Genomic DNA, 144,179 nt, shown 5'->3' with positions numbered 1-144,179 from the left:
ATGGAAGTCAAGGCATTATAGAGTTCAAGTGCAGAAATGAAAATATAAAACAGTGAAACATAGTTAGTTTATCTATGAAGGAAGTCAGAGCATCATTGATGAGTTCTGAGTATCATAAGTAAACACCACTACAATATAAGTATTTGAATATGCCATCAAAACAAGAACATACAAGAACTCTTCATGAATCTTGAGTTGTATAAGTAGAAATCTGCATTAGGTTAAAAATATACACAGTCTGCACATAGAGCAGCAACTGAGCCAAAAAGTCTCCAACCTTTTGCTAATTCGACCTCTTGCTATATATAAAGCATTTACAACTAGGATTCCATCATATCTCATTAAGAGAATTCGAATTTACCATCAGTGACACCTATTCTAACCATAAAACAAACCATTAATTAGAACTAGCTATTAACTAGGAGTGCTAGTGACCTAATACAACTAGGAGTGTAACTCCTTATCATGATTACAACAACCTTATCTAAGCATTTAAAGCATTATTTGACAACTTGCAACCTCAAGAAGTCGAATTTGATGAAGCCTCCCACGTGGTCATCTGACTGCTGAAGACAAACCCTAGAAATTAGGGAACATGTTTCCATGTTTTTAGGTTTAGGATCCCTGAAAATGGCACGTGGGACAGAGCCTTTATCTCCTCATCTGTGACACAGTTTTCAAAACGTAAGGATGTTTTTTTATTCCATGATGTCTAGAACAAAAACCTCTCTTGGTTTTTTAGAATACTTCTCCAGTTGTCCCGAATCTATCCTTGAAAAACACGTGTCAAACAGGAAAAATCCGTTCTCTGAATTTTGGGTTTCAAAGAAAGCTTACTATCTCCCAACTGAAAACACTTATGAAGAAAGTGAGATAGGTTATTCTATCTGGGTATTTTATGAAGAGAAACCTCCTTCATAATTCCAAAATACCTTTTCATGTGACCAGAAACGGATCTTGAAAAAGACTGCTAAAACCAAAAGACCAAGCTTGACTTTCAGCAGTTTCGTAGCACAAGTTTAACCATAAATTCCTCCCACCTCAGAATTAATTTGAAGAAACGGAAATATTTTTTTGTCGTTCAGCATGTTAGGAAGAAAAGCCTCTTTCAGTTTTCAAAATTGAGTTCTCAGCTGCTCAAGAAACCTTCTGGAAGTTAACTAGTAAAAACAGTTTTTCTGCTGAAACAGGCTGCTTCAGGGGTTTCGTAGCGCGCTATGGAAACTCCTAGTTCAGTGATTTCGTAGCGCAAAACTTGTTTTTTACACTGTCTACGCTACAAAAACACCTAGAGTGAGTTTTCACTATGAAAACCTTGACACAAGTTTGACACATGGAATTTTAGGTGATGTGGGACCAGTGATGGGCAAGAAAGGAGTGTTGACCCTATTTGACCATACCAACAAGACTCTTTTATAGATCTTAGACACGAAAAAAACCATGGAAAGACTAGACCAAGACTAACATGAATCCTTTGGAATCAAACTGATGTCAAAACACATGGTGAGGCTTTTAGGACATGGAATGAGGCTATGAAACTTTTTGGAAAAGAGAATGACACTTATTGAGATGAGATGACTCAAAACCTATAAGACTATGACTAGAAACAAGGCAAAATTTCCAAATCTTAGAAACAAAATTTTTAGGGTGATAACAGAATTGATGGGAAAGTCTTTATTCTCTAACCTAATTTACAGAAATTTAAACAAGTTTGACCATGATTACACTGTATGATTAAACCAATAACTAGACATTATGGCATTTTGAACAAGCTACACACAACCTTTATTTAACAGTAACGAAGAAAACTAATTATAAGTAGTGGCATTTAGACTTGCAACACTTTCAATATTATTCCTTTTTTTATTTTTCTTTCTTTTGGCAAGGTTAAAGCTTTTCTTCTTTTTCAATGTTTTTGTTTTTTCTCCTTTTTCTTATTTATACCCTCTTTTCCTTTTTTATTCTATTTTCCTTTATTTGGAAATCATTGGCAGATTGAAAAATATTTACAATATAATATTCCCGAGATACAATACTCAAATACCTTGAGATCCTATAAATTATATGACCCTAACAGTGGCTCCAACTGGGGATGGTACTCTCCTTGTGAGGTGCCAAGAACATTTGATTAGTAGCCTTGAGTATTCTATTTCAACAATATCCACATCTGATTTTGTTTGTTGCAATACTTATGGTAACATATCAATGGAATCTTAGGGCCTTCTCTGTGGGATTCAACTTCTGTTAATAGGTCACCCAATTAAAATAATAAAGACAATGATATTTACAATGATTAAAACTAGAAAAATCTCTATTGCTCAGAGAAATAGTGTCTGAACATCCTGCCATTGATAGGTCCACCGGGTATCTCTGTCCCATCTAGATTTCTAAGAAAGAATGCATTACGCCCTCTAAAAGCGTAAATGACATAAGGCCCCATCCATAAATTGTCAAATTTTCCATGCTTCCCTTTGTCCTCTCTTCTGGAATCCCACTTTAAAACTATATTAGCCAAAGTGAAATCATCTGCTTTTGTTCTTCTATCAAAAACCTTCTTAATATTCTTCTGGATGACCTGAGCCTTATTACAAACTTCCTCCCTAGATTGTTGCATTTTGATTTTCTGATCAATTCTCCTTTGAATGTCATTTGGCTCAACCTGTGATTTCTTAATTATCTTCATGACTGGAACTCCCAAAGAGGATGGAAAAACAACATCTATTCCATAAACCAATTGGTATGGTGACATGCCAATTGATTTCTTAGTTGTGAGCCTATCAACCCAAAGTGCATTTATTAGCTTTTTGTGCCATGACTTTTTGTTGTCTGCTAACACCTTCCTAATAATATTTACTAGACTCTTATTTGAAGATTTAGCCAACCCATTACCCTATGGGTAATAAGCAGTTTAATGTCGCAATGTAATACGATATTTTTTGTGGAAATCTATCATTTTATGAGATCTAAAAGCTGCAACATTGTCTGTAATAAGTTTATTTGGACATCCAAATCTAGACAAGAGTGGCCTCAATCGATTTAGTGAAGTAGTCAGTAGCAGTAAGGATCCATTTATGTTGAGAAGAGGATGGTGGATGGATTTCTCCAATGAAATCCAATCCCCACTATTGGAAAGGACTTTCAACGGATACGGGTTTCAAATCTAGAGGCAAAAGATTTCGTTTCCCCTCATAGATTTGACATTTGTGGCAAGAAGTTACCTTCTTATGAACATTAGGGAAAAGGGTAGGCCAATAAAAACCAGCTCTAAGGATCTTATTAGCAGTGATTTTCTAATTTAGATGGCCACCATAGTCATCTTCATGGAATTCCTCCATTATTATTTCTGCATCATCTCTCAAAAGACACTTTAGTAGAATACCACCAATGTATAAAACATTATCTATGATGCAAAATTAACTTCTTTTAGCTTAATAAATGTAGCCTTTATCTTAGTTAGACTAGGAGGAGCATTTAAATTTAATAAAACATAAATAAGGTCTGCATACTAGGGTGAGGTTATGAAAGCCTCATCTAACTGTGGAGGCGCCTATTCCTCTTGATCACCCAATGTAGCTACAAAGTTGATATCCAAATAATTAACGTTATATTCAACCATAAATTTCACTAATCCTTGTCCTTTGATAAGCTTGGTTGGCTTGATTTCCATGTCTTACTCAAGAATGATGGTAATCCAATTGCCTCTTTTTCCATCTGGTCCATTTTGTGTTAAAATATCCTTAACTACAACATTTGGTACATAAGCAATTATGTGAGAATGAAGGATATATACTTTGAAATATTTAATTTATTTTATCAGTGCGAAAGCCTTTCCATTATGTCGTATTTGAGTGAAGCATCCCTTAAAGCCTTGCTAAATAAAGCAATGGGTTTTTCAAATACTCATCGTTTTTCTATAAAAGAATAACTACAATAGTATGTTCAGAAGAAAATGAAAAAATGAAAAAATCCTTAGTAAAATTTGGACTAATAAGGACTGGTGCTTTTTCCATTTCTTGTTTAAAGTGGTCAAATGATTGCCTAGCTTCAATGTTCCATCTGATTTCTGAATCTCTTTTTAGCATGTTTGTTATGTTTCTAAGAAGTTCTGTCGGGTTAGGGATAAATCTTCTAAGGAAGTTTATTCTACCAATAAATGATTGAAGTTCCTTAATGTTTCTTGGATGATTGATTTTTAGAATAACTTCAATCCTTTTAGGATCAATTTTAATACCTTCCTTAGATATGATATGACCAAGAAGTTTTCCCTCTTCAAGGCCAAACACTATTTTCTTAGGATTTAGTGAAATCCCAAACCTTCTACATTTCTCAAATACTCTTCTCAGATGTAACAAATGTTCTTCATTAGTTTTAGAATATACAGTGATGTCATCTAGATAGATCACAATAAATCTGCCAATTTCATCAGCAAAAGCAATATCCATTTCTCTTTGAAATGTGGCTCCAACGTTCATTAACCCAAAGGGAATCTTCACATACATGAAGGTACCCCATGGAGTAGTAAAGGTTGTTTTATATTGATCATCTAGGTAGACTAAAACCTGATTATAACCTGAGAAACCATATAATAAAGAAATCCTAGAAGATCCAACTATCTTCTGCAAAATATGATCCATTTTAAGTAAAGGATAATTGTCCTTTAGGGAGACTTTATTAAGGTTCCTAAAATCTATGCACAATCTGATTTCCCCTATTTTCTTCCTAGTTGGCACAATATTGGAAACCCATTTAGAGTACCCAAGAGGAACTATGATTTTAGAGTCATACATTCTTTTAATTCCCTTCTCAATCAAAGGCATCAGAACTGGATTTATTCTTTGAAGTTTTTGTTTAAATGGTTTTTGATCTTCCTTAATTGGAATTTTGCATTGTATAATATTTGTATCATATGTTTTAATATCTTCATAGCTCCAGGAAAAAGCATCACTCAATTCCTTGAATAAAGCAATGTATTTTTGTTTTTCAGCAGATGGGAGTGATTTCGATAGTTTTATGATTTTTGGATATTTTTTAGTACCTAAATTACATTCTTCAACCGTTGTTCCCGAGGGGTCAATCTTGGGATTTTTTACCACATCATTGAAATCAAATAATTCTTCCAGTGGAACTAGACTTCTAGGTAAAACGTTATCTTTTAGCTAAAGTGTTTCAAACTCTTCTTTTTCTGTGTCTATCTCAAGTAATTCTAATTTATTTACAACTTTATCTATGGGTGTATTTACATCTGAATTTTCTAATTTCCTTTCTAGATTAGAATGTACAACTATTTGATTTTCTACTTCAGATTCCAAATCAATACTATCATCTTGAAATTCATCTTTAGATTGCAGAAAAATTTCAATTTGTTTATCACTTCCAAACACCTGCCAATACCTCATATTATCTGGTACAACTGGTCGATGTTTCACTTCCACTGTATATTCTCGATTAGGGTAAGGCATTTTATAGGAGTTGGATGAAAAAGCCAGATTATTTGGAATGATATTTTGTTTTCTAGGAATTGCAGAAAGGTCATATTCAAGAAAACTCTCTAGAAAATCAAGCACAACATTTCTGTATGCTCTCATTCTAGGGTGTTTAGCTGAATACTCTCCTTTAATTTGTTTGATAATTAATTCAACATCCCCTTGAATGGAGATTCTTTTGGCACCTAATTTTTTCAATAATTGTAATACTAATATAAGGGCTTCATGCTCGCCTATGTTATTGTTACGTTGGAAATTAAGCATGTATGAGTGACCCTCAGCATGATTATTTCCTTTGTTCACTACCAAAATTCCTGCGCCAAAACCATCTTTTCTACAAGAGCCATCAAAGCTCATGTTCCAAAGAGGTTCGAGAGGAGTATTTGGTTCTATTGTTTGTGTTTGGTTTTGATCTGTTGTAGGACTCTCAATTTTAGCACTGATCACCTAAGTGTTTATATCTCCATCATTGTAAAGAATGAAAGAGTCCAAATTTGAGTGGACAAAATAAAGAGGATAATTGTGAGGCTTCTCTTGACTACTCACCATGAATTTCATCAAGGTTTCCTTATATAATCTAATTTACTGCCCAAAAGTAGGTGTGGTGGCAAATATCATATCCATTTGTAGGGTTCCTTGTAGTTTTTTCCCCATGAGTGTGACAACAACATGCCAGACTTAGGGGGAATATCTGCAACCACTATATCAATTACCAGAATTTTAGCTGGGATTTGTCCTAAAGTAATACACAGGTCTTTGATGAGACCTAAACATCTTACTTTAATGGAATCAAAGGAGTATAAGTCTTTATAAGGTCTGGTAATGTATGTCCTAATTTGTCCATAACATCTTTAGGCATTAAGTTGTTGGAAGCCCCTGAATCTAGTAGAGCATTATCGAGGATCTTATTAAGAATATATAGGCTAACATAGAATGGAGAAACACCCCTTTCTTGTGGTTTTCCCTCAACTTCCAGTCCAAATAAGATCCGGCTGATCATCATTCAGATTTATAGAGTCTGTGTTTTCCCCTATGTTTTGAGCTTTCATTACTTGGGGTCTGTACATGTTTTTGTTCAATAACCCTGTGAGAGGAACATGGATTTTCAATTTTGCTAATTCATTCTCAATGTTGAATGATGTTTGAATCTTAATCAATTTGGGAAATTCAGATTGATTTGCGATTTGTTTTGTTATAGGATATTTTTGTTGACTAGTGGTTGGGATATCTGTTTGAGTAGTTTTAGAGAGACTATCAACCATCTTCTTGATAGGAACCACTTTCTTTTTACCTGAATTATCTATATTTTTCTTAGGAAAACTGTCTGTGGTTTTCCTAGGATCAATTTTCGAAGATTTTTTAGCAGGATTATCAGAGTTTTTGGTGTTGAGAGTGTCTGAATTCTTTTTTCTCCTAAGGATATACTGCCTATGTACTTCCATGATGGAATTTTCAAAACCTTGTTTATATTCATTTGATTCTTTAGAATCTAGTTCAGTTTGAGCTAGGAGAAAAATTTATTGCTCCTCTTGAGTGAGGAAAATTGTTTCATCATCGTTGATTCCTGTAAGATTTATTTGATTATTATCCAACTCTTTAATAATATTACCCTCATCACTAGTGTAGTTTTCCTAAAAAGGATGTCAAACCTGCCAGTCTGGACCCTTTTCTTCTCTTTGCTTGATTTGGGGAACATTTCTTCTAAAGTTTTGGTTTCTATTTTGAGGTGCATTTTGGTTCTCTCTCACTTGAGTTTGGTGATTTATGTTTACTCTTTGCATCATCTGATTCACTACTCTCACTAGGTTGTCAATTTTATGTTCAAAGGCAGAAGTAGAAGGCTCTTCTTTAATGGTAACCCTGCGTTCAGATTTTAGTTTGGCCTTCTTAGCTAAGATGTTAGCTTCGACTTTTATAGACATTTTTGGGCCCTACAACCCCAAGCATGAAATGTCCATAAATCAAAGGCTCCTAAGTCCCTAAAAGTGTTGTTCTAACCCCTAAAGGAACAAGGTCAACAGATTACAGCTTCTCCCAGAAGTTCTCCATGAAAAATTGCTCAGAATTGGTCAAAACAGGATCATTTCAGCTACTGCACTGGCTAAGTGCGTTGCATCTCACCTAAATACACTGTGAGGGTGCATTTCATTTCAAAAATCCCTTCTATGGGGTGCGATGGGTGAGAAATGACAAATGGCAGTGTCATTCCGCGAGGTGGAGAAGCAATGGAAGCTTCCAGAAACTTCTCCTGTGACACTTGCCTCACTGAATTCGACCAAGGATGAGTAAGAGACCATCAATCTCCAAGTGGAAGCAAGAACTATAAGAGGGAAGACACTAATCAAATCATGAGCTGACTCATCTCCATTACAAACATCTATATATGGATCCCTCATCCCAGAGATCCAGAGGCTGGAATTTTGCATATTGTAAGGAATTGTTGTTGGTTTCTTGAGACAAACATCAGATTGTTGGGTGATCTAAGCTTTGTTTGAGGTGAAGAGGGGCTTCTTTACTGGGAGGTTGATGCTGGGACAGAACAACTGGTTGTAACTCCTCTTGGCTCTTTTCTTGTTTATCAATAAAAGCTATTCAAGTTTTCCTCCATGCTTTTGTGTCATTGATGCTTGCTACATTTGTATGGTCAATTTACATCTGATCCTAGATTGTTTATGATTATAGATCCATGTCTTTGTATAGTGCTATGCTTCTGTGGTCTTACAGGTACTTTGTGAAGCTGGGCGTGCAAGGGAGCAGGTAGCTGAATACTATCAAAGAAGAGAGGAATCAAATCAGGAGATTAGCGAAAGACAGAGGTTGGTCTTTCTGTTCCTCTCTATTTATAATTCATAAAGGAAAAATGAAAGTAGCTTTTCTCTGTTTGTTTCTAAGGCAGCTGTCACACCTTAGTGGGATAGAGTAGTTCTATATAGACACTTTTCCCTGTAACAAAATGGCGACTCCACTGGGGACGTATCAGTTTGTTTGTTTATCATTCCTTGTTGTCTATTTCATAAACTTACAGGTAGCATTCGAACTGCATTTGCCATAACAAATGCAAAGTAGATACCTACTACTTCAATCCATCTGCTGGATCTGTTTATGATTTAAAAAACTGATTCACAAACTATCTGATTGCCCTTGTGATAGCTCTTAGATCCTCCTTAGATCTACCCCTGATTGTTGCATTACTGATTGCTTTTTGCTCAGCCAAAACCCAAGAACTGAACTGTAAACTGTGACCCGGAACCCGAACAGAGTCTCGTTTCTGGCCCAGCGCAGGTACTGTTAAGAGAATCTGAATTTCAGCGCACTTCCCAAGTGGACAAGCTGCGATGCATTTCAAATTCTCTGTGTTACAGGTGCGCTGATCAGACTAGCTTTGTGCAGTTTTGGCTTCTGTGATTCATTCTTTCCAGTTCTATTCCTGAATTTTGCTGCCTGTGATCAGTATATGTCTGTTTGAAACCCCTTTTCCTTGATGCTATTCCGCCTCCTTTGTACAAAAGAACTGTAGATGTTTGTGTGTTTGTTGAGTCATTTTCAGTTCTCCTTTGCAAAAGTAGCATAATCGTTCTGTCGTCCTTTGATTTGAAACTATCGCAAGTGTCAATTTCAATCGTAGGAAAGAGTTTGATTGCTGTTGATGGTCGATTATCCTGTTACTATTTCTTTTGGTCTGAATTTGTAATTTTCTAGTGTCGAGAACAAGTATTCATTTCAAAATCGTAAGGTGTTGTGTTCGTCTCCATTTTTTGGTTTCGAAAACAAACTTGTTGATATTTGTCGCTTGAAAAGAAATTCAGATTTGTACATCAACTTTCTTTTTAGCATTCATATACTAAGAAAGTCGAAAACAAATACATGCATGTGCATTTGCATATAGACAGTCTGATTGGCTTGATTTAGGAAAGTGCATTTAGAGTGTGCTCTTTGCTCTTTGTGAAAAGATTCTGTCTTTCTTTTCCCTAGTAGCTAGGATTTTCATTGCACAAAGAAGATAAAAAGTTTGTTTATCATCTTAGATTGCATTTTAGGAATTACATCTACATCTCGCGGTGAACCTGAAAGGCAAACTTCATAAACAAGATCAACTTAAAATAAATTCAATGAATCTAACAACGCTTTGGAACTTAACGCACAACATTTAGAAGTCTAGGCTAGAGACGTATTCCGGCGTCATAAAGCCTGGTAACTGTTGTTCTCATTGATGGTTGGGTGATTCCTCCACTTTGAGACGATAAGTGCCAGTATGGACTTGTGCTCCCACGTACCGTCGAGTATATTTTGGGAGACCCCAATAGGCTTAATCCTTTATCCATAGGAAGCCGTGCCTGCCGCCCTATCGATCGCAATGCACTAAACGCAGCATTCGGGAAGATTGATTGCCGTACCGTAAAAAGTATTCTGCAGTTTTGCGATTGGTTTGGTAATCCCTCTACCTAGATTTCCAGAGCAGTCCCTTTCGTTCCTTTTCAGACTCCTTAACGGAAAAGGTCCATCTGAGCACTTGTCACTTCGGGATCATTAAAAATCGAAGGAGACTAGAGTAATCTTTTTTTTTTCTCGACTCTTAAAAATTGAAAAAACAAGTTGTGTCAAAGCGTCTAAAATTCATTTAATTCAGAAACATACTTCCCCTTTATTTTAGTTGATCGAGTAATCCGCAATCGTGGAAGAAAGTCAATTGAAACCCCGTCGTTCGCGAACGCTTACGAGTCAACCATCTTTGTCTCCGAAATCGAAGCTAGTACGGACAAAGCGAACTCGTTTAACTGGTTCCAAATCTCCTATTAAAGTTAGAACAAGAGTTCCAACAACATCAGAGACTCCAGTTACTCCAAACATTTCTGGAATCCCTGCCTCTACAGAAGAAGTTCAGCAGCCACAGAAGGACAGTAGTACTGATCCTAGTCTGAGAGTAAACACTTGCGTTACCGAACTAGTTCCATCTACAACCGGTTCTGAGAGTCTTGCTCTTCAAACATCTGTCGCTACCGATTTCATACCTTCTTTGGCACCAGAAATATTCTACAGACCTGACAGTCTTCCCCTTCCACCTGGTCTGATTGCCATAGAAGAAATTGTGGAAGATCTTCCAACTAGTACTCCATCGAAATTTGGAGGCAGGATCACTCTATATCCTTCTTCATTAGAAGTTAGTCTACCGCTAGCGGAAGCTCCTGTAGAATCGCTAGGTAATCTTTTGGATAGACTAGAAATGTCTGAACAACCGTCAACATCTAGGACTGTGGCGTCTGACACAGCGACGACAGAACTCCCTGCTATCACTCCAACAATGTTCTCCGGTATACCATCTGTCCCAACTAGCTCTCAACCGCTAGAAGGAGCCCACTCAGGGGCCATTTCGACAACGTGGTCTGTTCCTGTTTGTTCATCCGAAATAATATCTAGAAACTCTTATGTTGAGTCTCAATTTGGGCAGTCCGGCCCCCAAGGGCAAACCATTCCCTTGAGTTCTGGATTACCACTGTATGGGGGGCAGTATACCCTTTCATTATCCCCTCTGGGAGGATATCCATACGGGAGTTCACAACACCATTCGGGTTATACTAGAATTACCTCAAGCGGTTGGGTACCAATATTACCTCAACAACCAAGAGTTGTATATTCGATGCAACAATGCTTACCTCTGTCAAATATACCAACTACGCCAGCTATTGTGACGGTGTCGCAAGTTCAAGCGCTGCTTGTTGTATGCCAACCTCAGGTTTCTCAGGTTGTAATGCAACAGCCCCTTGACCCTGCGACTCAACCACAATCGCCGACTAGTGTAATGACACAGGTTAAGATGGGTACAATTATCCCTCACCTTGGTCAAACTGTTAGTATCGGTCAACAGCACATGGCTTCACAACCATGGCTAGTACAATACCAACAACCGCAATTCCAACAAGTATACCAAGGATCTGAGCAACAAATCTTTGCAAATAGTGGACAGCCGTATATTCAAAACAGTCAAAATCAACCATTTTACAATGGTCATGCCCACCAACCTTACCAAAGTTACCAACATCAAATGCATTATGCCGGTATGCAAAGACCAACTGCTCAGACAATCCCATATTATCCTGGGTATGCTTCACCTAACCTGAATCAGCAGTTACCCTTTGTGGCAACTTTAGAGTTACCTGATTTAAATTGGTTAACAAACGATCCAATTGCTTACGCCCCTTGGTGGCCAGCGATCCCGCATAAAATTCCATCAGATATTCCTAAATTTAATGGAAATCCGGGTGAAGATCCATCGAATCATGTGATGACATTTCATCTATGGTGTTCATCAAACACCCTAAATGATGATTCGATAAGACTTCACCTCTTTCAGAGGACGCTAACGGCTCCAGCGGCAAAATGGTACATCGAATTGCCTAGAGCTTCGTTCGACAACTTCAGTACCTTAGCCACAACCTTTTTAACCCGTTTTCAGTTACCAATAAGGTATGAAACGGGAATAGAACTTCTTACCAACTTCAAACAGACAACGGCCACTCACATATCTGATCATATACATGAGTGGCGATGTCATCGTAAAATGGTAAAAACGTATGTTCCCGATCAGCTCTTAGCTGAATGGTTTATCAAGTCATTACTACCTTCCATCATGGAAGATGTGGCAAAGGGGGGAGTCATAACAGAAGAGCAATTTATCGCTCGTGCGCAATATTTGGACTTGATTTACACTCAGTCCGGCATGCTCTACGATAAAATACCTGACAGCCCTAGACCGGAATTCTCAATTCCTCCTCCTCCTAAATCAAACAATGACTCTCATGCCGGCGATGGCGTGATTGGCACAACAGACACGAAATCGACAAAGGCTACATCCAAAAAGCCCCGTAATATTTTAGGTCAAAATGCAAAAGATGAACTTCTTGCCTCGGAAGTAAATGCCGTATCGACAGATAAAGGCAAAGAAACCAAACAACCAGGGGGCAAGAGGAAAGGCAAAGGGAAGAAAAAGAAACAGGAGGAATCATCACCTGAAAAATCTTCTGCAAACCCTCCTGGAGATAGGAAACTAAAATTTCCATGCATGATATGCGATGAGGATCATCGGACCGCAAATTGTCCACACAGAGCAGAGCTTAAAAAATTCTTCAAGAATTCAAAAACCTCCACAGTGTTAACTGATCCGTTTCCAAATCCAGGAACAAATTTGGTTGAGAGTGAAGATGCTTCCCGATGTCAAGTGCTAATGTTGTTAGTTTCAAAACAGCAAAATGATGCTTTGATATCGACAGGGAACAAAGATTATGGGAATCCACAGCTCTCGAACAACAAGGATAAAGATCAACCTAGTAGTTCGACAACAACCTCGACAGAAGTTGTGCCGCCCATCATTCCTGAATTGACAATAAAACCGCCAAAGGGAGTAGTACACAAGTCGACGTTTAATCCCCACGCTAGAGCGGCACAACATTATAATATAGTGGAAGATTTGGCCCAGTCGCCATCCGCTATGTCGACTCTTGAAGTACTACAGAATTGCCCATCCCAAAGGTAGGCTTTATTATCAGCCATTGGTGGGATAGACCCAAAGGATTCCAATCTTGTATCCTTCGATCATAAAGGATATGATCCTCAATTACCAACTCAACTAGCTTTCCTTGTTCAAGTGAAAGCCCTCAACAAAACTGTTCATCGAACAATTATTGATGAGGGGGCATCTACATGCATTATGTCGATGAGTTGCTGGAAAACTTTAGGATCTCCAACCTTGTCGCGATCTTCGACGACATTAAAAGCATTCGACGGAAGGACATATACCCCATATGGTATTCTAATTAACTTGAAAGTTGAACTAGGAGGGAAAACAGTAGAAATAGATGTTGAAGTAATCGACGGAAATCTCGATTACAACATCCTGCTGGGAAGACCATGGATATATGATATGGCTGCTGTTGTGTCGACCTATTTTAGGAAGATTGCATTTCCCTTTCAAGGAGGGATTACAATCGTCGATCAACAAAACTTCCTACCCAATGGTTCTCAAGTTACAAGAAGCATTCCTATGATCCATGGAAGCCCTCATTCGCTTCAAAATATCGGAGTAGGCCTACTAAAAGATCCTATATTAATGGGAACTTTCGCCCTTCCACCTCCAATCAATCTGGTGCAAGTAGCGTCGATAGGAACCTGCAATATGATATCTTCTAAAAAGATCTCAGAAAACGATATCGACATGGATCATGCGATGGTTTTGCCTCCAAGCCCAACAAAAATATTGTAGCAATCAATGTTCCTAGCATGGGAGGCAAACCCAAATCAATGCTCAACAAGCGTTTGGATAGATAGGTCTAAAGAATATGGTACCCCTTCAGATCCTTGGTCACGATTGCATGTCACCGACGAAGGAATTGTCCAATCAATGGTAATTGAAGGGGCACCATGGAATGATTCCCACCATCATTCCCTTCTTCCGAATTGTGGAGAAGACACTCCAGATGACCTTTATCATCCTTTAGTTTTTTATTTTCTCTCAAATACTGTAAACACAGTGGATTCCGAGCGAAACTTGTCCAACATTGAAGAGACTATCGCCATAAATAACTCGACCAAAACAGATGTTGTAGAGAATATTTATGTTGGCGAATGTTGTTCTCCTTCAGAACTGGAGATATATGACGCTCTTTTTCGCGAATTCAGAGATGTCTTTGCTTGGTCATATAGTGAAATGCCAGGCATTGACTCGAGTATCATTGAACATGAAATTAAGATGTATCCAGATGTCAAACCAGTACGACAACGGCTACGGCAGGTGCACCCCAAGAAAGCCGCTACCATTAAGGCAGAAGTTGAGAAACTTCTCCATGCTGGTTTCATCTACCCGGTTCCTCTAACCGATTGGGTATCGAATATTGTCCCTGTTATGAAAAAACAAGGAACAATTAGAGTGTGCGTTGATTATAGGGATGTAAATCAAGCTTGTCCAAAAGACAACTACCCTACACCCTTTATCGACCAGATAATTGACGAATGCGCCGGATGCGAAATATTTTCATTCATGGATGGATTCTCTGGGTATAATCAAATAAATATCCGCCCACAAGACCAGTCAAAGACTGCATTTATTTGTCCGTGGGGCACATTCGCATATCGAAAATTACCCTTTGGTTTAACGAACGCAGGGGCGACGTTTCAGAGGGCAATGAATTATGCCTTCCATGACATCAAAAACATCGCTCAACCATACCTCGACGACCTTCCGGCTCATTCACGAAAGCGGACTGATCACCCGCAGCATTTAAGAGCGATATTTCTACGTTGCCGACACTACAAGATACGACTCAGTCCACACAAATGTGTATTTTGCGTCAGTTCTGGTCGTTTTCTTGGCTTTGTAGTCTCAAAGGACGGGATTCATCTCGACCCATGTAAGGTCCAGGCAATAATAAATTTGCCTCCACCTTCGAATTTGCTTCAGATTCAGAAACTCCAAAGGAAAGCGAACTTTCTGAGGAGGTTCATTCCAAATTACGCCGAACTTGCTAAAGGTTATACACGTCTTTTGAAAAAGGAAGTACCCTTTGTCTGGGATCGGGTTGCGCAAGCTTCCTTTGATGCTTTAAAAGAATCCCTAATGAAAGCATCATTAATGTACGCTCCTGATTATCAAAAATATTTTAACTTGTATCTGGCTACAGCGGATACGACCATCGCAATGGTTTTAGTTCAAGAAGCCAATGGAATTGAACATCCTATATAGTATTTAAGTAAAAACTTAAATGATACAGAAAGAAAATATTCTTACGTTGAAAAGCTAGCACTTGCAGCTGTTCAAGCGATACAGAGATTTCGACACTATGTCCTCTTTCGAAAAACTACCATTCTGTCAGATTGCAACCCCATGACTTATATCTTGTCGCGACAGTTGCTGGGGGGCAAATATTCAAAATGGATAGCAATCCTGCAAGAGTTTGATCTGGAATTTGTAAACTCCAAGTCAAAGAAAGCTCTAGTTTTCGTAGAATTACTGTGCGATCTCCCATCGTCGTCCAACGATGAAACATCCGATGAAACAATCGTGGACGAAAGTTTGTTTCTGATATCTTCAAGCAATGAGTGGTATGGGGATATAATCATTTATCTCCAAACCCAAAAATATAGGCCAAACACCTCTCGCTCCAAACAAAAACGTATTCAATACCAAGCAAAAGACTACATGATCTTCGGTGATACACTTTACCGTCGCGGTATCGATACAGTTCTGAGAAGGTGCCTCACCCATGAGGAGGCCGAAAAAGTCCTGAATGATTGTCATTCAGGCGCATGTGGGGGGATCAATCCGGTTATACTTCTGGCCAACAATGTTCAAAGATTGCATAACCGTAGTCAGAAGTTGCCATGATGGTCAAATTTTCGATAGCAAAACCAGAAGACCACCCGCACCTCTGCAGCCAATAGTTGTTGTTGGGCCATTCACCAAATGGGGCATCGATTTCATGACATGTAACCCCACCTCGACCGGGGGGCATGGGTATATCATAGTCGCAGTTGACTATTTTACCAAATGGGCCGAGGCGATGCCTACATTAGATAATACTAGTGAAACAGCTGCCCTCTTCTTTTTCAATCATGTAGTCAACAGATTCAGCATGCCACAGGCTATAGTCACAGATCATGGATTGCATTTTCGCAATCACATGATGGTCGAATTAGCTGCCAAACTAGGGTTGTCTCACGACAGCTCTACTCCATATTATCCGCAAGCCAACGAACAAGTTGAAGCAATCAACAAGGTCCTGAAATGCATGCTGCAAAGGATGATTGGAGTTCACAAGAGAAGATGGAACCTAATCCTGTACTCAGCTTTGTGGGCTTACCGAACATTGGTAAGGAATGCAACCAGGTTTACACCTTTCCAACTGGTATATGGCCTAGAAGCAGTCTTACCAATCTAGTGCAAAATCTCGTCTCTCAAACTCGCAATTGATCTCCTCCTCGGAACTTCAGAAGAAGAAGCCCGTTTCTTGGAATTAATCCAATTGGATGAAAGTCGTCGTGATGCCGCTGCGCAGTTCAACAAAAATGTCAAACGCAGTGTCTTCTCAGAAGGTGACTTGGTCTTGCTTTACGACCAAGAATCCGATAAATTGGGAGCAGGTAAATTTAAGTCTCTATGGAGGGGCCCCTATATTGTTAAACGAGTGTTAGCAAAAGGAGCCTACAAGTTAATGGATTATGACGGAATTCCACTGGCGCAACCTCGTAATGGGTTGTACCTCAAGCATTACTATTCATAATGGTAACCTGTACGCTTTTGTTATGTTTTTGTTTTCGCTAAAGTGTTTATTTTTGTCAACTAAATCCACTTTTTACATTTATTGCAGATGTCAAACCTATTGGAGTCACGTGTTGGATATGCTGACGGAGCGAGTCGTAGTTCGCGGAACCTATCTTCCCCAGCCTGGGTTATTTTTGATCCAAGTGGCAAGTTAGTAAGTTTCAGAGGGGTATGTATTGGTCGATCAACAAATAACATCGCTGAATATAGCGCGTTGATAGAACTTCTCTCTGATGCTGTCACACATGGTATACGCCGACTAATTGTCAGGCTAGACTCACAACTCGTAATACTACAACTCACTGGTATCTATTCTGTCCGAAATCCAACTATTTATCGCATGTTCCTAAGGGTTAAGATTTTGGAAAGACAATTTGATTTTATTCAATATCAACATATTTCCAGAAACTTAAACACATTAACTGACTCATTGGCAAATTATGTGTTAGATAGACATTTGCAACATTTATAAGAAGAAACATACCATCAATGTTTGCATTTGGATCATTAACTTAACCAAAATAAAACTCTGAAAATCAAAAATATGTATAACTGTTTGTGGTTTACACATAATGTTCTGTAACCAAGACAAAATCGATCAAATGACCAAAAAACTCAAAATGCTAGGGGGCACCCTAGTCTAATGATGCTCGTGATAGCAAGTCACAGCCTGTGCAATCATGCGTAAGAGACGAGTCCATCGTCTTGGCACACCAGTAGTATGCCACTGTAACCTCAAAGGTAGGTCGTCAGTCCTCACATCTGGAATACCAAGAGTGAGGCCCTCCACCTACTCCTGTAATGCTGTGAGAGTCTCAGCCACATCAAGGTCACGAAGGATAGCCCTTCCCACAGCCTCTCCTGCTGGGGCAGCAGCTGGTACTCTCAAGCGTACTACTGGCCAAACAGGACCAACATCTGCATGAACACATGAGTTTGATTAAAGTCTTGATAGAATAAAGCATAAGGACATTATAAACGATAAACAGGAATATGGTCAAAGATTTTACCAATGGCACCCCACTGTTCGCCATCCGGTAGTACTAAATCTAGATCACCCCGGAAGTCCATGCCAGCATATGGATACTCAGAATAAACCATCTCCTGACGATCAAACCACCTGAAGAAGGTATCAGAAAATGAAATCTGAGACTGACCAGCATGCCTAGACATATGGTCAACCCATCTCTGCATACGTGGTTCAGTAGGTGAAGGTAAATTGAGTGCAATATATTGCGGCTGCATCAGTGGTATCTTCTCCAAGGCAAATGCGGTCAAAATAGAACCATACCCAAAGTTCTTCAACCTCCCGCTCTTTATCTTGGTCAAATGTTCTTTCATCACAAGAAGTACTGCGTCGCACCAGTTGAACACCTTCGGTTGGAGGCATTCCAAGGCATACTGCATATAAGAGCGGTTGGCTACATGAAGAGCCGCACCACCGGCCATCCTACCAAAAGTAAACAGAATAGTCCTGAGGGACCTGTCAGTGACATCACAGATGATGATCTTGCCGTATTTACTCGGCTTAGATCCCTCTCTGCAATACCGGTGAACATAATCTCTCACAGAGTCACCTCCTCGGGTCGAACCTGATAAAGAGATGGGGGCACCCCGCCTCGACAAGCCAGTCAAGAAATAGATGTCTACTACAGTCAAGGGGATAGATTGGCCCCTGATCTGGAAAACCTGGTTGGTAGGATCCCAAGCATCGAGCAAATACTGCAGTAAGTTGATCTGTTGTCTCATGCTAGAAATGCCGAAAAACTTTAGCAAGCCACAGTTCCGCAATGCGTTTACTGTAACTGGATCATGTAGGGAAAGCATGTCCTCTTCTTCATGCTCACGTTCTCACCATGTAATGGTCATCTTACTCCAAAGATCTCTGAAAAACAAACAAGAGAAGAGTTAGATCCTGATTTTGGTAAGAAACAAACAAAATTTCCATCAAAAATTGTGCACAGAATTCCTTCTCTGCGCCCATCGCACCTACAGTAGTGCTCTGGGTGCATTGCATGTCAGATGGCCTTTAGATAGGCCAACATTCAACACACCTTTCGATACACAGAGGGTGCGCTGAAGGCAGAACGAGTTTTTCAAACCCTAGAGGCTCAGAAAAACTAGGAATCAAGCTCAGAATGTAAAATGGAAAACACGAAATGAAAGAGCTTAGGTTTAGCTCCTACCTGGTCCAGACGGTGCCGAGAATCGTCCACAGAATCTGCCGAAATCAGCTGATGAAAATCAAAGGGGGAAAGCACCTCCAAAGCTCCAACAAACCAAAGTTCAAATGAAATGGTAAAATGAGAGGTAAAAACACTTTTTCATTACTTTTTACGTAGTTCAAAGTAAAATATTAGTGTTCTAACTCTTTTTCAAGCATATATTGTTCATTTCTGACTAGTTTGATGAAGCATTTGAAAATACAGTACAATCTTTGAAAGAACAAAGCTATTTATGGTAAAGTCAAAAAAGGGACCATTCAATCGAGCAGTTTTAGCACATAGTTCAAGCTCATTAAAAAATAAACATAAGCCATGAGCAAATGTTTCCCCCCACATTTAAGCTCGTTAAAAAATGAACTATTCACCGATAAATAACCATCGTGAATGTAGTACTTCAGCCATTAAAGCCTTGGGCGTGTTTTCACCGTCACCTCCACTTTTACATTGGCCGATCATTCACCCCCATTTTATTGTTTACCCATTTTGAGGAACAGCTGCGAAGAGTGATTTCACTAGCCATCCTTGTAACACTGTCGTGATTGGAAAATTCCAAACCTTACCTGGAATCAGCTGCTACCCATTTTATCACTCGTTCCTCAAAAGACGAGTCTCCTTTAAGCTCTTTTCAACTAACTCGTAAAATGTGAAAAGATTGCCAAGCCATTGGCCTCTCCAGCTCGTTAAAGGGACAGGAAGTGCTATCCGTCCTCTAGATTTTAATCTTTTTGGACCTAAGGGATTATTACACAAAAAGATCGAGCGCTTGTTTTGTTCGGCTCGTTAAAAGTATCGAAAATTCATCCCTTCTGTATTGTTTTATACTTTTTTGGACTTAAGGGATTAGATGACAAAAAAGGAATTTTGGAGTTACCTTTACGTTCCTTTTCAGACTCCCTAAAAATGAAAAGGACTGAGTTATCTTTGTCGTTAAACTCGTTAAAATTTTAATAGCGACAAAATTGTCTATAGACGAGAACGAGTTTCACTATCGCTAGGCTCGTTAAAACATAGCGATGGGTTTGCCCGAAGGGAAAATTATAGAACAAGCATATGTTATCCTCCTCAAGCTTGACAAAAATAAAGAGGTACTGGTCAGCAATGACTGGGGAAAATTGGGAAGAAAACTTGAAGAAACTTTGTTGGTAGCAAGTCGCTCTTGAACATGACACTTCCACTCCATGTCCGAGTCGGGTTGGGTTGTTTCATTCACCGGTCACATCACCATGGTCCCATCATACCATCCACATTTGGGGTTAATGCTACCAATCCATCACATCAGTGTCGCCGATATGTTCAAGAGAAGTCATTCAGAGAATTCACATGTGTCTCACCCACTACCATACATTTATACTCCATTCTTTCATGACCGCCACCCTGAACCTTATATCACCAAATCGTTTTCACCTCCATTAAAATCATTTGCTCCGTTCCGTGTCATTGATGTGGGATTCATTAAGGCCCTCCTATGACGGATCACTTCTTGTCGACATCAGCTCATTATCCAAGAAGTTGATCTAGGAACACCCCATTCAGTACTTTGAAGCTTGCATGCCTCAATGGCAAGTTTCTCACTTCCGGTGACAGGTTTACATCAATGGCCTTCGACCGAAAGATTTTGCATGGTGCTCGACGCCAAGTCCTTTATTCACACCACGTGAATTGTACTACAGTACCTTGAGGGTCATTATCATTATCAGTGATTCCTCTGGCACTTGTTAACAGTTTACATCATTGGATGGTAATCAAGCAATGTCTTTCCATGTTCGACTTCAGAACATTTCTCACATGGATCGACTTGTACTTCGAGTGAAGATCGAACGAGATTGAAGACCCTGGATCTAGTTTCATCCATCCGGGCTGCGATATATATTCAGGGAAATAAAGACATCAAATGTACATCATTGCTGCACAGATAATCATCCAATCAAAAGGATGATGGCTCTATCAGAATCATCAGTCTACACTCAGACGATTGTCTGTCCTATGTACATGAAAATGAATTTATAAAGCTGAGCATGGGAATGCCCACCTCAGCTAGATCATGAAAATATTATGAAGATAATGTATTGTATTGTATCTTATTACATGTCTCCTCCCAGCATTGAAAGAACTTCGGATCCTCATAATAAAGCATTTCACTCGACATCAAAAGATTAACGACCTCATGCTTTAGGGGGCAACTGTTATAGACATTTTTGGGCCCTACAACCCCAAGAATGGAATGTCCATAAATCAAGGGCTCCTAAGTCCCTAAAAGTGTTGTTCTAACCCCTAAAGGAACAAGGTCAATAGATTACAGCTTCTCCCAGAAGTTCTCCATGAAAAACTGCTCAGAATTGGTCAAAACAGGATCATTTCAGCTGCTCCACTCGCTAAGTGCATTGCATCTCACCTAAATACACTGTGAGGGTGCGTTGCATTTCAAAAATCCCTTCTATGGGGTGCGATGGGTGAGAAATGACAAATGGCAGTGTCATTCCGCGAGGTGGAGAGGCAATGGAAGCTTCTAGAAACTTCTCCCGTGACACTTGCCTCACTGAATTCGACCAAGGATGAGTAAGAGACCATCAATCTCCAAGTGGAAGCAAGAACTATTAGAGGGAAGACACTAATCAAATCATGAGCTGACTCATCTCCATTACAAACATCTATATATGGATCCCTCATCCCAGAGATCCAGAGGCTGGAATTTTGCATATTGTAAGGAATTGTTGTTGGTTTCTTGAGACAAACATCAGATTGTTGGGTGATCTAAGCTTTGTTTGAGGTGAAGAGGGGCTTCTTTGCTGGGAGGTTGATGCTGGGTCAGAACAACTGGTTGTAACTCCTCTTGGCTCTTTTCTTGTTTATCAATAAAAGATATTCAAGTTTTCCTCCATGCTTTTGTGTCATTGATGCTTGCTACATTTGTATGGTCAATTTACAGATGATCCTAGATTGTTTATGATTATAGATCCATGTCTTTGTATAGTGCTATGCTTCTGTTATCTTACAGGTACCTTGTGAAGCTAGGCGTGCAAGGGAGCAGGTAGCTGAAGACTATCAAAGAAGAGAGGAGTCAAATCAGGAGATTATCGAAAGACAGAGGTTGGTCTTTCTGTTCCTCTCTATTTATAATTCATAAAGGAAAAACGAAAGTAGCTTTTCTCTGTTTGTTTCTAAGGAAACTGTCACACCTTAGTGGGATAGAGCAGTTCTATATAGACACTTTTCCCTGTAACAAGGTCCTAGCCTACCTGCAACCAGAGAGGGCTCTCTCTTTATGATTTAACTTTGTTCTGGTGTAATTTTAGGCTAGTTATGATGCACAGGTTTTTTTTTTAAATTTGGTTGGATGATAATTTCAGGCAGAACTGGGATGTAATTTTCATAATGGATTAGACTATTGGGCAATGGAGTCAATGATTGTGTACTGTTGCAAGTGCTTGTTGGGGAAGAGGTAATACTACAGAGCCAGACAGGCATCTATGGAACAATTCTTCAAATCTGGGAATAGATGGCATGAAAACAGGGAATGAAGGGCAGTCAAGGATCTTTCACTACGCTGATAGAGGGAAAGTGTGAGAATATTATCTAGGAGCAGTTAAGAATTCCTAAACAGTATCCATAATGAGAGAATTAGTTCAAACAAGAGCAATTAAGAATTCATATTTATGACTAATTCTGAAGAAAACATAATTAGAAACAGAGATTGAGCAGAGGGTGTATTTAAACAAGTCCTGAGCTATTCTTTTTTCTCTGTTACTAAGATCATGAAACATATGTGAAATTTTCAAACACAGAAAGACAAGATATGGTTTAGAATAAATTATTGTTCCATTAAACGATACAGGAATTATGTAACAGAATGCAGTTCATTTCACATCCAGACAACACAGAGAGCATCAACTTCACCAACAATTTGTATTAAAAGTCTGAAAATTTGCAGCGTAGCTCTTAGAGCGAGAATCATCAACCAACCCCAAATACGTTCTATGGGGAGGTATATATACAAAAATAAGATACAAAATATCTAGATGATGAGTCTTCATGTAATAAATTACATCACCAACTCTTCTAAGGGAGTAAATGAAGAATTAAACATTGCAGTTAATATTGGCTTGCTAGCTATGTATTATGTCAAAAATTTTTGACTTTCTGGGCTGAATGAGTCGGCTGCCTGCTGCGCATTGATTCTGCGTGTGCTTTTCTGATGCTGGTATGCTGCCTGTTGTCGTCTTGGTCTTCATCTTTGGTGCTGGGCTACTTTTCATTTAATGAGCTGTAGTTAACATTCCAAATCTGCTTTACGCTGCTTTGATCCTTTGACAGGTGGACCGAGCCATCTGTAGATGCTGAACTGTATTTTAAAAAAAGAATTAATAACCAAAATCACCTGAGCAACGTCTCCATCATTCCTCTCCACCGATCTTCTGTAGGTAGCTGATGCCTTTGTATCTTTATCAGTGTTTCATCAGCTTTTGTATATCTGTAAAAGTTTGGCTGGTCTTCAAAGAGATGGTTTATCTCATGTGCAATGTAGAATAGATTTTCTAATTTATCAAAGACACTCTGTCTAGATGGAGGCCCTGTCTCTTCTGATGTGCTTGAGGAAGCTGTGATTTGATTGGCAACATAATTGTTCACCCTGTTGGCATAATTCTCATGTGACAGCAGTCTTCCAGCACAGGTTACTAGGCTAGGCAACCCTCTGCTCTGTAATGCTATGATCTTTATTCTGAACTCATTCACCTCTGCTTGCATCTCTTGGCATTTTCTTTCAAATGTTTACACAAAATTCCTAAGGGTTAACACCCTTTTTATTAGCAAAATAGTTTCAGTCCTATTCCTGATTCCTATTTCTGCCAACTTCCCTTTGGTGTGAGTATTAAAAAATTGGATCATTCTATTAGCTTGCTCAAGCATGTTTCCTAAAGATGTTCTAGCCTTTTGGTTTTCAAACTGAGCCAAGCTTATCAAATCCATTTTCTCATGAATGGTTTCAATGGATTGCCACTGGTCTGTAATGGATTGGCCAATCTTGGCCCATAAAATTTTCTTGATATATGCTAGAGTTTTATCAAAAGTGAGCTCTTTCTCTAGCTCCTTTATTCTTCTTTCCAAGGCTTTGACTTCCCTTGTCTTCTTAGCTACTTCTTGCTTTGATTTGTCATATTTTTCCTCAATTCTAGCCAGCTTTTCCTTGGTTTCTTTCAATTCTGCCATTTGCAATTCCAAGGCTTCTATTTCTTTCATCATATTATCCATTCTCAAGCTGGTGTCTTGCTCTGTAGGTGCTGCAGTAGTTGCTGAAATTGGTGCTGAGCTTGAAGCACCTGCTTCTGATGTTGTAACAGTGGGAGGGACTATTGTGGTGGCCATAGGAGGAGTAGCTGTAAGAATCTGAGTTGTTTGAATTGGCTGAGAGGCCAACTCTCCCTACCTTCCCTGTAATGATGCCTCCAAGGCATTTTCTGTTTCTACCAACCTTTTATGTAAGGTCGTAAGAAAAGCTATGACATCCTACTCTTCCTTTTGTTGTGCCACCTCTGTAGTTTGAGGATGCAATGTGGGTGACAGCTTGATTTGTCTTCTAAAGGAAGCTATGTCTTCATCTTTCTTTTTTATCAAAGCTTGCACACCCTTGGGATCAGTGGGATCATGTCCCAGCTCTATGATGATTTCTTCCAAGGACTTGATTCTATTGTCCTTGGCCTGTGATGAATCTTTCTCCATCTCTAGTTGAGCAGCAATATTGTGCAAAGAGTTTTGCAATCTGTGGGCTAACAATGTTTTATCTGCTAAGTTAGAATATACCATCTCCCCAGTCTGCCTGTGCAATTCAATATGGTCCATCGGATGGATATCCTTGGCAAACACTTACAGATTGGTTCTAATGTAGTCAGTAGCTGATTGGGATTGCTGAGTTGTAGGTTTGAAGTGACCGAGGGTCATTCTTCCTTCCTGGATGTCATAGGCTGCCATTAGCCTTTGCTAATTGGTAGGGGCCATCCTTATTAGCTGGTTGTATAGCTGTAATCTCACTGGCTCATTCCTAGCTTTGATATCAGTGAATGATTTTTTAATATCAGAGCCCTGTCGGCCCTATTGCCTGGTGGATGTTACTTCCACCCCCTGTTGTCTCTCTTTCTCCTGCTGAAAGGAGCTGGCCGATGTCTCCATGCTTGGGGGAATTTGCTGTTCAGTGGGCCCCTCTAGAATCTCTTCCTCCAAAAAAGGATTTAACCATTGTCTCTTCTCTCCTTGCTGCTCTGTAGATGTCCCTGGAGGGGTCTCTTCCTGTCTATCTCTCTTCTTTGCCCTTTCCTCAATAAGAGGTGTCTGCAGTACATGAATTTCAGTCACTTTTGCTTGAGTTGAGGGGTCTTGCCCTTGACTCTGTCCATCTGTAGAAACTGGCCGATATGCCATTGTTTCTTGCTGTCCCAAATTGTGCACTTGTTCTTCTAAATGCTGCACCACTTTTCCTTTATATGTTGCTATTGGTGGGGCACTTACATGGGCAAGTTGCTGGGGGGCCATGGCAGATGAGGTGCCTTCTCCAAGGTGCTGAGGAGCTGTAAAAAAGACCTACCCAAAAGATTCCAAGTCAACAGATTTTTCCATATTCTTGATTGCTTTTTCTGTTATTTCTTCTTCAGTGAGCTCTTCCATTAGTGTGCCTTCTACCCATTCTTGTTGATTGGCATATTGTTCAAGTTGAGGGATGTTGTAATGAACATATCCTGCAAGCATATATTTGATTCTTCCGAGGCTTATAAAGTGATTGGGATCATATGGTGACGAAATGAAACTTAGTTTGAGCTTAAGTTTCTCTCCCAAAATCTGATCAGCATCCTTCCATGCTTCTTCTCTCTTATTGAAAATAAAGGGCCCAATTGATGTCTGATTTTCAGCTGTGCTTTTTTGCTTTTTCCATGAAAATGAATCATATCTGCATTACCAAATTGCCGAAAGTATTCTAAGGCAAAGAGTCTCATAGGGACATATTTTGGTAGTTGGTAGGGGGCTAATTCACAGCCATAAACCCTGATTATTGTGTGATTTTGGTAAAAATACCAGTCACCAATGCTGTAGCTTTTGGAAAGCTGTAGAATCCTCTGCATCTCATCAGTGAGTCTGGGGGGAGGATCTGTTGATAATAAGCAGGTAGCTGGATAGAAAAAAAGGTCAATGAACTCACAATATGTGTATGGGGAGCTACTAACATGATGGAATACTGATGACCAAAATATGACTGACCTCCTCTCTCCCCTAGCATCAAATTTTTTGAGCACAACTGGGAAACTTTCAGACTGATAATATAGCAGCAAATGATAGATGTATGAGGTGTATTTGAATACCCTTTCCCTTTCTAGGTTCATGAATTGCTCATGAATCTTATCAGCAATGAAGGTAGCATAATCATACTGGACAGCAAGGGGCTGTCCTGGAGTGAAGATAGACATCAAGGCAAAGACAATGTTGTCCACAATTTCACTTGTTCTGAATCCCAGGATGTAGGAGATCATATCTATAAGCATTTTTCCCTCCTCAGTAAATGCAACATGGAGATAAGGTATTGTGAATCTGGAGTAACAGTCTGGTGGCATAAACAATTTAGCAATTTGGTCAATCTCTGCAGAGGGCAATTGTCAGGCTTGATCTAACAGATTCTTCATGGAAAGGGGGACCAAAGGCTGAGTTGGTTTGAATTGCAACATCTCATTGATATACTGAGGAGTAATGTAGAAGAGGACTTTGCCAGTAGGGCCCATCACTGCCCTCTGAGAAGGATCATAATTGGAACAGTACTGATGGATGAGGTCAGGAAAAGCATTTACTGAGGGCAAGTAGTACATGGGCATGTTGGACTCCCATATTCTTAATGGATCAGTTTTGTTTCTGAATTTACTCCTTATCTCACAGAAAGCCTGAAGATGAGGCTTGTCTCCTTCCATATCAGCAATTTGGTAGTCTCTATCTGCCAGTGGAATCCATTCTAACTGTCTATGGGGTACATTTAGTGGTGCAATATTGAGGGCAACTGGGGCCTCCATGTTTTGACTGTGATTACAGTTGAATTAGGCCTGTTTTTCAGCAAAGGACAAAGTTCTGATGAAGGCTTTCTGGGCAAGGAACTCATAGTTTTAAGTTCTGTGCAGAGATGCTATTGAGGAGTAAAACTTAAGGGGAATGAAGAGTAAGGAGGGCTCCGCAATAAGTACACTGGAGAGGGAGAAAAATAGAGGGCTTTAGCAAACTGTCTTTAGTGGTTCCGCGGGCAAATTGGAGCTGGAATTCAAGCCAGCAATGGTAATTTTATCAGAGGGGAAAGAGATGCCGAGCTTTGGCCACAAATCAAGTTATATAATAGGGCAGAGAGGAAAAGGTCATAGCTTCCAATGTGTTTCAAGTGAATTTTTTAGGTGTATTGGCGAATTTTGCAGAGAAACTATAAAAACAGGGTTATGGTCGTTTCTTCAAGTAAATACCTGTTAAATTGAGAGATGTTGTGGTGGATAGCTGCTGGCGGAGGCCGAACAGGTCGAGTTTCAGGTCGAGTAGGCCTTGGTGACTGACGGGCATGTCGAATGCACACTGGACGTAAATGGCATGCAAGAGTTTGCAACGTTTGTTTGCATAAAAAACAAACAAAAACAACGTTTTTTCGCGATTTTTAACGCAAATTTGGGCTTTTGCGGCATTTTGGCGCTTTTTTGCTATTACGTCAGCATGATGTCATCGGCGAGTCCCGGGTATGGCAAGTTGACGCGGCAATTGACGGGGCCGACGACGTGGCATGTGACATGGTGGCAAGGTAGGGACGCAGGCAGATGCTGTGGCGGTGACACAAAGCAGTAGTGGGTTGACGTGACGGTGACTTCACGGGGACGTGGCGCCTGGATAGAAGGCGGTAAGTGGTTTTTATCGGACCGCCTTCTGTACGAGGGCGGTAACTGTCAGAGGAGGCCCAACGTAATGAAAATAGGGATGCATCCCTGCGTACTGCGGGAAAACCACCCTCCGTCGGACGCTAACTCCCGTACGTTGGGCGCGCTCCGATATCAACCTGGAGCGTTGGATCTAGGAGAGCGGATCGGAGGGCCGACGGGGCGCGAACGTGGCGGCAGGTTAACGTACAGGGGCCTGCTATATATTTAAATCTCTTATATAGTGCTGCGAGGGTTTAGACTTTGGGTTATATGGGTTTATGGGTATGAGCCGGGGGTAATGTTTAATGTTTAATTGAAACATTTAAACATTAAACCTTAGGGAAATGACTGTGGGGGGATAGAATCATAAGGTTTTGATGGGTAGAGGAGTAGGTATAGGCTATTAACCTAACCAGAGGTTAGATTAATCCCAGGGTTAGGACGTGGAAGGGTTAATAATAGTCCCAAATGGACTATTATTTCCCAAACTATATTACAAAGCTATAGTGCTTTAAGGTGGGATATTTAATATATTTTTTGGGATTTTTACATAGTTTTTGTAGAAAATAGGGGTGAGAACATAGGTTAGGGAGATATATAATAGAGTTAAAAGTTAATATGACCTTGTGAAGTGAAAGTGTAGGGGCCTTGAACTAAGTTTATGAAGGAAAAATTAGATATAGGAAGTGAATGGGATGTGGAAGAAAAGGTTTTTACACAAGAAATGTGGCTTCTTTTCCTTAAGAAAACCCAAAACTTGACTTAGTATTTGACAAAAATGCAGTGAGAGCAGGACTTATTGGGCAGATCCCAAGGTCCTTAAGGGGTGTTAGTAAGAAACTTTGAGGGGGAGGGTGAAAGGGAGTTAGACATGCTTCCATAGTTCTGCCATCAAACAACTGCTTTGACATTTCTTTCATTGATGAGATAAGCTCTGATTGATAATACATCAGGTGATCCAAACCTTGCTTCTGCAACCTCAAACTACCTACCCAGCCTAATACACCTAACATTTTTTCTTCCTTTTGAATGGGTGCACTTAGACTTGCAAACCCTGATTATCCTCTTTTCTTTTGACTGCCCTCCTATCTAAATCTACCCTTATTCCTTCCAAGGGCCCAGATTAAGTAGTTGGGCTCCTTAATTTCTCTACCTAGCTAGTGATCTTCCAAGCTTGAACTGTTTGGACAGATATTCATTCTCTAGTCTAGAACCAGCAATTTGAAACATGGCATGGTCCAGATTGAACTGTTGGGCCATCCATCAAGCTAGCAGTGGCATTTTGGCTAGCCACTTTCCTGGTCTTTCTTTGGGGTTCATTTTTATCAATTTTTTTTAAACCAATTGATTTTTCTTGCCCTTTGATTTTTCTTTTAGGGCATACCCTCTTCACATTTTTTAACTCTCTCTAATTCTTGTACAAAATATGGAACCTTTGCAGCATGAAAAGATGAACATATTTAGCACTTCCCAGGTCAATCATGAAAAATGAAACCTATTGGTATAGGAACCTAACAATGGCTCCAATTGGGCATGGCTTTTCCTTGTGAAAGGCCAAGATCAACAAGTCAGATTGCCTTGTTTTTCAACTATTGCTATAGCCTGAAATTTCCTTCTCTTGAATATCAATGATCTGAACCTCTGTATCCTGTATACAGTCGTTATGAGCTAATCTGCTGTGAAATTACAGCTCTGTATTTGCTAGTTTCTCTGAATATTTATCATCATATTCATAGTTGCCAAGTCTTCTTATTGATCTCGAAGGATAGACTCGAAATATATATGAACAAATGGTGCAGTCTCCTGATTCCACTTCAAAATTTGCTGCATTTTGTCCCTTAAATAATAGCTGTGAAAAAATAAAAACTGTTGGAATTACAAATATTTATGTACAATACATAGTGGTGTTATGCTGATTGTATGGAATCAAAATAATGCTTGAGAATTCGCCCATTAACTGGGCCTTCCTCAGTATTTGTGCTATCCAAACTCCTTAAGAAATAGGTATTGTTACCTTGTACAGCATGTATGACATAAGGTCCTTTCCATAGGAAATCAAATTTGCCATGTTTCCCTTTGTCCTCTCTCCTAGAATCCCATCTCAACACTTTGTTTCCTATGAAGAAATATTTAGCCTTGGTTCTTTTGTCAAAGATCTTCTTGAGTTTATCTTGTAGGACCTGGGTTCTCTGATATACTTCTTCTCTTGTTTGCTGCAAGTGGATAGTTTGATTGATCCTTCTTTGAATATCATTGGGCTCTGCCTGTATTTCTTGCAGCAACTTGATCACAGGGATTCCCAAAGATGAAGGGAACACAGCTTCTAAACCATATACTAGTTCATATGGACTTGTGCCAATGGATCTTTTGGTGGTCAATCTGTCTGCCCATAATGAATTTACCAGCTTCTTATGCCAATTCTTTTTGTTCTCCTCCAAGACCTTTTTGATGATGTTGATGAGGCTTTTGTTGGAAGACTCAGCTAGGCCATTGCCTTGAGGGTAATAGGCTGTGGAATGGCCTAAGGTAATGTGGTACTTATGGCAAAAGTTGATCATTCTTTTGGATTTGAAAGCAGCAGCATTGTCTGTAACGATCTTTTCTGGACAGCCAAACCTTGATAAGATGTTAGTTTCTAAAAATTACATAATGATTGAGTCATTGACTTGCCTACAAGGGATGGCTTCTATCCATTTGGTAAAGTAGTCTGTGGCATTCAAAATCCACCTATGTTGGCTAGAGGAGGAAGGGTGGATTTCTCCAATGAATTCTAAACCCCATTGCTGAAAAGGTCTTTCAGTTGAAATAGGTTTGAGTGGTAGAGGTAACAGCTTTCTCTTGCCTTCAAAGATCTGGCATTTATGGCAAGATATCACAAATTTTTTCACATCAATAAACAAGGAGGGCCAATAAAATTCACCCCTTAGGATTTTATCAGCTGTTGATTTCCAATATAAGTGTCCTACACAGTCACCTGCATGAAATTCTTTGAGGACATTGTCAGTTTCATCCAATGTTAGGCAATTGAGTAAAATTCCTTCATGATTTTTCTAAAACAAAACATTGTCTATGATATAAAACTTTGATGCTTTCATTTTCAAGAACCTTTTCTTAGTCCTGGACAACCCTGGAGGAGCTTGCAGGTTTAACAATACAAAACATATATCAGCATACCAGGGAGATTGCAAAAAGGCTTGATTGATCTATGGAGTCACCATCTCCTGTTCGTTGTCCAGTTCATTGATGTCAAGGGCTTGGAAATTGGTTTCAGTCATTAGTTTGGCTAGCCCTTGTCCTTTTATTAGTTTTGTAGGCTTGATTTCAATGTCATATTCTAAGATGTTGGCTATCCACTTGCCCCTTTTTTCCTCAATTCCTTCTTGAGTTAAAATGTCTTTAACCACAGCATTTGGGACATAGGCAATTACATGAGAGTATAAAATGTAAATTCTGAAATCCTTGATGGGCTTTACCAGGGCATAGGCTTGCTTTTCGATGATCCGATATTTTAAGGGAGCATCTCTAAGAGCTTTGCTGAAAAAGGCAATGGGCTTCTCACACCCTTGGTCATCTTTTTGCAATAGGACAACAACAATTGTATGCTCAGATGCAAAGGAAAAGATAATGAAATCTCTATCAAACCTGGGACTTGTGAGGACTGGTGTATTTGTCAAAGCTCTTTTGATGTCCTCAAAGGCTTGTTTGGCTTCCATGGTCCACTTGACTTTAGAATCTTTCCTCAGCATATTGTTTAACAGTCTTATGAGCTCCTCCAAACTAGGAATGAATCTTCTCAAGAAGTCGATCTTCCCTAGAAAAGCTTGTAATTCTTTGATGTTTCTTGGATGAGGCACTTGAAGGATAGCTTGAATTTTGTCTGGGTCGATCCTAATGCCATCTTTTAAAATGATGTCACCTAGGAGTTTGCCTTCCTCTAGGCCAAACATTGATTTCTTTGGATTCAATGATATGCCATATTTTCTGCAAATTAGGAAAACTTGCCTCAAATGTTCTAAGTGTTCTTGATCTGATTTTGAAAAGTCAGTAAGATCATCAAGGTAGACTACTAGGAAATCATGGATTTCTTTAGCAAAGGCTATGTCCATTGCTCTTTGAAAAGTGGCCCCTGCATTTTTAAGCCCAAAAGGCATTTTCACATATTTGAAGGTTCCCCAAGGTGTTGTAAAGGCAGTTTTGTCTTGATCATCCGGGTGTACTAAAATCTGATTAAATCCTGAGAATCCATCTAACAATGAGATCCTAGAGGCTCCCACTACCCTTTGTAGGATATGATCCATTTTTGGTAAGGGGTAATGGACTTTGAGAGAGACTTTTTTTAAATTCCTTAAGTCAACACATAGTCTTATCTCTCCCGTTTTCTTTCTAGTAGGCACTAGAATTGAAATCCAATCTGAGAACCTAATTGGAGCAATGATTCTAGCCTGATATATTCGTTTAACTTCTTTTTCAATCAGAGGGAGAAGGATAGGATTCACTCTTCTAAGCTTCTGTTTAAAAGGCTTTTGATTCTCTTTCAAGGGTATAGTATGTTGGATGACTGAGGTATCATAAGATTTGAGGTCTTCATAACTCCAGGCAAACACATCTTGGAATTCCTTAAATAAGTCAATGTATTTCAATTTCTGATCAGCAGGCAATGCTTTGGATAGTTTTATCATTTTGGGATTTTGTGTGGTTCCAATGTTACAATCCTCAATTTCAGCATTCAGTGGCTGTATTTTTGGCTTCCTTTCAATGTCATTTGAATCGAATAGATCCTCCAAACAGGTTAAACCTATAGGCATAAAATTGTCTTTTAGTTCAATTACTTCAACTTCTCCCTCAGCTATTTCATCAAAATCCGTTTGCTCTAGCTGTTGTACATTCTTGTTATTAAAAGTAGTTGGATGCAAAACCAGGCTTGCTGTTTCAGTTGATATAACTTAGAATAACTTATTGTTCCATTAAACGATATAGGAATTCTGTAGCAGAACGCAGTTCATTTCACATCCAGATAGCACAGAGAGCATCAACTTCACCAACAATTTGTACTAAAAGTCTAAAAATTTACAGCATATCTCTTAGAGCGAGAATCATCAACCAACCCCAAATACGTTCTATGGGGAGGTATATATACAAAAATGAGATACAAAATATCTAGATGATGAGTCTTCATGTAATAAATTACATCACCAACTGTTGCAAGGGAGTAAATGAAGAATTAAACACTGCAGCTAATATTGGCTTGCTAGCTGTCTATTATGTCAGAAAATTTTGACTTTCTGGGCTGAATGAGTCGGCTGCTTGCTGCGCATTGATTCTGCGTGTGCTTTTCCGATGCTGGTATGCTGCCTGTTGTCGTCTTGGTCTTCATCTTTGGTGCTAGGCTACTTTTCATTTAATGAGTTGTAGTTAACATTCCAATTCTGCTTTACGCTGCTTTGATCCTTTGACAGGTGGATCGTGCCATCTGTATATGCTGAACTGTAGTTTACAAAAAGAATTAATAACCAAAATCACCTGAGCAACGTCTCCATCATTCCTCTCCACCAATCTTCTGTAGGTAGCTGATGCCTTTGTATCTTTATCAGTGTTTCATCAACTTCTGTGTATCTGTAAAAGTTTGGCTGGTCTTCAAAGAGATGGTTTATCTCATGTGCAATGTAGAATAGATTTTCTAATTTATCAAAGACACTCTATCCAAATGGAGGCCCTGTCTCTTCTGATGTGCTTGAGGAAGCTATGATTTGATTGGCAGCATAATTGTTCACCCTGTTGGCATAATTCTCATGTGACAGCAGTCTTCCAGCACAGGTTACTAGGCTAGGCAGCCCTTTGCTCTATAATGTTGTGATCTTTATTTTGAACTCATTCACCTCTGCTTGCATCTATTGGTAGTTTCTTTCCAATGTCTGCACAAAATTCCTAAGGGTTAACACCCTTTTTATTAGAAAAATAGTTTCAGTCCTATTCCTAATTCCTATTTCTGCAAACTGCCCTTTGGTGAGAGTATTCAAAAATTGGATCATTCTATTAGCTTGCTCGGCATGTTTCTTAAAGATGTTCTAGCCTTTTGGTTTTTAAACTGAGCCAAGCTTATCAAATCCATTTGCTCATGAATTGTTTCAATGGATTGCCACTGGTCTGTAATGGATTGGCCAATCTTGGCCCATAAAATTTTCTTGATATCTGCTAGAGTTTATCAAAAGTGAGCTCTTTCTCCAGCTCCTTTATTCTTCTTTCCAAGGCTTTGACTTCCCTTGTCTTCTCAGCTACTTCTTGCTTTGATTTGTCATATTTTTCTTCAATTCTAGCCAGCTTTTCCTTAGTGTCTTTCAATTCTGCCATTTGAAATTCCAAGGCTTCTATTTCTTTCATCATATTATCCATTCTCAAGCTGGTGTCTTGCTCTATAGGTGTTGTAGTAGTTGCTGAAATTGGTGCTGAGCTTGAAGCACCTGCTTCTGATGTTGTAACAGTGGGAGGGACTGTTGTGGTGGCCATAGGAGGAGCAACTGTGAGAATCTGAGCTGTTTGAATTGGCTGAGAGGCCAACTCTCCCTGCCTTCCCTGTAATGATGCCTCCAAGGCACTTTCTGTCTCTACCAACCTTTTATGTAAGGTTGTAAGCAAAGCTACGACATCCTGCTCTTCCTTTTGTTGTGCCACCTCTGTAGTTTGAGGATGCAATGTGGGTGACAGCTTGATTTGTCTTCTAAGGGCAGCTATGTCTTCATCTTTCTTTTTTATCAAAGCTTGCACACCCTTGGGATCAGTGGGATCATGTCCCAGCTCTATGATGATTTCTTCCAAGGACTTGATTCTATTGTCCTTGGCCTGTGATGAAGCTTTCTCCAACTCTAGTTGAGCATCAGTATTGTGCAAAGAGTTTTGCAATCTGTGGGCTAACAATTTATTTGCTAAGGTAGAATATACCATCTCCCCAATCTGCTTTTGCAATTCAATCTGGTCCATCGAATGGATATCCTTGACAAACACTTTGATATTGGTTCTAATGTAGTCAGCAGCTGATTGGGGTTGCTGAGTTGTAGGTCTGAAGTGACCGAGGGTCATTCTTCCTTCGTGGATGTCATAGGCTGCCATTAGCCTTTGCTGATTGGTAGGGGCCATCCTTATTAGCTGGTTGTACAGCTGTAATCTCATTGGCTCATTCCTAGCTTTGATATCAGTGAATGCTTTTTTAATATCAGAGCCCTATTGGCCCTGTTGCCTGGTGGATGTTACTTCCACCCCCTATTATCTCTCTTGCTCCTGCTGAAAGGAGCTAGTTGATGTCTCCATGCTTAGGGGAATTTTCTGTTCAGTGGGCCCCTCTGGCATCTCTTCCTTTGAAAAAGGATTTAACCTTTGTCTCTTCTCTCCTTGCTGCTCTGTAGATGTCCCTGGAGGGGTCTCTTCCTGTCTATCTCTCTTCTTTGCCCATTCCTCATTAAGAGGTGTCTGCAGTACATGGATTTCAATCACTTTTTCTTGAGTTGAGGGGTCTTGCCCTTGACTCTGTCCATCTGTAGAAACTGGCTGATCTGCCATTGTTTCTTGCTGTCCCAAATTGTGCACTTGTTCTTCTGAATGCTGCACCGCTTTTCCTTTATCTGTTGCTATTGGTGGGGCACTTACTTGGGCAGGTTGCTGGGGAGCCGTGGCAGATGAGGTGCCTTCTCCAAGGTGCTGAGGAGCTGTAAAAACGACCTGCCCAAAAGATTCCAAGTCAACAGATTTTTCCAGATCCTTGATTGCTTTTTCTGTTATTTCTTCTTCAGTGAGCTCTTCCATTAGGGTGCCTTCTACCCATTCTTGTTGATTGACATATTGTTCAAGTTGAGGGATGTTGTAATGTACATATCCTGCAGGCCTATATTTGATTCTTCTAAGGCTTATAAAGTGATTGGGATCATATGGTGACCAAATGAAACTTAGTTTGAGCTTAAGTTTCTCTCCCAAAATCTGATCAACATCCTTCCATGCTTCTTCTCTCCTATTGAAAATAAAGGGGCTCAATGGATGTCTGATTTTCAACTATGCTTTTTTTCTTTTGCCATGAAAATGAATCATATCTGCATTACCAAATTGTCGAAAGTATTTTAAGGCAAAGAGTCTCATAGGGACATATTTTGGTAGTTGGTAGGGGGATAATTCACAGCCATAAACCCTGATTATTGTGTGATTTTGGTAAAAATACCAGTCACCAATGCTGTAGCTTTCGGAAAGCTGTAGAATCTTCTGCATCTCATCAGTCAGTCTGGGGGGGAGGATCTGTTGATAATAAGCAGGTAGCTGGATAGACAAAAATGTCAATGAACTCACAATATGTGTATGGGGAGCTACTAACATGATGGAATACTGATGACCAAAATATGACTGACCTCCTCTCCCCCGTAGCATCCAAATTTTTTGAGGACAACTGGGAAACTTTCGGACTGATAATATAGCAGCAAATTATAATACCCTTTTCCTTTCTAGGTTCATGAATTGCTCATGAATCTTATCAGCAATGAAGGTAGCATAATCATACTAGACAGCAGGGGGCTGTCCTGGAGTGAGGATAGACATCAAGGCAAAGACAGTGCTGTCCACAATTTCACTTGTTCTGAATCCCAGGATGTAGGAGATCATATCTATAAGCATTTTTCCCTCCTCAGTAAATGCAACATGGAGATAAGGGATTGTGAATCTGGAGTAACAGTCTGGTGGCATAAACAATTTAGCAATTCGGTCAATCTCTGCAAAGGGCAATTGTGAGGCTTGATCTAACAGATTCTTCATGGAAAGGGGGACCAAAGGCTGAGTTGGTTTGAACTGCAACATCTCATTGATAGACTGAGGAGTAATGTAGAAGAGGACTTTGCTAGTAGGGCCCATCACTGCCCTCTGAGAAGGATCATAATTGGAACAGCACTGATGGATGAGGTCAGGAAAAACATTTACTGAGGGCAAGTAGTACATGGACATGTTGGACTCCCATATTCTTAATGGATCAGTTTTGTTTCTGAATTTACTCCTTATCTCACAGAAAGCCTGAAGATGAGGCTTGTCTCCTTCCATATCAGCAATTTGGTAGTCTCTATCTGCCAGTGGAATCCATTCTAACTATCTATGGGGTGCATTTAGTGGTGCAATATTGATGGCAATTGGGGCCTCCATGTTTTGACTGTGATTACAGTTGAATTAGGCATGTATTTCAGCAAAGGACAGAGTTCTGATGAAGTCTTTATGGGCAAGGAACTCACAGTTTTAAGTTCTGTGCAGAGATGCTATTTAGGAGTAAAACTTAAGGGGAAGGAAGAGTAAGGAGGGCTCTATAATAAGTACACTAGAGAGGGAGAAAAATAAAGGGCTTTAGGAAACTGTCTTTAGTGGTTCCGCAGGCAAATTGGAGCTGGAATTCAAGCTAGCAATGGAAATTTTATCAGAGGGGAAAGAGATGCCGGGCTTTGGCCACAAATCAAGTTATATAACAGGGCAGAGAGGAAAATGTCGTAGGTGCCAATGTGTTTCAAGTGAATTTTTTATGTGTATTGGTGAATTTTGCAGAGAAACTATAAAAATAGGGTTATGGGCGTTTCTTTGGGTAAATACCTGTTAAATTGAGAGATGCTGTGGTGGATAGCTGCTGGCGGAGGCTGAACAGGTCGGGTTGCAGGTCGAGTAGGCCTTGGTGACTGACGGGCACGTCGAATGCGCACTGGACGTAAATGGCATGCAAGAGTTTGCAACGTTTGTTTACATAAAAAACAAACAAAAATGACGTTTTTTTCGCGATTTTAACGCAAATTTGGGCTTTTGTGGCATTTTGGCACTTTTTTTCTATTACGTCAGCATGATGTCATCGGCGAGTCCTAGGTTCGGCAAGGTGATGCAGCAGTTGAGGGGGCCGACGACATGGCACGGGACACGGTGGCAGGGTTTGGACGCATGTAGATGCGGTGACAGTGACATGGAGCAGCAGTGGGTTTACGGGGCGGTGACGTCACGGGGACGTGGCGCTCGGACAGAAGGCGGTAAGTGGTTTTTATTGGACCACCTTCTGTACGAGGGCGGCAAGTGTCAAAGGAGGCCCGATGCAATGAAAATAGGGCACGCGTCCCTGCGTATAGCGGGAAAACCACCCTCTGTCGGACGCTAACTCCTGTACGTCGGGTGTGCTCCGATATCAACCTGGAGCGTCGGATCTAGGAGAGCGGATTAGAGGGCTGACGGGGCGCGAAGGTGGCGGCAGGTTAACGTACGGGGGCCCACTATATATTTAAATCTATTATATAGTGCTGCAGGGGTTTAGACTTTGGGTTATATGGGTTTATGGGTATGCGTCGGGGGTAACGTTTAATGTTTAATTGAAACATTTAAACACTAAACCTTAGGGAAATGACTGCGGGGGGACAGAATCATAAGGTTTTGATGGGTAGAGGAGTAGGTATAGGCTATTAACCTAACCAGAGGTTAGATTAATCCCAGGGTTAGGACGCGGAAGGGTTAATAATAGTCCCAAATGGACTATTATTTCCCAAACTATATTACAAAGCTATAGTGCTTTAAGGTGGGATATTTAATATATTTTTTGGGATTTTTACATAGTTTTTGTAGAAAATAGGGGTGAGGACATAGATTAGGGATCTATATAATAGAGTTAGAAGTTAATATGACCTTGTGAAGTGAAAGTGTAGGGGCCTGGAACTAAGTTTATGAAGGAAAACTTAGATATAGGAAGTGAATGGAATGTGGAAGAAAAGGTTTTTGCACAATAAATGTGGCTTCTTCTCCTTAAGAAAACCCAAAACTTGACTTAGTATTTGACAAAAATGCAGTGAGAGCAGGACTTATTGGGTAGATCCCAAGGTCCTTAAGGGGTGTTAGTAAGAAACTTTGAGGGGGAGGGTGAAAGGGAGTTAGACATGCTTCCATAGTTCTGCCATCAAACAACTGCTTTGACATTTCTTTCATTGATGAGATAAGCTCTGATTGATAATACATCAGGTGATCCAAACCTTGCTTCTGTAACCTCAAACTACCTACCCAGCCTAATACACCTAACATTTTTTCTTCCTTTTGAATGGGTGCACTTAGACTTGTAGACCCTGATTATCCTCTTTTCTTTTGACTGCCCTCCTATTTAAATCTACCCTTATTCCTTCCAAGGTCCGAGATTAAGCAGTTGGGCTCCTTAATTTCTCTACCTAGCTAGTGATTTGCCAAGCTTGAACTGTTTGGACAGATATTCATTCTCTAGTCTAGAACCAGCAATTTAAAACATGGCATGGTCCAGATTGAACTGTTGGGCCATCCATCAAGCTAGTAGTGGCATTTTGGCTAGCCACTTTCCTGGTCTTTCTTTGGGGTTCATTTTTATCATTTTTTTTTTGACCAACTGATTTTTCTTGCCCTTTGATTTTTCTTTTAGGGCATACCCTCTTTACATTTTTTAACTCTCTCTAATTCTTTTACAAAATATGGAACCTTTGCAGCATGAAAAGATGAACATATTTAGCACTTCCCAGGTCAATCATGAAAAATGAAACTTATTGGTATAGGAACCTAACAGAATCTGGGATCTAGCCCTGCCAGTTTTAGAGAGGGATCTCTCTGTAAAATTTAGCTTTGTTTTATGTAAATTTTAGGCTAGTTATGACTGTACTTGCTTGTTTTGTTTTGATTGGTTTGGTTGATTTAATTGTTATAATTCCATTGGGCTATGGAGTCTATCAATTAAACTGGATTTTTGCATCAATTTTTAGAGGAGTTCTCACGGGGAAATCTAGGTTGCACTACTTGTATCTCTTCATAAATTAAATGGATGGTGAAATAGCAGAAGTGTAAGGTTCAGTAGAAATCAAGGAGCAATTAAGAATTCCTTGATCTGACTTTAGTGGAAAAAATTAAAATTACCAATAGCCAAAATAGGTTGCTCTAAGTAACAAATCCTATTTATCATAGTTTCTGTTAAGTAATACAGATATTCAGAATAACGGAGAAAGAAAAACAATGTTTAATAAATAGAAGGAACACATCACCATTTGGTACACCACATGAATCCTATGAAAGGTCCTTGTATTATTGATGCTCTAGTACTTTGAAAATTACAATATGCAGAAGAAATTACATTTAGAAATCAACCCTTAATACTTCAAACAGTGAAGCATTTATATTAATAATTACAAAAATCATTTACAAAATCATTTAAAAACTAATTGATCCAGGTGGATATTGGTGGCCACCTGCCAAGTCCACCTGGACCCCCACCATTGTCTTTCTCAGCATTTTCGGTTTCCTTAATTGTAGCACAACTTACTATTTTTAGCAGTTTTTCGGGTCCTGAACTTCCGGAGCCGTTTTGAGGCCCTAAACGACGTTTTTTGGGGAATCCGAGGGCAACACGAGTCCATGGGATGGACTAGTGTTGCCCGTTCCAACAATGATAGTGCTCGGATAGATCTTTCTAATGAGCTATTGTAAGCGTCAAACGGAGATCATATGCCAAAGTTACGACCCCGGGAAGTTGATGTACCAACTTACCCCCAAACGGGGCCCACAGTTTGGCGTTTCATCTCCTAGGGTTAGGTTTTGGAATGTTAAGGGTTTTTCCATTGTTTCTCAACAATAAATAGGCCTTCGAGCCTCATTGTAACACAGTTCAAAGGCATGTAGCCGTCACATCTCTTCTCAGAGATAAGCTACCATCGCCCTAGCTAGTTTATTTCCATTTCTATTTGTAAGCATATTTCAGTATTTTCCATTAATGAAATGAAGTATTATTTCCGCTGCATCTTTGTGTATAAGGTTATCTCTGTAATTTGTTGCGTTCCTGTTTAAATCCGGATCAGTGGTATCAGAGCGGTCTGCTTTTTCTCTGTTTTTCTTTGCATGTCCCCAACAAGGTCGGGATATAAGGAGTTAGGGCTTGAACTGGTTGAACCTTTGCAAGACCAGCCTCGCAAATCCCGACGGCCTCCCACGGCAGACGAGAAGAAAGACGAGGGGGCAGGAGATCCCATCAAAATCTTGCTCGAAGAAGTGCTCGAGCGACAACGGAACGCGATGATGGACAGCTTTGCTCAGATCCTTCAGCGGCGCATCGGCTTCCAACAGCTCCTCTGGAAACGCCACACCCTTTAAGGTACAAGTTAATTTTGAAATCCCCACATTCGAGGGTCAGATAGACGCTGATGCCGTAGATAAATGGTTAAATCTGCTAGAGGGTTATTTTTCTGTTCATGAATTTTCGAGTCGGGAAAAGATTGTTTTTGCTCTTCTCAAAGCAGCCCCCCACGTCAAGGACTGGTGGGAAACCTACTGCGAGCAGAAGGATGAAAGTACTGGCTCACTATTTTCAGCCGCACCCACCTGGGATTCGTTCCGGGATGCCATCAAGGAGCAGTACTACCCTGTCGGAAGCTATGAGGATGAATACATAAAGTGGACCACGCTGCAGCAGGGAAGGGACCAAGATGTGCCGGAGTTCACCAATCTTTTCCATACCCTTCGCACAAAGTTGGGTATCAAGGATTCAGAGCAACATTTGATACTCAAATACCGTGGCTGCCTGCACAAGTACATCCAGGAAGAAATACAGTTCCTAAACATCCCCTCGCTCGACGCAGCATACCGGTATGCCGTCAAGGTCGAGCAGAAGTTTAAACAAAAGAAGCGAGACTTTGGATCTGCGAATCCAAAGCAGGGGAAAGGTGCCCCTAAACCACAGAACAAAGGACAAAGCCAAGGCGGGACAGCCCAAGACAACCAGCCGAAGCTGCAAGCAAAGAGCAACGCCGCGAAGCCGAGAAAGGACACTGGAAAATGGTGCGAGTTCCATAAGAGCTCCACTCACAACACAAGTGAGTGTCGGGCCAAGCAGTCACTGGTGGCTGAGCTAAAGGTTTCAGAATCATATGCATGTTCCGACTCTGAGTCAGAACCCGATAAGGGGTATGAAAAAGGGAAGCAGATCATTGATGCGGATCCCAGCGCCACTGTTGCTACCGCAAAGATCCAGAAAAATGAACCCGAAGATCCAGAGGAGGAGGAGCGTCTCTTCCACTCCCAGATGTGGGTAAAGGGCTCCCCGATACAGTTCATTGTTGATAGCGGGAGTCAAAAGAACCTCATTTCGGCAGAGGTCGTGAAGCGGTTGGGCTTACTGACCACAGCACATCCACAACCATACACCATTGGGTGGCTTCACCAAGGGCGAGATCTTCGCGTGAGCCAGCAGTGTCGCCTTCCATACCACATCAAGCCCTTCACAGATGAGGTATTGTGTGACATTGCTCCCCTTGAAGTTTGTGATGTATTACTAGGACAACCATAATTGTGGAAGCGACATGCTGTGTATGAATCAAGGCCCCGTGTAGTTATTATTACATTTGGAAATAAGTTGTTCAGGATACCAGAGGTAGCACCACCTACCGCCATCTCTTTGATTACTGCAAAACAATGCAGTAAGATCATTTCCAAAACCAGGAAATTTGTTTTCCTGATGATACGCCCTCAAGGGAAGAAGAAGACAGTGGCTGCGGCCTCCAAACGGGGTCCCTCTACACAGCAGCTACAGATGGACAAGATTGTGGAGGAGTACGAAGACATCTTCACCTCCCCGGCAGGGGTTCCTCTGCACTGTCAAGTCAAGCACTCCATCGATCTGACCCCAGGTGCGCCGCTACCCAATGGACCAATTTATCGGCGCTCCATTCTGGAGAACAATGAAATCAAGAGGCAGATTGAGGAGCTCCTGCAGAAAGGTCACATCCGTCCGAGTTCTTCGTCCTGTGGGAGCCCGATAGTGTTGGTACAGAAGAAGGATGGGACGTGGAGACTCTGTATTGACTATCGGGCGCTGAACAAGATCACTGTCCATAATAGGTACCCGATCCCGCGGATTGATGACCTCCTAGACCAACTAAAGGGGGCGAAATATTTCAGCAAGATCGATCTGAAGTCAGGATATCACCAGGTACCAATTGAACCCTCAGATGTGTGGAAGACTGCCTTCAAATCCAAGGAGGGCCTCTTCGAATGGTTGGTCATGCCTTTCGGATTGACGAATGCTCCTGCAACCTTTATGAGGCTAATGGATGACATCTTGCGGCCATTCACCAACTCCTTTGTAGTAGTATACTTGGATGACATTCTGATCTTCAGCCAGAGTTGGGAAGAGCACCTCCAACACATCCGACAGGTTCTCCAAACACTACGACAACACAAGCTATGTGCCAATTTGGAGAAATGCACTTTTGGCATGACCGAGGTTCAGTATCTGGGATACATCATTGATGAACAAGGGGTGCATGTCGATCCAGCCAAGGTCCAAGTCATTCGGGATTGGCCCTCTCCAACCACTCTAACAGAGCTCCGCAACTTTCTAGGTCTTGCCAACTTCTACCGCAGGTTTGTGTTGGGATTTTCTCATATTTCTTGGCCCTTGAGTCAAGTCACCAAGGGCGGGGCGAAAGCAAAATTCTTTTGGTCTGAATCTCAACAGAAGGCATTCAGGGAGTTGAAGGATAGCCTCTGCACGGCACCAGTGCTCGCGTTACCAGATTTACAACAACCATTTGAGGTCGAGACAGATGCCTCTGACTATGCTATTGGGGCAGTCCTTACTCAACATGGACATCCAGTGGCATATCACAGTGAAACACTTTCAGACACAGTCTGGAAGTACCCCACTTATGATAAAGAGATGTATTCCATTGTACAGGCCTGCCGACAATGGAAGCATTACATTTTGGGGAAGGAAACGGTCATCCACATAGACCACCGACCTCTGCAGTTCATATAGACCCAAGGGAAATTGTAGAATGATCGCCATCAGAAGTGGTCTACATACCTGCAACAGTTTCACTTGAATATCAAGTATAAAAAGGGCAGCACCAATAATGTTGCAGATTGCCTCAGTCGACCATCGATCATGGCGCTAACCACCGTGCTCAACTCTTGCGGGCACGAGACTTCTGATTGGCCACTTCTCTACAAAAGCGACCCAGAATTCGGCCACACATACCAGACACTCTTGGAGGGTCGGCAGGTTGCAGATTTTCACCTCCAAGATGCCCTATTATGCCACCTCGGTCACCTTTGTGTTCCTTCAAGCGAGCGTGCCAAGATGATTTGGGAAGCACACTACAGTTGGGCTGCTGGGCATTTCGGGGTCGAGAAAACAGTGGCAGTACTGCAAAACTATTTCTATTGGCTGAATCTTCGACAGGATGTTGGGAAGTACATCCGATCATGTACTGCCTGTGCCATTGCCAAACCGACCATTAAGAAGCAAGGCCTCTATACCCCGTTGCCTACCCCTAGTCGACCTTGGGAATCCATTTCCATGGATTACATGTCAGGCCTTCCTTCCACTAAGCATGGAAATGACTGTGTTTTTGTGGTCGTCGACAGGTTCTCAAAGATGGCCATTATGATGGCCTGCAAGAAGAATATCACAGCAGAAGCCACTGCTAAACTCTTCTTTGAACGAGTGTGGGTGCACTTTGGGATCCCACAGTCTATCATCTCAGATTGGGACAGTCGGTTTCTCAGCACCTTTTGGTCCAGTCTCTGGTCAATGCTGGACACCAAACTCATGAAGTCCACAGCCTTCCATCCTCAAACTGATGGCCAGACAGAGGTTGTCAATAGGATGATTGTGCACATTCTGCGCATGTATAACTCAAAGCATCCACGCACATGGGACGAGAGCCTCCCCTACGTTCAGCACAGCTACAACCGAGCTCTTCACAGCTCCACTGGCCATAGCCCTTTTCAGGTGGGTTTGGGATTCCAGCCACTATGCCCCATTGATGTGGCCATGCCACTTGCAGCTACTCACATGAATTTAGCTCATGTCCAGTCCGAAACAGATAAGGCCACCAGCTTCATTGAGCGCATCCAACATATTTGCCAGCAAGTCCATGACATTCTTGAGAAATCAAATGCCAAGTACAAGCAGCGACATGATCAACATCGGGTGCCACACAAGTTTCAGGTGGGCGACAAAGTCTGGTTGCATTTGCAAAAGGAACGCCTTACTAGAGCCTATCGGAAATTGAGACCACTCCGATATGGTCCTTACACCATTACTAAGGCTATGGGAGACAATGCATTTGAGCTCAGCATTCCCCCATTCCTTGGCCTGCAGCCAGTATTCAATGTGGACCGCCTTCGGCCATACTTTCCACCTGTTGGATACCTATAGTAATAGGTTTCATATTTCATGATTGATTATCGAAAATCCAAATATGCTCTGCTTTGTTACTACAAAGATCCCATATTTCCGGGAAATCAGAGGTGTGTGAAATTACTTCAGATATTGAGGACCTTATTACATTTTTGTGGATGATTCAACAGTCTAATCTGGATCATGCCATGTTTCAATTTTGAGTTGTAGAATAGAGAAAGAAGTCTGTCCAAACAGCTTAATCTTGGCAGATAAGTAGTTCAGGTAGAGAAACAAAGGTTCCCAAAAGCCTAATCTGGGACCTTGGAAGAGATAAGGGTAGAAACAGATAGAGTAAAAAAAAAAAGGAAAAAGCCAAAGAAAAGAAAAGGCAATTGAGGGTTGCAAGTCTAAGTGCCCCTCCAAGAAGAAACTAAAAAATGTTAGGTGAAATAGTTGGGTAGGCAGTTGTGGTTGCAGAAAGGACAGGTTCACCATTACATAGTTGTCAAAGATATTTTGCCAAGGCAATGGACATATCAGCAGAAAAGGTGGTGAATTTCATGGATTCACAGCAGAAAGCATCACTAACTTCACTTTTTCCCCCTTACTCCATCATTAACATCCCCTTTCTCAAAGATTCCCCTCCTTCACTTCACTAACTCCTAATTCTACTATTTAACTCCCTATTCTACCCCTTGCCCTAATAATAATAACACTAAGGTGTATAAAGCCCTAAATGTTATATATTCCCTCCCCTAGGCATAATAGCCGAGAAATCTGCAAAGAGGGATCATAGTGGCATCTGGCCACCATGGTGAACCTATCTCCGATACTCTCCCTTTGCTGCAGATCATTTCCCCTCAAAAAATACCTTTGCATGGGTAAAAACCCCTCTTTAAACCCCTCTAGCCCACAAAACCCTCTGCAAACCTTACAAAAATCAAATCCCGCTTTCGGCACATTCCCAAAGGCAAGCGCGGGTGGGCAGAAAAAACATTTGAAAAACTATGCCAAAACCCATAAACGTTAAATTTTCCGCCGCCCTATCCGCCGTGCACCTTACACCTCCGCCAGCCGTCGGATCAAGCCCTCCAGATCCGACGGCCCATAACAATATCGGAACGCCGTCCACGTCCGCGCGTTAACTCCCGAGAACATGAAGTTGCGCCTCGTCATGCCTCTGCCACGCGTCGCCCGTTAGACCGTCTCGGAGCTCCCTCTGACACCCTGGGCGCCGTACTCTAACCGCCCCGAGAGACCGTGACGGTTAGAGCCTTAACCGTAACCTTCACGGCTTAACCTCCGCCCGTCCGCTATTGACCGTTCTGCCACGTCCAGCTCACCGCTGACTGGACTGCCACCTCACCCCCGTTGACCTGTCGTCTTCAGCCACGTCCTCCCCGATGACGTCAGCTGACGTCACATCACCGTGACCCACCAATGACGTCATCATAAAAAAGCGCCAAATGGGTAAAAAACTCATATTAACCGAATTTTGCGCGTTTTTTACCATTTCACTGTTATTTCGTCTGTACACTCTGCTCAGCCATTTCTGCCTGGATTTCCGCCAACCGGTACAATTAGCCCAAGCGACCACGTCAGCAGCTGCAGTACACCTTGCCACGACCTCTGCACGTCGAATTACAGGTATTTACCCTGCCCTGCCCTCCATACGGCCTGCATTCTGCTCTAATCTGCTCACAAGCATAATAGGACCGTAAAACAGACTTTTTCACCGCTAGAACCGGGTTATATCTCCACCATTGTCTCTGTGAAGTCCAAAAATTCCCTGCAGAGTTGTAACAAACTGCAATTCATCTAAAAACCCCTCAGCTCTGCGTTTCCCCGGCAAATTCACTGCTAAATACCTCCGAACTACTACCAGAAGCTCACTTAGGCCCCAAAGAGGCTCTGTTACCAATTACCAGCAGTATTTCAATTTCTAGCTGGTAAATTCCCCTCTGACAATTCAAAAAATCAAGTTATTTTCCCACTGAGGGCAGTCTGCAGTCTGTTTTTGCCAGTCACTTGTCAAATTGCAATATTTGCCCATTCAGAAGCTATGGAGACCCCTATTGCATTAAATATCAAGCCTATCAATGCTCCTCACCGAGAACTAGCATGGCAAGCCCTGGGAGACATGGATTACCAGATGTTGGACTGGTTTCCTATGGGAACTAAGTATAATATCCAAATGTTAAATGAACTGAGAGCCCAGCACATGAGTGGAGCAGATATCCTGGGAATTTGGGAATCAAATTTGCCCATATACAACCTTCCCCAAGTTAATCCCATGCCAGAGCTTATCTACAGTTGCCAAGAGCGCTATGACCCCAGCCAAAGGGCAGTCATTAGCCCCACAGGCCTAGTCCTGTTTCAGATCACTCCAGAGAGTATAAATCAGATGCTGCATTTCCATACAGCCAAGAAGTTGACCCCTCTTTCCATGCAAGATTTGATAAAGAGAGGAAATAACCTGTCTAATGACCAGATTGTGAAGATTAACCAGCTATTTGTCACACCTAGCTCTGAAGCAGTCAGAACCCCTCCCATTGGATACCAATACCTGAATGAGTTGGGCAGGATGATGGTGGACTTGATTGGCTATGTCCTAGGATTCAGAGGACTAGAAGATGTAGATGACTGCATATTGGCAATGCTGTCCATATTTGCCCCAGGTAAGCCTCCAGCTATCCACTATGATTATGCAACTTATATAGCTGAGAAGATTCATGACCAGTTCATGAACTTGAAGAGGGAGAGGCTGTTCAGATACACCTCCTACATATACCATCTGTTCTTGTTCAACCAGCCAGCTACCTTCTCTGTCCCTTTGAGGCCACTCAACGCCCAAGGAACCCCAAGATCAGTTGTCTTTTGGACCCCTGTGTTCCATCGTACCTCACTATCACCTTATACATACTGTGAGTTTATTGATTTATTTGTTCATCCAGCCCTAGCAGTGCTGCAAGGTGCCCCTTCTCCTAGACTGACCGATGACATGAAAAGAATTCTTCATTTGAACAAGCTTTACAACATCGGCAACTGGTACTTCTACCAGAATCACACAGTCATTAGGGTGTATGGATGTGAATTAAATCCATTTAGGCTGCCAAGGTACGTTCCCATGAGACTGTTTGCCTTAGAATATTTCAGGCAATTTGGGAACTCAGATTACCTACACTTTCAGAGTAAAAACAAGAAATCACAGTTGAAAGTGAGAAATCAGCTAGGTCCCTTCTTATACAACAGGAAGGAAGAAGGCTGGAAAGAGGCAGACAGGATCCTGGAAGGACTCCAGTTGAAAACTAGTTTTGAGTGGATTCCATATGACCCTAACCACTCTATTTCCCTCAGGAGGATCAGGTATAAGTTAGGCAACTATGCTCATGCCAGATTACCTGAAATTGAAAAATATGCAAATGCACCAGATTGGGAAGAGGGCACATTAGTAGAGCAAATGACTAATGAAGAAATACTTGAGCAAGAGGCTAGAAATGTCCAAAAACAAGCTGACTTGGAAACTTGTGGACAGGTGCCTATTTCCTACAGGAGGCAAATTGGGGCAGCCACCACAACACCAGCAACACAACAGCGAGCTGCCGAGCAGACAACCCAAGCAGCAAGCAAGGACAAAGGCAAACAGGTGGAACAACCACCTATATTAACAGAAGAACAGGTTGACACCTTGCTACAGCAGCAAGAAGAAATGGAAGAACGGGAGTTGGGGCAGCAACAAGATAAACCACAAACTAGTGGGCAGCAGCCATTACAGCAAAATAAAGAGACAGATTTGCCCGGTTCTACAGAACAGCAGCCCCAAACAGAGTTGCCTCCAAGAACAGACATCAATGTGGACAGCTCAGTCCTCCAAACACCTCAGAAGGAGGACTTAACCAGAAAGAGAGAAAGAGAGACTCCCCAGACTTCATCCTTTATCAGAGGAGAGAAGAGACAAAGATTGAATGACTCCCAACAGGAGGACATAGCAGTAAGGCAGGCCATGGGCATGGGCCCACCCAGTGGAGAACTCTCGGCCAGCTCATCTCAAAGAGGACCAGATATGACAATGGGAGGAGAGGTCAGCTCTTCTGGTCAGCATAGAGAGGGGCACTCAAGTATAAAGCAGCAGTTCATAGAAATCAAGAGAAGGAGTGATCCCATAAAAGTGCAACTCTATGATCACTTGTTAAAACTAGCTCCCAGCAACCAGCAGAGACTAATGTCTGCTTTTGATGTGAGTGAGGGAAAAATGATAATGAGCCATTTCATGCCCACAACTCTACATCCTCAGTCCACCTCAGACTATTTGAGAACAAATATGGAGGTTCTGGCTAAAGATATTCACCCCATGGATAAGATAGAGTTACACAAACAAACGGGTGAAATGGTGTATGCCTCCCTGGCAGATGAGACACTGGAAAATTACAAGTTAAAGAGCAGCCTAGACAATACATCATCCCAGCTAGAATTGGAACGAGCATCCTCACAGGCCAAGGACAACAGGATCAAATCCTTGGAGGAGGTAATCATAGAGATAGGACATGATCCCAAGGATGTCAAAGGCATCCAAGAACTGCTGAAAATAAGGGATGCAGACATGGCAGCCCTAAGAAAGAAAATCAAACTCCCGGCTACCATCCATCCACAAACAGATGAAGTTGCCCAGCAACGGCAAGAAAAAGATACCACAGACCTGCTGGTATCCTTATACAAAGAGCTGGTTAGGACTCAAGACCAGCTAGGACAAACTGAAGCTGCAAAGGCAGCACTACAAGAAGCCATGAAACAGAAAGGGGAAGGTCAATCCTCCCAGCCTCCTCCATTAATAATAAATCTTGAGGAAACACCTCCGATCATCACTCCTCCTCCTCAGCAAACAGGAGCTACAGCACCATCCACAGCCCCCACAACAACATCAGAGCAAGCTGCTAGCTTAGACATGCAGAAGCTACAAGCAGAGATCCGAGCTATGGAAGCTCAAATGAAAGAGCTGGATGGGCTCAAACAGAACTTGGCTAATGTTAATGAGAAATTTGATAAAAGCAAACAAAATGAGGCAGCCAAGGAGAGAGAGGTGAAAACCCTTAAGAGAAGGATTGCTGAGCTGGAAAAAGAGCTTGCACTGGAAAGGGTGACAGCTGATATGAAAGCAGTGTTGTGGAGCAACATTGGGAGATCCATTGCCAAACAGTGGCAACACATTGAAACCATGGATGAACAAATGGTGCTCATCACCAAAGCAAACAAGGAAATACAGAGAGCAAGGGCAAGCCTTGGGCACATGCCAGAAGCAGCTACCAGGATGATCAATATCCTGAATTATAAAACCAGCACTCAATTGGCTAGCATGGGAATCAACAATAGGACAGAAACAATTGCCATAGCCAAGAGAGTTGTTACATTGAGAAACTTGATTGGAACCTTGGAGAGAAGGACACAGGACATGCAAACAGAAATTAACAGGTTCCTGGAGAAGTTTGTAACACTGCAGAACAGAGGCCTCCCCAACATTTTGAGCAGCGTGGGAAGACTGCTCACCCTGGACAACTATAACAAGAGAATTGATGCCCATGCAGTAGCAGAGATTGCAAAACCTCCCAGCACTTCAAAGGAGCCAGGGCCAGCTACAGGGCAAATGATGTATGACAGAGTGGAGAACCTGTTTTTTCTCATGAATGAGATAGAGCATCTGTTTGATACACCACCCAATTTCTTCAAGTTCACAGAAGCAGATGAGACTCTAGGGGCAATTTTGGCACATCAACTGCCCACACAGGATGTCTGGAGGCATTTGACCCAGACAATTTTGACAGGCCAGAACCAATAGCGCAGAAGGAAGAAGCAGGTACATACAGTGACAATTTTGGGAATTAATACCCACATGAAAAGGCAGAGGCTGAGCCAACTCAGCCAGACCAGTCACTCGCCACCAGCAGCAGTCAAAGTCACAGCTGACAGGTCCGAGACATAGTGTACCAGCCTACAGTCGGGTTTTCTATGCATTAACTCCAAATATTCAGACCGACTTAGCTATTCTTATAAAGCTAAATATCTTCTGACAGAGCATTAAGATGCCTGTGCTGTGTATTAAATGTGTAATAAATTTTCGACATAATATCTTAGATAGTTGGTGAGAATGTAAAGACTGAGATAACGCAGAACTCAGATATTTCTGTAGACCACCGCTAGTATATATAGACCCTTCACAGATGCTGAAGAGGTTGCTGGAATTTTCTCTTGGATAACTTCCATCTGCTGTAATATTTTCAGAGAATTAATACAAAGGAGGAATGGAACTTCCAGAAGTTTGGTGTGTTTGATATCTTGTGGTGAAGGATGCATGTTACAGGATTCCATGGGTGTTGCATAAAACTATAAGTATTCTCAAATCTCTTTGTCGTGTCTGTTTTGAGTCTTTTGTTCTCTTTACTGTTCTTATGTTTACACTTGATAGCAAGGTGAAAGGATAGTACCAGGATTTAACTATGTTTACCCTGGACTCAAACTGAGCTATTATAAATGTTTTCCTCTTATACAGTAACAGAATTGTAATTCTTAAATGCTGCAATTCAAAACTGTGTTTTTATTATAACAGTCATTCTCAGGGATTCAACTTTGCCCCTAAGACCTCTGTTTTCTCTTCTTAAAGCTATCTGTTGGGAACACATAGATAAATAGTGGAAATTCTTGAATGCTTTCACTATTCGTGCTACCTGTTTCCAGTCTTTTAATCAAAAATCTGTTCTATTAAACTCCCAAATGGCCCTGTAAGTCCCATCTTTCATCTCAAAACTTCAAACACATACAGCTACAGACTCCATTGCCCAATGGTACTCAACTTCTCAGAAAACTACTTCACTAGAACCTAAAAGGAATTTCACCAACCAAACATAAACAAAACACAGTGCATAATAGCTAGCCTAAAACCCTACAACAAACAGTTACAAATCATAAAGAGAGAGCCCTCTCTGATCACTGTTAGGCTAGAAGCGGTGATCCAAAGATTGGTTAGTGGTTACCCCGGCCGTATTCCCTTGGGAGTCATAGGGAACAACCTGGGTGTTAACATAATTGGCGACTCCACTGGGGAATTAAGACTATTCAATCACGATCTATTTTCCAAAGCTTTCATCAAGCCTGAAACTAGCCGAGACATCTTAGGACTGTTTCTCAGTCTCAAGGAAGAGCTAACTAGGGAAACTTATCCTAGCCTTGAAACATATATAGTCATTCCAGAGTTCTTATTTTGCCCTTGTAAATACAAAAGTTCTATATAAAATTCTGAAAGAACACTTAGAAGCTGGCTCCTAAAAGAAACCCAAGGCACACTAGGGCACACCCTGACCCTGACCAACCCATCATTGTTGATAACCCAAATATCATCCCAAAGAACATAAGGAAACAGCACAAGCAGGATAAACCTGCTGATTCAGATATAAGGTCAGACCAACCCATCCTCATTCCCACTCCTTGCAAAGTCCTTTTTCGTTCCACACCCAATTCCCCTAGTTCATCTTCAACCCCTCAAAGTCCTACCTTTCCATCTTCACCATCTGCACATACTCACTCAACCAGTTCTCCACTTGTTACCCATCCTATTAACCCCAGTACACCTGTAATCCCAGTTGTCCCATTTGTTCCTATCAACCCTATTAATCCTATAAACATGGCTAACAGATATGCACCATTGCAGATTCCAGCCAATGCTCCAGCCCTACCCCAAGATTATCAAACCAGACTCTCATTTTTTGATTCCCATGGCCCTTTGACAGCCATCCAGCATGCTAAAAAGATGCAAGACCACTTTGAGACCTATGAAATTGATGATGATAGTGTCAGGATGAGAATTTTTGTCCAAAGCCTAACTGGGGATGTCAGAACTTGGTTTAGATCCTTGAATGCAAATTCCATTGCAACCTCTGAAGTTCTATACCAGGAATTTACCAACAGATGGGAGAAAAAGAGAGATCCACACCATATACTGGGTGAATATAACACTATTAAAAGAGGTCCCCAAGAAACGGTGTTGGAGTATTGTGCTAGGTTTAACAACATATACAATGCTATTCCCCAGAACTTAAGGCCCCCTCCTGATTTGGCCCTTTATAACTTCCCTGATGGTTTTGACTCTGATATGGCCTATCAGTTGAGAGAAAGAGACCCTCCAACCCTTGCAGAAGCCCAAAGACTTGCAGTCACTGTAGAGGCCAACCTAATTGCCAAAAGAAACAGGGCAAAGCTGGAAAAGAAGGTTGGTTTCAAAGAAGAGCCCTCGGGCTTTGATCAGAAGTTGGATGCAATACTAAACAGCATGAAAAGACTAGGTGAGAGAGTGGAATCAGTAGAAAGAAAGTCATCCTGGGAAGCGCCACAAAACAATACTCCTAGAAACCCAAATTTTAGGAGAACACAAAACCCCAATACAGGAAAAACAGGTGCTGACCAAGATATCAGACCACCTTTTCAAGAAAATTATGCAGAAACTTCCTCGGCTAATCAGCTCAATGAAGATCCTGAGATCAATTTAATAGGGCTGGATGGTAAAAGCCATGTTTTCCTAACACAAGAAGACCATGATGAGGATGAAGACAAAACATTCCAAACACAATCAGGAGAATCCTTTGACTTTAAGCAAGGATATGATACTGCTGTCTATGAAGTCCATAAGCAGTACAAACTAAGAAGTCGGACTGTAAATGCAAATCAGCCTGAAAAGGTAAAGGAGAAACAGCAATCTAAAGAAGCCTCAGTCACTGAACCTAATGACAAAACAAACTTGCCTGCAAAGGAAGTAGTGGTTGAGGAGGTCACTGAATTTCTGTCCACACCACAAGAGCCCACAGCAACCTCATCCTCTCACCCAAATCCGAACATCACCCCTCAAGACATGGACATGGGGGCAGGTTCCAAAATCAAGATGAAATCCAACCAGAAGATTCATTGAACAAGGAAAGGACTGCTGTCCGTGACCCTAAAATTCAGGTGGATAAACCCTTTGACCTAGGAACAGAGATTGGCAAGTTAAAAATAGCAATTCCCCTTTTAGAGCTAGCCAAGCATGACATATATAAGCAACAGATCAAGAAATCCCTTCAGCTCACCAACAACAGAGATGATGTAAATGTGCTAGATGACACTCCAGAATTACTGTTTGGTCCAGAGGTAGATGGAAAAACAGTAGTCACAGGGGTCTTACCTTTTTATGTCAGTTTGCACGTTCATGATAAAATACTGCACAATGCAATGTTTGACTCAGGTGCATCTCATAACCTCATGCCTAAAGCAGTCATGGAAAGATTAAATTTGGATATAACAAGACCATACAAAGACCTTGTTTTCTTTTGATTCTAGTCAAGTCAAATGCTTGGGCCTGATTAAGGATTTGTGTGTGTCCTTGGTTCAATTTCCCAACAAAACCATTTTAATGGATGTTGTTGTTGCCGATATCCCACCCAAATATGGAATGCTCTTATCAAGATCATGGGGAGCCAAGCTCCAAGGCTCCCTGCAATTAGACATGTCATATGCAACCATCTCTGTCTTTGGGCAACCCAAGAGACTTTATAGGGAAACACTCATGAAATACATGGTCAGCAGTGAAGAAAAGCCTCAAAATTTTCCAATATATGCTGTCCATTCAGACGTAGACTCTTACATCCTCTTTAATGACAGCATAGGCTTCTCGGCAGTCACATTAGCACGGAGACATTTAAACCAGAGCAAAACATCCATCAAACAAGTGGCACCTGCAAAAATTTAATCAGCCCAACAATACCCATTCACCCTCCTTTAGTTGTCAAAAATTGTCAAACAACTGATGAAATTATCCTAGGAGACAAATGGGAGAAGAAACCCCAACTCATGCTCACACTGCCATCCCATGAACAGAACCTCAAGTCTCCTGAACAGCAAGATAGTCTGTGGATCCTAGAGTTTGATGGCTCAGTTAACAAGTTAGGGGCAGGAGCTGGAGTATGGATACATAACAAAGAGAAAGCCTGTGCACAAGGCAGAGCATATAGACTGAACTTTAAATGCACTAACAACATGGCAGAATATGAAGCTCTGCTACTAGGTCTCAAGATTGCTAAATCATTACAAGCACATAGCCTCTCAATCATGGGGGACTCTGATCTAGTAATTCAACAAGTAAAAGGGGATTTTGTCACCAATGACAAAAGATTAAGGTCCTACAGGTCTGCTGTAATTGAAATACTAGAAACTTTCTCCGAGTTTGTTCTCACAAAGATTCCAAGGGGCCACAATCTCCATGCTCACAGCTTGGCAACATTTGCCAGCACCTTCAAATTCCCACTACAACCCAACAATTGTTTCACAGCAGAAGTCAAATATAGGCCTTCTATTCCAAACAATGTCAAAGAATGGCAAGTATTTGAGAATGATAGGCAAATAAACAACTTTTTAACTTTGCAGCAAGAGTTTACAGGATTAAATATTGACCTTGAGACAGCAAGTCAATCTCAAATTGTTGATGGAGCAAGTCAATCACAATTACAGTTTCAGCAATCTGCTCACCCAATGTCACCTAGGACAGCAAAACAACTACTCAGTCCAACCATTTTCAAAAAAGAAAACATTCAGCAAATTCACCAAATTGATTGTGAAGAGCTGGGCAGTGCTGAAGATGAAATCATACAACTCAAAGACAATCTTCTTCCAGCAGGCCTTACCCCACTAGAGGACATTTTTGACTCAAATGATGTCCCCAGGAAACCAAAGATGCAGCCATTAGATGCAACAATTGAAGAATGTAATATTGGCACTATGGAAAAGCCTAAGATAGTCAAGCTGTCCGCCTCTTTGCCCCCCGATCAAAAGCCCAAATATGTTGATCTCTTTAAAGAATTCCAAGATGTCTTTGCCTGGGGATATGAAGACTTGAAGTCTTATGATACCTCTGTTATACAGCACACCATTCCCCTCAAGCCTAATCAAAAACCATTCAAACAAAAATTGAGGAGAATCAATCCTGTACTTCTTCCTTCCATTGAAAAGGAATTACAAAAAATGTTCAAAGCTGGGATCATAGCACCAATCAGGTTTTCTGAGTGGATTTCAAATTTGGTCCCTACAAGAAAGAAAACTGGTGAGATAAGACTCTGTGTAGACTTAAGGAATTTGAACCTAGTGTCACTCAAAGACAACTATCCCTTACCCAAAATGGACCACATCCTTCAAAGAGTAGTGGGAGCCTCAAGAATATCATTGTTGGATGGTTTCTCAGGTTTCAATCAAATCCTGGTACACCCTGACGATCAAGACAAAACTGCATTTACTACCCCATGGGGTACTTTCAAGTATGTGAAAATGCCCTTTGGATTGAAAAATGCAGGGGCAACATTTCAAAGAGCAATGGACATTGCTTTTGCAAAAGAAATTCATGATTTCTTGGTCATTTACTTAGATGATCTTACACCCTTCTCAAAATCTGACCAAGAACATTTGAAACATTTAAGACAGATTTTCATAACATGCAGAAAATATGGCATTTCCTTAAACCCCAAGAAGTCTTTATTTGGTTTGGAAGAAGGGAAACTTTTAGGACACATCATTTCAAAAGATGGCATAAGAATTGATCCAGATAGGATACAAGCGATCCTACAAATGCCTCACCCTAGGAATGTCAAAGAGTTGCAAGGATTCTTAGGAAAACTCAATTTTTTAAGAAGGTTCATCCCAAATTTAGCAGAATTGATCAGACTGCTAAACAATATGCTAAAGAAAGATTCAAAGGTTAAGTGGACTGTGGAAGCAAAGCAAGCCTTTGAAAGCATAAAACTGGCTTTAACCCAAACCCCGGTATTAACTAATCCTCAGTTTGACAAAGACTTTATTATTTTTTCTTTTGCTTCCCAGCATACTATTGCTGCTGTTTTATTGCAGAAAAATGATCAAGGGAATGAAAAGCCCATTGCCTTCTTCAGCAGAGCTCTTAGAGATGCTCCTTTGAAATACCAAATAATGGAAAAACAAGCCTATGCATTAATCAAAGCTATCAAAGATTTTAGGATCTATATCCTTTACTCTCATGTTGTGGCTTATGTACCGAGTCCTATTGTCAAAGACATTCTCACCCAAGAAAATTTAGAGGGTAGAAGAGGAAAATGGATTGCAAACATACTTGAATTTGACATTGAAATAAAGCCTACAAAGTTAATAAAAGGGCAAGGTTTGGCTAAGTTAATGACAGAATCAAATTTCCAAGCCTTAGATATCAACCAACTGGACAGTGAAACAGAGCTGGCGACTCCAAAGATCAACGTAGCCTTTGAACAATCTCCATGGTACTCTGATATCTGTTATGTGTTACAAAACCTGTGTGCTCCCCCAGGACTGTCCAGAACTAAGTCTAGGTTCCTAAAAATGAAAACATCCAAATTTTGTGTGTTAGATGAGAATCTACTCTGGAAAAACCATGAAGGTATTTTGCTGCATTGTCTTCTTGAGAATGAAACTGATAAAATTATGCAAGAATTCCATGCTGGAGACTGTGGTGGACATCTGTACTGGAAATCCACTGTGGACAAGATATTAAGGGCTGGTTATTACTGGCCCACTATGTTCTCAGATATGAAGAAATTCACAACATCATGCCACAAGTGCCAACTGTTTGAAGGCAAAAGACAGCTGCTGCCACTTCCTTTGAGGCCCATTTCAACAGAAAGACCTTTTCAACAATGGGGCTTGGATTTCATTGGAGAAATTCACCCCTCATCTTCAGGACAACACAGATGGATTTTGACTGCAACAGACTACTTCACCAAGTGGATTGAAGCTGCCCCATGCAGACAAGCAAATGATTTAGTAATCATTCAATTTTTGGAAAACAATATACTGGCTAGATTTGGCTGCCCAGAAAAGATAATAACAGACAATGCTGCTGCCTTCAAATCCAAGAAAATGATAAATTTCTGTCATAAATTTCACATTACTTTGGGCCATTCTACAGCTTACTATCCTCAGGGAAATGGTCTTGCTGAATCATCAAACAAAAGTTTGATAAACATCATAAAGAAAGTGCTAGAAGAGAACAAAAAGAACTGGCACAAGAAGCTAGTAAATGCTTTATGGGCAGACAGATTAACCACCAAAAGATCAATTGGGACCAGCCCATATCAGTTAGTTTATGGATTAGAGGCCAGATTTCCTTCATCACTAGGGGTGCCAGTTATGAAACTTCTACAAGAAAGTCAAGCAGAGCCAAATGACATGCAAAGAAGGATCAACCAGATAATCTGTTTACAGCAAACCAGAGAACAAGTTTTCAGCAGAGTGCAAATACTACAGGAAAAACTTAAAAAGGCCTTTGACAGAAGAACCAAAGCAGAAGATTTCAATATGGGAGACAAAGTTCTAAAGTGGGATGCAAGAAGAGAAGACAAAGGGAAACATGGGAAGTTTGATTCTTTATGGAAAGGACCATTTGCTGTCCAAGCAGTGCAAGGTAATAACACTTATTTCCTTAAAAGCTTGACTGTGACTGAACTAGATGAAGGTCCTGTCAATGGCAGGATGCTGAAGCACTATTATGATGGTTCAATATGATAAGGATCCAAAGGTTCATTGTATATATGCAATTGTACATATTCTTTTTTTTTTATATATTGTATAAAGAGGTTTTCCCAAGTGCTGCAACTAGCAGCAACAGGCAGATAATATCAGAGGTTCCCCAAGAAAGAAGCACACTATTTTGACAGGTTACATGTATCAGAGCTCAAAGATTAAGATGGACAATCGAGCAACAAGGCAATCTGACCTGCTGTTCTTGGTCTTTCAAAAGAAAAACCATCCCCATATGGAGCCACTGTTGGATACCTATAGTAATAGGTTTCATATTTCATGATTGATTATCGAAAATCCAAATATGCTCTGCTTTGTTACTACAAAGATCCCATATTTCCGGGAAATCAGAGGTGTGTGAAATTACTTCAGATATTGAGGACCTTATTACATTTTTGTGGATGATTCAACAGTCTAATCTGGATCATGCCATGTTTCAATTTTGAGTTGTAGAATAGAGAAAGAAGTCTGTCCAAACAGCTTAATCTTGGCAGATAAGTAGTTCAGGTAGAGAAACAAAGGTTCCCAAAAGCCTAATCTGGGACCTTGGAAGAGATAAGGGTAGAAACAGATAGAGTAAAAAAAAAAAGGAAAAAGCCAAAGAAAAGAAAAGGCAATTGAGGGTTGCAAGTCTAAGTGCCCCTCCAAGAAGAAACTAAAAAATGTTAGGTGAAATAGTTGGGTAGGCAGTTGTGGTTGCAGAAAGGACAGGTTCACCATTACATAGTTGTCAAAGATATTTTGCCAAGGCAATGGACATATCAGCAGAAAAGGTGGTGAATTTCATGGATTCACAGCAGAAAGCATCACTAACATCATTTTTTCCCCCTTACTCCATCATTAACATCCCCTTTCTCAAAGATTCCCCTCCTTCACTTCACTAACTCCTAATTCTACTATTTAACTCCCTATTCTACCCCTTGCCCTAATAATAATAACACTAAGGTGTATAAAGCCCTAAATGTTATATATTCCCTCCCCTAGGCATAATAGCCGAGAAATCTGCAAATAGGGATCATAGTGGCATCTGGCCACCATGGTGAACCTATCTCCGATACTCTCCCTTTGCTGCAGATCATTTCCCCTCAAAAAATACCTTTGCATGGGTAAAAACCCCTCTTTAAACCCCTCTAGCCCACAAAACCCTCTGCAAACCTTACAAAAATCAAATCCCGCTTTCGGCACATTCCCAAAGGCAAGCGCGGGTGGCAGAAAAAACATTTGAAAAACTATGCCAAAACCCATAAACGTTAAATTTTCCGCCGCCCTATCCGCCGTGCACCTTACACCTCCGCCAGCCGTCGGATCAAGCCCTCCAGATCCGACGGCCCATAACAATATCGGAACGCCGTCCACGTCCGCGCGTTAACTCCCGAGAACATGACGTTGCGCCTCGTCATGCCTCTGCCACGCGTCGCCCGTTAGACCGTCTCGGAGCTCCCTCTGACACCCTGGGCGCCGTACTCTAACCGCCCCGAGAGACCGTGACGGTTAGAGCCTTAACCGTAACCTTCACGGCTTAACCTCCGCCCGTCCGCTATTGACCGTTCTGCCACGTCCAGCTCACCGCTGACTGGACTGCCACCTCACCCCCGTTGACCTGTCGTCTTCAGCCACGTCCTCCCCGATGACGTCAGCTGACGTCACATCACCGTGACCCACCAATGACGTCATCATAAAAAAGCGCCAAATGGGTAAAAAACTCATATTAACCGAATTTTGCGCGTTTTTTACCATTTCACTGTTATTTCGTCTGTACACTCTGCTCAGCCATTTCTGCCTGGATTTCCGCCAACCGGTACAATTAGCCCAAGCGACCACGTCAGCAGCTGCAGTACACCTTGCCACGACCTCTGCACGTCGAATTACAGGTATTTACCCTGCCCTGCCCTCCATACGGCCTGCATTCTGCTCTAATCTGCTCACAAGCATAATAGGACCGTAAAACAGACTTTTTCACCGCTAGAACCGGGTTATATCTCCACCATTGTCTCTGTGAAGTCCAAAAATTCCCTGCAGAGTTGTAACAAACTGCAATTCATCTAAAAACCCCTCAGCTCTGCGTTTCCCGGCAAATTCACTGCTAAATACCTCCGAACTACTACCAGAAGCTCACTTAGGCCCCAAAGAGGCTCTGTTACCAATTACCAGCAGTATTTCAATTTCTAGCTGGTAAATTCCCCTCTGACAATTCAAAAAATCAAGTTATTTTCCCACTGAGGGCAGTCTGCAGTCTGTTTTTGCCAGTCACTTGTCAAATTGCAATATTTGCCCATTCAGAAGCTATGGAGACCCCTATTGCATTAAATATCAAGCCTATCAATGCTCCTCACCGAGAACTAGCATGGCAAGCCCTGGGAGACATGGATTACCAGATGTTGGACTGGTTTCCTATGGGAACTAAGTATAATATCCAAATGTTAAATGAACTGAGAGCCCAGCACATGAGTGGAGCAGATATCCTGGGAATTTGGGAATCAAATTTGCCCATATACAACCTTCCCCAAGTTAATCCCATGCCAGAGCTTATCTACAGTTGCCAAGAGCGCTATGACCCAGCCAAAGGGCAGTCATTAGCCCCACAGGCCTAGTCCTGTTTCAGATCACTCCAGAGAGTATAAATCAGATGCTGCATTTCCATACAGCCAAGAAGTTGACCCCTCTTTCCATGCAAGATTTGATAAAGAGAGGAAATAACCTGTCTAATGACCAGATTGTGAAGATTAACCAGCTATTTGTCACACCTAGCTCTGAAGCAGTCAGAACCCCTCCCATTGGATACCAATACCTGAATGAGTTGGGCAGGATGATGGTGGACTTGATTGGCTATGTCCTAGGATTCAGAGGACTAGAAGATGTAGATGACTGCATATTGGCAATGCTGTCCATATTTGCCCCAGGTAAGCCTCCAGCTATCCACTATGATTATGCAACTTATATAGCTGAGAAGATTCATGACCAGTTCATGAACTTGAAGAGGGAGAGGCTGTTCAGATACACCTCCTACATATACCATCTGTTCTTGTTCAACCAGCCAGCTACCTTCTCTGTCCCTTTGAGGCCACTCAACGCCCAAGGAACCCCAAGATCAGTTGTCTTTTGGACCCCTGTGTTCCATCGTACCTCACTATCACCTTATACATACTGTGAGTTTATTGATTTATTTGTTCATCCAGCCCTAGCAGTGCTGCAAGGTGCCCCTTCTCCTAGACTGACCGATGACATGAAAAGAATTCTTCATTTGAACAAGCTTTACAACATCGGCAACTGGTACTTCTACCAGAATCACACAGTCATTAGGGTGTATGGATGTGAATTAAATCCATTTAGGCTGCCAAGGTACGTTCCCATGAGACTGTTTGCCTTAGAATATTTCAGGCAATTTGGGAACTCAGATTACCTACACTTTCAGAGTAAAAACAAGAAATCACAGTTGAAAGTGAGAAATCAGCTAGGTCCCTTCTTATACAACAGGAAGGAAGAAGGCTGGAAAGAGGCAGACAGGATCCTGGAAGGACTCCAGTTGAAAACTAGTTTTGAGTGGATTCCATATGACCCTAACCACTCTATTTCCCTCAGGAGGATCAGGTATAAGTTAGGCAACTATGCTCATGCCAGATTACCTGAAATTGAAAAATATGCAAATGCACCAGATTGGGAAGAGGGCACATTAGTAGAGCAAATGACTAATGAAGAAATACTTGAGCAAGAGGCTAGAAATGTCCAAAAACAAGCTGACTTGGAAACTTGTGGACAGGTGCCTATTTCCTACAGGAGGCAAATTGGGGCAGCCACCACAACACCAGCAACACAACAGCGAGCTGCCGAGCAGACAACCCAAGCAGCAAGCAAGGACAAAGGCAAACAGGTGGAACAACCACCTATATTAACAGAAGAACAGGTTGACACCTTGCTACAGCAGCAAGAAGAAATGGAAGAACGGGAGTTGGGGCAGCAACAAGATAAACCACAAACTAGTGGGCAGCAGCCATTACAGCAAAATAAAGAGACAGATTTGCCCGGTTCTACAGAACAGCAGCCCCAAACAGAGTTGCCTCCAAGAACAGACATCAATGTGGACAGCTCAGTCCTCCAAACACCTCAGAAGGAGGACTTAACCAGAAAGAGAGAAAGAGAGACTCCCCAGACTTCATCCTTTATCAGAGGAGAGAAGAGACAAAGATTGAATGACTCCCAACAGGAGGACATAGCAGTAAGGCAGGCCATGGGCATGGGCCCACCCAGTGGAGAACTCTCGGCCAGCTCATCTCAAAGAGGACCAGATATGACAATGGGAGGAGAGGTCAGCTCTTCTGGTCAGCATAGAGAGGGGCACTCAAGTATAAAGCAGCAGTTCATAGAAATCAAGAGAAGGAGTGATCCCATAAAAGTGCAACTCTATGATCACTTGTTAAAACTAGCTCCCAGCAACCAGCAGAGACTAATGTCTGCTTTTGATGTGAGTGAGGGAAAAATGATAATGAGCCATTTCATGCCCACAACTCTACATCCTCAGTCCACCTCAGACTATTTGAGAACAAATATGGAGGTTCTGGCTAAAGATATTCACCCCATGGATAAGATAGAGTTACACAAACAAACGGGTGAAATGGTGTATGCCTCCCTGGCAGATGAGACACTGGAAAATTACAAGTTAAAGAGCAGCCTAGACAATACATCATCCCAGCTAGAATTGGAACGAGCATCCTCACAGGCCAAGGACAACAGGATCAAATCCTTGGAGGAGGTAATCATAGAGATAGGACATGATCCCAAGGATGTCAAAGGCATCCAAGAACTGCTGAAAATAAGGGATGCAGACATGGCAGCCCTAAGAAAGAAAATCAAACTCCCGGCTACCATCCATCCACAAACAGATGAAGTTGCCCAGCAACGGCAAGAAAAAGATACCACAGACCTGCTGGTATCCTTATACAAAGAGCTGGTTAGGACTCAAGACCAGCTAGGACAAACTGAAGCTGCAAAGGCAGCACTACAAGAAGCCATGAAACAGAAAGGGGAAGGTCAATCCTCCCAGCCTCCTCCATTAATAATAAATCTTGAGGAAACACCTCCGATCATCACTCCTCCTCCTCAGCAAACAGGAGCTACAGCACCATCCACAGCCCCCACAACAACATCAGAGCAAGCTGCTAGCTTAGACATGCAGAAGCTACAAGCAGAGATCCGAGCTATGGAAGCTCAAATGAAAGAGCTGGATGGGCTCAAACAGAACTTGGCTAATGTTAATGAGAAATTTGATAAAAGCAAACAAAATGAGGCAGCCAAGGAGAGAGAGGTGAAAACCCTTAAGAGAAGGATTGCTGAGCTGGAAAAAGAGCTTGCACTGGAAAGGGTGACAGCTGATATGAAAGCAGTGTTGTGGAGCAACATTGGGAGATCCATTGCCAAACAGTGGCAATACATTGAAACCATGGATGAACAAATGGTGCTCATCACCAAAGCAAACAAGGAAATACAGAGAGCAAGGGCAAGCCTTGGGCACATGCCAGAAGCAGCTACCAGGATGATCAATATCCTGAATTATAAAACCAGCACTCAATTGGCTAGCATGGGAATCAACAACAGGACAGAAACAATTGCCATAGCCAAGAGAGTTGTTACATTGAGAAACTTGATTGGAACCTTGGAGAGAAGGACACAGGACATGCAAACAGAAATTAACAGGTTCCTGGAGAAGTTTGTAACACTGCAGAACAGAGGCCTCCCCAACATTTTGAGCAGCGTGGGAAGACTGCTCACCCTGGACAACTATAACAAGAGAATTGATGCCCATGCAGTAGCAGAGATTGCAAAACCTCCCAGCACTTCAAAGGAGCCAGGGCCAGCTACAGGGCAAATGATGTATGACAGAGTGGAGAACCTGTTTTTTCTCATGAATGAGATAGAGCATCTGTTTGATACACCACCCAATTTCTTCAAGTTCACAGAAGCAGATGAGACTCTAGGGGCAATTTTGGCACATCAACTGCCCACACAGGATGTCTGGAGGCATTTGACCCAGACAATTTTGACAGGCCAGAACCAATAGCGCAGAAGGAAGAAGCAGGTACATACAGTGACAATTTTGGGAATTAATACCCACATGAAAAGGCAGAGGCTGAGCCAACTCAGCCAGACCAGTCACTCGCCACCAGCAGCAGTCAAAGTCACAGCTGACAGGTCCGAGACATAGTGTACCAGCCTACAGTCGGGTTTTCTATGCATTAACTCCAAATATTCAGACCGACTTAGCTATTCTTATAAAGCTAAATATCTTCTGACAGAGCATTAAGATGCCTGTGCTGTGTATTAAATGTGTAATAAATTTTCGACATAATATCTTAGATAGTTGGTGAGAATGTAAAGACTGAGATAACGCAGAACTCAGATATTTCTGTAGACCACCGCTAGTATATATAGACCCTTCACAGATGCTGAAGAGGTTGCTGGAATTTTCTCTTGGATAACTTCCATCTGCTGTAATATTTTCAGAGAATTAATACAAAGGAGGAATGGAACTTCCAGAAGTTTGGTGTGTTTGATATCTTGTGGTGAAGGATGCATGTTACAGGATTCCATGGGTGTTGCATAAAACTATAAGTATTCTCAAATCTCTTTGTCGTGTCTGTTTTGAGTCTTTTGTTCTCTTTACTGTTCTTATGTTTACACTTGATAGCAAGGTGAAAGGATAGTACCAGGATTTAACTATGTTTACCCTGGACTCAAACTGAGCTATTATAAATGTTTTCCTCTTATACAGTAACAGAATTGTAATTCTTAAATGCTGCAATTCAAAACTGTGTTTTTATTATAACAGTCATTCTCAGGGATTCAACTTTGCCCCTAAGACCTCTGTTTTCTCTTCTTAAAGCTATCTGTTGGGAACACATAGATAAATAGTGGAAATTCTTGAATGCTTTCACTATTCGTGCTACCTGTTTCCAGTCTTTTAATCAAAAATCTGTTCTATTAAACTCCCAAATGGCCCTGTAAGTCCCATCTTTCATCTCAAAACTTCAAACACATACAGCTACAGACTCCATTGCCCAATGGTACTCAACTTCTCAGAAAACTACTTCACTAGAACCTAAAAGGAATTTCACCAACCAAACATAAACAAAACACAGTGCATAATAGCTAGCCTAAAACCCTACAACAAACAGTTACAAATCATAAAGAGAGAGCCCTCTCTGATCACTGTTAGGCTAGAAGCGGTGATCCAAAGATTGGTTAGTGGTTACCCCGGCCGTATTCCCTTGGGAGTCATAGGGAACAACCTGGGTGTTAACACCACCATTGCTAGACACATCCGACATTGCAGAACAGCTCAAAGCCACAGAATTAAATCCAGATTGCATGGAACAAGCTGCAACTGATCGGATCATGGACACACAGATCAAGAACACTCGCCAACAGAATATCCAATTGTATCGAGTTGTCAAAGCGGGCCAACTCCTTCAGCAGGGCAAGTGGCTCACCAGGGAACAAGTTCAACAGAAGTTTCCTCATCTCATGGAGGAGCTCAACGCAATTGGGACCATTGCTTCCTAAGGGGGGAGGAATGATCCAGGTGGATATTGGTGGCCACCTGCCAAGTCCACCTGGACCCCCACCATTGTCTTTCTCAGCATTTTCGGTTTCCTTAATTGTAGCACAACTTACTATTTTTAGCAGTTTTTCGGGTCCTGAACTTCCGGAGCCGTTTTGAGGCCCTAAACGATGTTTTTTGGGGAATCCGGGGGCAACACGAGTCCATGGGATGGACTGGTGTTGCCCGTTCCAGCAATGATAGTGCTCGGATAGATCTTTCTAATGAGCTATTGTACGCGTCAAACAGAGATCATATGCCAAAGTTACGACCCCGGGAAGTTGATGTACCAACTTACCCCCAAACGGGGCCCACAGTTTGGCGTTTCATCTCCTAGGGTTAGGTTTTGGAATGTTAAGGGTTTTTCCATTGTTTCTCAACAATAAATAGGCCTTCGAGCCTCATTGTAACACAGTTCAGAGGCATGTAGCCATCACATCTCTTCTCAGAGATAAGCTACCATCGCCCTAGCTAGTTTATTTCCATTTCTGTTTGTAAGCATATTTCAGTATTTTCCATTAATGAAATGAAGTATTATTTCCGCTGCATCTTTGTGTATACGGTTATCTCTGTAATTTGTTGTGTTCCTGTTTAAATCCGGATCACTAATAGTGTATTATTTGCCTAATTACAAACAATACGATTTATCTCTGGCAGAAAAATAGGCCACATAGACATCTAGAAGGGAAGGTGGCTCTCTTTTGATGGATTCGATTGTTGAGTTAACCTGAAACTGTGTTGGCTAATGAACTGACTATCGTATTGGCTGATGTGCTAGCCACTGTCTTACTGCTCTTGAATTACCTTTTTAATCTAGTAAATAGATTAGTTCTTCCCATCTCTTTTCATCTGGTATGAAAAATTTTATTACTCTCCGTAAATCTCATCTACCTCTTTGTATTTGGAAAAAGTCAGCTTCACTGTAAAAATGTGTTTTACTTCATTCTGTATGTAGAAATCATTTGAAATTGGTTTCCAAAAATGCCTTTACTGTCATACTTCCCTTAATCCCATTGAATTTGATGTTGCTTCCAGCCATTTCTTTCATCTTTAGGACATAGTTTATCATTTATTATATAAATGTTGGGCAGTCCTTTCTGGATCAATGCTTCAATTCTATTGGTAAACCTATTTCCTTACAGCTCCAGTGTTTCTCATCTTTCTTCCAACTGGTCAATAAGGTTCCTTTTGGTCAAAACTTTCTTGACCTCTAAAATAGTAGCAGTTCTGTCATTGATTCCTAATTTTTCAAGCTCATATTTTGACTTAGAATTAAAGAATCTGATAATGTTGGAGGCTTATGTGGGCATTTCTCCAAGATTCTCCCTTCACTGCAGAATGGTTTCTGTAGATTTTAAACAGTACTGCGAAAGTTTCGTTGAAAATGGCATGGGACCGTTAAACTTGAACGTTAACCCGAGAATTATGAATTAATGTGGAACAGTTCTTTTGCCGGGAGTGCATTTAATTGGCTAACGGTTAGGCGATGTGGTGGGAGGTGAGTGGCAAAGGAGTTGTGGTGGGGACACAGAAGGAAGGGGAAAGGATAGGTAGTTTTAAAGGGGGTAGCAAGTGGTAAGTGGTTTCACAAGGGGGGGGTGCGAAATTGTGAGGGGCTACCACACAAGGGATAGGGCCCGACGGGGGAAAAACCTTTTTAGACCCCCCCCTCGGTGTTAAAGGTAGGATGGAGAGGGGAGGTTGAAGAATGAATGATACGGGCCTTGTATGCTGAGCAGGAACAGATCCTGATGTCACTGACTGAGATGTAATTAACCATACTACGACAAACAGAATTTGTCCTGTGCATTTTATGCTTTGTCCTTCCTGACTTAGGATAAAGGTGGATAATGAAATATATACAAAAACCACTTTATCCCATCATGCATATTTTCCTTTTAGCATATTATTAACACTTTGGATACGAAAATGACATAGGCAAATATTCATCAAACCATATAATCTACCTACCCATAACTAAATTAACATTTTTTATTCTTTAGGGTGCACTTAGACTAGCAAACCCACATTATTTTCTTTTAAACATAATGAAAAACTATCTAGCCTATCCCTTATTTCTCCTATTGATTCATATTAAGCAATAGAATCAATGTCATTTTCTACCTAACTACTGACTTACCCAGATTGAACTGTTGGGAAAATCTTTATTCTCTAACCTAATTTACAAAAATTTAAACAATTTTAACCATGATTACACTGTATTATTAAACCAATAGCTAGGCATTGTGGAATTTTGAACAAGCTACACACAACCTTTATTTAACAGTAATGAAGAAAACTAACTATCAGTAGTGGCATTTAGACTTGTAACACTTTTAGTATTATTCCTTTTTTTATTTTTCTTTCTTTTGGTGGGGTTCAATATTTTCTTCTTTTTCAATATTTTTGTTTTTTCTATTTTTTCTTATTTATAACCTCTTTTCATTTTTTATTCTATTTTTCTTTTATTTGGAAATCATTGGCAGAATGACAAGTATTTACAATATAAGATTCCTGAGATACAATACTGAAATGCCTTGAGATCCTATAAATTATAGGACCCTAACAAGATCTATAGCCGAAAACATATCTCAACATCAAGTCAAAATTCTAAATCATTATCAAGCATCATGTCAGAACTCTAAATACTCTTTATATATATCAATCAATGAAATCTAGTCAAACCCTTGCAACTGTTATCAAACACTGCCATACACTAGCCTTAATGGATAAATTATAATGACATTGATATGCATATCCTAGTCACCAACAAAAACAATTTTAGTCAACATATTCACATTATAGTAAGTCAAACATTCAAACTTCCCTACTTATAGAACTTTTGGTTTTTTGATCCATGTATGTAGAACTGAAATCCTTTAGGTTAACATCTTATTTCATGCAAAAAAATTCATTTTGTGTCCTACAAGCATAATGCACCCATATGCCTTCTCCTGTGTGATTGAGAGACTATAGTTGAACCCTTGACCTTAATTTTGTGCGGTTGAGAGGCTATAGCCACACCTATAAGCTTGCTTCCATGCGACTGCGGCTTAGAGTAAGGGAAAACTCTCTCTTCTCAGATTATAACCTTTTTTGCATACCAACAATATTAGTATTTGTCGACTCATGTCCATAAATCATACTTAAAAAGTAAAGGATATACATATAATGCAAATTATAATGGGAGTAAGGATCTTATTGAGAGATTATCCCTTTGAATGGGAATCCACTTCAGTCATCGTCATTCAAGTCATCAACCTGTATATAATATTGTCATGCATCAGTAATCTGTTAGATCATAAAGTCAAACTATATCACAGATTCATCATGGTCATATCATGTTAGCATCATATACTTCACCATTACATCATGACATCAATCTCTCATCAAGGGTTAAGTTCAAATAGATAATAGGAGTATACTTCAAGTATCATGATCACAAGCATTACTTCTTTGTCACGTAACTCAATCCATCAAGTCAGGGCATTCAATTTTACCATATACCATAGTTACTAAGCACATCAAAACATAACCATGGTCAAAAAAAGATCCCAAATATCAATCTCATTGTTATACTTCTATCATTATGGCTACCTTGCTTTTCACAAAAAATATCAATAGTGTCAAGCTACCATATACTAGATTCAAGGTGCTAACCTTCTTTATGGAATCAAGATATCCAAAATGATAGGTGTTAGTCGAGCATCAAGTATACCAATATATCTAAGATAAATATTAAGTAGAATCAAGAAATTCATCATGTTTAAAAGATAAGAGGAATCCAAATCATTTTCATATACATGAGCCATTTTTGAAGCTAACATACCCATCATGTCTTAGGGCTTACCTTATTAATATTGTAGCTGAAACATAACACCATACATACCTTGTAGTGTTTATATACCTATGCACCTTCTTAGCTAGTAACACTTTGTCACCTTTTCATTAGGTGCCTCTTTCCTTTTTCTAACGCTAGTTCTTCTCTTCCCGCACTAGCCATGATCCTCAAGAGGGATCCATTTATCACAACTCATAAAGAGGTTAGAAGCATCCAGATACCCAAATATACATGGAGGAAGCATAACCAATATTCAAAACAATAATTAGATCCATAAGTCAAAAGTAAAGATACAAAAGAGCATCATAAGTTGGAAAGTACTTATCTTCAATGATAGGTGATCATCTCCCTCTTGAACCAGCCTTCTAGAAACATTATTGTTTATTGTCCATATGACAATATTTACTTCACTATTTCAATGAAATTTATCGACGACAAGGATTACTAGAGTCTATCCCATCTAGGTCTTCATCAATTCTGACACAAGTTCTTAAGCATCTTCACATTGACCCTACTAGGGTTTCTAGATTTCATATCTCAAATATTTTCCATAAACTAGGGTTTCTCTCAAACCCTTCGAATATCCTTCAAACCCTAATAAAAAAATTTCCTAGGGTTTCCTTCAAACCCTAGAGTTATTTTAGGTCTCCTCCATCCTCTCTTCCTTCCATTAATAGTGTCATCATAGGGGTGACTTCCATGACTTTCCTTCAACTCGGCTCTGACGCCATGTTAATTTTTCTTGGGGATATGTTGTTCTTTGCTTTGATAATTACATTTCTTCATTATTAAGAAGCATATGTAACTATATAGAAGGAACAATATTATCATCATCAATGCAGTAGAAAATAAAGGAACAATAGAAGAAAATCATTCACACATAGAGACACTTGGTTTGGTCGGAGACCAGGGGAAAACCCATTATTGGGAAAACCCTTTCAATTTTTTCATCTTATTAGATTGTCATCGAATGATTCAACAAAAGAGAGTACAATGATCCATATCTTCATCCATACAACTATCCAGTAAAAACAAATACACAATATCCATGAAATGAACCCAACAATTCTTATACTCAAAATTCTGATTCTGAAGCCAATAATGAATTGTCCTTGTCTGCAATCAGCTTTCGAACACTACGGTCACTAACATAAATATTTAGACAACTAAATTTTCATTATTTAGGTCTTGGTGACACGTAGGAGGAGTCATGCATGTGACTGGGAAGGTTCCTGTCACTCCCTGGAGCTTATAAGCCAGCGACTGCAATCTACAACTGAGACTCAAAAACCCTAGATGTCGGTCGCATGGAGGAGGTTTTGATCATGTGACTAAAAATATTCAGTCACGTGGATGAGCCGGTTATCGTGTGACCATCCTATGGCATGCCTGCGACTGAGGAAAAAAACCCTAAAACATAGATGAGAGCTTCAGACCTTGCAATTTCATCTTCGAGCGGACCCATTCCTTCATGGATGTGCCTCAAACTTGTGCAAGCCAAAAACCAAGAAAGAGAATAGAATAGTTTCTCATGATTATTTCCAAATGAGGTTGAGGACACTTGTATTTATAACCTTCCAAGGGTGTCCAATTTTCTTTAGGATCGACCTTATCAAATATGCACACGTGGGATTTTCTTGATAAGTACACTTTCCCTTATCTGATTTGAGTGATCTTTAGGTCAATTTTGGTCCTCTCAAAAATAGGAATTTACTAAAATCATCATCTCCATCAAGTGAGCTATCCAAAGTGGAATTTTACTATAGTTTCCTATTTTAACAATATGTTGTCTTATCTCTTGAGGAAACAAATTGTCCCCATTAAACTCTTATTAGTAAATCATTTATATATAGATATGGTCAAACACACACATAGATGCATATGTAGAACATGACATCTCAAGGATCTGTTGGCATTATGACTAATGTATTGTCCTTGATGGAAACCTACTTAATTACTTGTCCTTTGATGGAAACCTACTTGATGAAGATGTCAAAAGGATATGTCTACATGTGACAGAAAAGGACAAAAGAATGATAAAGTTGAAGTTTGGAGAAGTATACACAGGTTTGATGAAGAAATTAGAGTATACACAAGTTCTATAAACAAAATTCATGTACGCACTCAGGTTTGGTGAAGCAAATTACAGTATACACGGGTTCTGTTAAGAAAATTGTGTACACATGTGGATATGAAGAAGAAAAGGCGCGTACATATTCCACACCATTGTATTATAAATACCAAGGGTCTTTACCATGGTATTGACTTGTGGTATTGATCCTAACAACGGATATTTCAACCCGTCTAAGAATACCATCGACATTAGTATGGTTTTAACCTGTGATAATTGATAAGAGCTAAGCTATATAAGGAGATGAAGATTAAAGTGGTAGATGTGTGCAAGTGATGAATATTTTCATGAATAGTTAGATCTGAAGAAAGTGTGCATGTAATGGGCTATTATTGATTTGTTTGATCTAAAACTAAGTATGCACCCAGGAATTTGATGATGGATCAAATCCAATAGATCTGAAATGATAATGTTGATTATGGGTTGATTTGATTAGTGATGATAGTGTCTTGACGTGTGATTTTTTTTCTTATGTATGCTGAGATCTGGGTATGTCTGAAGTTCTGTGATGCAACGAAGGTTTGGGCCAATAATTGAAGATCTGTACAACTTTTTATAACCTGAAAGGCACGTACACATGCCAATTTAATACAAGTAAGTAGCGTATATATTCAGATCTATACGTGGGTTTGATTCTGGAGAAGCATGTATACATGTGGAAATTCTTTGAGGAAAGCACCGATATAAACTAGGGTTTTGCTATAAAAAAAGCCTGATCAGTTTAATCAGTCTTTCTATGTTTCTGATGTTTGTCAATGAAGTCTTACTTGAGGATCTTGGCTTAATAGTGATGTTCTTCGTGAGGATTGATTGATTAAAGAATGATGAAGCTACTATCTATTTTTGATTTAATATCAGGGATGTTTTTGTGATTATTTCATAATCATGTAGTGGATTTGTGTATGATTCAATGTTTATTTGAGAGTGACAGTGGTTCAGTTTCAGGGTTCAATATTTTCAGATCTGTAAGTGGGTATGCTTCAAGGAAGTCGTGTATACATGTGGGTTTGCCACAAAAAAGTAACATATATATTCTAATAGTTTATTGATCAAGGATTTAAGTTGATTCAGTAAGATGATGCAGTGTTTGGGTTCAATATGAGTACTTTGGTTACAATGATCTAATTGTTTTGGTTGTTTGAGAATACATTGATTGAGGTTGATTTCATATAATTCAGTGATTGGTTGATTCAGTTGACTTAGAGATTGGTTATTTCCATTGATGATTGAGTGATTTGTTATAGTGATCAGTTTCAATTTTGATGTTTTATTTTGGGCTTAAATGATGGTAGTGGGTCAAGTCTAAAAATTTGATGAAAGGTGGCCTATAGTTGTGATGTTTTGTAACAGTTGGGTCCAATATGAAAATTTATGAAACGTGGCCCATGTAGGTGTTGACGGTTGGAACCTTTAATGAGGAAGTCAAATATTCCTTCCAGTGGTAGCTAGTAAATCATATCAGGGGGTTGGAGCTCCCTTCGAGTGTGTGCTAGTAAACGAGATCAGGGGGTTGGAGCTCCCTTACAGTGGGTTCCGGGGAATGAGAGAAGGTTGCATTCTTCTACAGGTGGGTGCCTGCGTGCTGGGATCAGTCTGCGCTAGTGCAAGATTGTAAGAAGTTTCTTTATAATAAAAGGAAGACAGAGGCGACATCAACAGTGGTTTTTTCCCACATTGGGTTTCCACCTAAAAATCCTGGTGTTCATGTGTTTTGATGTATTTCTTATGTGTGATGTTTTATTTTTTTCTTACTACACATGGTTATTGTTTATTTAATTTCTAATGAAGTACTGATGCATTGGCTCAAGATAAATAGATGATGAATTAACTGAAAAATGAGTTTTCTGGACATACCATAGTTGTCTAAATAATAGTCACGTACATACACAGGTTCCCTTCAGCAAAGTCGCGTACAGAAAACTGGATATGAAATTAAAAAGTTTAATGATTTGAAAATACTAATTCAGCCCCCCTCTCAGTATTTTTCCCAACAATTGGTTTCAGAGCCAAGTTCTTCATAAAAAGCTTGATCACTTGAAGGAGACCCATCAGGAAAATGGGAAAGAAGCAAAAGAATAAAGCAACTCAAAGGAGGAAGACATCTTAAGGAAACTATGCCAGTGATATCATGTGCACTAATAGATGGAAGCAAATATTCATATTTATAAGCCCCCTACTTTGTATTGATCAAGAATGAAGATGATAAAGCGAAAGAGTTATTAGGTGATGGTTTTTGTTCCACTTGTGATCCATTTCCCTATTTATGTAATATTGAAGATAGTGAATATGATAGTGAATGAACTAAATTTTCTCTTATTGGTAAAAGTTAAAGTAATCTAATGGCCCTAGAAGTAGAGGTTAAAAGGCTCACTGATAAAATTAGAGATCAACAAAATCTATTTAATAAAAGGGATTGTACCTACAAAGAAGAGATTACCAGGTTAAAGACACAGTTGCAAGAGGAAAAAAAATAATGAAGTACTACAAAGAAAAGGAAGAACAATGTTAAAGGCTACAGGATGAAGTAACATCATTAAGAAATCAAGTGAATGAAAAAGATACAATAACCAAGGAACTTAAAGAAAGAACCAATTACTATGAAGGACTTGAAGCAGAAATCATTTCTCTCAAATCCAATCTTGAAAAGTAAAACAAACGATATGAGGAGACTCTTCAAGTATTCAAAGAAAAATAAAATGGGTCTAAGAAGGAAATCATTGAGTTAAGAACACAATTGGAAAATACTAGAGGTGAAAAATAGGTTGAGGTAAGCATTCTAGAAGGTAAGTTAGTAGAAAAGGATAAGTAATTGATATTTCAAGATAACTCAATGATATTGGACAATGTCCTTAGAAATCAAAGGTCTCCCTCCATCATATATGGTCTTGTATTTCTTGATAATGAAAAAGAAGAATCTAGATCACAAGCTTGTGCAAGAAATTATAAAGTTATCAAAGAAAATTATGAAAAACTAGATAAAGAAGTGAACAGTCAATCAATCCAATAACCAAAGAAAGAAAATCTTCAAAGGAAATCATTTTCTCCTAACTATAGAAGTAACAATCACAAGAATGTTGAATGTTTTATCTGTCATAACTTTGGACATGTTGCAACCAACTGCAGAAGAAGATTGTTTCAATCTCAAGAAAATAGCCACTTCACAACAAGATCAGCTCCTAGACATAAAGGATGGTTTTATGGATATTGATTTTCTTGTAACTCATTTGGGCATAAGGCCACTGATTGTAGGTCTAGTATGCAAAACAAAACTAGGAGATGGGATAAGTTCCAGTACATGGGTAGAAAGTGCAAACAGATTTGGAGGAAGAAGGAACATCAGTCAGAAACGTAGGGAAGATTGACCCTACTACAGTCCATTATTTTAAAAGCTTACTTCTCACAGTGATTGCAAAAGTGATGTGAGGTACATGACCTCATACGAATGGAATATGATTATAGGGGCCTTAGGATCAATGATGCATAACCCTAGGGGGAGTAATACATATTTTGTCTTGATGATGATTCCCATTATTGTTGTAATATTCATGTTGCTTATACAACTGATAGTGCATCTGGTGTAGTAACAATGAACAATTACATATAGTACAATCTCAGGGGGAGATGAAGTTAATAATTTTCAGTATTTCACTTTATGTACACGGATCCTATGAAGACAAGTCCCGTATATACATGAGTTTTGAGTTGAATAGTAACATATGTTTTTCTTTGATGGGAAAACTGTGGGACAAAATCAGGAAAAGGCTCTCATATACTTCAAACCATTATTATTTGGCTTTCTTGTTCTAATGATTAATGGTTATAGTATGTTAATTCTATTTAGAAGTGGTTTTGGATTTTATAAGTTGTTGATGCCCTAATGGATAACCGATTGATGAAGATATTTTGATGTCCTAATTGATGGATGAGTTGATAGAAGAATAATAAAGATGAATTTTGAAGAAGTATACGAAGGTTTGGTGAAGAAAATTCGAGTATACGCAGGTTCTATGAAGAAAAGTCATGTACACATTCATGTTTGGTGAAGCAAAGTAGAGTATACATGAGTTCTGTAAAGAAACACAAAGTACACAAGAAAATATGAAGAAGTGAAGACACGTACATATTCTGCACCATGGTGTTATGATCCTATAATTTATAGTGATCAATTGATGATTACCTATTTATTTGTTTTGGGAACCTGTTGGTAAATTTTACCCTATGAATCACTAGGTGTCATAGCCTAAAGGTTTGTTTGTCCAAGGAACCATTTAGTTCTTGAAGCTCTGTGGTCAAGACAAGTCTGAATGATTGGGATTTTTTTTGGATTTAAATTCCAAGTCATATCATGTTGTAGGTGTTTCCATGGTAAAGTTATAATAAGCCGCTTTCCAATGATATATTTGGTACTTCAAACCGATGTCCGAATCAAAAGATAGAGCAAGTTGAAGTCTACTCCTCAAACCACAAAACAAAGAAAAATGCCTAAGGGTGAAATTATTTATTTGAATTATTAAAATTAATTCAAAAAATAACTTTGCAACCTAGTTTCTAAACTATGGAAGCATATTTTCCTTCATGCATCACCCAACAATAAATTTTGAATTAAAAAATCCAAAATTCAAATAAATGGTTGTGACCCCACCCCACATTTAATGCATTAATTTTCCACAATATTAAAAGCCTCGATATCTGTGATGGTTAGTAATGGACTTTGGACCCCCCTTTCCTTTTCGACATTTAACCAAGAGGTGGGGTCCGAAAAGATGTTTTTCACTTTACCGGGTTTTACAGTGTTCAGTTTCTCCTTCGTTTTGAACCCCGCCCCCCACCCAAAAAAACCATTATTTACAATGATTTAAACATTTATGATATATGGGGGAAGGTCATTTTCCATTTGATTAATTTAATTTCTCTAAATCTTGGATATAATTATGAAATTAATCTACACGTGAAAGGAAAAAGGAGGTTGAATAAAATGTGATTGAAGGAGGTAAAAGGTGAAAGTGAAAGGATTTTTTTTTTTATATAAGTAAAAAGGGAAAGTAAAGATACTTCACCCAACCAAGGAAAAAAACACATGGGTTCAAAATCCATGGGAGAGAAAAATAGTTCATGGTTTTTAAAATCCATGGGAATGGAAAACAACACATGGATTTGAAAACAAGTCGGTTTATTAATCATTCAAATAAATATGTTGAAATTTTAATTACGAAATTCACTTACAGGTTTAATAAAAATATTTGGAAATATTCTTCAAAATATATATATATTTTCCCCAAATATTTTGTGACAATAATGATGTTTTCAAAAGATTATGAAAGGAAGAAAACGATAGAAATAGAACTCAAGGGGAAGCTAGTTGATACAGGCGGCATAATTAATTAGTTTGAAAGGGAAGCTAATAGGTTTTGTGAAGATAACTTCAACCTATTCCAAGGCAGAGCATCAACAGTTAAAAAACAATTTCCAAATTTCTAGCACCCACGGAACCCATTCCAAAGTTTAATGAACAGTTCAATATTTCCAGCAAATAAATTGGAGATATTATTTTATTTTTAGTTATTATTTATATTTTTCTAGAAATTGTTAGAGATTATTTTGTAATCAGATCCTTTTTGGAATATGATATTAGTTTAGCATAAAGTCTACAAATATATTGTAATAAAGCAGTAAAAAGGGTTGGAACTTGGATGAAGAAAGCATGCTATTGATGTAAAGTTGTTTAATGAGCTGAAAGTGATCATTTCTTTAATACAGAAATTTGTTCTAGGATTCTTATGTTAGGTGAACTGGTGATGTTTTTATTTTTTTAAACTTGTTGTATATCTGTTTTCCATATGTTATTCTGATCTATAATGTTTAAATAAAATGAAAGACTGAATTTGTTTAATTACACTATGTCTTGGCTTATAAGTAATATCTATGTTTTCAAAATGAAATTAAATATAGAATTCTTAACTGCTATATCTTTAATCGAACCTTAAGCTTTTCCTCTCTATCACTCCATCAAGCTATGAAGATCTAATAGCATGCCTACCTTTCCCCGTTACATTTGTTCTTATATTTCTGCATCTAATCACATTAAGGCATTTCACTCCATTTGCCCAATGGCCTTCCTTTGCAATTTTGACCAAACAATTCAAAAGACCAAAATTTGAACCTTACATCTAGCCTAAAATCCTAAAGAAATAAAGCTAAATATGGCCGAGATATCCATCTCTAAGTTTAGAAGGGCTAGCTTCTAAACTTAAAAGTAGTTTTGTGGTTACCTCTGCAATTCCTTTACAACCTGAGAAATTACGAAGTGCTAACATCCTGGCGACCATACTGGGGAAGAAATATTTTATCTTCATTAGGAAAGATTATCAAATTTTAGATTTGATTGCTAGTGGTGGACAATAGCCAGACACATGAAGGTTGTACCTTTTCACCTGGCAACTCCAATAAACTTCAGGCATTTTCAAAGCATTTCATTTGTCATTGAAACGGTGACTTCACTAGTTCAATATGGATTCCAAATCTGCAAGGTATGCTCCTATGAATCGTGCTCACATTCCATGTTTTCCAAATCACATGCCTTATGTAGATTGACAAACATATTTACCCATATTCAAAAATCAGGAAGAAAATGATGTTTCTCTTCACATGGTTAAGTTTCACATGTATGTACATAGACTAAAAATTCATTTTCCTAAAGACTACCTGATGAAGATGTTTAGGGAAAATTTGGAGGGTTATGCAAGGTCTTGGTATGAAAATTTTCAAGTTGATAGTATATGTCCTTTAAATAATTTTCATATTGTAGTTTTTGAGAAGTAAAAAGAATATTATCCATCTTTGTTGCTGGTTCAAAACTATTGCGATCATTTTGAAAGTTTTATTCAATATCTCGAAGGTTACTATGAAGATGATCAGTTCATGGACAAAGACATACTAGAGGCTTTGGATGAAAATCCTTTTCACTATCATGAACAAAAGGTATAAGCTAGCTACCCTAATAATCATGAAAATTCTCAGACATTAGTTTCTTCCTTGGTTGTTGATGAAATAAGACAACTTGGAAGTCATGTTCCTTCACCTGAATTTGATGAAAGTTTGCAGCTATCTTGCGATATTTTGTGTGACCAAGTTAGTGATGAGGGTATTTAATCAACTCTTTCGTCTATTCATTCATTTTCTGACTGTCATTGAAAGAGAAGAGGTTATCTCAGATCCTTTTGAATGTTAGGATGAAATTTCTGTTGAATTGAATAAAGGGTCCTTTTTAGACAACCTTATTGCACATGATATTGTTGTTTTATTTGATAAGATTCAAGAACATTCAAAGTTCTTACATATTTTGAATGGTAAGGATGAAAAACTGATTGTTGTTTTTTCATTTGAAAATGATCGCAAGTTTTATAATGATCACCCTGATAAAATAGAACAAGAAACAATTTTTTCTCGGTTCTTTTGAATATAAAATGACATTTCCATTAAAATACATCAGGGGTCATTTTCAAATTTTCCTCAAACATGTCAGGCATTTTTTTCATTTAAATATGTTCAAGAGTGTACAACATATCTTCGCGTTGTGGATGATGAGAATGAAAAACAGTTTATTACCATTCTATTTGAAGGGGATATGTTTCAGCACATAGACAAATGAGTAGTTTGGAATGAGGTTTGTTTTCCTACTTTAAATAATGCAAAAGACCTTATGTTGCATGTTTTCCATGATCCTTTGGTCTATTTTCGTTTTTTTCCTAGAGGAGTGGAAAGAAAGCTTCAGTTAAGTATCCATTTGCTTGACTAGTTGCATTGGAATTTTGTTATTACTTGATATTGCAGTCATTCTAGCAGATTAGAGTGAGAAGGTGTGATGAATAGGCTCCACCCTTTGAGCATTATTTTTAGTTTCAGTTTGCATTAGAGTTTTCAGTTTTCAGTATATAGTTCATATTTCAGTTTGAAGAATGAATTTGATTCAGTTTCAATATTGGAACAAATTATCGATTGGTTTTTAGTTGAAATGGCAGAGCATGTTGCAGGTTTGGGATCAGCCCAATGGATCGGGCTATTAGTCTATGATGTTCTTGACACTCATAAGGGGCATGTCATCCCCATTAGAGAAAATGTTGGGATCCTATAATTTATAGTGATCAATTGATGATTATCTAATTATTTTTTTTGGGAATTTGTTGGTAAAGTTTAGCCTATGAATCACTAGGTGTCATAGCCTAAAGGTTTGTTTGCCCAAGGAACCATTTATTTCTTGAAGCTCTGTGGTCAAGAAAAGTCTGGGATATTTTTTTGATATAAATTCTAGGTCAGATCATGTTTCAGGTGTTTTCATGTTAAATAACTCAGAAGAAACTTTCCAATGATATATCTGGTACTTCAAACTGACTTTCGGATCAAAAGATAGAGCAAGTTGAAGTCTGCTCCTCAAAATCACAAAACAAAGAAAAAGGCCTAAGTGTGAAATTATTTATTTGAATTATTAAAATTAATTCAAAAAGTAACTTTGCAACCTAATCACTAAACTATGGAACCATATTTTCCTTCATGCATCACCCAACAATAAATTTTGAATTAAAAAATCCAAAAGTCAAACAAATGGTTGTGACCCCACCCCACATTTAATGCATTAATTTTCCCCAATGTTAAAAGCCTCGAGATCTATGAATAAATAAATCGATGGTTAGTAATGGACTTCGGACCCCCCTTTCCTTTTCAACATTTAACCAAGAGGGGGGTCTGGAAATATGTTTTTCACTTTACCGGGTTTTACAGTTTTCAGTTTCTCCTTCATTTCAGACCCTCCCTCCTTAAGCCATTTACTACCTACCCAACCCCCCGAAAAACCATTATTTATGATGATTTAAATATCATTATATATGGTGGGAAGGACATTTATGATATATGGGGGGAAGGTCATTTTCCATTTGATTAATTGAATTTCTCTGAAGCTTGGATATATTTTTGAAATTAATCTACAAGTGAAAGGAAAAAGGAGGTTGAGTAAAATGTGATTGAAGGAGGTGAAAAGAGTTTTTTACAGGTCATATACTTATGAAACTAATGTACAGGTGAAAGTGAAAGGAGGTTGAGTAAAAAATGAAATTTTTATAGAGGAAAAAGACATGTTTTTTTCTATGATATAAAAAGGAGAAATGCACGGGATATGAATTTGGATAAATACTTATCCAAAGGGAAAAAAATTACAAGAGTAAAAAGGGAAAGTAAAGATACTTTACCCAACCAAGGCAAAACAACACATGGGTTTCAAAATCCATGGGAGAGAAAAACAGGACATGGTTTTTAAAATCCATGGGAAGGGAAAAAAACACATGGATTTGAAAACAAGATGTTAGGTCCCTATACTACTAGTGAAACCCTTATTGTTATTAGTACATCCCCCTTATTATATTGTTGTGCCCATGTAGTCCCCATATTGTTATTATTGTGCCCCATAGAAGCCCACTATTGTTATTATTGTGCCCTTACATTATTATTGTTATGGCGGCTCTGATTATATTATGAGCCCTTAGACTCCTATATATAGAAAGGAGGTCTTATCATTTGTATCATCCAAGAATTGTTCATTTGTGTAATGTAAAGGAGGTTGCCCCCTTGAAGAGGCTAATTTCTAAGGCGTTGATCTTTCTTTTCTATCTTTTTGTGAGCTGGTTTCATAACACAAGATGGTTTATTAATCATTCAAATAAATATGCTGAATTTTTTAATTACGAAATTCATTTACAGGTTTAATCAAAATATTTGGAAATATTATTCAAAATCTATATATTTTGCCCCAAATATTTTGTGACAGTAATGAAGTTTTCAAAAGATGATGAAAGGAAAAAAAATGACAGAAATAGAACTCAAGGGACAACTAATTGATACAAGTGGCAGAATTAATCAGTTTGAAAGGGAAGCTAACAGGGTTTGTGAAGAGAACTTCAACCTTTCCAGATTCTAAGGTAGAGGACCAGCAATTAAAAACCAATTTCTAGATTTCGATCATTCAGGGAAACAATTCCAGAGTTTAATGAACAATTCAATATTTCTAGTAGATAAATTGGAGATATTATATTATTTTTTGTTATTATTCAGATTTTTTCCAGAAATTGTTAGAGATTATTTTGTAATCATCTCCTTTTTGGAATCTGATATCAGTTCAACAGAAAGTCTATAAATATATTGTAATAAAGCAGTACAAAGGGTTGGAACTTGGATGAAGAGAGAATTTTATTGATGTAAAGTTGTTCATTGAGCTAAAAGTGATCATTTGTTTAATGCATAAATTTGTTCCAGGATTCTTGTGTCAGGTGAACTGGTGATGTTTTTCTTTTTGTAAACTTGTTGTATGTTTGTTTTCCATATGTTATTCTGATCTATATTGTTTAAAGAAAATGAAAGACTGAATTTGTTTAATTACACTTTGCCTTGACTTATAATTAATATCTATGTTTTCAAACTGACATTAATTATAGAATTCATAACATCTCTATGTTTAATCAAACCTCAAGCTTTTCCTCTTTATCAGTCCATCAAGCTACAAAGATCCAATAGTCTGCCTACCTTGCCCTATTACACCTGTTCTGATATTTATGCATTTGAGCACCCTAAGGCCTTTGACTCCATTTGCCTAATGTCATTTCTCTGCAATTTTGACCAAACAATTCAAAAGACCAAACTTTGAACCATACATCTAGCCTAAAATCCTAAAGCAACAAAGCTAAATCTGACAGAGCAATCCCTCTCTGATTTTAGAAGGGCTAGCTTCTAAAATTGAAAGTGGTTTTGTGGTTACCTCTGTAATTTCTTTACAACTTGAGAAATTATGGAGTGATAGCACATGGTATTCTAAATACCAAGGGTCTTTACCATGGTATTGATCTGTGGTATTGAGCCCAGCAATGGATATTTTATCCCGTCTAAGTATACCATCGACATTAGTATGGTTTTAACCTGTGGTATTGGATAAGAGCTAAGCTATATAAGGAGATGAAGATTAAAGTGGTCGATGTGTGCAAGTGATGAATATTTTCATGAATAGTTAGATATGAAGTAAGTGTGCATGTAGTGGGTTATTATTGGTTTGATTGATATAAAACTAAGTATGCACCTAAAAATTTGATGATGGACCAGATCCAATAGATCTAAAATTATAATGTTGATTATTGGTTGGTTTGATCAGTCTTGACGTGTGATTTTCTATACGTGGGTTTTCTTATGGAAAAACGTGTATACATGGGAAATTCTTTGAGGAAAGCACATATATAAACTAGGGCTTTCCTGAAAAGGATGTCTGATCAATTTAATCAATCTTGTTGTGTTTTTGGTGTCTATCAATGAAGTCGTACTTGATTATCTGGGCTTAATAATGATTTTTTTAGTGAGGATTGATTGAATGAATAATGATGACGCTACTAGTTGTTTGTGATTGAAGATCAGGGATGGTTCTGTGATTATATGAGAATGATGTAGTGGATTTGTGTACGAGTCAATGTTTATTTCAGAGTGATAGTGGTCCAGTTTCAAGGTTCAATGTTTTGAGAACTGTACACGGGTATGCTTCAAGGAAGTCATGCATACACACAGTTTTGCTACAACAAAATAGCATATATATTCTAATAATTTATTGATCGGGGATTTCAGTTGATTTAGTAAGATGATGCAGTGTTTGGATTCATTATGAGTAATCTGGTTATAGTGATCTAACTATTCTGGTTGTTTGAGAGTAAGTTGATTAAGTTGGGCTTCATTTGATTTAGTGATTGTGTGATTTAGTTGATTCAGAGATTGGTTGTTTTAATTGATGATTGAGTGATTTGTTACAGTGATTAGTTTCATATTTGATGTTTGATTTTGGGCTTAAATGATGGTAGTGGGTCCAGTCTGAAATTTTTATGAAACATGGCCGACAGTTGTGATGTTTTGTAGCAGGTGGATCCAGTATGAAAATTTATGAAACGTGGTCCATGGAGGTGATGAGGGTTGAAGCCTTCAATGAGTAAGTCAAATCTTCCTTCCAGTGGTAGCTAGTAAATCATATCAGGGGGTTGGATCTCCCTTCCGGTGGGTGCCAGTAAATGAGATCAAGGGGTTGGAGCTCCCTTCTAGTGGGTGCTGGAGAATGAGAGAAGGTTGTATCTTTCTGTAGGTGGGTGCCTGCGTGCTGGTATGAGTCTACACCAATATAATATTCTAATAAGTTTTCTTTATAATACAAGGAAGACAGAAAAAACAACAGTGATGGTTTTTTCCCCCATTGGATTTCCACCTAAAAATCTTGGTGTTCATGTGTTTCTTGTGTGTGATGGTTTATTTTGTTCTTATTTCACATGGTTACTATTTATTTAATGTCTAATGAAGTACTGATGCACTTGCGTAAGACAAACAGATGATGAATTAACCGAAAAATAAGTTTTATGGATACATGCGAGTTGTCTAAATAATAGTCACGTACATACGCGAGTTCCCTTCTGTAAAGTCATGTACAGAAATATGGATATGAAATTAAAAATATTAATGATTTTAAAATACCGATTCACCCCCCTCGCCCCCCACATAGTATTTTACCCAATGGGATCCTGTAAGCTTTAATTTACAACAAAATTCTAGAGATGTCCACACTAGGGAATTTACCACACCCTTGTAAGGTCTCCAATCTAGGAATGCCTCCAAGTATTCTCATACCCAAACAAAGATACAACACATCTATTTAATCCCACAACTAGCCTAGTAGAGTGCATTCACATTCCAAATACTTGAGGATGCTTAGAGATCAAATTAACATCTTTAACAAATTTCCACCAATTAATACCATACACATCAATACTACTATAGTAAGCATACTTTAAAGACTACCTCTATATTCAGAGTTCATTCTTATGGGAAGTTATAGCTAGTAATCAAGCATAATTAAACAATGATATAGATCATCATTACATGCATCCTCAACAACCCAGTATAGAAACATTCTTAAAACTTTTAACAAATAATACCATTTCATTGAAGAGAAAATAATACATTTCTTTGAGTCACTTTAAACTTTTCTAAAAACTAAAGAAGGAAGATCCACGCCACTCAACCATAGGATTAGCTACATTATATTTTTTTTGTAGCTAGCACCCTCCAACCTAGATCTAATGCTAGAAGAGGAAGACTTTCTCAGGCATAACATGGTTCATTATAAGGTAGATTCATCAATGAAACTCTCCCTCATACAAAGAATCAAGATTCAATATACCATCTTTCAACCCATCGAGCTAGGGCCCATTAACATTCATAGGGTTTCCATAATTGGCTCACATAGAAAAATAGGGAGTCCTTCTTTGATCTAACAATTCCTTGGTACTCCCCCCTTCTTAATGCTTTTCATGCTTGAATCAAACAAATATTATTTAGAGGCCAATAATTATCAATAACATACTACATTTTAGTGAAAATGAATGTGTATACACATGAAGAGAATTATTGAGAACCAAATCCAACCATCTTTCTACTTAGTTTTCGTATGCATTTATACATTATGTATATGCTCCAAATATTCATTAATTAAGTGTATTTACATTTTATTACATACATATTCATATTTTTACTTATTATTTAGTGACTAATGTTACTAATGTGTGTTGACTAATACATAGGCCTAAGAGACCCCTCAACATCTGCCCCACCCTCATTTCCTTGCTTGTCTCAAGCAATCTTGTAGAATTTTTTTGGATCTATATTGTTGCATAGATATTCTTCCTATGCATCATCATTTGTACTAGTATACATAGGTAACTCAGCCACAATAACGATTAGGTGTATAGGAAGATACACATATACAAGATGTACTATGAACTAACATTCTAGTTGACTACATATTGTAGATATCAACTCATCAATCATTCTCTATAGTCTTAGGGCACTCAACTCCCTCTACTAAATAGACGGTTACACTACCCAATTGTTAGGTAGCTTCTCTCCAATCAGGTTGATCTCTTACAACACTTTGGATGAGTCTAGCATGTGACTTGTCACTCCTAGGGTTTCATCATAAATAATATTAGTGAGGGTATATGACATCAACCAACCTACTATTTTCAGTTGTCATAACCCAAGTAACCATTCAACTATTCTTGTATCAGGGGGCTCAATCAAAGCAATATTTTGTTTTAATCATCTTGTCCATTCTTCTACTTGTGTTTATTCGTATCATTTAATGTCTTCTTCTTTAACACCTTATGTTCTCATCATTGTTACAAGCATTTAAATGCTTAATAAAATATTATGTACAAATTATCTCTTTGCAAAAATCTTCTTTGATGCTTTATAATTGTGCAATCTTTGTCCTATGTTGCTTCTATCTATAAAACTCATGCTTCAATATTGTTCTTTTGATGCATAATCAAATCTTCTTCTTTCGATTTATGGTTGTGTTCGATGCTCTACCATTATACCTTCTCATGCTTTGTTGTTACTGGTTAGTATATAATTTTGATTACATTAAGGATACATGACTCAACTAAGACACAATGACTTTGTTGGTTCTAGGATTTTACAAGTGTCAAGTATAAAAAAAGGAGTTAATCTCTTCAAAAAATTGACTTAGGTTACAAAGGCAGAGGGGATCTCCTAACTTTGTAGGCTCACATCTCACCCCTTCCTCAATTTTTCTCAACTTGACATATTATGATTGAAAGATAATTGGTGGCTACTTTAGATAGGACATCCTTCATGTAACTCTCTTTTTATAAAAGAATCCATTACATAATGATCCAATAATCAAAACAAATTATTGAAAAACTAATTGTGCAATGTATATATAAGACCATAAGCTTGAGTTACTAAAATAAAAATACAAATTTATGATATTATAAAATCAACTTGTTCTTCTATCAACCAACATCTTGTATTTATAACACTTTAGAAATCAACATAGTATCTTACTGTTTGATTTGCCTTATGGTTTTTCTGCGCAGGTATACTCTATATGGATGGATTAAACATTATAGTTTCTTAGTCAGAACATATGACCAACCATGGAAGTCCCTTTTGATCAATTTCTCCATTAGTTTATTTCTAGTTGATTATTCTTTTATTAAACCATTAATTTGTTTAACCACCAATGGCCAACCACTCATTGAATGGTTTGATTAACTACATTCTTTTCCAATTTCATTTTTTAATTGTTCTTATATTGATAGGTACCAAACAAGTATATGGAGGAGTCTGGACAATCTATCTTAAGGTTGTTACTTGGGATTTGGTAAATTTTTGTGTTAGAACTCCACTATAAGTTGGTACATACCCCGAGCCAACAGGAAATTGAGAGTGTTATAAGTCAAACGCATCAATTGACCAATACCATGATGAATCATTCAAATGAATGCATATAATTCTATTATTATTCCACCACTAACTCCTTAGTTAGATGAAATTGCTTATAGAGTATCTCCTTGCTAGTTGTCTCTCAATAGCTCCATCAATATTTAATGAATCAATAGTATACATTTGTACCACACTTCCACGAGATTCATTTCACAAAAATAGCATCCTTTCGACAAGGCTCCCTCTACCTTGACTTCTCAATCATAAATTATTTTTACACTAAATTATTTCACGTAAAATTGAAATGCACTCACCATTATCACTCTTCTAATGTGAAGTGGACAGTGTATCCTCCATGGATAAAATATCCTCAATAGTTTAATAGCACATAAGTGATCGTATATATGTTTCTTCATCTGCTACTGCGATATTTTTTCTATAATACTATATCTATATGTGCTTGGATATTTCTGCAATCATTCATGTTGATAATATTTTCCAGAATTGAACTTTGTAGCATATTAGTCCGTCCAATGTTTCCACTGGAAAATCCACCCATCATCAAGGACTGGAAAGCTAAAAGATGTCTAAGAAAGTGTTGAGGAGCGAGTGTTTAGTTCCTGATGATGGGTGGAATGTCCACCCCAAACATTGGATGAACTAGGGCCTCTACATGGTTCAATTCTAGAAAATATTATCAATGCGATATCTAATTAACTTTTTTAACAAAGATATTTCCTCTAATTTCCTTTTGATAAGTAAGTCCATGATCATTCTTCCTTAGTAAAGTTAATTGATGGTAAAACTCACTAGAGATTGCACATCATGCTTGATTTCATTCAACCTTTAGGTTGTCATTGTTGGATATGTTAGAATTGAAAAGGTTAACTATATCTAACCTGTGGATAATAACATAATATATTTCATTGCATCAACTTGTTGTCCCACATTTTTTGTCAACATCAACAACACAACAACCCATAGATATCCATTTAGTATCACACAAATAAATTCCATGTAAAGTTGTATATGAGAGATGGTTTGTATTATGAAATAACATGATTATGATTCCCTTCAATTTCTTCAAGTTGGCCAGTAGTCGATATTAGCACTAAGAATTCTCCTTTACACCATGTTAGTCAATGGATTCCATCTTATATAAAAAAAATCAACACCCTATTTGCCTTGTTCAAACTTATGAATCGGTGACTGAAGATATAATAATAGTATCTCTAAATTAATTTATATATTTTTATCTCTCACATAATTATGCAGAGGGGAAAGATGGTCAATCCCAACATTAGTGATCAATCTCCTGTAGCAGTCGACTAATAGTGATCAATCAACAAGTTGATAGAACTCCTCCCATGACAAAAATTTAACTATAAATGGAATATAAATGAAATTGTCAATAAAAATGCTCCTTGATTGGTATTCTATCCAATTTGGTCCTTTTGTTTTAATCGATTTTTATCTAGTTGAGAAAGTGTGTCACTATTATATATTTGTCTTCTCTATCACATGCTATTGTAGAAAACCATGACCATTATTTTCAACTCATGGTGCATTTTATAATCGACCAAAGCTCGGAGGAGAATAATTAAAATTCTCAATAGTATGAGTTATCATTCTCACATGGCATCCCATTAATCTTTAAACAATCCCTGAAATTATTCAATAATTTGTATTTGAATATATCTAAGCTTAAAAAACTATAACAATGTTTGGATGTATATTATCCATCCCGGTTACTTACTAAACTAAAAATATATGAATTGATTGGAAATTATTATAAGTGTGATTATCTTAATGAATAAATTAAAAGACTAAACTTGTAGAAATAAAGAGCATAAAATAGAGAGACAAGAAGAACTCAGGTTGTTAACAGAGTTCACCTAGTGTGGGCCATGTCTCCAGGGAAACTTCCAATGAGTGACCGCTCTATTAAGTGATGAAAAATTGATGTTACATTCACTAGGTATCCAACTTGTTGTAATACTCATCCAAACCCTACTACAGAGGTAGTGGTATCTAGAAAACCACTTTCTTCCTCTCACGCTGCCCAAAAAAAGGCTAAAATTCCCCTTTCTTCAATTACACAGCCTAAAACATTGACCAAAACAAAAATGGTCTAAAAATGTTTTCAAAATTAAAGTATGCATTGTATTGGTGGAGTCACTATGCTAATAAACATGAAGTCCCAGGGTTGGGCCGCAAGACTATTGGGATATTTCGAAACTAGGAAAAAATTTCACACTTTAACAACATATTTGTTTTCGGGATATACATGTTGTGGTATAATGGTCAAAACCGACATTGTTGTCGTGAAGATTGTGGTTTCAAACTTGCAGACCTTCCATTAAGGGATTTTGGATAATATACAAACTTCAAATATAGTTTTTACTACCTCATTTTCAATAATGATGGTTGGTGTATTGGTAGAAACCTTTTAGGCTATTGGTAAAGGTTGCGAAGTTGATCCCCGTCGATGCCATTTATACACAATACAATTTTGAATAAACTTTAAATAATAATTCAGTCATATCCATAATAATGGACATTGGTTGGTGCAACAACAAGCAATTGGATTTACTCCACTAAGGTCGAGAGTTCAAATTTCCTTCTAGCCTTTTCACTACCACTTGGTCGAACCTTTGTAGTCAAATGGAGGTTGCCACATGGTGAATTCTGATTGGACCACATCACACATAGTCAACCTACCAAATCAACTTGCCATGTCCTCCTTCCATATCACTGCATTATCAATTCCAAGCCACTTGACCATGTTATATTTTCGATACGATTCATACTGCCACGTGTCCTTCTATGGTGCTACCACATGACACCCATACAAACTCTTTTACTATTTCTCCAAAACTTCAGAACACCATAAATTTCTCATACAACATTCATATGACTTCATTCAAGCATCATTTGAAAGCTCTCAATGAGCTCTTTGACATGGAGACCTTTGCATCAACATTTGAAGACATAAAATTTTATCAATCATGAGGATCCAAATGGATCACTTACATAGAGCATGCCATCCACAATATTCATAACATTTATGATTATTCTTTGAGTTTGAAGATATATTCCAAGCTTTCATGTCACATTCTCCCTCATCTTTTAACCATAAGTAAATCATCCAACACATAGCATCAATATTCTTTCTTATAGGTTTTTCTCCTTAATTTATATGTTTTCTTTCAATGTTTGTCTAGGTAGCATCGAACAACATCTTCTTTTATAGAGAAACATGCATGTACCCAACTCAATACCAATAACATCTCCTCAAAAAAAGTTCAACTTGAAAACCTTTAAGTACAGTCTTATTATATTGAAATTTCTTCTTAAAGGTTTGAACCACCACCTCCATTCCCTACTATTATCACCTAAACCTAATGAAGGAAAACAATTACAATTTGTTGGAAGGCCATGAATTGTTCAAGAACATACTGCATTATAGTATAGAGGAACACATACATACACACAAACATAAGTATTGAGAAGGAAATCCAATCATCTTTGTGTTAAATCTTTATATGCATTTATACATTAGTGAAATGGTTGCAATGGTTGTTCCTACTCCAACTAATCACTTGTTAATTGTATTTACCCTTTATTACATACATATTCATATACTTAATATTGAGTGACTAATGTGTGATGGCTATTACATATTGTTGACCCTCTATTTAAAGTTGAAGACTTGAACACTGACTTCCTTGACCAAATCAGGTAAATCACAGGTCCACATAGGTTTTTGTGTGTCAATTTCTTTTTTGACCTTCTATTTAAAGTCAAATTGTCAAAACCCTTATGTTTGTATGTTAATATTTCCACATGGTTTTCTCTAGTTCACACACGCACTTTGTTTATCTATCTATATTCTCAAAAATAACCACACACTCTACATTAACAAACACCACAGTTTGTCTTTGTCTACCTCTCATTTTCCATAAAAACTACTTTGCATGAAAATTCATGGTCCAATACCTAAATTACATGGTTAATTCAGAAACCTCCAAAAATGGTTACATTTCCCATTTCTCTAGAGTAGTTATGTACCACTCCCATTTTTTTAATAACTTTTGGTATTTGGTATTTCAACTACCAATCTAAGTCATGGGGATAAGGGAAGTTGAGAATTAAATTCATATTAAGATAATGAATTTCTTAATTCCTCCTTTTATTTTCCTCTTAGGCATTGGGATCTATGTAGGCTTATCTTTTCTTCAATTTTTGGAATTACATTAAAATAAAATGCATTACACCATATAAATATTTAGCAATATATCCATGCTAGCCATTTCCAACAATATAAGTAATAATTATAATTACAGAAATGAGGTTCAAATGGGGTCTTACAAAATAAACTATCAACAAAATAGTAAATGTAATTTGCAATAGAAGAAATTCAAGTTAAATGAGACAACAAGAGATTCAATCTTACAACACGATTTGATTTTAAATAATGTGATATTAAGAGCAATGCACTTTATGCTTGCCTCCATGGGGACATCTCAAAACTCAATAAATAACACATAATTGTGTGAGAGGGAACCTCTTTTTATAAAGGAGGCTTTAACAACCTTCTCATTACAATACTATTTTCATCTCTTTAGATCTCACTTAGGAGGTCTCACAAAATACTTGTCCTTCAACTAAGTAGGAGGACTAAGTAAAACAATGCATAAAATAATATGGTAGATGTGCCATATTTTACAATATTCCACCAAGGGAAAAGAATGTCCCACCAAAAATAGTAAAGGAGAGGTTAAGGGAGTCCAATGTGTCTCAATGATGTAAGGTAACAATGTTAATATACCTCTCTAATGAAGACGAAATCACCAAATAGCCAATGATTAGGCTCAAGAGAAGGAAATTCCACATGTGTGGCGTCATCGCTAAATCTTTCACCATGCAACACAAGTACAACAGGAGGCAAGGAAAGCTCCCTAGAGATAGCCTATGGGTTGATTGTAGACCAGTGCCTACGACATCTTAAATAGAGGAGTTTTTGTAAGGTTATTTGTGAGGGGGTTGCAACACTCCAATTTTCACGTAAAAAAGTTATGAGGGGGTTGGTTCATTCCTCCAAAGGTATGAGTTATGCATTTAAGGTATTTCCTCACACTCACAGTTCTCAGTAGTATCACATAGAATAGTGGAGGCCGATTAATTCAAAGGGGATTACAGCTTAATAGGCTTTGTTGAGTAAATGAGAGAGGATTAGGAGAGAGCATAACTCATCATATAGAGCTCAAAACATTGAGAATTATATGTTGAAGCGTAGAGCCGTAAGCAATGGGAAATTCTACACTTGTTTGAGTTACAAGCAGAAATAATGGAATGAAGAGAGGATGGGTGCTATGATTCTTATAGAGAAGTTTAAAGATATACTTCAGGCCTTCATACATGAATTATGCATTAATAAATCAACACACATTTATTCGTAAGGAAACATGAAATAATTTCTATCAGCTATTGTAGCACACATGCAGAGAAGAATATGAATATAATGGAATTAACAGAAGGAAAAGCATACTGTAATGCAAAGAAGGAGGAATCACCACCATTTTTGTGATAATCTAAATATCTTCTTGTGTAAAGTAATACAATCTCACATAACATTCATTCACTTGCAAAGTTATGAGCCAAATTGGTGTCACAGAAATCAACCCTTACGGGTCAGAAATTCTGGAACCCTTGTATTATGTTGCGTCCCCCTATTTATAAGAAGAGGGGGAGAGCTTTGGATTACAATTAAAATATCTGACCCTGAGCCCTAGCTATCATGCTAGACTAGCTGTCTTGGCTATGTCAGGCTTTGCTACCACCTACCTAAGATTACAATAGGATTGAATCCCTTTCTTGGAAAAATACAAAAATAAATTCTTAGAGAAAGAAAGTAGAGAGAGGAAGGAGGAGGTGTCCCCTTCTTGTTTGAGTGGAGGCCTTGGATAGAGCCATGTCCCTATTGTCGTCCTGCTCTTTTCGGCTGCTTGAGGTGGTTCACTGCTGCTTGGCCGATTTTTGTCAATTCTGCCTTAACTGCCTAAGTGACCTATTCGGTGGAGTAGGGAGTGGAATGGGAAATGTGTGTGCCCAAGTGGTCTTTCTCTGTGTAGAGGGATTGGGCACCATGCTGTGCCATTAAGTCCTCTTGAGTTCCCCCCGTGTTGCTATGCAGCTGTGCCATGCTTCATTAACTATCACAGCTGTCGGCCCATCTGCCCATTTAAAATCTCTGTAATGGCGCTCTTGGCACACCACGACCACAAGTCTTTTAATCATTTAAAACAAGAGAAACAGGCGGAACTTCTGAATTCCCCCTTTAGACCCTTATTACAACCCGTTTTTGTGGATTTCCTCATATGACCAGGGATGAGACCGATTGTTGAGCCCTTAGGCGCTAAGGTCATCAGCCGTGTGTCTTAGTGATCTTTTCATTTGTATTTCCTTTTTCCCACATATCGACGCTTTAACTGCACTTTTCCCTTTTCCATCGGAGTGGGCCCATAGTCCAAACGCGAGGTCTTTATAAACTCGACTTTTAATATTTTATCACGTCCAGGGGAAAATCCCACAAATCACAATCGACGCCTCTCTATGGCCTTAGCTCTTTACCCCTTGACACTTGTGATCGCTGATTGCCGATAACTTGCTAATGTCATCACTGCCACATTTCACCCTGTGGGTGGTGCCATGCGGCACTCAAAAATAGCCCCATAGGACCCCTGAAAATGCCAAAAATGAGTGCCACATGTCCGCCTGCCACATGAACACTGGCGTCACCTGCCATGTCAGCTCAGTAGACCAATCATAGGTCGCCACGTGGTCTCCTGGAGGAGAGAGAAAAGGGCCCGCCTGGCCTTGTTTTTTCATGCCTTTCCTGTGTCAACCTTCATTAGCCCTCCCCTGATGAAACAGTGAGAAAACACAAATCACAATCGGCTGATGGAATCACTGATATCTCTTAAGTGGGAGCCCTTTGCCTTTGCCGATGGCCAATGTGTGATATTGCTTATGGCTCGACATGTGTACCCTATAGAGGAGAGAGAAAAGGGCCCGCCCGACCCTATTTTGCAGGCATTTCCTATGTTAGGCCTTTATTGGCCCTCCCCAACGATTGCAGCGATAAATCGCAATCGACCTTTGCATCCACCAATAAGCCTTAAGAGTGAGACCTTGACCCTATCGATGGCCGATATGCAATTGCGATGAACTGTCCCGAGCCCTGATTGCGATTTTTCTTCAACACTTAGCCATTTTTTCTTGTTTGCTAGGCTTTCTAAAGGGATTGTTCAATAGGATCTAACTTTTGCTTCGGAAATCCATTTTTAGACTTCTATATACCATTGGAAATATCTTTTCGAGAAATAGGAAATGGAGAGGGTCTGATCTAGCTTTAGTAGCTTATGTGGCTCAGAATTTGGCCCCAAAAATCACTATTATTTGGATTTTAATGCAACTGGTGACTAAAAAGGAAGTGAGTGACAACATGTGTCATATGGGAACCTTAAAGAGGGGGTTGCTTCTCCAAAATTAGTCGCATCAATCATGAATGGAGTTTCCAATATGTGACTTCCTCCCCAAATAATTCTAACAACCTCCCACAAGCCTAGGTAATGTGACCTCCAAGGTGGATGACCTCTCCAAAAGAAAAACATGGCTTCATATATGATTATGTGGTTGAACATTCCATGAAATATGATATGGTATGGCATGAATGATCTAAGAGAAAAAATAAGATGCCTCGAGAGTTATGCCTTTACATGAAAATATGTACAATGATCTGACATGAGTCCCTAAAGCTCTAGGGTGATGGTCACATAGGCCAAAATGTGACAAATCCAAAGGGAGATCTAAGATCAGGCATACAATAAGTGTGTTATCTAGGAATACCAACCTTTATAATACATGAGTGACAGTTTTACAAAAGAATAAAGTGAATAAACTTATGGGTTACTTAAGTCACGTGTCCAAATAGATCTAATGCAAGACCCTTGCACACCCACTTGGCCATAAATGACCTCCATGAGATAGTTAGTACAATCCATAAGGGAAAGCACTATATCAAAATGGGGACTAAGAGGAAAAACCATGACAAACCATGAAAAACCATAAAGGGTCTAGATATTAAACCACCTACATAAAAAAAAACACATTATTTGGATCACTAAGCATGGTCTACTATAATATATAAGATAAAATGGTAACACTTTTGGCTTATAATGATGCATAATTAAAGTTATCGTGGTGGCACAACTGATCACATTAATTTTGGCTTTGACATCATCTCAGGATAACCACAAGATTTATTCATATTCTAGAACATACTTGACAAAAACAATAACGTATGTTGAAGTGAAACTTAGGTATAACAAGTTCAATAATCAGATTTAATTTCAATGGATGTTAACCACCACCATCGTGTGTGTGTGTGTGTGTGTGTTTGTTACTACTAGAAGGTTTGTGATTTGGTTTCTTTTTATCTTTTCAATTTTTTTTTTTACCCACTAAAATGTTTATGCTTCAATTTTTTTTTATCAATTTTAATATTTAATAAAAAAAAAAAATATTAATAGTTTTAAATCAAATAATTATATTTTATTTTTCACATAATAAATAAATATATATTAGCCCTCGAGAATAGCTCAATTGGCAATGACTATGAAAATGAAGTGTTGTGTGTTAGGAGGTTTGATGTTCAAAACTCCCTGATCCACTTGTGCCTGCAGAAGGAGCAAAAATAGACATCTAAAGTTTATAATGGTAGTGGTCAAAATCAACCTTACATTCTGCTAATATAAAACTAACCCAATTTTATATGTGTATCTATATATATTAAAAAATAATATTAATAATAAAAAATAAAAATAAAAATTATTAGAAAAAAGAAAGAGATGAAAGACGTGGTTGAATTGTTAAGAAAAATAAAATAAAAGTAAATCTTTAAAACAATAAAAGCATACATATAGATTCCAAATACTCAAGCATTTACCATTGATAATTGATATTCCTTACATTTTCCACATGCGCATCCAATAATTTATATCGAGGAATAACAAATCTTTATCTAAAAATCAATGTAGATTCCAAATAATCAAATCTTTATCATTATTAAATTATATTCCTTCGAATACCAATCACTAAGCAAAATAATTTTTCCCTTGGAATAAAAGAAATTCTAAGAAGATGTGAATCTTTGGTTCACCTCAAGAAAGAATGATATTTTAAGAAAAGGAAAGCAAAGGTTTTAAATAATTAGACCGCCTTTAAGAGTATTGTTGGCCGACCAATCAATCATTATGCTACCCGAAGAATATAAATTGTGGATGATATAATAGATGGGTCAAATGCTTATCAAACACTTAGGTATTTAGCAATAACACGTTGGTCTTTTTTATTTTTTTAAAGAAAGTGGAGCATATGCCCACTAACACTTTTACTACGGCATTTTAGGATATTTTTATAAAAGTTTTATGGAATTTTATATAAATTAGTGATCTTTTTCCATTTCTACGCAACTATTAAAAAAACCCATATATAAAAACATATAAAATAAAAAAGGTTTCATATGCTTTTAACCTTACTATCGTGAAGGCTCTTATGGTGTATTTACGCCAAGGAGAAAATAATATATATATTTGAGTTACTTTAAACTTTGCTAAAAATCGAAGAAGGAAGATCCACTCTCCACTTAATCATAGGGTTAGTTATATTTTATTTTTCTTGTAACTAGTTAGATCTAATGCTGGAAGAGGAAGACTCGCTCAAGCATAACAAGGTTCATTATAAGGTAGATTCATCGATGAAACTCTCCCTCATACAAAGAAGTAATATACAATCTTTCAACCTATCGAACTAGGATCCATTAACATTCAAAGGGTTGCCACTATGGGTTCAAATAGAAAAATAGGGAGTCCTTCTTTGATCCAACAATTCCTTGGTACTTCCCCATTCTTAATGCTTTTCAAATATTGTTTGGAGGCCAATAATTATTTATTATTGAATTGAGGTTTTTGTGATCCATAATAGTTGTTAAGAACTTCAGCGTAAATGACATGTAGAAAGACCTTTGTCGACGCGTTTCGAACCAACTAGTGTGGTTCATCGTCAGGACAAGTTGAAGAAACAGATCCAACTTTGCGTGATAAATGGTCTGAGCAGAGCCTCCAACAGCTATCCAATGGCTAATTTTGACTTAGGGACCAGAATCAAAAAGTCAAAGTTATATTCATACCTTTAAAATATGTATAAAAAATTATTATAAATAAATTAATTTTATAGGTGCTTGTGTTAATAGTTTAAAAAAGTTATTATTTAATAATTAAAATAATAAGTTATTAGAAATATTCAGTTATAGGAAGGCCTTTCATTTAATAACAATATATATAGGGTATTATTTAGAAAAAAAATTAGTTAGAATATATATATATATATATATATATATATATAATAATTAAAAATAAAGAATAAAGAAAATAATGAAAAATAATAAAAATAAGAATAAAAATATAAATAAAAATAAAAATAAGAATAAGAATAAGAATAAAAATAATAAAAAATAAATAAATAAATAAACATAATAATAAAAATAAATGAATAAATAATAAAATAAAATAAATAAATAAATATAATTAAGAATGTAGCTAGTAAAGGAAAAAGTTAGTTAAAAAAAAAAAAAATTAAATAAATAAATATAATTAGGAATCTAGCTAGTAAAGGTAAAAGTTGGTTGAAAAAAAAAATTAACAATCATAATAATAATAATAAAAATAAAAATAAAAATTAAATAGATAAATAGAAAGAACAGCACCAAGTAATAAAAACCACAGAGCAAGAAGGAAAAAACCTAGAAGGAAGGAAGGTTCCAAGGAAAATAATGGAAGCAAGAAAAGGATAAAAAAGGGGTTGGGGGGGGGAGGGGGGGGAGAAGGAAAAGAAAGACTAAGACGAAAGGGCCGGGATCCAACAGCTACTGATCTTCCAGCCATCATCTCTATTGAGATTGTTAGGCCTTCTTTCAATCTCAATAGCTTCCCTGAATTTACGATGATGGAACTGGGCAATTTTGGCAACAACCTTGGCCTCCTCTATACAAACCTGATGCTTGGTCTTTTCTACATGCTCTGCTAATGCTGAAGACTTGGTTCTCCCATGTCTTAGGTCAGCTACATGTTCGCTGATCCTTCGATGGATGGAGCGCCCTGTTTCCCTGATATAGGGGGTCCCACAAGAACAAGGGATCAAGTAGACACCCTTCATGTCCTTAGGGTCAACGGGATCTTTCTCCCAAGTAGTCTGCTCCATGCATTACGCCTTCAGTGTGCAGGCCCGCCCCGTTATCGGTGTGTAGAGCAGATCATTCAGGGTGTTCTTGTGTGTTCCCGGTTTCTCCTGGTCAACCCATCAACCTGGTTAATAATATTATCGTTCTTATCATTATAATGCTTATTATAGACAGAATCTGGACAGTCAACGCGGAGATCTGGAGAATTGATACCAGCCGGTCCCTTGTACGCAGAGATCTGAAGCAAGCACTGGTCGCATGAAGGAGAAACCGCACCTTCTCCCTAGTCACCAACGTCACTCCTCTCGGCACACGAGCAACTGCGCACCAGCGGAATCCGAGAACCGTGAGCGTGGTCCTGCAGCAAGCTCTGATCATGCGAAGGAGACACCAGACTTTCCCACAGGTCAGCAACACCGCCACGGCGCCTCTGCCGGATCGGAGAACTTGAGGGAGCCGAAAACTCAGGATCAGAAACGCAGACCTTCTTGATTGCCGTCGACGAGATCTGGTCAGACAAAAGCAGCTCGGACGAGCCAGATCTCTGGTTGATGGGTTGACCAGGAGAAACCGGGAGCACGCAAGAACAACCTGAATGATCCGCTCTACACACCGATAACGGGGCGGGCCTGCACACTGAAGGCGTAATGCATGGAGCAGACTGCTTTGGAGAAAGATCCCGTTGACCCTAAGGACACGAAGGGTGTCTACTTGATCCCTTGTTCCTGTGGGACCCCCTATATCGGGGAAACAGGGCGCTCCATCCATCGAAGGATCAACGAACATGTAGCTGACCTAAGACATGGGAGAACCAAGTCTTCAGCATTAGCAGAGCATGTAGAAAAGACCAAGCATCAGGTTTGTATAGAGGAGGCCAGGGTTGTTGCCAAAATTGCCCAGTTCCATCATCGTAAATTCAGGGAAGCTATTGAGATTGAAAGAAGGCCTAACAATCTCAGTAGAGATGATGGCTGGAAGATTAGTAGTTGTTGGATCCCGGCCCTTTTGTCTTAGTCTTTCTTTTTCTTCTCTCCCCCCCCCCTCTTTTTTATCCTTTTCTTGCTTCCATTATTTCCCTTGGAACCTTCCTTCCTCCTAGGTTTTTTCCTTCTTGCTCTGTGGTTTTTATTACTTGGTGTCATTATTTCTATTTATCTATTTAATTTTTTTTATTTATTTTTATATTATTATTATTATTATTATTATTTTCCAACCAACTTTTACCTTTACTAGCTAGGTTCCTAATTATATTTATTTATTTATTTATTTATTTTTTTTTTTTTTACAACTAACTTTTTCCTTTACTAGCTTCGTTCTTAATTATATTTTTTTATTTATTCATTTATTTTTATTATTATGTTTATTTATTTATTTATTTTATTATTTTTATTTTTATTTTATTCTTATTTTTAGTTTATTTTATTATTTTTCATTTTCAATTTTTTTTATTCTTTATTTTTAATATATATATATATATATATATATATATATATATATATATATATATATATATATATATATATATATATATAGAGTTAATATATATTCTAACTAATTTTTTTTCTCAATAATACCCTATATATATTGTTATTAAATGAAAGGCCTTCCTATAACTGAATATTTCTAATAACTTATTATTTTAATTATTAAATAATAACTTTTTAAACTATTAACGCAAGCACCTATAAAATTAATTTATTTATAATAATTTTTTATACATATTTTAAAGGTATGAATATAACTTTGACTTTTTGACTCTGGTCCCTAAGTCAAAATTAGCCGTTGGATAGCTGTTGGAGGCTCTGCTCAGACTATTTATCATGCAAAGCTGGATCTGTTTCTTCAACTTGTCCTGACGATGAACCACATTGGTTGGTTCGAAACGCGTCGACAAAGGTCTTTCTACATGTGATTTACGCCGAAGTTCTTAACAACATACTACATTGTAGTGAAAATAAACGTCCATACACATGAAGAGAAGTATTGAGAACTAAATCCAACCATCCTTCTATGTAGTTTTCATATGCATTTATACATTATGTATATGCTCCAACTATTCATTAATTAAGTGTATTTTCCTTTTATTACATACATATTCATATATTTACTTATTAGTTAGTGACTAATGTTACTAATGTGTGTTGACTAATACATAGACCTAAGACCAATTGGGCTACTGCTGATTCAGCTCGGGTGTTGGATGGTAGTTGGGGCTCGATCCATGAGGATCCATGCTGGGTTGAGCTGGCAGTCATCCTCCGTCAGGATAATGATGAGGCCATGGGGGGTGAAAGGACCGTCTAGCATCTGTCATATAATGATCAGGGGGCGCGAGGAGTGGCATCATAAATATCTCTGCGGTGGGATTCGGTATGAATTTGGAAACCTACCCATATGGCAGAATAATTTATTGCCGACATGCGCGGAATTGCCCTTCTCAAGGTCGACGGCAGTGTGGATACAGTGGTGGGTATGTGGTGGCATCGGGAGGACACACTGCTCATCATATCACAGTTCTCATCCCGCGACGTGTACTAAAGACATTCCTTACCATGACGACGGAGGGTGGTGGACAGGTATCAGCCTCCATGCAACCGGTTTGTTACGCCGCGTTTATATAAGACTTGGTTTCTCAAGGTCTCGGCTATATTTCGTGAGGAATTTCCGTATTGCTTTCTCTGCAAGTATGGCTGCACTTCGCTCTGAGGGCCGACGAACGCGCAGTCAGGGGACGCCTCTGGGGGAGCAGGGGAACCAGGCCGAGGATGAAGGTTTGCGCTACATACCTGTAGACCTTTCTGATGATTCGGCTGATCAGGCAGGAGAGAATTCTGGAGCTGCATCCCGACGCCTGCCCTCGGGCGGTAAGGTCGGCAAGTGGATACGGCGTTCTGGGTCCTTAGGTGGTGATGAAGGTGTGGACGATGATGATAGCAGCCCTGCGGATGCTGACGACGAAGTGGTTCGTAGTGGTCGCGGTCGCGGAAGAGGCCGGCGGGGCCGAGGACGTGGCCGTGGTCGAGGTCCTGCCCGCGAGGAAGGCGACAGAGCTGGGGTTCCGGGAAGGGGGCGAGGAAAGAGGGATATGCGTCGTAAATTGGCTGAAGTTGAGCGTGCCTATCTGCATGACACTCATCCAAAGGTTCGGCGGATTGTAGACCATCTCGAGGAGGAGGCCCTGCAGGAGCAATCGGATCCGGAGATGGCGGATTGGGAGCATTATCTCCCTGACCCTGGCCACTCCAGGGGGCGGATGTCACTGTATAAGCAATCTCTTCATGTTTATTGGGGTCTCAAGCGTCTGCTTGCAAAGTCTATGGAACAGGTAGCAGCAGAGATGGTGGACATTGCCCAAGCCAATTTGAAAAAAGAACTGCAGAACATCCAGATTACTCTTATGATGCAGGACAGGAAGCTTGATAAGTTAACTCAGCTCATTCGCGATGCTGGCATTGCTAAGGTGGAACCGGATCTCCAGCCACAAGACATGAAGCAGTAGCGTCTGACGGTTCTTATAAACCACTCTTTCCGTTGGTTTTGTTCTCCTTGCGAGCTGTTTCATTTTAGTTTTGGATGCATAGTCTCGCAGTTTTTGCTTAGTATGTTATGGCTGAACAGTAGTATTTTCTTTCTTGTTTAGACACTCTGATCATATACTCACCTGGACATGCCTGATTTTGGAAGTTTGCCTGGTTTCCCTTCGGGGCAGGTGTGACGGAATTTATCTGTACATAGTTTCTCTATTTTTATATTAATGAATCATACCTTAGCCTACAAAAAAAAAATACATATACCTAAGAGGCCCCTCAACATATCCCCCACCCTCATCTCCTTGCTTCTCTCAAGAAAGCTTGTATAATTTTTTTGGATCTATATTGTTGTAGACATATTCTTCCTATGCATCAATCATTTGTATTAGTCTACATAGGTAACTCAGCCTCAATAATTACTAGGTGTATCGGAAGATACACATATACAAGATTGTTGGGACGGGGTCCCATGGGTAAAATTTTGTTAAAATATTGTAAGTCTCCGCATTTCAAAGAGCGGAGCACGAGTGGCACAAGTCAAATAGGAGTCAAGGGGTTTTAGGAAGGTCAAAACCCCTTATGTTTTGATATTGTTTTGAGATTCGCCCATGGTTTGCGGACCATGGTATTGTAATAGTGAATGATATATAAAGAGATGTCTTAGCAAGTCTAAGTCAATGAATTAATCAATCACTTGATATGATTTTGGGTCTGTAAGAGTATATCTTTATGTGTTTTGGGCGAAGGGGAAGGCTCCTATAGCTGAGTGCGCGGAGACCTTGGTAAGTCCACAGCTGAGTGTGTGGGCCCTTACAGCTGTGTGCATAGGGTCCGGAAAGGTTGTAAAAGAAGATTTGAAATAATAGAAAGATATTTGAAACAAAACAATGTCCATTTGTATATACTATGTATTTTATGTATTTATGCGCAACTGAATGATATTTGTATATAATTTATCTTAATTTCTCCTCAAAGACCTAGATCAGCTACTAGATATTGTTTTATGCATGATTAGACAGTTATGCGAAGCTTATACCTTTATTTAACTGGAAATCATCTAATTTCATGAATAAGGGTTCACGAAGGTTAGAAAGTGCCTTAAACCTCATCACATAGCCTTCTGGATGCAAAAGCCTGGTTCTAGCATCCCCCAATACTGCCTCAGGTGAGACTGTATCATGCGCTACACAGGTTATTTCTAAAAGGGTCGGTAGTGTAGGGTTTTGTTGGTTGGCATGGCAAAATCTAAACCTGGGTCCAAGCCCCCTCAAACCAACAAATGGTTTCATTTCCGAGACCAGGATCTATCTGAGGGATGTGTGATGTGGCATAAGTGGATACCGACTAAGAAGGAAATCGAAGACTGGATAGATTGGAAGTTGCATGAGTTTGCAAGCCAGGAGAATATGTATCCACGCTTATCAAAAGAAAAGTGGTTATAGAGGTATCTTTGCACAAAAGTGCACGAAGTTTACTTTTCATCATTCCCCTGCGAGCTGTACAAGTGGTTGTCCAAATTAGCGGATAGCGAACCTACTCATAAACGTGATGATCCTATTGTGTGGACTGGACAACTCGTCAAACGTCTTGGAAGATCTAATTATAAGGTTGCGAGGACTATTGATTATTGGATTGATAGTATCTTGGGTGGTTTCATCACTAAATTTGCAATAGATACATCAGTGTCTTATAGTGAAGCCGATCGACGATTCTTCAAGGATCCGAGAGGTAAGTACTTGAAATCGCTAAAAACTTGGATTAAAATTATTTTGTGTCAAAATAAGGTTATGCCCTTACCTTAAAGTTTAAAAGGGGTCCAACTAGATCTATGCGAAGTTGAAATCGATTCAAGGTAGATCAAGACAAATTTCTCAAAAATGAATATAGTCCCTTCTTGGGAGAGTTTGAAAGTGACGAAGAGCAAAGTAGCCCTAGTATGCCTAGAGGTGCAGCGTAGACTGTAGATTAGTGTAGTTATGGATTTCAACATCAAACCACTCCACCTCCACCTTCACCTCCGTCTCATACACCTACACCTACACCTACACCTCCACCTTCACATCCACCTCCTCTCTTTAGTATGGAAAATACAATAAAAATTCCTGTGTTCAGGGGTCAGGGATCGGAGGATCCTGAATAGTTTTGGTTTGTTGCAGAAGCTGTGTGGAAATAACATTAGATCAATGATGATGATATAAAGAAAGAACAACTCATTACAATGCTACAAGATAGGGTGCTCGCCTAATATATTAGATACAACATCACTCACCCAACTGCTTCATTGGCTAATACGAAGGATGCACTGAACGCGAAATTTATGAAGAAGAGATCAAAAGCTCAGTGTGTGGCTGAGATCAAGGATATTAAGCAAAAGATTAATGGATGTGCATGGGATATAGATTAGCGGCTGAAGTGTTTACTAAGTCAGGCTAGCCTTCAGATATCAAATGAACAACATAGGGACTAGTACATACCTTCACTATTACCTCACTTAAGATTACCATTATCCTAGCAGAATATTGGCTCACAGGCCGAAGGATTGGAAATTGTGATGAAGCTAGAAGCTTCACCTATCTAGGATACAAATGTAGGAGTTCAGAAGATCTAGGGGCAGCTAGCAAGCCTACATATGGAGTTATAGGATCTGGAGAAGGGAAAGGAGGTTAAGATAATGACACACTCTGAAGTTTGGTGCACAAAATGTAAGGCTAAAGGCATCATAAGGATCAATGCCCTATATTCTGGGATTATATAGCTACGGGAGGTCATAACCTGCTAAAACCAGGGTCTTCCGCTGGGTCAAGCACTGGTGCAAGTCCCTGGTGTAGTGTTTTCCAAATTTTAAGACATCATTCAACAGATAATTTCTCCTTATTATAGAATTTTATACAATATCCAAAGAAACTTTTTGCAACTTTTGTAAATTAGTTTTTCATGACGAGAGGAATTGTCGAAGCTATGAACTAATGATGGACAAAACTCCACTGTAAAGGATGCAGGTTGAAAGCCGTGCACAGAACAACGAAGGCTCACCTACAACTTGACGAGGATTTCAACGACGAGGAAGAGGAGGAGGAGCTGGAAGAGGTCGGGGCTAGATATTTCGTTGAAACTATAGAGAACTAAGACACTTTGTGCATGACTGTCAGAATCCAATGCACCCCTCATGTTAGTATTGTCATCAGTTTGATCCTGTCATAGAAGATTGCCCGATCCTAATAGCGAAGATGCAAGATAAGAAGACCCAACAACCAACGTAGAATATCCAAATGATGAGATCTAAGCTACAAGAAGATGATCTCAGTGTCAACATAGTCACACGAAGTGGTGTAGCCACTGGTGAAGACAAGGTTGAAGGAAAACAATCAGAATCAGAATCATGGTTTTGAAAATCTGGTCAAAAGAATGATGGGTTTGATTTACATAACAAAAAAGCGATATTCATGGAGGCGAGAAAGAATTTTATGAGTCCAAGTGCTTCTACATCACAGAACCCATTGCTGATAGCCTCGCAAAAGGAGAAGCCTAAAGATACTACTGTAGCCCAAGAGTCAGACTCCATAGTGTTGAAATCATTTCTGCAGACATGTACAAAGCTATTATGGGATCAGAAGGCAGTAGAGGGACCACAGGAGCTGATGGATAACTGTGCTAGCAAGGATAAGTCATTACTAGGACAACGTGTAGTCAATAAGCTAAACCAAAGCAAGAAAAGAACCGACAGGGAGATGCGGTTGACTGTGCATATCAGTGATTTCGAAATGGATCATGTAATCATAGACTTGAGCTCCAATGCTAATGTACTACCGAAGCAGACGTGGGAATGTATGGGAAAGCCTAAGTTGCAATGGTCGCAAATTTAGTTGCGCATGGTGAATCAACATAAGATAATTCCCATGGGGCGCCTGCAACGAGTCACTATAGATATTGGAGTAGGAGCAGTGGTTGATTTCAAAGTTATCGAGATCATTGCTGATAGTAATACATCGCTTGCATTTATTAGGATTGACTAGGATTTTGACATAAATGAAATCATCAAATTAAAGAAGCAAAGCATGGTATTTGAGAAGAATGAACTTCAAGTAATTGTCCCGTTGGATCCAGCTGAAGGTTCGCGATGCACTGAATCAAATCGAGACTATTATGAATATGATGACATTGAGAAAATCTATAAGTTAACTATGCAGAATGAATATTGGATCAATGCTACCATAGATGGAAGGATCAGCGGGGAGAAGGACAACTCCTAATAATCAGACTCAAATGAAGAGTTAGAGAATTAGCATAATCACTTGCATGAGGTCTCTATGCTGTGACGTAATCAGCTTACAAAATTTATACAATGTGTATCTACCAAGGTACGTAAGATACCCTATTATGATGGTTTGGGTGATGTCAATATATTTCTTGAACATTTTGAAAGCGATGTACTAAAGAAACATCAGTTCTAGGCCTTAGATCTAGCATTAAGAGCTACACCTGAAAGATGGTGGGGTACGCATAGGGATAACTTTTATGACTGGAAGGAATATCGTCGAATGATGTGATTAAAATTTGGCTATGCAAACACTTGACTCACTGGAAAATACTTAGGGAAGGATGGTCCGCACGAACATCTAGTGCAGTGGACTAAGGCGTGGGGTTAAATGCCTCAACCTGAGTGGGTACATATCTTTGTCCATACATTGTGTAACAACCCTAGTGAAAATTACATGTAAAAATATATAAATACCATGGATGATGGGACACGTATTCCAAGCTAAATGTTGGGAAATACATCCTCTGGGTGTTCATTTGGTTGTTTATGGTTAAGGAAATTAGCAAAGGCAATGGCTAAGGCATTAAAGAGGCAAAGAGGTATTTTGGCACATTTATTTATGAAAATAATGGAAATTAGGAGAAAAAGGAAGGTGAAAAGTCACATTTTGCATGTGAGGAGGAAATTGAAGGAAAATAATGGCAAATGAAGAAAATAGAGGCCTCATTAATAAAAAGGCTTCTGAGGATCAGTGGGCAAGACTTGGTCAATTCAGTTTTGGAGCTCTCTCATTATTCTCTCTACTCGCTTTACTTTTCGTCATTTCGAGGCCTTACACCTTTTCTTGCTTTTTGAGAGTTTTTGATGAATTTGAAAGTGTGTCTTTCCTGACTTCTTGTCAGTTTATCAAAGCTCTTTTGCTACTTTTGGATCGTTTAGTGCAAGTGAAGCTCTTTTTGTTCAAGTTTTCATTCATGTTGAATTGGTAACTTACAAAGTTTCCTTGTGCTTTGTTTTCGGTCTTTGAGTCTTTAGTGGCATTTTGAGTGCTTTTGAAAAGTTGTTTTCATTGTTTCCTGAAAAAAGAAAAGTTCTTAAAAAATATTGTTTTTTCTTTCTTTTGCCAAGTTTGATTTTTGTTTCTTTTGGTTTTTGAGAGTGATTTGTGATCTTTTTGATTAGTCCTTCTTGTTTTGGGAAGATTCTGTATTCAAAATTCATATTCTTTTAAAACACTTAAGTTGGCTTATAAACAATTACTTTCATTTCTTTTTAGAGTAATCTAGAATCTTGCATTATCATGTACACCTTGCATTAGAGTAGTTTTGCATCATTAAAGCATCAATATTCTTTTTAGATTTTGTGAGTGTGAAGTCTGCTATAAGAAAAGAAAAGGAAAAAGGCTTTTTGGCTTTATAGAAGTTTCTTAGAACCCAAGTAGAAGTTGCTTTTAATCGAATAACAAACAAGTGCATTTCATATAAGTTAGATTTTCATTAACTTCTTTTGCATCATACAAAAACCATCGATTTCATTTTCATATTGTCCCTTTGACTTAAAAGAACGACCACTTAAAATCAAGCGCTTAATAAAATAAACTAGAAATTTTTGTATTGTCATCATAATACACCAACAAGTTTTAGGTTTATTTAGGGCCTTGGATTAGGCGAGAGGAGAGTACACTCTCCAAGGCCACTTTAAATTTTAAAACTTAGAAGTCTGATTAAAGGGTGAAATCCAATAGCATTAGGGAGACCGGGAAAGCTTCATGACTGGGAGTTAAGCACGAGGGTTTGTGAAGATAAGGACGAGAGATACCCCCTCTCTTACTTGTCAGATCTTACCTCACGACTGTTCCGCCCAACTTCTGATACGATTTGGTGTCTTTAGTTGCCTATCCTAGGGATCTACACAGGTGGTTGCGGAGGGCAATCTCGTGGCACCTAAGGTTGACGTTGCATCACGTTCAATGGTACTTCTGAAGGGCACCCTTGCGAAGCTTGGGGGCTTGCATCGGCAAAGGCTATTGTCTGGAGGTCAATGTAACTACCTCTGATACCTTTGCTAGTAGACCCGGAGTGTAATTATCCCAGTCTATTTTTGGAAGGCCCTTATTACTAACTTTCTTGTATTTTGGTGTCCGGTCCTAATCACCCGGAGCGGAAATACTTGGAAGTTGTTTGATTTTTGATCTCTTTAGGGACATTTTTAGTGGGTGTTTTGTGCTCCTAGTTGGCCTAGCTTTTAATTTTCTTGAGTCTTTAAGTGGATATTATAGGAAATAATTCAAGGTGGCTGACTGACCATCTCAATGGTCCCATAGACTTCGTGCGATTTCACCTGCGAGTCCAGAACCTTCTCCTAGAAGTCATAGGAGCAATTCTGCTAGTGGTTTTCAACCAGTGGTAGCAGGTGCATCGAAGATTGATCCTCCGCTTGGGGGCATTAGTTTACAAGATAGACTTTGTACTACTACAAAGTTAGAGAGGAACACACCAGTTCTTTCTCGAGTACTCTTCCAGTCGCAAGATAGTATTGACGTTGTTATCACTGTAAAACTTCCTTAAAAATTTTTGGACAACTTACATGGTTTCTCAATTCTTGTATCATTCATGGTCAAGTCATGGTCAAGTCATTTTTATGTTTTAGAGTCTAAGTCATAGGGTTAGAGTCTCATGTCCATCTTCAAATAAAGTTTGACAACCTCATTCCATGTCTTAGAAGCCTCACCATGAGTTTAGAAGTCATATCTCACATCATTTTGAAGAAATTTTGAAACTAGCTACGAATCCACATTTTCATAGTGTAGACAGTGTAAAAATCTTGTTTTGCGCTACGAAATCAGTGTTTTCGTAGCGTGCTACGAAACCCCTGAAGCAGCCTGTTTTAGCAGAAAAACTGTTTCTACTAGTTAACTTCGAGAAGCTTTCTTGAGCAGCTGAGAACTCAATTTTGGAAACTAAAAGAGACTTTTCTTTCTAACATTCTAAACTACAAAAACCTCTTTCATTTTTTTCAGATCTATTCTGAGGTGGGAGGAATTTATGGTTAAACTTTCGCTACGAAACTGCTGAAAGTCAAGCTTGGTCTTCTGGTTTTAGCAGTCTTTTTCAAGATCCGTTTTTGGTCACATGCAAAGGTATTTTGGAATTATTAAAGAGGTTTCTTCTCATAAAATCTCCAGCTACAATAAACTATCTCACTTTCTTCACAGGTGTTTTCAGTTGGAAGATAATAAGCTTTAATTGAGACCCTAATTTCAGAAAATGGATTTTTCCTGTTTGAAACTGTTTTTGAAGGACAGATTTTGGACAGCTGGAGGAATGTTTTAAAAACCCAGGAGAGTTTTTTGTTCTAAACAACATGGGCTACAAAAACCTCCTTCAGTTTCATAAAATATGTCATGGGTGAGGAGATAAAGGCTTTGTCCCACGTGCCAATTTTCAAGGATCTAAACCTAAAAACAGGGAAACATGTTCCCTAATTTCTAGGGTTTGTCATCAGCATTTGGGTGACCACGTGGGAGGCTTCATTAAATTCGACTTCATGAGGTTGTAGCTATCAAAGAATGCATTTAAATGTTTATATAATTTTTTTGTAATCATAATAAGGAGTTACACTCCTAGTTGTATTAGGTCTCTAGGACTGCTAGTTAGCTGTCAAATGCATTTAAAGGTTTGTTTTATGGTTAGAATAGGTGTTACTGATGGAAAATTCGAATTCTCTTGATGAGCGATGATGGAATCCTAAATTTTAATGCTATATATAGAGCAAGAAGTCAAATTAGAAAAGGGTTGAAGACTTTTTGGCCTAGCTGTTGCTTTATGTTATGAACTATAATCAGTAATGCAGAGAGGTTTTTCTGAACAGATCTGAGTTCTCATGGGGTTAATGTTGTCTTGATTTATATGTTACTTTGAATCATTTGTAGTAGATCTCATTGCTATTACTTATAATTCACAACTATGTGCTCTGACTTCTTTTAGAAATGAGATGACTGTATCTTTTTGCAGTTTGTGAGTAAACAAATCTCTGAACTACTAACAGCAAGTTTCATTACCATTACTCAGATTTCATAACCCTATTCTCTGACTTCCTTTAGTAATGGAATTGTTGTGTTTGTACAGTAGATCTCATTGCTATCACTCAGAATTCACAACATGTGCTCTTGCTTCCTTTAGAAATGAGATGATTGTATCTTCTACATCTTGTTAGTAAACTATCTTTGAACTACTAGCAGTAAGTTTCATTACTACTACTTAGAATTCATAACCCTATGCTCTGACTTCCTTTAGTAATGGAATTATTGTGATGACCTATTTCCTTGATTGAATTATCTTTGTTTGAAAACCCCATTTGCCTCGGCTTTCATGTCAAGAAACCTTGCCACTGAATTTATTGACTTGTTGACTCCATAGCCCAATGGTAGCAAGCCTTCATCTTTTCAACCTACAAACACACAAAACCAAGATAGAGTTAGCCATCTATATTATCATCAATCAATATCATTAATCCTTTGAGAGAGCCGTCTCAGGCTGAGGAGGCTAAGCCTTAGCCAAAAGATTGGTTTGAAATAGTTACATCGAGATAGTCTGATTAGTAGCCTATCAGGGACCTATTTTGGTGATAACAGACGTGGAAGAGCTTTCAAAGTCGGTTCCGGCTTCGAATTCTCCTCTCCATCCTAATCTCCAGATGTATTGTTATACATTGGAACTCCGACTCACAGGCCTTTGAGCCTAGGTCCACACATATCTATCCCTTCAATGACCACTGTTGGAAGCATGGAGTCCACCACGAGTGTTGCAAGTATGCAAAATCCCATATTTGTGAAAGGGGGAGGAACTATTTCCATCCTTTCTAACACTCTGAGCACATCCTTATTTGTGTCTACTTCCATTCCATCGATGAGTGGAAGTTCCCAAGCTAATGCATTCATTTTTTGATTATTCCCTTTTGGAATTCCCTCTCAAGGTATTCCTTCAATTCCATTTAATGTACCATCAACTGCCTCCAAATCCACGATGAGTGGATTGGCTTCTTTTCAGGGTTTCTCATTTGGAAGTGGTCATATACCACATTTCAATCCAACATTAGGGTCTATGCCTTTTCCTTTTACAAGTCAAGGCAATAATCCATTTAAGAGTTGGACAAACCCTGTGGTTAGTGGGATAGGAGCTGGGAATCAATTTTTTAGCCAACAAGGGAATGTGCCATACTCCTTGGTTAATTCATTTCAAACTTTTCCACCCTTAGCTAACACTTGGAACCCTTACCAAGGGCTTTCAGCTCCTAAAATACTTCATTAGGGGGAAACTTTATTGGTTATGGAGGATTTTCTGTTGGAGTTGATCAAACTCCGACTTTTTCTGGACCATAAGGGTCACCCTTTGGTGTAGTAGGTTCTACAAGTTACTTCAGGCAACCTAGTGCCTTTCAAAATCCAGGTCATTCTTTTCAGACTTTTAGGAACCCTACCCAATCTGGGTGGAATCCCCAAGGTCCTTCACGACTTCCTTTTCTGGCCATGCTTAATCTACCCGGCTTGACTAAGTTGACAAACGATCCAATTAGGTACAATCTGACTTGGCCTCTGGTCCCAACCAAACTTCCATCGGATATTCCGAAATTCGAAGGGAAGAATGGTGAAGACCTGGGCGACCATGTAACCACGTTCCATTTATGGTGCTCATCTAACTCCCTGATCGATGATTCGATCAAGTTGAGGTTATTTCAACGCACCTTAACAGGGAATGTGGCTAAGTGGTATATAGAGTTGCTAGGGGGCACCTTTACTTCTTTCACCGATTTGGCTAACATTTTCTTAAACCATTTTCAGTTGCCTGTCCGTTATGAAGCTAGAACTGAGCTTCTGGCCAATTTTCATCAGGACATGGCTACTCACATTTCGGATCATATCCAGGAATGGAGATGGAGAAAAAGGCTTATCAAAGCCGAAATTCCACTAGAATTCCATCTTGAATGGTTTCTAAAATCATTACAACCCGAGATCTCTAAGGATGTTTCTATGTCCGACGTTTATTTGGAAGAGCAGGCTATATTTCACGCCCAACAGTTAGAACTGATATATTCTCAGTCTGGGACTCTTTAGAAAATCTTACCTGATGCTCCTAGATCCATGGTTGATGTAGCCAAACTGAAGCCAAGCCCTCATGCTGATGGTATAGTTGGATCGGTTGATGCAAATACGGTGAACCTTTTGAACCAATTGCAGCAGTTGTCTCTACAAACTGCTTCTTCTAATCAGGTTGCACCGTCTACTCCTTCGCCTTCCCAACCTTCTTCCATAAATGTTGTCTAGGCCTCTAACCCCAAAGGAAATCAACAATCTAATGGGAAGAAGAAAGAATGAGGTAAAAATAAGAATCATGAAGGGAAGGGCAATGCAAACAAGCCTGATAATGGTGCTAATGAGGGTAGAATTGAGTCTAAGAAGAAAGTTAAATTTCCATGCAAGTTATGCAGTGGAGATCATTTGACTCATCTCTGCTTGAAAATTCAGGATGCTCAGTGCTTGTTAGTGCAGCAAGGGTCTTCTAGCTCCCAAGCTGTCTTAACTAACCCTTTTCCCCAAGTGCAGCAATTACTTGCTGGCGCGAACTCGAACGTTGCTACCTCTGCAGGGGTCAACCAAGAAGGGGAGAATTCCTCAAATGTTTTCATGATGAACTCGCATGTCGACGTTGCCACATGCACACATGATTATGGTGAAGTAGAAACATCTAAGGATAAATCTATTCCTAGAACTATGGACCCACTTCATATTAGGTGACCCTCTATTGAGTCTATACCTCAGATACCGAAACGTTCTGCCAAGCACGCAACTATTAACTGTAATGCTAGGGTAGCCTAGAACTACTCGATTGTAGAAGATCTGGCTCAAAGTCTTTGTGCTATGTCTGCTTTAGAGGTACCCCAGTCGTGTCCTGCTCAAAGAAGTGCTTTGATTTTGGAAATGGGGGCAATAGATCCAAAAAATTCTTTAGCGCTCACTTTTGATATGCTCAATGTCAAAAAGAGACTTCCTCACCATATGGCTTTCCAGATAAAGTCTACTTACCAGAAAACCAATATTTTTCGGATAGTTATAGATGAGGGAGCTTCCACATGCGTAATGTCTATGTCATGTTGGAAGGAAATTGGATCACCTTTAGCTGTTCCTTCACCCACTCTCTTGACAGCATTTGACGAACATTCTCATAGGCCACATAGGATTATCCTGGCCTTTCCTATATGTGTTGGAGGAAAGGTCATTAATATCGAAGTAAAAATCATTGATGCCAACCTGGATTACAATCTCCTCTCAGGAAGGAATTGGATTTATGAAATGGATGTCGTAGTGTCATGTTTATTCTGCATCCTCTGTTTTCCTCATGAGGGGAGAATTGTTAAAGTTGATCAATTGGATTATTCTCTGGGTGATTCTCGTGCAACTTCAGATTCTACCATTCCATTGGTGGATAATCCTCATCAACCTATAAAGAATTTAGGAGTAGGGAAGTACTCTTCCTTGATGGGTGTGTTTGATATTCCCCCTCCTACAGTTAGAATCGATACAATTTCATCCTCCAAGGAGCCGTTACGGAAAGAGTTTGTTCGAACTCATTATTTTTCAGATCCTGGGACCTTACCTTCATCTGCAACCACATCAGATGAAGGGCAGGTGGGTGGAATTGAATCTTCTATGTTTGCAACAGAACTTAGATATGAATCTATCGATAACTCTACAGATGAACATCCCACTCCTTCTTCTTCGGAGGAGTTAGATGGTGATGTGGCTCCTACTTGGACCCTAGACTCCACTTCTGCTTTGGATTGCCTAGATATAGTTTTTCCATCTGACGAAGCAATTCTCAAAGAAATGACGATTGTAGATCGACCATTGGAAGATTTACATCATCAATCATATTTTTGTCCTCCTTTGCATGAAGTCGAATCTAGGTTCTCCAATCTGCTTACTAGCGATGTTTGTATAGTTTTAAATCCTTTGGTTCCAACACAGTTATCTGCCAAAGGTAATGTATTGATTGGCTCAACAACTGTACCTATAAACATCTCTAGGAACAAGTTGTCGGAGCCGCCAGATGGGTTCTACCTCAAGAGGTATTTTTCTTAGGTTTCGATTGAGCAATTACTTCTTTGTATATATTATATTTTTGTACATATTTTGTGGGGAATTTTTGTGATATCAATCATTCATCAAGTTAAAAACAAACATAAAAAATTTGGAACTGTATATATATATATATATCATAAAACTACCCGTGTGTACATAAAGTGTTCAAAAATAATATACAAAATCAGGACTAAATGCCCATAATCATGTCCAGTCTATCTATCGACCCGGCTCAGGATGAGTGGCTAAGAAGGTGACTACTGCATTGGCCACACGCTGAAGTATGTGAACCTAGTCTCGTGGTACTCCTACCACGTGGCACTGCATCTCCTCAGGTAGGTCCTCTATGGCCACCATCGGTACTTGGTGAGTCAATCTCACCAAGTTTCTTTGGACTGCATATAAGACCCTCTCTGTCTCAGCAACCACCTCTTCGACACCTCTTCCGCGATGCTTGTGCCGCAGGAATCCGTCTGGTCTTACCGGACCCACATCTAGAACATGATCATTATGTCAGTATTTTAATCCCATCAAAAATATTTCTAAGTTCATTTTCATATTTAAGAAAATATAAACAAAAAAAAAAGTCTTAAAAATTGATAGAAACTTAAAAAATTGTTACCTATCTCTCCCCATGTTTTGTTTAGTGGCAGCACCAAGTCTGGATCTCCTCTGAAATCCATGCCAACATAGGGATAGTCATCCACAGTGATGATTTGTTGTTCCCACCAGGAGAAGAACTCATCATCAAAAGTAGTCCTCGGCATGTCCCTGCCTCCAAGGCGTTTCATCAAATCGACCCACCTACCCATCCGAGGATCTCGAGGGCTGCTGATAGAGACTAATACCTTGGGAAATAGCCTAGGAACCTTCTCGAAGAAGAAGGAGCATAAAATAGTCCCATATCTGAAATTTTTGGTCTGCCTTTTCTGAATAGAGGACAACTAGCTCTTCATATTGGTAAGAAGAGGTGTACACTAGTCAAAAACAGTGGTGAGGCACTCCACGGCCAAGCTCATGGATACTCATGAAGCTTGGTGCAATGAGGCTGATCTACTTATCCTGGCTATGGTGAATAGTATAATCCTCAGGGATAATCTCTCCACATGTTTTATTGGAATCTGAATTCCAATTTTTTCCAGATGCCCAAGATAGTAAATGTGTACGTAGTCTTCCACTGAAAGACTACCTCGTGTCTGGCCAGTCGAATGTACAACTTCTCCTCTTCGAGAGAGACCAGTGATAAATTAAATATCCTCCACCTCTATTCGCAAAGGCATTTGATCAATCATAAATGCATCATCTTTGACACTGCAATAGTGGATTAGCATTTCAAGCAGACGAGTGTTGGCTTTCATGTTGGGAATTTTGAAAAATTTCAACAAGCCACATCCCCTCAATGCATCTAATGCTTGTTGATCATTCATAACTTCATTATCAATTGTGGTATGCTCCCTCTCTCTCCATGTGATTGTCATCTTGAAAGAAATTGAGTTTCAACCGCTAGATTTTTGTGTTTAAATTTCAAACCGCATATACGCGGGTTCCTTTTACACACATTTGCGTGTAGGGTTGTCGTATACGCGGGTTGATCACATCCAACTCACGTATACACTGAGTTGAAATTTTTAACATAAATTCCTATGGTAAAACCTTAATAAAAATTTCCAAAAGCAATCACAAAGTAATGCAAGATTGAATTGGGGGTTACCTGATGATTTTGATCCAATTTGAACAGTCCAATTCTTTGGGGGGCAATTTTGCTCTTTTTTCTCTATAGCTTTTGCTCTCAACACAAATGGTACAAATGGTGAGTCAAAAGGTCATTTTATAGCTTTGAAAATGTCAATTTTTTTTCAAAACTTTCTTTTTTTCATCTCATGAATATTTTTACTTGTGAGCTTGGATGGTCAAGAATAGGTTGTTTTTTCTGGGTATTATGGACGTTTCTTCGAGATTTCATATCGGTTCCATGACCGCTGACCCGTCATGGTAGGTATCGTTTACTCAATAGCATATAGGTTAGGGAAACCATTTTTTTCCGTTGCATCTTGCATACTAGCCTCCATTTGTCGATACACTGGCCATAGGGTCGATCCCATCGTGTTATAGTTATTAAACCATGTTCACTCGCCGATTTTAAATCATGACATGATGGTAGAGCCATCCTTTACATGGGCATCATAGTTAGCACCTTTGAGACATTTGTTGCCCATGTTGATATATTGAGTAGGCTCGGGAGTCCTCTTTAGTCCCGCCCTGACTTGTGCGTTGAAGACTCATTTCTCTTTGCTTCCTTAGTTCGTTCTTGCCTTATACATTAGAGGCTCCTTTATGTTGAGTTGTACTACTGCATTGCATTTTGACTATTTTCACCTTTTGGCCTTGAGCCGGCTTCACTTGGACTCGTTTTTAAGCCACTTATTTGACCATGTCTTCTGCAAACTCAAACCTGCAATCACTTAGCTTCTACAACTTGACACACCCTTTGATCCATGGAAGGAACATCCCTTTGAGTGTCCTTGACTAGTTTTGCCTCCTTGCATTGAGCATAGGATTGTTCCCATCCCAGGAACTAGATCATCTATTTCACTGACACTCGTTCTTTCCACTATACTATAGCATTCTTTTATTCTTTTTCCAGCTTAAAGAAAAAGACAAAAAAAATTATATATTCCAAAAAGAGTAGGAACGGGACAACATTTCCATATATTATTGGTAGCTAGAGTCAGTTGTGTCGCCTTTGAGAAAAGCACTCAAAAGAAAGTCTCTCCTCCATTTTGGGCAGGATTTAGTTTGACTTAGGTATGCCTTAACCTTGTTATTGAGTCAGCTCTCCTCTGATTGGTTATCTCTTCCAATCATATGGAGAGTTAGTTCATACCTCTTGCATGACGAACTTATACAGAGTTATCATATGCTGCCACATAGTCATCATTGAATTGTTCTTTTGTTCAAGGGAAGTAAGCCTAAGTTGGCCTCTCTACAGTGTCTCTTGACCTATTTTTCAATTGGCCATCTGTGGTTGTCAGTGTCTTGTTTGTCATCACAATCAGTTATATTGTTCCTTTGCTCGTGCCGATTTGAGAAGGTCTCCATTGACTTCTTACTGGTGTGTCTTGTCCTTATCAATGACGACATATTGCTCTGAGGGCAGACCTAGAGCCACACCCTGGCCCTATTTTCATTATTGATAGGTCACCTTGTGCTCAACATTGATCAATATCATGGGTCTTTGACTGAGTGGTTTCCCTTGTGTTCGACTTCAGCTTTCATTATCACACATTGGGATTCATGCAGTGCCTTGGTTTCCATTTGACCCTATTGGTGGATTCCTCGCCTCTGTGTCAGCTTTCATTATTGGTTGGTTCAGAGGGTTTCTATCGTGCGCTAGCTACATCTTTTGTATGCTGGAAACGTGCTTCGGTTGGGTTACTACATCTTTTTTCATCTGATTCCTACCACATTATTGGCCTATGGGTTACACTCGTGCTAGATTGATGAAGGATGCCTTAATTCCTTCCTTCTAGAAGATCTTTTCCTATCGACTACAACTCATTGCTCTAGGGCAAAGATCTAAAGTCCATTTGGCAGTACCTTGGGGTTTTCAGTCATCAATGGTAGATCTTTCGCTATCGACAGTGGGAAACCATAATTTTCCCCTGATTGATAGATTCTTCCAGGTGTTCAACCTCATCTCATTCATTCGCACTTATTAGATTGTATTGGGTACCTTGAATCTCATTATCATTATTGGTGAGTAGTCTCGCATTTGTTAATAGTATACATCAATGACTGGTAATCAAATGATTTCTCACATGGTCAACTTCAGATCATTTATTCCCATTGTGTAGAAATGTACCACGGTGGTTGGTGAAGACCTCAGGTTGCATCAGCATTCTTTGGTTCACTTGTTAGTTGCTCCTGTTGCTGCTAGTTGACACCATCCACATTATATGTTGCAGTCCTTCACAGCGACATTCATATGAAACCAGCTTACAAAAAGATATAAAAGATAGATGAACGCCTTATAAATATGCCTCTTTGAGGGGGCAAACTCCTTTACATTACACATATGAATAATTCTTTGATGATACAAATGAAAAGACCTCCTTTCTATATATAGGAGTCTAAGGGGTCATAATATAATCAGAGCTGACATAACAATAATAATGTAAGGGCACAATAATAACAATAGTGGGCTTCTATGGGGCACAATAGTAACAATATGGGCACTACATGGGTACATCAATATAATAAGGGGGTTGTACTAATAACAATAAGGGGTTACACTAGTAGTATAGGGACCTAACATGCCTCTCTCCTTCAAAAAGTGTTGTCCTCAATGCTTGAGTAGTTCTTGATGCTTCTGTTAAAATTCTTGTCCTCCCATGTGGAATATTCAGCGAGTAAGTTCTTCCACTTGATGAGATACTCTGAAATTGATTGATTTCGTAGTTGTCAGGTTCTTGTTTTTGTGACTGCTCCATGTTCCAATATGTTTTTTCCTTCCTCTTCAATTTCTGGCAATATTGTTTGAATTGGGATCTTTTGCAACTTTTGAATAAGTGGCCATACTTCTTCATCCTTCTTCCATTCATCCCTTGCTTCATTTATCCAATCTAGTTGGATAATAGAAATAGCACAAAACAATGCTTCCACATCCTCATCCTTTCTTGAGAGTGCATCTGCAACAAAGTTTTGCTTCCATTTTGTATAGATGATGTCAAAGTCATAACCCAACATATTTGTGACACATTTTTTCTGTTCTTCTAAAGATAATAGTTGTTCTAAAAAGTATTTAAGACTATCATGATCCATTTTTACCTTGAAGTGTCTTTGCATTTGGTAAGGTCGCCATTTCTTAAGTGCATGTAGTATTGCCAACATTTCCTTCTCATAAATAGCTTGCTTGAGATGTAGCAGTAAAAATACCCAATCACCTACATCAAAACATTTTTTGCTACGATGTTGATCTACCTGTTGTTTCATTTGATTTTGCACCAAAGTGGCGTTATCCTTTAAAAGTTGGAGAACTTGTTGTTGATGCTCGATATGATCTTTCATTGCTTGAACCTTTTTCTTCTTGATATGTCCTTCTATATTTAGAGTTTGAGGAGTGGTAATTTCTTCCAATCCTTTACAAGATATGGTCGGATTCATTTCATGATGCTCGATGTGATCTTTTACTTCTTGAACATTTTTCTTCTTGATATGTCCTTCTATCTTGATAGTTTGAGAAGTGGTAATTCTAACCAATGAATTACAAGATACGGTTGGATTCATTTCTTCTTTCTCGATGTGATCTTTCACTTCTTGCACTTTTTCTTCTTGATATGTCCTTCTATCTTGAGAGTTTGAGGAGTGGTAATTCTTGCCAATGCTTTACAAGATATGGTCTGATTCATTTCTTCTTTCTCTAGGGTTGGGTCCTGGCATATATCCTCTTCTTTTGATGTTTCTTGATCCTTTTCTTCCTCCTCTTCATACTCTATGTAAAATAATTTCTTCTTAGAACACTTACGACCTTAGTGCATTTGCTATCACAATTGTAACAAATCCCTTTTTCTCTTTTTTCTTCCAATTGTTGTGGTGTAACCTTTGTAGGTTGTGGAAGGCTAGGAGAAACAACACTTCCATCTTTATATTTGTGAGGGGTAGACTTCCTTGTTGCCATAATTTTACTTTCCACTATGTAGCAAAGCCCTTTTACTCTTTCCAATTGTTGTGGTGTTTCTCTAAAGAAAGTGTTTCTCTTTATATCCTCATAATGTGCTATTATTTCCTCCATGAAAATTGACCACGTAATAGGTTGTTTACGAAAACAAAGCCCTTTATACCATAAAAATTGATCCGGTTCTAAATATGAAGATGCAATACATACCTTTTGTAACAGTGGTACACCATGTAGATCAAAATATTGCTCCATCTGAGGTATCCAATTTACCGGATCCTTGCCATCAAACTTCCTCATATCGTCTTTTCTTGATTTTAGGAGCTTGATATTGAAATGACTATAACTCTGTAATTTCGGCTCTTCCAGTTCTAAAGTTGCGACCTATAGTAGCCCTCTATGTCCTCTTTCCAATGTCACCAGTCTGATCGAATTTAGATTCTCCAAGAAAGATTTATGCACAATCTCCCAAGATGACTTGATTATATACCTTTTCAGAAGAGCGAACTTGTAGAAGTGCCACGTGTCACTGTTTCGACCTTAGGATCTAAAAAATATACATAGGAAACTAAAGTATGTCCTATTTCTGTAACTTCTTATGAAATTTTAGTCTGATGCTCAAAACAAAAGTTATGACTATTTTCCCCAGGTCACCTATTTGGAATGTAATTTGGGAGTCTGCAAAAAGGTCAACTTCCTCAGATCATATATCCGTAAATAGAGTGCGAAAAGCCCTGAAATTCAGACCCGAGGTTCAGAACGATTTCAGCACAAATGGGTTTTTTTTATAGCATTTGAAACATTGCAGAAAAGAAGTTATAGTGCAAATTCCATGATGACCTGTTTGGAGCAACAAAACCCTAGAATCCAAAGCTCTAATACCAAATGTTATGAAACCAGCTCACAAAAGGATAGAAACGATATATGAATGCCTTAGAAATAAGCCTCTTCAAGGGGGAAACCTCCTTTACATTACACATATGAATAATTCTTGGATGATACAAATGAAAAGACCTTCTTTCTATATATAGGAGTCTAAGGGTCATAATATAATCAGAACCTACATAACAATAATAATGTAAGGGCACAATGATAACAATAGTGGGCTTCTATGGGGCACAATAGTAAAAATATGGGCACTATATGTGTACATCAATATAATAAGGGGATTGTACTAATAATAATAAGGGGTTACACTAGTAGTATAGGGGCCTAACAGACATTTTATATGTTGGCATTCGAGATGCGATAGTATCATCTTATTCCATCATGTTCATTTGGTACTGTTGGGATTAGTTTTTGACATCAGTGATCAACGTCATCCTTCAAATTCATTGATCATATTCTTATATATGTGATGTTCAGACATGTACTTGTTCGATCATGATCAGATGATCCATTATGTACTTTCAGTCTTTTATACTTGTATACATAGTGGATCCACTTCTACTTGATATGCGGACATGCTTTACTTTCTCTGGGCATGGGTATGCCTAACACAGACAACTGTTTCTTTCTGATCTCTTTTTGATGGCTTGGCAGGCTGAAATCTGGTGAAGTCCTTCTCAGTTTCGACATGTTTCCTTTCCATATACTTAATACATTTCGGCCATCATGTACCCCTTCTAACCTCATATATTAGGAGGCATATGTTATAGCTCCAAATATCACCCTTGGTACTTTTTATGCTTGGTTTATGGCCTAGGGCAACCCCTCCTTCTAGACTACATCCAAATATTTTAAAAATAGTGTTTTACTCCCTGTACGCTACTTTTCCCTATGATAAAAGTGTGTACATGTGGGTTACTCAATACCCAACCCATGTATATGTGTTAAAACACTTATAAAAATTAAATTTCCTTAACTATGGGTGGAGTTCACAGGTTTTACCTGTTGATTACCTCCTATTTCCCATGGCCTAATTGTTCCCAACTGTTTCCCAACTTAAAAACTAATTGGGAGAAGTATAAATAAGACTTCTATGGGAAGGCCTTAAGGAGGAGAGAAGAGATAGAATTACTATATTGAGATTATCCCCTGACCAAGTCTAAAGTATCCCTATGCTTCAAGCACTTCCCCAAGTTCAGGAAACCCTTGTTTCCTTGAGTGTTGATATTCTCCCACTTGCTTGAGATATCATGGTATTGGTTATGGAAGGAGGTTGTTGAAGACTGGGACTAGACAGACCTAGAGGACAGTTCCGCTTGGAGCCGGAAGAAGAAGACTCAGGTGAACTCTTTCCATGTTTATTATAGTTTTCTACAATAAAAACAAATGCTGTCTTGTTCCTAAGATTGACCTTGTTTATGCATCAGATGTTGTTTATGCATGTGAATTATGATTCTGATCTATGATCTATGATTTTGGTTTATGATGGTTACATGTGATTTATTATTATGATGGTTGTGTTTGAGCTAACCTGATGTGATATCTTTATATATGTTGATTTGGTCAAGATGCTAGTTTGACTTCTTGTGATAGGAAGTGAACAAGATTCCAAGTGTACCTTATTGATGAACTACCAATGAGGTATGATGTGAATTTATTTCAATTTATTTTGAATCTAATGGAAGTTATGTGCTTGGTACATGAAGCATGAACATGCCCAGTTGGGTGGTTGATATCGACTACAATAATTAGCAGCAGCAACAAAGGAATTGAAATATGCAACAATATGCTGGTAAAGCACTTCAGGAGCAGGGCCATTGTGGGACATTGGTACCCAATAGTGTCCATTGATTTCCATGAGCATGATATGATTGGTATGATGTGTTGAGGCAGGTATATGCCTTGGTTTTTTTATCTTCCGATGCGAGGAAGCCTTGCCAAGGCATGAACTTCCCAGGATGAGGGTGCCAGCAGAACTTGGAAGGTGAGTGACTGCATGAAAGGGGTGACTGGATTCCCGAGGGATTGTGTAAGAGAGAAGGGAAGGTCATGAATGGATTTGTTTTGGTCATTAACATTGCCAGATGGAATCAGATGCACATTGGGAATGTGCCTTGGAACAATGAGTCAATAACTATTTGCTGAGAGGATAAGTGGCATGAGATTATAACGCTAGACATTGGATGTAGATTTGACTTTGCAGTGGATTATGGACTTCCTAGGAAGGAGGTGGATTCTGGTATTACTTTGAGGGTGGAAGTGTGAGCCTCTGGATTCCCTTGTTGTAGATGTAGGCATCATATTATTTTATTTTTTGGTTGAGAAAATGTGCATATGTGAATGTGTGTATATGTGGTTATTATAAATACCATAATGAGATACGTTATAAAGATCCATTATGCAGTATGTTGTCATGTTGTCATGATGTTTTGATTTTGAGTAGATCTTTCATTGTAAATACTACAACAAGCTATGTTATAAATCTCCATGTGCAGTATGTTTTTTTTTCAGTAGTCATGTAGTTATAGGTGTCATTGAACACCAAGGACAATGTTCCCTCAAGGGGGAGGGTTCTGTAATAGCCCTAGTGAAAATTCCATGTAAAAATATATAAATACCATGCATGATGGGACACATATTCCAAGCTGAATGTTGGGAAATACATCCTAGGGGGGTGTTCATTTGGTTGTTTATGGTTAAGGAAATTGGCAAAGGTAGTGGCTAAGGCACTAAAGAGGAAAAAAGGTATTTTGGCACATTTATTTATGAAAATAATGGAAATTAGGAGAAAAGGAAGGTGAAAGGTCACATTTTGCATGTGAGGAGGAAATTGAAGGAAAATAATGGAAAATGAAGAAAATAGAGGCCTCATTAATAAAAAGGCTTCTGAGGATCAGTGGGAAAGACTTGGTCAGTTTATTTTTGGAGCTCTCCCATTATTCTCTCTCTCTCTCATACTCTTGGACACTTTGATTTTTCTTGGAGCACTTTGGCATTGGAGAAAGAAAAGTAAAGAAGGCAAGAGGAAGCAAGGATCAAGTACAGAAAGGCATGATCAAGCAGCAATAATAGGCTTCATTGCAGATATCAACTTGCATGTGTATTTTCCTTGCTAGATTTGGCATGCATGGGATTGCATGTGTTTCTTTTCTAACGTGGCATTAGTTTTTTCAGGTGTGATATTTTTTTCAGCCTAGCCTTGCCATTTCCTAATAGCTTTGATGAGATGGGTTGTCTCATGTGTTTTGTGGGGGATGGCTGGATTGGATTCGAAGCTAAGTGGGGTGGATCTCCGAATTGACAAACCCATGGTGGTAGTGGTCCCTAAAGCAGACTGAGGATGCACTAAGCCACTGGCCTAGTGACCCCTGAACCAGAATTTGGATAGCGGTAAAGCCAAATTGTGTGCCTCAGTGGGCCTAGGAGTCCTTGTTGGTGAATGGAAGGATATACGGTAAAGCCAATAGGTCGATTTTCTCTCTGTTGGGCCTAGTGATTCTAGGATAGAATGCACGGTAAATCCTGGAAAGTATTTCTTGGTGTAGGGCCTAGTGATCCCTGGATTAGACTGCGGATGCACGGTAAAGCCTGAGAGACTAGGAGGCACTCAAATTCCTCACGGTGTAGGTGGAGAACTCCGGTGGCATCCACATTGATTAGTGTTTTTTGATGTGTTCTATGAGTCCCACATTCATGCTTGGAATATGGCACGGGGGTGATTGGCTGAAGAGAGACTTGGCTTAGCCAATCTATGGTCGGGTGGAACGTGGTAGTCCCATCACCGGTTGGTTCATTGCATTTATTAATGAAAAAATCATTCCCTTGATTTTCATGTGAAAATGTACTGATATATATATATATATATATATATATATATATATATATATATATATATATATATATATATATATATATATATATATATATGGATTTTGATGGTTGATATGTTTATTGTATTTCTGTTCCTATTATGTTGTTTATATGCACATTTACCCTAGAGGTTGTTACACACTGAATGTTATCCCGAAGAACGGGTATTTAGAAATTGAGTTGCGACACAGCACTACTGACTGGGATGAGATGAAAGAAAGTTTCTTGCTCACATTCAGTTTTGAAGATGGATTCACTTGCATTGATGAAGCGCTTCAGGAGATTAAGGTAGAAATCTCCCGAACACCCATTGAACCTATCACGTAGGTACAACCTGACTGGAGTATGCAACTACAACATGATTTATAATGTTACAATGTTATAACAGAAGAAACCGATGAGGATCCAAGGAATATTAATATCCCTGAATCAGAAGGACAACGTGAAGTTGAGGGACCTAGTGCAAGATTCTTGATATTTCACAACTGATGTGCACAAAGCATGTGAACATTGGCTCAAAGGAAGAACCAAAATTTGCGAACATTGGTGACTATTGAGATGAAGATACAATGGATAAGGTAGTTGAATTACTACATTAATATCAGGGCTTATTCCAACAAAGTTTTCTGACTTAAAGGGGATAGTAGGATATTTGGGGGTAATGAAGATCAATTTAAAACCTGATGTGAAGCCCATTAAGTAGTGCCCATATCGGTTGAACCCCAAATACAACGAAAAGGTACGATAGGAACTCGATAAAATGCTCGCAGCCAGAATAATCAATCCTATAGAAGAATCTGAGTGGGTCAGTCCCATGGTGGTCCAAGAGAAGAAAACAAAGGGCGATATCAGGATTTGTGTAGATCTGCAGAAGCTAAATGATGCATGCATCCATGATCCATTCCCTACACCGTTTACATATGAATTTCTAGAGAATGTTGGAAGGCATCAAGCTTGCTCGTTTATGGATGGATTCTCGGGATACCATCAAATTAAGATCACACTGGAGGATAGAAGCAAGACTACCTTCACTACAGAATGGGGGTCATTCTAGTATATAGTTATGCCCTTCGGACTCAAAAATTCCCCTGAAATTTTCTCTAGGGTGGTTTTCACGATGTTCAAGGAGTTCATTCATAAGTTTTTGGAGGTTAACTTTGACGATTAGACAATGTTTGGGCTGGTCAAGAAGCATGTCAGATACCTGTAGGAAGTGCCAAATCTCTCTTAACTTGAAGAAATGAATTTTCAATGTACCTTACATGATATTGTTGGGCCACATTGTTTGTAAATAGGGATTGATGGTAGACCCTACTAAGATTGTTTTCATTATCAATCTGGAACCCTCTAGGAACGTAAAGCAGCTACGCGCAACATTGGGTACTATAGAAAGTTCATTAAGGCCTATGTGCAGATCACTGCACGCATGGAGAAGTTGTTAAATAAGGCTGTTACGTTTTGCTGGGATGATGATTGTCATAAGAGAATGGATACTCTAAAGGAAATATGGTTACGATGCCAATACTCATATTCCTCGATTGGAAGAAGGAATTTCATGTGCATGTGGATGTGTCTTGCATAGTGTTGGGAGCCATATTAACACAACCAAGATCAGGAGATATCGATCACCCGATTGCCTTCACTAGTCATAAACTATCTAAGGCTGAAAGGAACTGCTCAACCATAGATCATGAAGGTTTGGCCATGGTTTATGAACTACAGAAGTTCAGGCATTATCTACTAGGTGTGCACTTTAAGATGTACAAGGACCATTCTGCTTTGAAGTACCTGGTCAATAAGCATGTGCTGGAGGGGGGGCAATATGTAGCTAGTTTCTCCTTTTTCAAGAAATGATTTTGAAGCCATAGTAAAGCCTGGGAGATTGAATGATGGAGTAGACCACCTGTCGTGGATCGAAAATGGTGAAGAGACTACCAATCTTGAGGAAGGATTATCGGACGCGCAGCTCTTTGCTATGAGGGTTGCAAATGAGCATTTTGTAGACATCATCCTATTTTTATCTACTGGCGCAGCTCTTGAAGGTTATACGACGCAACAACAGAATGAACTAGTTGTCAGGGCTGGAAACTTTTCTGTGATTATAAGCTAACTATATAAGATGGGGTCAGATGAAGTCCTATTCTAATATGTACCTGAATATGAAAGACACAGTATTCTAGGAGAAGCGCATGGTGGTGTCATTGAAGGACAATATGTAGGTAAGGCTACTCCGCAGAAGATCCTACGTGTAGGACTATGGCTGCCAACAATACATAAATATTCCAAGGAATACTACAGTGTGTAAGATGTGTGTCAAAGTATCAGGAGATCATCGTGAAGGGATGAAATTCCCTTAAATCCATAGGTCACATTATAAGAATTTTGATAAGTGGGCGATTTACTTTGTTGGACCTTTTTAGCCACCAAGGAAAAAGGTGGGAGCACGTTATATTATAACTGTGACAGAATACTTCACCAGATGGGCCGAGGCACAACCTGTTAAGGATTGTAGTGTGAACACTATTGCGAAGTTCATATTTGAGTTTATTTTGTCAAGGTTTGGCTGCCCAAAAATTTTGATGAGTGACTAAGGGACACACTTCATGAATGAGACAATTGTAGCTTTAACAGAGGAATTCCATATGTATCATCAAAAGAGTACGCCATATCACCCCCAGGCGAATGGCACTGTTGAAGCTTTCAACAAGATCTTGGAGAATTCCCTTACAAAGGTGTGCAATGTTAATAGGAATGATTGGGATGTGCACATACCAATGGTTATATGGGCCTATAGGACTACCTGTAAGAAATTGACTAGGAAAACACCTTTTTGACTCGTTTATGGACAAGAAGTAGTAATGTTGATGGAATACATAGTGCCCAGCCTAAGAATCTTAGTAGTGACCGAGATAGAAGAATGTGACATCATGGAGGAATGAATTGCGTAGTTGCTAGCATTAGAGGAAGACCGATTTTTGGTTGGTTTTCATTAGTAGGTACAAAAAGCTAGAGAAAAGGCATGCCACGGTCGACACATAAAAAAGCGCAACTTAAAAAATGGTGATTTAGTACTAATGTATGAGAGCAATTTTACCAAGTTTCCGAGAATGTTTCAGATCCACTGGTTGGTGCCATATATAATTAAGGACATCTCAAATGGTGGCACAATTCAGCTCGTGAAACTGGATGGGGAATTACTTCTGGGTAGGATTAATGGGAGTTGGTTAAAGGTCTATAGGGACGATTTCATCCCTACACAATGACTACATGGACGCAAGAAAGTTTTAGTGCTTCTAGCAGTTGAAAGAAAGTGCACAGCTATAAACTACGATGCCAAGGGAAAATTTTGTCGCACAAGGAAGGCTACATGATGTGTTGAAGGAACATGTAGATGGAAGCTGCAATGAGGTATTTGCACCACAAGTAGGATTTCCATGCAAACTACCTAGAAAATGACCATTGGAATAACTACAGTTGATTTGATCACCGATTTTCTGTTGAAAGGAGAGGGGGAAGTGCATTTAAGGTGTAAATATGGGAGGATCTACCACCAAATCCACATTTATGAGCAATATTTATGGGGGAACAAACAATTTGACTTCAAATCGAAATATGAATATTTCACCCCTCTCCACACTTGGCCACTTTGTTTCTTGAGAATTTGTTATGTGTTGTTGTGCTTCAAGAGTCGAGTGAATTGTTGTATGTCTAGTTATCTGAGTTGGGCAGAAGTTGAGCAAGAATTCCTAAAGAGAGGGGTAGGAAATATCATGACTGAAACATTTCCAGTCCCTGCTACAAAACCTAGGTCACCGAGGCCGAAACCTACTGCCTCCACGGCAACATAGAAAAAGCCACAGCAAGCCTCAGTTTGGCAATTGTCTCGCAAAATCCCAATTGAGCACAAACATAAGGGACATATGGATAAGAACAAATAGCCTATAGAACCCCAAGACCTGGATGAATAAGAGTTGACTATGGGGTTTTAAAATATCAGAGAAGAGGGCACAAAGCTAATTTCTTTGTTGCTGTTGTATATACCCCCAAGGAATCCATCTTCCCAAGTAAATAAGGACCCTGACTCATTGAAATTCAAGGTATTCATGCCATTTCTACTGGAGGAAGTACCTATTGAGGGTGACTTGTTGGCTCGGGTACCATTTCTAAAGATGGAGAATTTGGATTTGGGTGATCATGAGAAATTTCTGCAATTAGAACCCAGTAAATACTTGAAATCAGCCTACTGTGAGGAGGCGGCCATCACGAGGCTGGAACCAATGAAGTGGGTGGTTGTTATTGAGCACCCTAGGTTGCTCAACATGTTGTACATCCAAAATTTTAGCCGAAGAATTATTAATAACATATGTTTGCACAAGTTGTTGGCACTAGTTCATGATGGGTGCCTCTGGCTGGGAGGGCCCATCCCAATTGATGATATGCTAATCCACAGAATCATAGTGTTGTCATATCAGGGTATGAACTCCACAGATGCTTTTGTTGGGAAGTCATAGGAGAAAAAGCTTGCAGATCAGATGAAGAATGACTTTGGGTTGGTGAAGAAGTCGCATAGATACGCCACTAGCTCTATATCAGATGAAGTTGTACGGTTTATTGCACAAATCTTGACAGGGAACGTAATGAGGAAGTGTCATGCCGATGAAGTACTGAAACTAGTGGTATCCTTAGCTGCGTAGTGCAGCTAGGGAGTCCAATTCAATTGTGCGAAATAACTCTGCCAATAATTCTTGGAGGATTGCTGAGAAGCCCAGGAGGATGGGAAAGCATTCCACTACGTGTGGCTACTGTTATTGATCGCACTGATAGCTTCGTGGACACCAGAGGATTCCCAGTTCCCAACAATGGATCTTGACTTGTGTGGGGCTACAAAATTTGTCTCACTATGGGCAACAAAGGACCGTGACCGTGTCATCGAAAAAAAATGTTTTGGGTACTATTTGAATTAGAACTGTGTATGGTGATTAAACAAAACCCGCAATTGTAACCCACTTTGTTCAAATAATATCGACGGATTATAGATTTTAAGGCTGATTTCCATCATGTATACATCTGTGCGAGGTGCAATATGATGAAGAAATGGACAACGTTTCTGTTTTTGGTCACAGAAGATGATATTGCACGGTTAGTCGTTAAGTGGTTGACTGACTGGATTCTTTGCATGGAGATTGTCGAAGGTATCATAGGGACTAGTGCCGAAGGCACAACAGGCACTAGTAAACTAGCGCAGAAGGAAAAGAAGACGATGACTATTGATCTAGAGAAAAATATCATGTAGGAACCAGACGACGAGCATGATGAAGAGCTGCATACCAAAGAATTAGACTATGATACTGAATACCCCTTTGTAGACCTAGAGAATGTTGATTCTCCTTTTATTCTTAAGAGGTGACAAAAGTCAGGTGCGGGAGGTGCACGTAAGAAGCACAAGTCTGATAAGACTACTGGTGTAGAGGCCATGGTCCTCATTGAGGGGGACCTTGATGAGATTGGAGACACTGTTCAGACTGCAATAGAGGAAATTTGGGGTCATATTGAAGATGAGTACCAGTCCATCTTGTTAAAGGTCCAAGCAGGCCTCACAGAGTTGTAGGTTGTTGGCTTATATGGGCTTGACCTTGGTTCAGAAGAATTATTTAGCCAAACAAATCGCGTAGCTATCGGCCCTTTCGGCAACAACCTATAAAGCGCGGACTAAGGTTTCACCCGAGGTAGCAGGAGAGGGTGCTAGAACTAGGTTTCCGCACCCTGGGGATGTCTTGGATGTGGTTTGGGGCTCGTGTGTTGTTCTGCAGCGTTGCGCTACACTAGATCCGTGCAGATTAGAATACCCTTATCGCGTTTATTATAGATTGAATCACTTATTACTGGTTTGACCTAGTTAAAACGGTCTTTAAGCAAACATTTATTACTTTTGGTTACTTCATGCATCAATATTAATCCAGTTCACATGTATTCAACCGTAGCAAATGCAGAAATCATAACAATTCATTTATCATAAAAGAGTAAAGTCGCACCCAACACAGAATTCAGAAGAAACTTATATTTATTATCAATCTTCAACAATACATCCAGATCCACCCTATGCACTCAGCTTCAGGGGTCCGTGCACACACCTGTAGACTTTCCAGGCCTCTGCACACACAGCTGCATAGCCTCTACCTTCTACCTTACTCCCTCGACTCAGACTTACAGATGCTTTCAAGCTATTGCGTTTTAGGACCCATTACATTCCATCTTTCCAGAGAAATACTTTCCCTCATAGAGCCCCACTCTATTTATACCTTCGCTTGGCCCGCGATCCCTCCACGGGCTGACTATTACTATTTCTTTACATTATTTTTAGGCAGACTACCCTTTGACTCAATCTACTATAGTCCACGCTTCGTGATTTCTACGAAGACTTTTACCCTAATATTACCCAAAATTTTGGGCTTCGCACCCCATACTCGTTTTGCAGGGCTTGCGCTACCGAATAGTCCCCCAATAGAATCATTGTGACTCCTCTTGAGTCACTTACTGGCATGGCTAGACTTTCAGTCTTGGCTTCATGGTTCGCCTTTCATTGAGTGGCGCTCGTCATCCAGCTGCTCCTGCTTTGTCTCCTGCAATGCTTTTCCGACTTCAGTGTTTCTACCATATCTCGCAACTGATGATGCTCATTCTGCTCTGCTTGGTTAACACAGAACACCCCCTCCGAGGATTTTAGCGCAAGTGGGGGAGCCGCATACAGGACCTCCTGGTACCACCATAGCCCTTTTCGACCGATGTATCTTCTCTTCGCACCATCCACTGCAACCTATGTTGCAATTTTGCAAGACCCTGGCTGCTGTCTGCCAGATCCCATTCGTCAAGAACCATTAGAGGCAACTTATTGACTACATCTCCACCCATGGTCACCGTTTGTCCATCCTTCTGTTGTTTTGTTGTAACGCGCCATCCTGCCCCTAGGCGGGGTCACAACATCTGGACCAATTGTACTTCGCATTCCCTTTTTTTCTGCTACATCCCTTGCTAGTGATGATGCAGCCTGCGGGACACTCGCAACTGTCAACACTAGACTCCTTAGAGAGTCTTGCCCCTTCTTCAGCTAGATTACTACCTTCGGGCACATGCCGGGTGCAGAGATGATGAACAACTCCATCTGTATTTTCAAAGCGTAGGTTTCCTAGCGGATTCCCCATGGTGATTTATAAGCCATGCGAACTTCAAATGCCCAGATTGCCGCTCATTCCAGCTCGTGTAACCTTCCCATGTGAAATATGTGGTCGATCATTTCATATTTGGCTTGTACTGTGTCTCTTAATTGCCCACCTGCCCACTCCCTTTTGCCATAATGCAGCCATCTTGTCATGAATAGTGGTATTAACGGTCATCTTTCCTTGGAGCAACACACCCGCATGGCTCTGTCCATGGAACCACGCTCCTAATTGTTGGCCAATTGTACACGTACCCTGATACTGATGCATCTTTTCCCTAGATTGCTTTATCGTCCCTCACTCTCTTTCAACTAGTCGGAGTGGTGAGACTCTGCGTGGAACGGTTAGTCAGACAGTCAGCCTACCCATATAGAGCTTCAGGTGACTGCCATTCACTCTTCCCGGGAAGGGGTCTTCGTTGAGCTTAGCTAGCTAAACTCCACCCCCATTAGTTACTTCTTTAATGACATAAGGCCCTAACCAATGCATAAAAAATTTACTTGGGAATTTTTCAAACTTACTGTCATATAATAATATGAGGTCATCCTTCTTGAATGTGTGCACCTTGATATGGCGATCATGAATTGCTTTCTCGTGTTGTTTTTGTACCTGCTGATGAAATCCCACCAAAAATCGTTCTTCATCCATTTCGTCGAGTTGTGTGAGCCTTTCCTCCAAATCCCCCTGATATGCCATTCTTGTAGCTGCTGCAATCCGTAGGCTGGGCATGATATATTCCATAGGCATCACGGCCTCCTCACCATAGACTAATCGAAACAGTGTCTGTCCTGTCAACTTTTTTCACGTTGTTCAGTATGCCCATAGCACAGCAAGGATGCACAAGTCCCAATCGTTCTGTCGCGCATTGTAGATCTTAGTCAGAGCAATTTCCAAAATTTTGTTGAATGCCTCAATGGTCCCATTTTCTTGTGGATGGTATGGCGTGCTCTGTTGGTGATATATTTGGAATTCCTTAGTGAACACACTAATGGTTTCATTCAAAAAATGCGTTCCTCGATCACTCATGAGAATCTTAGGGCATCCAAACCTGTTCAACACATTCTCGAACAAGAACTTTGCTGTTGTCGTGGCTGTGCAATCTTTAACTGGTTGTGCTTCCACCCATCGGGTCAAGTATTAGGTCATAGTGATAATATAGTGCGTACCCATCTTCCCTCACGGTTCAGTAGGCCCAACGAAGTCGATCTCCCATTTCTCAAATGGCTATAGTGTTACCTGTTGTTGAAGTGGCATTTCATCCCTTCGCAACAGCCTGCCTGTTCGTTGGCATACATCGCAAGCCCGACAGTATGCTTTTGAATCTTGATGTAGGGTGGACCACCATAATCGGGCGCGAAGAACCTTCTGGGTTGTGGCACGGCCCACATAATGTCTGCCAGCAACCCCTCCATGTGCTTCAGCAAGGATCTATTCTCGCTCAAACTCTGGTACATATCTATGTAATATCTCATCATGGCGCATTTTGTAGAGATGGCTGGAAATCACAGTGAAATATGCTATTCATGTCACCAATTCCTTCTTCTGTTGCAGAGAATACCCCTGCGATGCAGTGCCGGTAGTCAAAAAATAGATTATATCTTCAAAGTGGCCATCCTCAATGTGCACTGTATACAATTGGTTGTCTGGGAGTCCTTCTTCTAAATTCGTGGGTTCCTTGCCCGTCTCAATCCAGGATAAGTGGTTTGGACCCGCATTTAGTCGTCTTGGTTTTACAACAACCTCAAAATCGTATTCCTGAAACAACAGCAACCATCGACAGATGTGCCCCCCCAACACAGGCTTATTCACTAGGTATTTTAGTGCAAAGTGATTAGTATACATCTTAAAATGTCCTCCAAGAAAATAGTGACGATACTTCTGGAGTGCGTACATCATCGCCAATCCCTCTCGCTTAGCAATAGAGTAATTTTTCTCGGCTTTTGACAACCTTCGACTTGCAAACGCAATCAGGCGGTCAACTCCCTCCACGCCTTCCTGAGCAAGTATTGCTCCTAACGTGATACACGACACATCGACATGCACGTGGAACTCCACATCCCATTTTGGAAAGATCAAGATAGGGGCAGATGCCATTTTTTCCTTCAGCAATTCTAGGCTTTTGTTACATTCCTCGTTCTAGCAATACGTGGCATCCTTTTTTAACAATTGTTCCATTAGAGCCGTGATCTAGGTGTAACCTTTTATGAACTTCCGATAGTACCCCATGTGTCCCAGCGTAGCGTGGAGCTGTTTGACACTGCGCGATGCTTGCAGACCTAATATGACAACGATCTTTGCCGAATCCACCATCAGGCCTTGCCTACAAACTACATGACCCAACAAGTTCCCGAAAGGAACAAGGAACATACACTTCTTTAGATTGAGTGCAATCTGGTGTCGACCATAGGTATCCAACATTAATCGTAAGCTCCCAGTATGTTTCTTAACCAAGCCAAAGATGGTCTAATCATCAAGAGAGACTTCCAAGAATTTATGTATAAATTCCTTGAATGCAGCTACCACAATGCGGGAAAATATTGCCAGGCATTTTTCAGCCCAAATGGCATCACCGTATACTGAAAGCAACACCATTCCGTAGAAAACTTTGTCTTGCTTGGATCCTCTGGTGCGATCTTGATCTAATGGTATCTAGAGAACCCATACGTAAAGGAATACACTTCCTACCCACCCACATTTTCTAAGACTTCATCGGTAAAAGGTTTGGGAAATTGATCATTAACACAAGCATCATTGAGTTTCAATAGATCCATGCAAATGTGGATCTCACCCTTCTGTTTCTTCTCCTGTACCACCATCGGAATTACCTAATCGGACTCCTCAACTGGTTCAATGATCCTGGCTGCTAGCATTTTGTCTAGTTCTTCTCATACTTTTGCTTTATATTTTGGAATCAATTGGTAAGGTCATTACTTTACTGGTTTCACATCAGGCTTCAAAGTTATCTTCATCATTCCTAGTTCACCTCGAATCCCTTTCAACTCCGTAATCTTGGCAGGGAATAGGTTTCGATAGTCCCGGAGCAGCTCAACGACCTTTTCCACTATAGCATCGTCCCAATAATCTCCAAGTGTATCATACCTCGGTTCCTCCTTTGTTCCAATATTCACTTCCTTCATTTTTAATGGCGCTGTGACGTCTGGATCTTCTATTTTGGGGCCACACACTTCTCAACTTCCTTCGGATTCTGGTGTATTGATGTCACGTGGATCATCTTCGTCACCTTCTACTTTTACATTGTAACATTCTAGGGCTCAACTTAGTTGTTGCAACCAGTAGGGTTGCACGAGGTCTTCTGGTTCTAGCGACATCATGAAAATTGTGATCTTGACTAGCTTTAAATGCATCGTCCACTGTATCGATCCATTGATCCTCAAAAAGAAATGTTGGCAGAAACCCTTCGCGCAAGATACCCCACTCCCCTGTGCCATGTTGGAGCTCTATTTCAGTATACCAATTCCTTGGGATGACATCTAGGGTATGATAAAATAGGTGCACCCATTCTAGTTGTAGCTCTTCGCCATAGGCTTTGGTCCATTTTCTCAGATTTATGTGCGGATTTTCTCATCCATCATATTTTTCGCTAGTTGGAGCGCTGGCTTCCAAAATTCTATCTGCATCATGCGTTTATAGCTTCGCTAATCTATGAAAGTGCCTTCATGGTACCCCACCATCATGCCGGTGTCATGCCAAGGCCCATTTGAGCACATCAAATCGCTGGTACTCTGGTACTGCGCTCTCAAAATTCTCCAGGAATTCATTTACTACTGTGAGCCTGTCATACACCAGCAGCTTCTGGTCTTGAGCTTTAATGCAGTACACGGATTTTGTCAGCCTATTGCAGCTTAAAGTAGTTGCCCATTCATTCTGTTCCGCCATTGCTTGTCTTCTTCCTCCGAATCATCAGTGTATGGTTCTACGTAACCCTGTGAAATTCTCCGTTCCTCCATTACCTTACCCTTTATTGGCCTTTATGCAGCAATTTGGTAGATGCAATCCAAGGCTTCATCCTGCTCATCGTCGCGCATAGGTTCTGTGTATCAAGGTCCCTTGGTTGGATCTAGTGAAACAACTACGCAACACAATGTTTTCTCAAATATCATCTCCCTATTCTTGAAATTAATAATCCCATTCATGTCGATGACCCAGTCTATTCCCAAAAATGTGGGGTATGGGCTTTTCTTGTCCACTATCTCAATAACTTCAAGATCCGTTCTAGTGCTTGCACCATCCAGGTCGATGGTGATTCCTTGCAGCCTACCCAGGGGCAAGATCTGTTGTTGATTTTACATCAGTAATTGGATCGGAGACCATTGGAGTGGGAGCTTGCTGATACGCTCCCATGTCTTCTTGGGCAAGACATTTGCATCTGAACCAAGGTCCAGAATGACTTGATCCATCTCATAGTCACCAATCTGTGATGTTAACCACATTTCTTGTCCGATCCATGACAAATGGCTTCCCATTCGTCAGACTATGCGAGGTTCTCCCCATCCTACGTATTTGTTAATTACCTCCTGCAATCCTTTCACTGCCCTATTATCGCGAAGTAACTTCATGTAAGTTTCTATGAAAGTTGTGAACATGGAGGGACCTTTATACAGCTTAGATTGATCTCCTTCTAAGATTGCACCACTCCTTAGTACCATATTTACTTTAGGTTCTTCATCGCGTGGTTCAGCCCCTATCATCTGGACATTTTGTGTCATTGTAGGAGGTGTTATCCTTTTTTTGTGAATCTGGGCTAGCAGCATAGGGCAATCTAGCAATTCATGGTCGAATTGTTCACAATAGGGACATGATACTCGAGTTGGATTTATGCAATCCCGTGCATAGTGTCCTGGTCCTCCACAATTGTAACAAATTAGCTGTCCTTGACCCCTTCCTGGTCCCATTCCATCCTGTCCTCAACCCCGTCCTTGGAATCCACCACGCACAAATGTTGCAACTAGATTTTGACCTCGTCCCGCAGTCTGTATTTGGTAGGGTAATGCCTGATCCACCAACATTCAGTAATCTCTGTCCTCGTGACCCATCGATCTACAAAAGTTTCAAAAGAGCTGCTAGGGGTTCTAATTGTATTTCGGCAATAGATAGCAATTATCCGTGTTGTGTTTTCCTCCTACTTCATAGATTGCGCACCAGAGTGCGGTGATCATGCTCGGCCCTGGCTATGCCTCTGGTCACAAAGGTGCTAGTCCCCCGTGACCACCAGGTTTACCGTGACTGGACAATGGTCTTTATCATGTCCCTGTCCCCTACACTTGATACACCAAACTTCTTCTCGAACTTCTGGTAGCTGGTATTGTTTTAACTTTTGTATTTCCAAACACAAATTTTGGACCTGCGCTTGGATTTACTGAACTCCCAACCCTGGGTCTTGTACCGGGGTTTCGTGCAGCCGCATTGCTGCCTCCAGCACTTCTGCTTGGGTTGAGATCTTCTGCTATGACAAAGCTGATTTCAGATATGGCGTTAGTGATGCGATGAACCAAGCGCAGTGTTGTGCATCCGTCAGGGTCATGTTGGCTTCACGAATAGTGCTTTTTAACCTCTGATCCAGATCCCACGAGGTCTCACCAGGCATCATCGTGATTTCTTTGAATCCTACAATTGATTGCGACTCTGATTTTGGCTGGCTGAACTCCTTTTTTAACTCCGTGTAGATGTCCACTATCCCCATCGTTGGGTTGATGCCCGAATACTTCATATACCATGTTAGCGCTCGGTCCTGCAGTGTGTTGACTAAGATGACTTTCTTGATATCATCATTCATGATCTGCTACACATTCCATACTCAATTCAATACAAACCAAAACTTTTCTGGATCTTCACTTCCTACTCCCTTGAATATTGGTAACTGGATGGTGCTCGCCATTACTACCATCCTAATCCTTCATCGCTCTTTCCTCTAGCTTCCCCGTCTTTCACACAAGACACCCCTTAGGAAGATCCTGATCCCAACAACAAAACCATTTGTTGGGTTATATGGGCATGACCCAGGTTCAGAAGAATTATTTAGCCAAACAAATCCTGTAGCTACCGGCCCTTTCGGCAACAGCCCGCGAAGCGCGAACTGAGGTCTCACCCGAGGTAGTAGGGGAGATTGCTGGAACTAGGTTTCCGCACCCTAGGGACGTCTTGGATGTGGTTTGGGGCTCACGCATTGTTCTGCAACCTCGCACTACGCTGGACTCGCGCAGGTTGGAATACCCTTATCGCGTTTATTACAGATTGAATCACTTATTACTGGTTTGATCTAGTTAAAATGGTCTTTCAATAAACATATATTACTTTTGGTTACTTCGTGCATAAAAATTAATCTAGTTCACATGTATTCAACCGTAGCAAATGCAGAAATCATAACAATTCATTTATCATAAAAGAGTAAAGTCGCATCCAACACAGAATTCAGAAGAAACTTATCGTTATTATCAATCTTCAACAATACATCCAGATCCACCCTGCGCACTCAGCTACAGGGGTCCGCGCACATGGCTACAAACTTTCCAGGCCTCTGCGCACATAGCTGTATAGCCTCTACCTTCTACCTTACTCCCTTAACTCAGACTTACAGACGTCTTCAAGCTATTGCCTTTGAGGACCCATTACATTCCATATTTCCAAAGAACTAATTTCCCTCATAGAGCCTCGCTCTATTTATACTTTCCCTTGGCCCGTGATCCCTCCGTGGGCCCACTCTATTACTTTTTCTTTACATTATTTTTTGGCGTACTAACCTTTGACTCAACCTACTATAGTTCACGCTCCACACATTCCACGGAGTATTTTACCCTAAAATTACCCAAAATTCCGGACTTCACACCCCATACTCGTTCCGCGGGGCTTGTGCTACCTAACATAGGTTCAGGTGATCCAAGCTCAAGCGAGCATGAGGACAATGACATCAAGAAGTGTGCACTTAGTCCTCACCTCAGAGCTCTGTGTTGTGCCCCTACCTAATGGATCCTTGTATTTAAACGAGGTCGCAGAAAGGGAGAGTGCCCATATGCACAAAGACATAAGTATTAACCTCACAGTGCTCCCCCTCTCCATAATGCATGAGCTACACCAGGTTGTAGCAAATGAGCTTAAGGTGTGAGAGAAACAGGCTCTCATGGTGATCAAGGATGCGTAGATCACCAACCAATAGATGTGCGATGAAAAGCACAAAAAACTCCAGGATCATGATGAGGCAGCTGCAAGAAGGGCACAACTAAAGTAGACCATTTCAAAAGTATGCAGTGAGCTCCCCGAGTTCCAGATTCATTCGCGGGCTTCTTCTGAGGATAAGGTGCAACAGCTAGCTGATGAATTTAGAGAATCAAAGGCATAGGCGAATAGAGTATTTTTCAATCTGTAGCTCCAAATCACTGCACTTCAATTAAAGTTGCAGCCCACCACACCACCAGAGATTAGAGAGCAGTGTGAGGTTGCCATCAGAATAGACAGGGAGAAGCAAAATTCTGAAGTAAAGGAGGGTAGCCAACTATTAGATGAATCTCTAGAATTATGGGCTTCGTTGTAGGAGGACCCACAGGTGAAGAAGATCGAAGTTTCCATTCGAGATAAGAAACTCCAGTACAATGAGATAAAGGAAACAATGCACACCCTAGCCCCTATGCAATGGTTCACCCGATTGAAAGAGGGGACATCCCTGCAAGGACAGATCGAGGAGTTGTGGAAGAAGATGCAGATCATCACTACACAAATGCAGCCATGGGAGGAAGAAGTAGGGAAGCTCTCACAAACCATGGAAGGCATGCTTAAGAGCATGCAGCAGACGCAACGAACCATCGGCTTAGCAACAGATGGGTTAGCTACAGAAAAGTTGGTGGAAGAAGTGCGATGACAGATGTTCAAAGCACAAAGGTGCTTCATCCAGTGAAGTCTTCATTCGACAACCTAAAAGCAAAGATCCAGAGCATACTAGCGGAGTGAGTTAAGGAAGAGTCACATAATTATGTTGGGGGCCTGTTGGGACGAGGTCCCTTGGGTCAAATTTTGTTAAAATATTGTAAGTATCTACATTTTAAGGAGCATATTGCATGTAGCATAGGTCAAATAGGAGTCAAGGAGTTTTAGGAAGGTCAAAACCCCTTATGTTTTGATATTTTTTTGAGATTCACCCATGGTTTGTGGACCATGGTATTGTAATAGTGAAGGATATATAAAGAGATGTCTTAGAAAGTCTAAGGCAATGAATTAGTCAATCACTTGATATGATTTTGGGTCTATAAGAGTAGATCTTTCTATATTTTGGGCAAAGAGAAAGGCTCCTACATCTGAGTGCTCAAAGACCTTGGTAAGTTCGTAGTTGAGTGTGTGGGCCCTTGCAACTATGTGTGCAGGGTCTGGAAAGGTTGGAAAAGAAGATCTGAAATAATAGAAATATATTTGAAGAAAACTTGTGTCTATTTTTATACACTATGTATTTTTTTTATTTATGTGCAACTGAATGATATTTATCTGTAATTTATATTAGTTTCTTCATGAAGGCCAGGATCAACTATTAGATATTCTTTTATGCATGATTGGATAGTTAAGCAAAGCTTATAACTTTCTTTAACTGGAAATAGTCTAAGTTCATGAATAAGGGTTCACGAAGGTTAGAAAGTTCCTTAAATCTCATCGCATAGCCTTCTGGATGCATAAGTATAGTTCTATCATCCCCCAATACGGCCTCAAGTGAGACTGCAACCTGTGCTATGCAGGTTATTACAGAAAGGGCTGGTAGCGTAGGGTTTTGTTGGTCAACACAACTAACTCTGAACTTGGGTCCAAGCCCCCTCAAGCCAACAAAGATGTACTATGAATCAACATTCTAGGTGACTATATATTGTAGATATCAACTCATCAATCATTCTCTATAGTCTTAGGGCATTGAGCTTCCTCTACTAAATAGATTGTTACTCTACCCAATTTTTAGGTAGCTTCTCTCCAATCAAGTTGATCTCTTACAACACTTTTCATGAGTCTAGCATGTGACTTGTCACTCGTAGGGTTTCATTGTAAATAATAGTAGTGAGGGTATAAAACATCAACCAACCTACTATTTTCAGTTGTCACAACGCAAGTAACCATTCAACTATTTTTGTATGAGGGGGTTCAATCAAAGAAATATTTTGTTTTCATCATCTTATCCATTCTTCTACTTGTGTTTGTTTGTATAATTTAATATATTCTTCTTCAATACATTCTTTTCTCATAATTGTTGCAAGCGTTCAAATGCTTATTAAATATTATCTACAAATTCTCTCTTTATAAAAATTTTCTTTGATGCTTTATAATTGTGCAATCTTTGTCCTATATTTCTTCTATTTATCAAACTCATGCTTCAATATTGTTCTTTTGATGCACAATCAAATCTTCTTTTTTGGTTTATGGTTGTGTTGGATGCTTTACCATTGTACCTTTTGATGCTTTGTTGTTATTGGTTAGTTTATAATTTTGATTACATTAAGGATACATGACTCAACTAAGACACAATGACTTTGTTGGTTCCATGATTTTATAGGTGTCAAGTGTAAACAAATGAGTTGATGTCATCAACTAAAAATTGACTTAGGTTATAAGAATAAGGGATCTCCTAATTATGTAGGCTCATATCTCACCCCTTCCTCATTTTTTCTCAACTTGACATAGTATGATTGAAAGACAATCGATTACTACTTTAGATAGGACATCCTTCATATAACTCTCTTTTTATAAAAAGAAATCTTGAAAAACTAATTGTGCAATGTATATATAAGACCATAAGCTTGAGTTACTAAAATAAAAATAGAAATGTATGCTATTATAGAAGCAAATTGTTCTTCAATCAACCAACATCTTGTATTTATAATAGTTTAGAAAGAAACATAGTATTTTATTGCTTAATTCACTTTAAGGTTTTTTTTGTGCAGGTATCATCTATATGGATGGATTAAAATTTATAGTTTCTTAGTCAGAACATATGCTCAACCATGGAAGTCCCTTTTGATTGATTTCTCCATTAGTTTATTTCTAGTTGATTAGTCTTTTATTAAACATTAGTTGGTATAACTACCAATTGGCAACTGCTCATTGAATGGTTTGATTAACCAAATTCTTTGCCAATGCCATTTTTTAATTGTTGTTGTATTGATAGGTACCAAACAAGTATATGGAGGAGTCTGGACAATCTATCTCAAGGTTATTACTTGGGATTTGGTAAATGTTTGTGTTATAACTCCACTATAAGTTGGTCCACACCCTAATTCATCAGGAAATTGAGAGTTGTATAAGTCAAATGCATCAATTGACCAAAACCATGAGGAATCATTCAAATGAATACATAGAATTCTATTATTATTCCACCACTAACTCCTTAGTTAGATGAAATTGCTTATAAAGTATCTCCTTGCTAGTTGTATCTAAATAGGTCCATCAATATTGAATGAATCAATCTTATACATTTGTTGTTGGCTTGTTGGGGCCTGACCTAGGTTTGGAGGTGATTTAGCCAAACAAATCTCGGTACTACTAACCCTTTCGGCAACAGTCTGCGGAGCGACGACTAAGGTCTCACCTGAAGTAGTATGAGAGGGTGCTAGAATAAGGTTTCCGCACCCTGGGGATGTCTAATGGGTTTAAGTGGTCTGCGGTTTGACCCTGCACACACGTCGCTACGCGCACTCACACGTACCTCGCAGCCTGAGATACTGCCTTCGCGCAACCCTACTCAGGGGCCGAAAAATGTTATTAATCAAGTCCTTACTAATCATCCAATATTAGTTGATTAACTTAGCTTATTTGTATGCCCTCAATTATACTTAACAATATTCACAATTCATACAAGTGTGCGCAGTAAAGAAACAATATAATTGAAAATGATATCAAACATGTAATAACTTAGAAAAGATGCACAAAATTGGTAACAAAACCTTTCTTTATTAATCTCTTCTCTAGTTATAGACTCAACTCTACACTGTGGACTCTACTAGGCCTCTGTGCACTCAGTTGTAGAGCCTCTTCCTACTACTACGACCCAAGACACACTTAGATTCTTCTTCTATGCTTCGCTATCTCATGCTATCCACTAGATCCTATTCTATGATGTTGTCTCTTTACCACTTAGAGCCTCGCTCTACTTATACAATCCCATGGTCTGCGGACCGTGGGTAAGCTAACAATACATTCAAACTTAGGGTAGACAACTATATGAATCTAACATACATTTCGCACCCGCAATTCACAGAGATTTATAATAATATCACTCAAAACTCGAGCTTTGAGCCCCAAAACATGTTGTGGGGGGATTCCATGTTGAACAAGCCCCCAACACAAACATCGTGACTCACCCTCGAGTCACTCTATCGGTGCGGCGATCTTGGCATGGAGTCCCTCCAACTGGTCTCGAACGGTCCTGATATCCGCAACGCACTAAGCTGTTACTTGTTGAACTTGCTACATCTGTTCTTCTGAGACCTCTGTGGCCGATGCGCTTCCCTACATCTATGCATGCATCCCCTGAATGTGTGCGAGCTTCCTTCAATATTCGCTGTGATTGTGAAGGCCTCGTCAATCCATGGTTGAACATGTGCTTTGAGAACTGCTTCCTTATGGCGCGCCACATCCACCTACTCCTTTAATGCCTTGGCTTGTTGCATCCTCGCAAGCTGCTGAGTGAGGACTACCATCTGCGTAGTCCCTCTAATGCTTTCATACTGCTACTGGAGTTCACATGCCTCTATCTCCAGCCACTGGATGTTGGGGTCCT

The sequence above is a fragment of the Pinus tabuliformis genome, chromosome 3_1 (assembly GCF_031772625.1).
Source record: "Pinus tabuliformis cultivar Carrire ecotype Pingquan chromosome 3_1, CPIR1, whole genome shotgun sequence".
NCBI classification, from domain to species: Eukaryota; Viridiplantae; Streptophyta; class Pinopsida; order Pinales; family Pinaceae; genus Pinus; species Pinus tabuliformis.
Note: the sequence above shows the minus strand (reverse complement) of the source record.